We start from the raw sequence: 144,179 nt of genomic DNA, 5'->3' as shown, positions 1-144,179 counted from the left end.
CCTAATCATTCCTTACCTTTCCAAATAGATGGATATCCTGTCCCTCAGAATTTCTTCCAACAACTTGCCTGCCACTGATTTCATGCTAACTGTTCTCTTGTTCCATGGCCTCTCTTTACAATCTTTTTTTTAAAATAATGCCACCTCATCTGTCGCTATTAACGATACAAATACCTCAGGAGATGCCCAAAAATCAGTTCCCGAGATTTCCAGAAAGTTCCAGGATACACCTGATCAGGCTCCAGGGCTTTATTCACCTTGATGCGATTTAAGACATCCAGTACCACCTCCTATGTACATGATCACTTTCCAAGTTATCTTTGTTTATTTCTCCAGACTCTCGAGCGTCCATATCCTTCTCCAGTTAAAAAAATGAGGTGACGTATTCACATATCTTTCTCATCCCCTGTGGTTCCATAGACAGCCTTGTTGATCTTGAAGGGGTCCTATTCTCTAGTCCAGTAAATCTTTTGTCTGTGATATATTTGTTTAATCTGTTTGGATTCTATTTAAGCAATTTTCTGAAATTATTTCATGTCTCCTTTTTTTCCTCCTGATTTCCCTTGAGAATACCCATTTAAAAATGTGATCATGTACTCCCAATTCCTCTGCCTCACCATATCTACTCCAAGGAGGAACAATTCCATTCCAGGACATCCCAGAAAGGCTTCCTTCAAGGATCGTAATTTTCCTCTGACTTGATCAAAAATGCCCTCCAATGCATACCCTCCACTTCCTGCACCTCCGCATTTACCCCACTCCTCCAGCCACAATAAGAATATAACCCCACGGTCTTCATCTACCACCCCACTAATCTCCAGATACAGTGCATTAACCTCTTATTTCTGCTACCTAAAGTCAGACCCCACCACAAGAGAGATATTTCCTTCCCTACCTCCATCTGTGTTCCGCAGAGACCATTCCCTCGGCGACTCCCTTGTTAAGCCCAAACCTTCCCACCAACTCTGACTCCACACCCTTGACCCTCCCTTGCCACCACAGGAGATGTAAAACATGTGGCCACACCTCCCTCTGACCTCTGTTCAAGACCCCAAAAGGATCTTTTCACATCAGGCCTGCACATCCCAAAACCTCATCTACTGCATTGGGACACTGTGGGAAACTTAACATGGATAATCCAACTAACCAACATATCTTTGGACTGTGGGAGCAAACTGGACAGACACTGGGCAGAATGTGCCAACTCCAACACAGACAGTCGCTTGAGGCTGGAATCAAACCCAGGTCCCTGGTGCTGAGGAAACTGCGCTATCCACTGGGCCACAATACTATTGGATCTTTGGTGCTGATTTGCTGCCCCACTGATATCAGAGTCACTCACTTTGCCTCATTTCCTAGTGATAATGGAGTGAAATCATGATAGACAATTAATCCAGAGACCCAGATAACGTTCTGGGGACCCGGGTTTGAATCCCATCACTGCAGATGGTGGAATGTGAATTCAATAAATATCTGGAAATAATAATCTAGTGACGACAAGGAATCCATTGTCAATTGTTGGAAAACCCATCTGGTTCACTCATGACCTTTAGGGAAGGAAAATGCCATCCTTACCTGGTCGGGTCTGTGTGACCCCTGACATATAGCAACGTGGTTGAATCTTTACTGCCCTCTGGGTAAACGCAGCAATAAATGCTGACCGAGCCAGTGACCGCCTCATCCTGTGAATGAATAAAGAAAACAGGTCAAGTTTTGTTCCTTCTCGAGTAGGTACATCCTACAAACTAAAATCAGAAATGTTCTCGTACACACTGAACAAATACCTTTCCATCCAAGCACTTAACACTACAGCACTCCGAGGCCATGTTGGTAAAGATAAAACTCCTTATCGTTGCAACCATATTATTCTTACAGATAACTGAGGTCTCCCGGTAAAATTGTGTCTCAATTCCCTGATGACGATTGCGAGAGGGTATTTTAACACAATCCCAGTAAGGTGATCATCTCTTTCTTATTTCTCATTACCACCCAAATAACTTGCCTGGATGTACTCCGAGGAATATCCTCCGAAATCCCAGTCATAATGTTATCCCTAATCAAAAACACCTCTCCTCCTGCTCTGTTGCCCCCTTTCTATCCTTGCGAAAGCATCCATACCCTGGAACATTAGCTGTTAGTGTTATCCATCCCTGAGCAATGCCTCTCTAATTGCTGTAGTATCCCAGTCACATGTTCAAAACTGTACCCTGAGCTCATTTGCCTGACCTGTCACGTCTCTTGCACTCAAGTAACTGCAGTGCAACTGGTCCATCCTACCTCATTCTGTGGCTTGCTCTTGCCTGCCTTGACAGTCTGACATGTGAACAGTACCAGCCTCAGACAGACTTTTTTCTTACTATCTCTTAAGGTTTACCCCGACTCCCTTACTGGTTTAATGTCTCCCGAGTGGCACGAGCAAATCTCCCTGCTCGTCAGGACCCCATGCTTTCACCTTCCTATGCCATTGGTACCAATGTACAATGACCTCCCACTGGTTATTTTCCCTTTTGAGAATATTCTGCTCACTCTGAGAAACATCCTTGACACTGGCACCAGGGCAGCACCACCCCATTCTGATGTCTCACTGTCAGCTGCAGGAACAGCGGACTGTGCCCCTGACTAGAGAGTCCCCTATGACCATCGATCGTGTGGAACTGGATATACCTCACATTATGTTAGAAGCCAGTCTCAGTACCAGCAACTTGGCTGTCAGTGCTACATTCCCCTGAAAGTCTATTAACACTTACAATATACTTGTCTGAGATGGGGATAGCCACAGCAGACTCCTGCAGTACCTACCTACCCCTCCTAGCTTTCCTGGAGGTAACCCACTACCTGACTGTATCTGCAGTTTCCTGCAATTCTGAGATTGCCACCTACCACACACACCCGGCTTCTGTCAATTCCTCACTGCCTTTAATCACTCCTCCACCAGTCCATGCGATCCAATAGGATTTGCAATCACACTTCCTGCAGGATCATTGAAACTCTCCCTAATCTCCCACATCCGCCAGGAACAGCACACCACTCTACAACAGGCCATCTATCCTCCTTAACAATCTACGGACCAAGACAAACGCACAGTCTTACTGCTTGAAAAATACTGCCCAAGAATAACTTAATGCTTATGTTTCATATCTTAAACGTTTAATCAAAAGATCATTAGACATTAAAAAAATCCTCACCTGACTCACGGTAATATATTGAACAAAATAAAACCGACTAAGATTGATATTTGAAGAGACTGAAAGTCATTGAGCTGATCCCCGGCTCTGAGTACTTCCACGGGTGAGGTCTCCCTGAGGGCAGCTGTGAAATGTCACTGTTTCTCTTCTCTGCCCACTGCGTTACCAGAGAGATTTTTAACTTCACATCAAGTCAGCTCAGAGAGGTCACTGCTTGGTTTTATTCACTGGGCGTTGCCTTTGCTGCCCAGACCAGTATTTATTGGCCACCTGTACTTGTCTTGTAGAAAGTGATGGTTAACCGCCTCCCTGAAATGCTGCAGTCCATGTACACCACAGTGATGTTTGGACAACAGTCCCCCTCTGGCATCAAAACCCTTCCTGTTTCTGTAATCCCCCTCTGGCTTCAGAAATTACACGTTCGTGTCATAAGATTTTTATTTAGATTCATTTTTGGTAAATAAACCCCACCCCAAAAAATAGTGAAATATTTCACCCCCAAACAAATTTCTGTTGATTGACCTTTTGGAGAGGCTGAGACATGGACGTTGCAGTATTTTATCTCACATTGTACACGTAGAATGATGGAAGGGAGTCAATTGCTTAATGGTATTCCTGCCAGATGAGTGATATGTGCAGTATTCCGAGGATTAGGGTTAGAATCCCAACATGATGGTGCCATCGGAATTCAATGTAATCTAGAATGAAAAGGCTAACGATGACCATGTAACTATTGTCGATTTTTAGAAAACCCATCTGGTTCACTAATGTCCTGTAGGGAAGGAAACGGTCATCCTCACTTGGTCTGGCCTACATGTAACTCCAGACCCACAGCAATGTGGTTAACTCTCAACTGCCCTCAGGAAAAATACTTTAACAAACTGTTGACAAATACTCCGCAGGTCTCACTTAAAAAACTGGCTGTTCCCATTGGAACCATGTGAATTTCTGGACGGCCTGAACTAAAACTGAGTTTCAACTTCACCTTCTCCCTGTGTCACATCAGTCTGCTGACACCCAACTCCAAAACACTCTCGTTGAGCCAAGCAGCCCTCACTGTGCAGCCCTGTCATTTTCATTGTCTGCTCATACCCACATTGCCCTCAGCCTCCTGTACTGTTCCAATGCATCTCAATGGGGAGGTCACGGACAGCACCTCATCTTTCAATTCAGCCCTTTGTAAGCCCAGCGTCAACATGGACCTCAGCAGTTTCTAAATGAACAGACAGTTGTCAGAAGCTGGAACATTCCACCTGAAAAGGGAATGGAATTTGAATCCAAAAGGACTTTTAATGGAAAGTTTGCAGGTAATTGAAAACATGACGTTTACGGGTTAACAGCATGAAGTGGATGATTGGATCTAAATCTGAGAGTTCTTTCAAAGAGACGAGGTGTAATTTGGATAAATCTGTGCTCCTTCTGAGGCCAACATCTCATTCCTCGGCTGCAGTGCCCAGAGCAGAGCACATACACAAAGGGTGATCCAACCACGAATTTGTACATCTGTCTGCTTAACAAAAATATTGGAGATATTTCCCACAAACAGAACAGACGAACCTTTCTCCTTCCACAGCTAAATACCATGATATTCAGATCCATTGACTGTAAAAACGTGCTTTTGAAATCCCAGCCTCAATTATTCTGATTTAATATCCTATAAAATAAATTCACTAAACAAAACTCACAGTCAGTACAGAAAGAATATAAAGACATACTTTGTTCTTGGTATGTGCATGATGTGTAAATGCCTCTCTTCATGTTATACGGACCCCACCATCCTAGGAAGGGGACATGCACATGCGCCTCACTGTACCTTACCCCCAATAAAAATGGCGGCGATATCCCAGGACCTTTCACTGCCTGAGGGCAGCAGCCATTTTCCCATCTGCTGCAAACGCGGAATTAAGAGTTTCTAATTCAGACCTACGAACCGCACAGAGTGTAATTAAAACTTCCCAGTTTAAAGTGACTCATTATCTCCCTGTCTCCGAGGCCACTCACCCCTTCCCTGTTTGCGTCTCCCACATTCACCAACGGCCGAGTCATGTGGCACTGCATCGGCTGAGTTACTGGTGACGTGTCATCCCATTGGCCACGCCTCTCATTCACTCCCATTGTTTGGATGACCAGCTGGTTCCACTTCGTCCACCAGTCCCACCACCATTTCCTATTGGTCCGAAGCTGCCATCAATCAGCTGGACCCCATTGTGAAGTCAGTGGTGGGGTCGTCCCCCTGTCTGAATCAAACCCGGAAGGTGAATGGATGGTGTCAATCAGGAACAACAAGCAGAAGGTGCTGGGAAAGCTCAACAGGTCTGGCAGCATCTGGGAACTGAAATCTGTCCAGTGGCCTTTCCTCAGAACCGATGGGAGCTGGGAAAATTAGAATGCTGACAGTGTGGAAACAGGCCATTCGGCCAAAAGTTCCACAGCGTCCCTCCGAAGCGTATCCCACCCAGACCCATTCCCCTACACTATTACTGTATATTTTTCCTGACTAATGCACCTAACCTCGATATCCCTGAACATTATGGGAAATTTAGCATGGCCAATTCAACTAACCTGCAGATCTTTGTACTGCAGGAGATAGGGGTTAAAGAGTAAATAATAGGCTTGGACAGAATCCAAAGAGAGACCGGAACATTTGGAAAGACAAAGGAATGGATTACGATCTGGCTGGGTTGTGGGGTGGGGGGGGGTGCATATCTTTTAATGGAGAGTACAGGAAGCGGTGTCTGGCAGCATCTCAGTGGAGGTGGCGGAAATGGTGACTGATGATCTCCGTTCTGCTGCAAAAAACAGACCCCGAGCTTCCAGCTGCCTGCCACTTTAATACACGAGCCTGTTCCCTGGCCAACATCTCTGTCTCATGCTTACTGTAGTGTTCCAGTGAAGCCAGAATATAGCAAATGACCCGGTATTTCAAGGACTGCAATTTCCCCTCCCATGTGATCAATACCATCCACTATATCTTCCCTACTTCCCGCACCTAAGCCTTCGAAACCCACACCTCCAACTGCAACAAGGATAGAACACCCCTCCAAGTCCTTACCTTCCACCCAGATACAACATATCATCCTCTGTCACTTCCACCACCAACAATCAGACCGCACCACCAGATTCTTAAGGGGTTTGACAGAATATATACTGATGTGTCTGAGGGTAAATACTGAGGGGGGAGTTTGAAACGAGATTCTGAGTCCGTCACGAAATCAAGGGTTCTGTTTCGGATTCGTCAAGTTTAAGGCAACACAGACACGGGTAAGACGTTTCAGTAGCAATGAAGCTGGGGTGAGAAGGAGACAAGCAACGTTTAAAAGATTGGAATTCCTGGTGTATGGGATTGTGAAGATGTCTGATCAGAAGGTCAGCTTCACGTCAGATATAACTGCAATACTGTGAAGAGTGTAGTTCTGATGCATAGTCCCCAGTTAGAGGGAGAGGCTCAGCAGTAAGGGAAAGGAATTTATCAGGCAACGGGTTCAACCATTACAATGTTTCATTGGAGGAAACTGCACCTAATCGAGTAGTGGGAATGTGGTAAGCGGTTTGATAACTGAGTAACACTGGAGTAATGGAGAGGGATGATGGGGAGGGAGAACTGGGCATCGTCAGTGTACATGTGAAACCCAACATGGTGCTTTTGCACAATGTCACCTCCTGGCAGTATGTGCGTGAGACACAGAAGAGACCAAGGACACCAAATGCAAGGAATTCAGAAAGGAAAGTGAGAGTGAGATGGAGCAAGATTTTGGGAGAAAAGGACATAACCAGAAAAGACAGAACAAGGAACAATATCTGTGAATCGGTGAGGGGGACTGATGAGGAGGAGGAGGAAAGAGAGTTGGAAAGCCTATAGTTTCGTGAAATTAGGGTAACGGTTCAAGATGAGCTCTGATAAGTCTGTGCAAGAGACTGGAGGAAGATGTAAGTTTAGGACAAAAACCGGGAGCACCACGTGAGGCAGTTTGGCTCGGCGGGCTAGTGGGAGGGAGGGAAGCTATAGATCGGATTATCTCAGTCTGAGTGACAGAGAAACTCCATGCGATCCAAACTCTTGTTGTTGGAGAGAAGGATGGAGGAGACAGGATGATTGACAGTGTCTCACAAAGAAACAAAACCTGGGTAAATGATATTTAAAGTGAGTGAACAAACCTAATGTATTTAACTTTTATCCAAAATATTAAAACAAACGACTGAAGTCCTGGTTCGAATCCCATCTTGGCAGATGGTGAAATCTGAATTCAAGAAAAAATAACTGGAATTAGGAATCTCGTGATCTCCATGGAACCATTGTCAATGGCAGAAAAAATCCTGTCAACCCGACAGTGGCCCAGCCAGCTACTCACTGTATTAATCACTGCAAAGTCTCAACAAAGGAATGAAACTGGATGGACCATTCGGCATCTAAGAAGGCACCATTTAATACAACCACAGAATCAGCCCGCTCGATGGTGCAACGTCCTCCAGACTAACATCTGGAGTTTGGTGCCAAAATGTGCGGCGCTGTCTCACAGACCAATCAAGGCACAGCCTGACATAGTCATACTCATGAAATCAACTCTTACAGACAACGACCAGACACCACCATCACCATTCCAAGATATTGAGATTGTGGTGATGAAAAAGCACCTCAGGCAGCATCCGAGGAGGGGAATCGACGTTTCGAGCCTAAGCCCTTAATCACCCTGACCTGCTGTACTTTTCCAGCACCACAGTCTCCACTCTGATCTCAAGCATCTGCAGTCTTCACTTTCTCCTGAAATCTCTGGATATGTCCTTCCCCACCAACAGGACAGACCAGGCAGAGGTGGTGGCACAGGCAGGGAGGATTTGCCCTCGGAGTATTCAGCATTGACTCCGGACACTAGGAAGTCTCATGGCTTCTGCTGGTTACCACGTACTGTCCTCCCTTGGCTGATGGAGCAGTTCTCCTTCATGTTGAACACCATTTGGAGAAAGCACTGAGGAAGTAAAATGGTGTCAAACGTACTCTGGGTACAGGATTTCAATGCCTACAATCGAGATTAGCTCTGCAAAAGAATTACTGACTGTGCTGGCCAGGTCCTAAAGCCATAACTGCTCATCTGAGTCTGCAGTGGGTGGTGAGGGAACGAAGGGGGAAAAACATAGTTGATCTCATTGTTATGAATTGACCAACTGCAGATACATCTGTCCCTGACAGTATCGATAAGAGCGACCATCACACATTCCTTTTGCAGACACAAATCTTGGCTTAAAGTTGAGGTTGAGTGACAATATCACTGTTCTAAACGGAACAGACTTTGAAGCGATGTAGGATTTCAAACTGGATATCTCTGAGGCACAGTGGGACATCAACAGCAGCAGAAATGTACTCCAGCACAATCTGTAATCTCATGGGTTTGTAAATCCCGCGCTCACCCATCACAACGGACAGGAAAGGAGGGCGTGACAAGAGCAGCACCAGGCACACGTAAAAATGAAGTGACAACCTGGTGAAGCTACCAAACAGGACCATCTGCATTTCAAACAGCATCAGCAGCAAGCAACAGAGCTAAATGATACCACAACCAATGGAACAGATCAGAGCTCTGCAGTTCTGCCATACCCAGTTTTGAACCGTGATGGACAATTAAACAACTCACTGGAGGAAGCATCACATATATCCCCACTCTGACTGATGGAGGGGCCTCACACATCCATGCACCAGATAAGACAACAGGATTTGCAGCAATCTGTATCCAGAAGTTGGATGATCCATTTCAGCCTTCTCCACTGGTTTCCCACATCATAGATGAAAGTTTTCAGCCAGTTTGAATAACATCAAGAAATGGTTTAGTAATGCAAAGGCTATGGGCCCTGCCACTATTCTGGCAATAATACTAATGGCTTGTGTTCCAGAACTTGCCACCCACCAAGCCAAGTACTGCTCCAGCGCTGGCTTCTACCCGACAATGTAGAACATTGAACATTCCTGGGCAACATAAAAATACAGGGCAAATCCAACCCACGCAATTTCCATCTATCAGTCCACACTCGGTCAACAGTAAAGTGATAGAAGATGTCATCAATAGGGCTACCAAGCAGCAGCTGCTCAGCAACAGCCAGCTGAGCGACATTCATTTTAGGTTTCACCATGGCCACTCAGCTCCCGATTGTGTAACCACCTTATTCACATTCTGACAAGCAGCTGAATCCCAGAGGTGAGGTGAGGGGGACAGCCCAGTCCCACTTCAAGACCACTATTTTTAGCTGATTCTACCCTTGTCTCATCTACCTTGTGTTATCTCCAGACTTCATTATCCAAACACACTCCTGGCCAACATTGTACATTCAACCTTCCTGTAATCTCAAGAAAATCTAAATCTCTTCTGCCCAAGTACTCCCTCGGACCACAACTTGTTGATCCATCCAAAGACTCCTATTCATAATCAACAACATAGAGCCACAGAGAGGTACAGCATGGAAACAGACCCTTCAATCCAACCCGTCCATGCCGACCAGATATCCCAACCCAATCTAGTCTCACCTGCCAGCATCTGGCCCACATCTCTCAATTTAAAATTCTCACCCTTGATTTAATTCCTGGTTGTGATCATCCCCAGCTCGCTGCATCACACACCCTTTGAGACCACGACAACCCATTCTGTTCGCGACTCCCAATGAACTGTGAATTCATTACTTCACCTGTGTGGCTGCTTTTACAGCAGCCAAAGCAACAAGGGTCTGAAATTAGCAGCCAAAACCTCTCAGGTATGCTTTTCTCCTTTAACACATTCCTCAAAACCTACTTATTTGTCAATGCTTTTGGTTGCCTGACCTAAAATAACCATCTCTCACCTGATGTCTAAAGTTCCCAATAATATTTTTGTGAAAATATAAGCATGAAGATAAAACTACAAACTCTTCTTAATTTGGACATGATCTTCAAATCATCACTGTTGCTGTAATGAATAATCTGTAATGTCTCTTACCCAACCACATTGTAGGAGCACATTCACCACACAAACTTCAGCTGTAAAACATCACCCACTCCCTAGGCAACAGGGCTTTGGCAATAATCACTGGTATCTTTGGGAGGAGAAACACTGTTGATGTATCAGCTCTCTGTACCTGCCATAGGCAGCATTCTCTACACCTACCAGCCTTGGCCTTAACAGGAACGTACTGTCTATATACTCTCTTTGTCGCAGGCCTATGGAGGCAATGGCAGATGAGGACAGAGAAGCAATCATTCTCAGTAAAGAGGTAGTGTTGGGAAAGATAACAGCCTAAAAGTAGATAGGTCTCCTGGCTCTGATGGATTTCATCCCAGGGATTAAAGGAGATCGGGGGGAATGGTGGTGGAAGGAAGAAAGAATAGCAAATGCACTCATGATAATTCACTAAAATTTGCTGGATTCTGGGATGGTTTTGACAAACTGGAAGCTGCAAATGTGGTGCCACTATTTTTCAAAAAGGACTCGTTAGCTTAACTTCTGTCATGGAGAAAATGCTTGAATCTCTCAAGGACGTAGTGGTGAAATATCTGGGTAGAAATAGTCTCATTTAGGAGACACAGCATGGATTCATGAAAGGCAGGTCATGTTGAACGCATTTATTGGAATTATGTGAGGATACGATGAGCGTATTGACAAGGTGGACCCGGTGGATGTGGTGTACTTGGATTTCCAGAAGGTATTTCGATAAGTTGCCACACAAAAGGCTTCTGAATAAGGTAAAGATGCACTGCATTATGGGTAATTATCATTGATAGAGGATCGGTTACCCAACAAAAAAATAAAGAATGGGGATAAATGGGTGTTTGGATTAGTGTTGGCACAACAACTGTTTGCAATTTACAGAAATGTTTTGGCGTTGAGGACCAAGTGTACGGTATAAGAGTTCACATTTGATACGAAGAGAAGTAAAGCAATATCTGCAGAATCCATTGTAAGTCTGCACAGGGATACAGATAGTTTACGTGAGTGGGTAAGTATCTGGCAGATGCAGTTCAATGTTGGGATATGTGAGGTCATCCATTTTGGTCGGACTAACAGCAAACTGGATGATGAAATGGTGAAAAAATGAAGCATGCGGCTGTGCAGAGGGAGCTGGGCTTCCTTGTGCATGAATCACAGCAAGCTGGTTTGCAGGTGCAGCAGGTAATTAAGGCAGTGAAGGGAATATTGTCCTTCATTGCTAGAGGGATGGTTATGCTGCAGCTTTACAGGGTGTTGGTGAGGCCACACCTGGAGTACTGTGTACAGGTTTGGTTGTCTTACATTAGCGAGGATGTACTGGCACTGGAAGGAGTACAGAGGAGGTTCACTAGTTTGAGTTGGGAGTTGAGAGGGTTTGCTTATGTGGAGTGATTGAGAAAACTGGTTCTATAGTCAATGTAATTTAGAATAATGGGAGTTTGGAGAGGAAACAATAAAATTATGAAGAAATTATTTAAGACAGAAGCAGGGAGGCTATTTCCACTGGGGGCGGGTCAAACTACAGAGCATAACCTCAAAATAAGGGGGAGCAGATTTAGGACTGAGTTTAGGAGGAGCTTTTTCAGCTAAAGGGTTGTGAATCTGTCAAATTCCCTGCTGAGTGCAACATTTGACATTATCAACTTGAATGCCTTAAAGACAAAGTGTAGATTTGTGAAAAGGAAAAGAATGAAGGGTTATGGTGAGAAAGCAGGAATGTGGAGCTGAGGCCATGAAAAGATCAGCTCTAATCTTAGTGAATGGCAGAGCATCCTTGAAGGGCCAACCTTCTTGCCTTGTGCCATCCAAATTGGCCTTTATCCAATTCAGAACCTTAATTTTTAGATCTGGCATATTATTTTCTCTAACTATTTTAAAACTAGTAGAATTATCAGAGGATCCCAAGTGTGGAAGCAGGTCATTCAGTCCATCACATTGATACTGACCCTGAGAGCCTCCTAACCTCCCCCTATAACATTGCATTTCCCAGGGTCACCCAACCTACACATCCCTGAACATTATGGGCAATTCAGCCTGGACAATTCACCCAACCTGCACATCCTTGGAATGTAGGAGGGAACCTGAGAACCCAGACGAAATTCATGCAGAAAACCCCAATAAGGTGATCATCCCTTTCCTATTTCCCAGTTCCACCTAAATAACATCACTGGGTATACTCCCAGGAATATCGTCCCTAAACAAAAACATAATGCTACCCGAATCAGAAATGCCACTCCCCCTCCTCTCTTGTCCCGCTTTCTGTTCTTCCTCTAACATCTATACGCTGGAACATTAAGCTGCCAATCCTATCCATCAGAGTGATGCCGCTGTAATTGCTATAATATCCCAGTGCCATGTTCAAAACTATACCATGAGCTCATCTGCCTTCCCGGTCAGGCCTCTTCTATTGAATTAAAGCAGTGCAACTGCTTGGTCCGACTTCATTCTGTGCTTTACTCTTGTCTGCCTTGATTATTTGACATCTGACCTGTACCAGTCTCAGGCATACCTCTTTTCTCACTATCGTCTTGGGTTTACACCCACTCCCTCACTGGTTGAATGCCTCCTGAGTATCACTAGCAAGTCTCCCTGCCTAAATATTAGACACGTTCCAATTCAGGTACAATCCATCCTTCTTATGCAGATCAATTCTACTCCGGAGGAGGCCACAATGATCCAAAAAATGCGACTGCTTTCCCCCTGCACCGGCTCCTTAGCCACTCATTGAGCACCTCCTCCTCTGTAATGTGGACATATTTCAAGATGTCACCATTTATTTCCCCACATTCTATATCTCCCATGTACTTCTTCACAGTAAACACTGAGGCAAAATGCTTGCTTCCCTATTCCGCCCATCACCTGCAGCTCCACACAATGGCTGTCTTGCTGATCTTTGAGGGTCTCTATTTTCACCCTAGTTAGCGTTTTGTTCTTCATGTATTTATAAAAGTCCTTCGGATTATACTTAAACCTATTCACCAAAGCTATCTCAAGTACCTTTTTTGCCTCCTGATTTTGGTCTTAATTATACTCCTACTTGCCTTTATACTCAACATGTTTTTTTGGATTGGAATAAATGCAAAATACAACATCCTGACAAACAAACTAGGGCAGGACTTACACTTATAAAAGTAGGGCCTTGAGTAGTGATATGGGAACAAAGAGACCAAGGGCTTCATGTCATTGAAGTTTGTGTTACATGTAGACAAGGTGTTTAAGAAGGTGCTTAGCACACTTATCTTCATTGTTCAGACCTTGGCGTACAGGAGTTGGGACGCTATATTGAGGATGTACAGGACTTTGGGGAGGCATCTTCTGGAATATTCAGTCCCGTTCCGGTTGTGCTGTTATAGGAAGGATATTATTAAATTAGAGCAGGTTCAGAAGAGATTTACCAGCATGCTGCCATGAATGGAATGATTGTGTTCTAAGGAGAAGCTGGATAGGCTGGGAAGTTTTTCACTGGCGTGCACGAGGTTGGGCGGTGATCTTATGAGAGGTTTATAAAATCAGAAAGAGTGTAGTCAAGGTGAATAGCCGGGGGAGAGGGGGATTCAAAACTCGGGTGCATTCATTTTGAGAAGAAATGAGAAAGATTTGAGAAAAGACATTAGGGTTTTTAAAAAAAATACACGTGTGGAATGAACTTCCAGAGGAAGTGGTAGCTGTAAATACAATTACGATATTTAAAAGACATTCAGATAAGTACAAAAATAGGAAATATTTGGATGGATGTTGACCAAGCTGAGGCAGGTACAATTAGTTCAGTTTGGAATTATGGTCGGCATGGACTGGTTGGACCATAGGGCCTGTTTCCTTGCTGTATAACATTATGACTCTAATTCTCACTAACTAAATTCCTCCATCGTCAACTCTCCCGATCACTGTCACCTCATCCACCCTCACAACTTTTCCTTATTTATACAATTCCTCTCCAGCCACAGAACGCTCCCCATCTCACGTCCTCCAGTTTCTCAAAACTCTGCGATATGTGCCTTTCTTTAGTTCCAACCTTGAGGATGCCCTCATTCACTCGGATTAGTTGGAGGACAGACTGGTATGACCTGTTCCTCCATACTGTCCCCTGCCCCCATTGGCTTGCGGTGACATCAATCAGCCTGGCCACATTGTGAGGCGAGTGGTGGTATCCTCCCTCTCTCTGCCCTGGGATGAGCTTCAGCATTCACAGTCAATAGGGCAGCATCACAGAGCACAGGGGCTGGGTGCTATTCAGCCCATTGGGGCTGTACTCTCTCCCTCTGGAGATGCTGCAAATCTGTTCTAATTCCCATCCCATTTGCCCATAGCCCCCAAAATCTTCCCTTAAAAAGTAAAATTCGTAATCTGTTTATGAATAACTGTGGAGTCTGTCCAGCTGCCATTCAGACTATTCCAGATGCTCAGAACTTAGTGAATAAAATAATGTTCACATATTCACATATTATTTGCCAATTACCTGAAAATGGTTACTAAAATTGTGCCATTGTTAACAATTCCCCTCTCTCTGCAAATTAAATATGCTAGAAACAAATCTGCACCTGGTCAAAATCACAGCTTTGCCTTCTCAGCTACAAGAACAATTATCTGTGCTTCTGCTCGCTCTCCCCAAAAGAGGAACACATCTCATTTTCATTTATTAGTGTCATAGTGATGTACAGCACGGAAATAGACCTTTGGTCCAATTTGTCCATGCCAACTAGGAATCCTCAACAAATGGAGCCCCATTTGCCAGCTTACATTTGTCTAAGTTGAACTCAGTCTGCTATTCCTCACCCCCATGGTCCATCTGGTCAAGATTCTGTTGCATTCTGAACTAACCTTCTTCATTATCCACTACACCTCATATTTTGATGTTTTCTGTAAACCTACTGGACCAATCTCATATATTCACACCCAAGTCAATTATTTAAGGACCCAATATCCATTTCTGCAGCACACTGCTGCTCACAGGCCTCCAGTCCACAAAGGAACCCTCTTTCACCAGCCTCTGCCTCCTACCTTCAGGCTAGTTTTGTATCCAAATGGCTAGTTCTCCCTATATTCTATGTTACCTAACCTTGCTAACCAGTCTTCTTTGTGGAACATCGTTCAGTGTCCACATAGACAACGTTCACAATCGCCCTTCATCAATCATCTTCCCACACACAAAGCCATGTTAACTATCCCTAATCATTCCTTGTCCTTCCAAATACATGTAAATCCTGTCCCTCAGAATCCATTCCGACAACTTGCCTGCCACTGACTTCAGCCTCACTGTTCTCTTGTTCCCTGGCGTTTCGTTACCACCTTTTAAAATAATGGTACATGCCTTCCACCACCTCACCTGTCACCAATGACAATATAAATACCTCAGGGCGGGGCACTGCCATCATTTTCTTAGCTTTCCACAATGTCAGGGATACACCAGGAATTTATCCACCTTGCTACGACTTAAGACATCCAGTACTACGTCCTCTGTAATATGACCAGGAGCCGGGCAGCAGTGGAGAATTCATTTACAGAAAGGTCTATGAACGTAATAGTAAAATACTTAACAGAGCAAAAATACACTCACGGTAGACTGAGGAAGCTAGATAAAGAACAAGTGGACATCAAGGAGCTCAGAAGCCAATCAGAGCAGTGTTCACTTTTCTGATCCCACAGTCAGATGTCTAGCACCGAAACAGACTCTTCAGGCCAACCCGTCTATACCAACTAGATATTCTAACCTAATCTATTCTCATTTGCCAGCACTTGGCTGACATCCTTCTGAACCTTATCTATCCAAATGCCTTTGAAATGTTACAATTGTTGTTGCCCTTTAGGCTCTTGTTGAATTTTCCCCCTCACACTCTAAACCTATATCCTCTAGCTCTGGGCTCCACCAACCCAGGGTAAACAACTTGTCTATTTACGCTATCCATGCCCCTCACAATTATATAAACTTTTTTGACATCACACCTCAGCCTATGACACTCCAGGAAAAATAGCCCAAGCCTATTATTCCTCTCCCAGCCACTCAAATCCTCCAACAGTGGCAACATCCTTGAAAATCAATTCTCAAACCTTTCAAGTTTCAGTGCCCTCTTCTGATAAGAGGGAGACCTGAACTGCACACAATATTCCAAAATTGACCTAACCAATGTCCTGTGCAGCTCCCTTCCTCAGCGCTCTGACCAATAAAGGGAAGCATACCAAATGCCTTCTTCACTATCCTATCTGTGACTCTACTTCCAAGAAACTGTGAACCTGCATATCAAAGTCCCTTTGTTCAACAAGACTTTCCAATATCTTACAATTCAGTGTGTGAGTCCTGCTTTGATTTGCTTTTCTAAAATGCTGCAACTCATATTTATCTAAATTAAACCCTATCCGCCACTGCACAGCACATTGGGCTACCTGATCAAGATCCCATTGTATTCTGAGACAACCTTTATCACTGACCACAATACTAACAATTTTGGTGTCACTTGCAAAGTTACTAACTTTTCCGTCTCTATTCACATCCAAATCATTTAAATGAATGATGAACCAAATCCAGAGAAAAAAAAAATCAATTTCTCTGGGTTTGAATGTGCTCTGTGTATATCCTGCCCTATCACTCTATAGCAGGGAGAGCTGCACATACACCTCTCTGAACATTTGCCCCCTATAAAGCTGGCCGCTGCGCTCGTGTCCAGTGAACCTTTGCCCCGAATAAACATGGCGGCGCTCACTCGGACTGATCACAAAATGAGGCATTTTCCCGTTTACTGTAAAAAACGAGACTGTAAGTTTCAAATTTGTATTTTCCGATGTGCACCAAATGTTTGCAAAACGTCTCAGCCCATCCCAAAACCATTTCCCTCCCACTTCCTGTTTATTTCTTTTCTGAGCGACAGCTCTCCGCCCGCGCTTCTGCGAGAATGATCACGTGATATAGTCAAATCCCGCCCCTCGTTCACTCTGATTGATCAGAGGGCCAACTGCCCCGCCAGGTCCTCCAGCCCCGCCCTGTACGTCCATTGGTCCGCCGCTGATATCTATCATCCGAGAACTATTGTTGGCTGGAGCATGCGCACTGCTTCGTGGCTTTTGTTGCTCTGGATAAATTACAAGAGTGAGGTACAAAGTTAAAATCACACAACAACCTGATGAAGCAGCAGCAACGCTAGTGATTCCAAATAAACCTGTTGGACTATAACCTGGTGTTCTGTGAATTTTAATTTTGTCCATCCTAACCCAACACAAGCACTTCCAAGTCACGAGTGAGGGAGGAAAGCATAGCATAAAAACTAAGAACAGGCTAAGGCCATCCTGCCCTTTGAGATTGCTCTGCTACTCAATAAAATCATGGCTGATCATGTCGTGGACGCAGAACCATTTACCCAAGTTCTCACCATATTCGCTAATTAATTATTTCTTTTTTTATAAAGCTACCTTAACTTTAAAAACATTTACTGAACTAGCATCAACTACTTCCCTGGGCAATTCCATTGAGGTTAAGAAGTTCCTTCTCAATTCAGTCCTAAATTTGCTGCCTCTAATCTTGAGTTGATGCCCTCTTCTCCTAGCTTCATCTGCCAGTGGAAACATCCTCTCTACTTCTACTATATCCATTTCATTCATTATTTTATATGTTTCCATTCTTCTGAATTTCAATGAATATAATCCCAATCTACTCAGTCTCTGTTAAGCCAACCCCCTCAACTCTGGAATCAATTTATTTAACCTCCTGTGCACCCCCTCTAGTGCCAGTACATTCTTTCTCAACTAAGGAGATAAAAACTACATGGAGTACTCCAGCTGTAGCCTCACCAGCACCCAATACACCTGGAACATAACCTCTGCTTTTGAGCACAATCTCTTCTGCAATGAAGAACAAACTTGCATTTGCCTTCTGAATTGATTGTTATACCTGGTGACCAACCTTCTTGCAGAAGGATACTCAGATGCCTCTGCTTAGCAAATAATGCAACTTTTTAAAAATTCAAGTAATAATCTCTTTTTAATGTTACTCCAACCAAACAGTATGACATTACATTTATGAACGTTATATTCCATATGACCGACCATTGCCCACTCACTCAATGTATCTATGTTCCTCTGCAAAGTTTCACAGTCCTCCGCGAACTTTGTCCTGCTACTCATCTTAGTGTCATATGCAAACGTTGACACCCTACATGTGGTCCCCAACTCCAAATCATCTGCATCAATTCTAAATAATTGCAGTCACAAAACTGATCCCTGAGGCACACCACTAGTCACTGATTGCCAGCCAGAATAATACACATTTTCCCCCACACTTTGCTTCCTGTGAGTCAATCAATCATCTACCCCTGCTAATACTCAACCCCTAATGTCATGCACCCTGATGTTATACAACAGCGTCTTGTTGAAGGCCTTTTGGAAATCCAGGTTCACCGTATCCACTGGATTCCCATCGTCCACCTTGCACGAAATGTCTTCATGGAATTCCAAAAGATTTGTCAAGCATGACCTGCACTTCATGAACCCATGCTATGTCTGCCCAATGGGACAATTTCTATCGAGTCCCTGCTATTTCTTCCTTGATAGTAGACACAAACATCTTTCCCACTACAGAGAGTAAGCCAACTGGTGTATAATTACCCATCTCTTGTCCACCTCCTTTTTAAAACAGTGGCGCCACTTTTGCTGCTTTCTAATCTGCAGGGACTGCCATAGAGTCCAGTGAATTTTGGAAAATTACTGCTAGTGCATTTGCTATTTCTCCTGGCATCTCTGTTCGTACCCTGGTTTCCAAATCCTCACCTACCTTTGTCTCTCTGTTAATTACTGGCAAGATATTAGTACCCTCCACTGTCTTTTCCCATAAGTAAATGCTCCTCCTCATTTTACAAAGGGCCAACGTTTACGTCAGCCACTCTTTTCTCGTTCAATATAAACCTTTGCTATCTGTCTTTATAGTCCGTGCTAGTTTATTTTTCACATGTTCTATCTAACTTTTCTTTGTAGGTCTTCTGTGGTTTTCTGTTGACCTTTAAAGTTTTCCCCGTTCTAGTTTCATGCTGTTTTTGTCCACTTTGTATGCCTTCTCTTTCAATTTGATTGCTTTCCTTAGATACCGCAGAGTATGCCTTGTCTTACAATCCTTCCTTTTCACTGGAATATATCTTTGCTGAACACTTTGTAAAATGCCTTTGAAAATCTTCCAACGCTCATCAACTGTCCCACCATAAAATCTTTGCTTCCAGTCTACTTTATCCAGGTTCTCGCCCATTCTATTGTAGTTCCCTGTGTTCAAGCACAAGACCCAGGTATTAAATTTTCTCTTCAAAATCTCTGTATGTATTCTAAATTCAACCGTCCAGTGATCACTTCTTCAAAGATGATCCCTAACTCTGAAATCATTAATTATTCCTGTCTCATTGCACAGGGGCCGAACTTGGATAGCTTGCTCTCTTGTCAGTTCCATTTCATACTGGTCAAAAAAAACTATCATGGATACACTTAATAAACTCCTCAACACTATTCTTACTGAGCTGGTTTGACCATTCTAAATGTAGATTAAAATCACCCATGATAATAAACGTACCATTTTTACAGGCATTAGTTATTTCTTTGTTTATTGCCCATCACAATGTGATGTTATTATTTGGTGGCCTACACACTACACCTATCAGTGACTTTCTTGGTAGAATTTTGAATGCATAATTCCTGGTTCTCCTAATGTAAGGCAATAACAACAACTACTTGCATTGTATGGAACCTTTCACAATGGCAAGTCTCCTAAGGTGCTTTGTGGATGATCAAATCATTGATTTAGGAGAATGATTTTAAAATACATCTTAAAGGAGGATAGAGAAGGTTAAGGAAGCTATTCCACAGACTTCTGGCCTTGCCAGCTCCAATTGTGGTGTGATGCAGATGGGGTGTGTTGGAAAGGAAATGTGCAAAGGGAAAATGGAGGAGCGCAGTCAGTGTACAAGGTCTTAAGGCAGAGGAAGCTCCAGACTGAGTCTGTCTGTCATATAGAGTATGGCTGCCTCATGGGGTTTGAAAAACCGCAATGGGTTTATGCATGTTATATTAGTCAAGTCTGAGAGAACTTTTGATGAGGACTCCTCTACTGAGGTAGTGTGGGCTGACATTAGAAACAGGAGAGGAGAGGTCACACTGCTTGGAGTATTTTATAGGCCTCCTCAGAGTTTCAGGGAAGTGGAAGAGAGGATTATCAAAATTATTCTGGATAAGAGCAAAACTAACACGGTGGACATTATGGGGGACTTTAGCTTCCCCAACATTGACTGGGAATGCTATAACTCTAGTACGTTGGATAGATCAGTTTTTGTCCAGTGTGCATAGGAGGATTTCCTGACATAGTATGTCGAAGGGCTGACAAGAGGGGAGGCCACATTGGATCTGGTGCTTGGTAATGAACTAGACCAGGTGTTTGATTTGGTTTTAGGTGAGCTCGTTGGAGAGAGTGACCATAATTCAGATATGTTTAGTTTAGCAATGGAAAGGGACAGGTAAATGCCACAGGGCAAGAGTTATCAATGGAGCAAGGACAATTATAATGCGATTAGGCAGGAATTAGGATGCATAGAATGGGGTAGCAAAATGCAGGGGATGCAGACAATGGAAATGTGGAGCTGGTTTAAGGAACAGATATTGCATATTCTTGATAGGTTTGTCCCGGTCAGGCAGGGGGGAAGTGATAAGATAAGGGAACCATGGTTTACAACAGAAATTGCATCTCCTGTGAAGAAGAAGAAGGTGGCTTATGTGATGATGAGACAAGATGATTCAGATGAGGAGATGGAGAGTTAAAGATCAGCAAGGAAGGATTTAAAGAGTGAGTTAAGAAGAGGGAAGAGAGGACATGAGCAGTCTATAGCAAATAGAATAAAGAAGAACCCTAAAGTTGTCGATAGGTATGAGAGGAATAAAAGGATGATGAGGGTAGGAATAGGTTCAATCAATGACAGAAGTGGGAAGTTGAGTGTGTACCCCGTGGAGGTTGGAGAGCTGCCAATGAACATTTCTCATCAGTTTTCACTCTGGAAAAAGGAGAAGATTGTAGAGGAGAAGAATGTGGTACGAGATATTAGACTAGCAAGGAGGGAGATTAGTTAGAAACAGGTGTTATAAATTCTAGAAGGAGTGAAAGTAGTCAAGTCTCCTGGGCCGGATGGGATTTATCCGAGGATTCTCTGGGAAGCTCGGGAGGAGATAGCAGAGCCTTTGGCTTTGATATTTGAGTCGTCATTGTCTACAGGTTTGGTCTCCAGAGGACTGGAGAATTGCAAATGTTGTGCCTTTGATCAAGAAGGGCAGTAGAGATGACCCAGGTAATTATACTCCAGTGAGACTGACTTCTGTTGTAGGAAAGTCTTTGGAAAGGATTATGTGAGATAAGATTTATAATCATCTTGCAAACAACAATTTGATTTCAGATATTCAACATGGGTTCATCAAGGGCAGGTTGTGTCTCGCAAACCTCATTGAGTTTTTTTTTGAGAAGGTACCAAGCATGTAGATGAGGGTAGGGCAGTGGATGTGGTATACATGGACTTCAGTAAAGTTGTGGTTCTGCTCGCCGAGCTGGAAGTTTTTGCTGCAAACGTTTCGCTCCCTGGCTATGGAACCCAAACTCTGGATCAGATATGTTGATGACACCTTTGTAATCATCAAAAACACAGATATAGAAAAAACACACCGAATCATCAACGCCACACTCACAGGAATCCGATTCACACGAGAAGAGGAAAAGGATAGCCAACTCCCATTCTTGGACGTGTTAGGAGAGAGAACACCCAACGGAGAATTCACCACAAGGGTGCACAGGAAACCAACACACACAGATCAAGTCTTAAACTATGAAAGTAACCACCCCAACACACACAAACGAAGCTGCATCAGGACACTATTCAAAAGAGCCACAACACACTGCAGTACACCAGAACTGCGAAAAGAGGAAGAGGAACATCTATACAAGGTATTCGCCAAAAACGGATACCCACGCAACTTTATCACCAGATGCCTAAGAGATAGACCACGGAACGAGGACATGCCACAACCAAAAGGACTAGCCACTCTACCATACGTCAGGAGCGTCTCAGAACTGACAGCCAGACTACTGCGACCTTTAGGACTCATAACAGCACACAAGCCAACATCCACGCTCAGACAACAACTCACTAGAAGAAAGGACCCAATACCCAGCATGAGCCAAACTAACGTAGTTTACAAAATACCATGCAAGGACTGCACAAAACACTATATAGGACAAACAGGAAGACAGCTAACAATCCGCATCCATGAACATCAGCTAGCCACAAAACGACACGACCAGCTATCTCTAGTAGCCATACACTCAGACAACCAGCAACATGAGTTTGACTGGGAAAACAGCACTATCATAGGACAAGCCAGACAGAGAACAGCCAGAGAATTCCTAGAAGCATGGCATTCATCCCCAAACTCCATCAACAGACACATTGACCTTGACCCCATATACAAACCACTACAGCTGAAACTGACACCCGGAAGCAGCAAGAACATCCATCAACAGACACATCGACCTGGACCCAATATACAAATCACTGCAGCTGAAACTGACACCCGGAAGCGGCAAGAACAAACCAATATAAACACCGGAAGAAACATCAAAGCAGCGCTTCACACGAGGCTCCAACAACACTGATGATGTTCCCTAGCCAGGGAACGAAACGTTTGCAGCAAAAACTTCCAGCTCGGCGAGCAGAACCACAACAACGGATACCCGAGCTACAAATCTTCAATCAGATTTTAAACTTCAGTAAAGCCTTTGATAAGGTTCCACATGGTAGGCTGTTGGAGAAAATTCAGAGGCATGGAATTGAGGGTGATTTAGCAGTTTGGATAAGAAACTCTGCAAATGGAAGGAAGGGGTGGAAATGGAGGACCGAGCAGCAGCCGGTCCTCCTACCAGAATGTGTGAGGTGCGGGGTCAAAGTATTCTCGCGGAATGATTGGTCAGAAAGCAAACTGTTTTGCACGATTGATCATTCTTACTCCATAGTGTAGCATTAAAACTCTCTCATAAATCAATGTGAGATTTTAAGAAGTAGTTGAAATGTAAATCTGAAAACGTACATATTTCCAGTCAGTTTACGCACCAAGAGTAAGAAATGCCATCCCATATTACCAATTCCTTCGTCTCTGCCGCATTCTCCCAGGAGGACCAGTTCCAGTACCGAACAACCCAGATGGCCTCCTTCTTCAAAGACCGCAATTTCCCCCCAGACGTGATCGACGATGCTCTCTACCACATCTCCTCCACTTCCCGCCCCTCCAATCGTCACCAGGACAGAACCCCACTGGTTCTCACCTACCACCACACCAACCTTCATATACATCATATCATCCATTGTCATTTCCGCCACCTCCAAACGGACCCCACCACCAGGGATATATTTCCGTCCCCTCCCCTATCAGCGCTCCGAAAAGATCATTCCCTCCGTGACTCCCTCGTCAGGTCCACACCGCTCACCAACCCAACCTCCACTCCTGGTACCTTCCCCTGCAACCGCAAGAAATTCAAAACTTGCGCCCACACCTCTCCCCTTACTTCCCTCCAAGGCCCCAAGGGATCCTTCCATATCCACCACAAATTCACCTGCACCTCCACACACATCATTTACTGCATCCGCTGCACCCGATGTGGCCTCCTCTATATTGGGGAGACAGGCCACCTACTTGCGGAACATTTCAGACAACACCTCTGGGATACCCGGACAAACCAACCCAACCACCCCATGGTTCCACACTTCAACTCTCCCTCCCACTCTTCCAAGGACATGCAGGTCCTTGGACTCCTCCAGCCCCAGACCACAGCAACATGACGGCTGGAGGAAGAGCGCCTCATCTTCTGCCTAGGAACTCTCCAACCACAAGGGAGGAACTCAGATTTCTCCAGTTTCCTCATTTCCCCTCCCCACAACTTGTCTCAGTCCCAAACCTCAAACTGAGCACCACCTTCCTCACCTGCAATCTTCTTCCTGACCTCTCTGCCCCACCCCCAGTCCGGCCTATCACCCTCACCGTAACCTCCTTCCACCAACGCCCCTCCCACAAGTCCCTCCTCCCGACCTTTATCTTAGCCTGCTTGGCACACTCTCCTCATTCCTGAAGAAGGGCTCATGCCCGAAACGCCGATTCTCCTGCTTCTTGGATGCTGCCTGACCTGATGGGCTTTTCCAGCAACACATTTTCAGCTCTGATCCCCAGCATCTGCAGTCCTCACTTTCTCCTAAGAAATTTATTTTCAAACTCCCAGAACTATTGATAATTTACATACCTGGTCAGTATGGTTAAGTTGGACCAAACGATCTATTTGCATGCTAGACAGCTGTATGTCTCTAACTCGACAGACAAATTTTTCATGATAAGGGTTTCACCCAAGATTCCGTGCAGATATGAATATTATGTATCAACTCACCAATAACCTCAGACGCACGCGCAGTTTGGTTTCTATGCAGAGCATGCGCAGTGTCACATTTGTCAGGACAGTGAGAGAGAGAGAGCAGTGGAGCAGCTTTTTCCAGTAGTGGCTGCAATCGGTTTCAGCGAGCGGTGCTCAGAGCTAGTGTGTGGGAGCCTCACAGGGAGAAAGGAGAGGACAGAATTCACAAGTCCTGGATACAGGTAAAAATAAACCCGAAAATGTCCTTCCAGGCCCGGATAAGGAGGTGGTGGTCTCTGAACAGGGAAGCGGCCAAGAGTCACGGCCGCCCTATGTTTGAGGGAAGCGGGAGTGCGGGCCTTAAATACGCCATCTTGAGAAAGTCAGGGTGCAGATGTTAAAAATCACACAGCAACAGGTTATAGTCCAACAGGTTTAATTGGAAGCACACTAGTGGAGGGCTCGATTCTAATGTAAAAAGTGAGATAACAAAGTTTTATAAAAATTCATGCAGTGGTCCAGGACATTTCAACCTTGACCTTCAGGTGGCCATCCTCCAAGGTGGGCTTCGGGACAGGCAGCAGAGAAAATTGGCCGAGCAGAGACTGATAGCTAAGTTCGGTACCCAGAGGGAGGGCCTCAACTGTGACCTTGGGTGCATGTCACATTACAGGTGATCATCATTGCACTACACACACACTCTCACATACACATGGACACAGGTACACACAGACGTGCACACAGACACCCACACACACCCTTTTAGACACACACACTCCCAGACTCACACATGCACCCCCTCACAGGCTTAAGATACTCTGCACTCAATGTACGCACACACTTTCTCACACTCACAACCCCCACCCCAGACAGACACACACACACACACACACACACAGACAAAGACCCACATGCACTCAAATATTTTGTCGGGTGAATTTGTACTTGCAGAATTACATCGCACTTTGCTCAAATACTGCATGCATTCATGTAGAACTCTGAGCTCAAAAACTGCATAAATTTACGTAAAACTCTTATCTTATTTTTTAGATTAGAATCAATCTAAAATCAGGTCATAGACAGAGAACACAGGGGGCTAATACCTTCAACATATTCTCTAGCTATCGCCATTGTTATCAGCTAAACCGAGAATGCAACTTTAAAAAAAGGTTTTGTAATTTAGACATGAAAGAAGTGAAACTATCATTGTATTCTAACAGATGAAAGGCTTAACAGACAATCAATTTTTCAATGTATAATTTCAGTTAGGTCACACTGTAAATTTTTGCGATAAAATCTGTGTTACGATCGAGCCCTCCACTAACACCTGATGAAGGAGTGTCGCTCCGAAAGCTAGTGTGCTTCCAATTCAACCTGTTGGACGAGAACTTGCTGTTGTGAGATTTTTAACTTTGTACACCCAAGTCCAACACCGGCATCTCCAAATCATGTTCAGGAGGGCAGTTCTGTCGGAGTCTGTAGAACAATCAGAGGAAAGTGAAGACCCATTTTTATTGATTAATTCCACGAACAGAGCTTCGCTAGGTGATCCCGCAGGAAAATCCCCTCTCAGTCCTGCTGTGATGTTTCACTCAATCAGAACCAGCAACTCTCCTCCTCTCGCAGCTCCCCTTCTGTCCTTCCTGCAGCATCTACCCCCGGAACATTGAGCTGCCTGTCCTGTCCCTCCCTCAGCTGTTGTTCTTGTAATTCCTGTGATATCTCAGTCCCATCTTAGATTACTTCACGAAAGACATGAATCCACCCAATTGATTTTTCTTGACATCTGCAATTGTTTAATACTCACTTACAGGTTTTTAATTGCATCTTTTTTGAAGCATTTAATTCGCATTCAATCATTTGCAACGGTGGGATTTAAACCTGTGTCCAGAGAACATTTGCTAAGTTTCTGGATAAATTGTCTCACAATAATGCCACTAAGCCATCACTTCACCTTTTCACAGGTTGCACATCCCACTGCAACATGAATCAAAACTCTTTCTTCCTGCACAATTGTTTGATCCTGCACTCTGATGATATCACTCAATACCACTTCATGTGGTATCCCTCATTGTGTAGGTCTAATTGCTGCCTCTGTCAGCGTCTCTCACTTTTGCAGCTACTCCAGATCCTGAGCCAACAGAACTCTCCACTCCAGAGAGAGGAGGCAGCACAGGTCAGGAATGGAGACTGGGCTTTTCCAGATCTATGGAGGACTCAGTGTTATTCTACACATATAGCCCTCACAGCATCAGCCTAATTTCCCATTGAGCCTACTTCTGTGTCTTCTACAGGTACTCAGCGAGTTCCTGATTCAATAGACTTGCGAACCGTTGGTTGGGAAGATGGTTGGTCAGCCAGAGAGATAAAGATCAGGGAGGCCCTTAACCTTCAATAAATCCTGCAACCAGGTAAAACCATTCCAGTGCAGAGAACATTGAGAGGGCTCCAAACAACAGCTAACAAGACTTGACATAGATATAGTGGTGGAGGGCAAGCACAGTACAGGCAAACTCCAGGTTCAGGCACCACCTTTACTTTAAGTTTTGTTGCACTGAGACAGCACCAGGGGTTGCCGGTTTTCAATCCAAGCATGTGTTGCCTTGGTGAGCACCAGGACAACAGAGCGGAATGCAGGCCTTCAACGAAAGGGTGGTAATGCTGCCAGCGATATTTCTGTTCCCTAATCCCTCTCCAACATGGTATCTATGGCTCATCTTGTGGACCAGTGTCTTCAATGTTTCTAACGCCTATAACAGTTCCTATATCTGTCGTCTCCTCCCCCTCACCAATTACTTCACATATTTGAAACCTCCAGTCCAGACGACAATCCATATCACTGTAACTTGCTTCAGTCTCTACAACATGCCTTACCTCGATAGTCTCCTCCTCCAACAACTGGAGATATCGGGTCTGTTTCTGTGCTGCATGACTCTTCGGCCGAGGTTTCTGAAATGGAATGAGTCGCATTTGTCTGTGTTTGGCCCATATCCCTTCAAATCCTCTCCTCTCCATGTACCTGCCCAAGTGATGTTGTAATTGTATTTGTTTTTAACATGTACTCTGGCAGCCCATTCGATCTATGCACCACCTTGTGTGGAAAATGTTGCCCCTCAGCTCCCTCTTTAAATCCTTGATCTCTCACCTCACGTTTATGCCTCTAGCTTTGGACTCACCTACCTTTGGCTATTCACGTTACTTAGGCCCTACATGGTTTCATAAATCTTTATAAGGTCACCCCTTGGCCTCCTCTGCTCAGTGGAAATATTGACTACAATGTTACAAATATCTCCAACTCATGTACTCAGTGTTCTGACCAATGAAGACAACTGTGCCAAATGCTGCTTTCCTCACGCTGTCCCCCTGTGATTACATTCCAAGAAACAATGAAACTGCACCCCTTGATTTCTCTTTGCTCAACAACACTGTCCAAGGCCAGACCTTTAACTGTGTTAGTCCTCCCTGGTTTGTCTGAACTATATTCAACACCTGAGGTAAACCCCATCTTTAATTCTTTGGCCCAATTGATTAACATCCCCTTCGATAGCTATATTCCCTGCCCGCTATTTCACTAATCTTGGTATCTGTAAACATACTAACAGGGACTCCTATATTTTCACTCAAAATTTTTATGTAAATAATGCAAACAGTGGTCCCAGCACCAATTCTTACAGCACAGGCTGAACAACAACCGTCTCCCACCACCCTCTGTCTCCCACTGTCATCGCATTTTGTATCCAGTTGGCAAGCTCTCCCTGATCTCTTGTGATCGCCCCTTACTAACCAATGTATCATGCTACACCCTGACCAAGGGTTTGCTGAAGCCAGAAACAATATTTATTGCTCTGCCTTCGTCTATCTTCTTAGTCACATTTTGAGTAAAATCTGCACAAGTGTGTGAGATATGTTTTCCCATGCACAAAGCCATGCTGGCTGTCCGTAATCAGTCTTTATCTTTCCAAATGCATTTAAGTCCGACCTCTCAGAATGACCTTCAACAACTGACCCACCCTGATGTCTGGCTCATCAGTCTGTAGTTCCCTGGCTTTCTCTTGCAGCTTTCTTAATTAATGAGACAACATTATAGTCATAGTCAGAAAGTCAAACGCATTATTCAGTTAACACTAACCATACGCTAAAACTGATCTCGTCCCACCAGCCCATTCATGGATCATGTCCCTTCGAACCTTTCCTATTCCTGTACTAATCCAAATATCTTTTAAGCATTGTCATTGTCCCCGCATGCACCCCTTCCTTGGGAAGTTCATACCACACAAACCCACCCTTTGTGTAACAATGTGCCCCTCATGACTTTTCTTTAATAAGTCTCTCCTCTAAACTTAAAAATGTAGTGCCTTGTCTTGAAACTCTCCTGTCCATGGGAAAAGAAACTCCCATTAACTCTATCTATCCCTCTCACGATTTTACAAACTTCTATGAGGTCATTAGATTACTTACAGTGTGGAAACAGGCCCTTCGGCCCAACAAGTCCACACCGACCCGCCGAAGCGCAACCCACCCATACCCCTACACATACCCCTTACCTATCACTACGGGCAATTTAGCATGGCCAATTCACCTGACCTGATTTTGGAAAAGTGTGCACGTAGTAGGGTTAGACCAGGGAAACCCAGTGAATGTGGTCTATCTTGATTTCCAAAAGGTCTTTGATAAGGAGCCACATGGGAGGCTGCTAAGCAAGGTGAGGACCCATGTTGTTCGAGGTGAGCTACTGGTATGGATTGAGGATTGGCTGTCTGACAGAAGGCAGAGAGTTGGGATAAAAGCTTCTTTTTTGGAATGGCAGCCGGTGACACGCGGTGTCCCGCAACGTTCAGTGTTGAGGCCGCAGCTGTTCACATTATATATTAATGATCTGGATGAGGGGACTGGGGGCATTCTAGCGAAGTTTGCCGATGATACAAAGTTAGGTGGACAGGCATGTAGTACTGAGGAAGTGGGGAGGCTGCAGAAGGATCTAGACAGTTTGGGAGAGTAGTATGAAATGGCTGATGGATTTCTATGCGAGGTTTGCACTTTGGAAAAAAGAATACCATCATGGACTACCTTCTAAACGTTGAGAAAATTCGTAAAGCCAAAATACAAAGGGATCTGGGAGTGCTAGTCAAGGATTCTCTAAAGATAAACATGCAGGTTGTGTCCGTGATGAAGGAAGCGAATGCAATGTTGTCATATATTTCAAGAGGGTTGGAATATAAAAGCACTGTTGTGCTCCTGAGACTTTATAAAGCTCTGGTTAGGCCCCATTTGGAATACTGTGTCCAGGTTTGGTCCCCACACCTCAGGAAGTACATACTGGCACTGGAGCATGTCCAGGGGATATTCACACGGATGATCCTTGCAATGGTAGGTCTAACATACGAGGAATGGCTGAGGATCCTGGGATTGTATTCATTTGAGTTTAGACGATTAAGGGGAATCTAATAGAAACTTACAAGATAATACATGGCTTGGAAAGGGTGGACGCTAGGAAATTGTTTCCATTAGACGAGGAGACTAGGACCCGTGGACACAGCCTTAGAATTAGAGGGGGTAAATTCAGAATAGAAATGCAGAGACATTTCTTCAGCCAGAGTGGTGGGCCTGTGGAATTCATTGCCGCAGAGAGCAGTGGAGGCAGAGATTGATAAATGTCTTCAAAAAAGAGATTGATAAATTCTTGATGTCACAAAGAATTAAGAGCTACGGGGAGAATGCTGGTAAGTGGAGTTGAAATGCCCATCAGCCATGATTGAATAGCGGAGTGGACTCAATGGGCGGAATGGTCTTACTTCCACTCCTATGTCTTACGGTCTTATGGTCTTATCCAATCGGTCCTGGGGATTTGTGCACATTAATAACCTCTAGCATACCCAACAAATTTTCCCTACTTATGCCAACATTTCCAGACGAATCAAGCTTCTATATCTAATCTCAGGATTCATCATGTTTGTCTCCTCCGTGAACACTGATGCAAAGTAATCATTCAGAGTTTCACCATTCTCTCAGGTTCGACACACAGCCTTCCTTCATTATCTCTAAGTGGACAAATCATTTCTCTAGTTACCCACTTGCTTTTTATATAAGAATAAAATGCTTTGGGATTCTCCTTAATTCTGCTCGTGAAAGCTATTTCATGACCATTTTTAGCCTGCTTGATTCCTTGTTTCAGACTGTTCCAACTCTTCCAATATTCCTCCAGGGCCCATTCTGTTCTATATATGCTTCATTTTTCCCCTTGGCTAGTCGTACAATTTCTCCTGTCATCCACGGTTCACGAATCTTGTCTTTCCAATCTTTTGCCTTCAATGGGACATGCTTATCCTGCACATTCTTTAACCTATCTTTGAAAGCCGACCACATATCAAAGGTGGACTTTCCTTCAAGTAGTTATTGCCAACATTTCCCCACACCTGCCTAATTTTGATCTAATTGACCGATGATCCACTTTAACACTCTTCCCCTTGGACCACTCTCATCTTTTTCTACGAGTATTCTAAAACTTACAGAATTGTGGTCAAAGAAATCCCTCACTGCAACTTTTATCACCTGGCCTGGCTCATTCCCCAAATCCAATATGGCCCCTTCCCTCGTCGGACTATTGACGTACTTCTCTAGAAAACTCTCCTGGACTCTTGTTGCAAATTCTACTCCATCCAGATCTCCGACATGAAGTGTATCCCAGTCAATGTTGGAAAAATTAAAATCTCACATCACTATTACCCTACTGCCTTTATATCTTGCCATAATCTGTTTACCTATTTGTTCTTCTCCCTGACGTTAATTGTTGAGAGGCCTGTAATACAGCCCCAACAATGTAACTGCACCCTTTTTATTTCTCACCTCCACCCATAATTCCTCACTACTCAAGCTCTCCATAGTGTCATCCTTTCGCACAGCCGTGATATCCTTCCTGACCAGATATGCAACTCTACTACACCCCCCTCCCACACACACACACGTTTACTTCCCCCCTTGTCCCGTCTGAAGCGTCTATACCCTGGAACATTTAGTTGCCAATCATGGCCTTGCTTCACCAAGTTTCTGTGATTGCAATAACGTCATACTCCTAGGCACCAATCCAAGATCTAAGTGCATTTGCCTTACACTCCTTGCATTAAAGTAGATGCGCTTCAGGCCAGTAGTGTTCATCTGCTCTCTGCCTACTCTTCCCCTTATTAATGCTACCCTCATGGTTCTTACAGTCTCCAGTTTCAACTTTGCCATCTGCTAGTCACTGGATATTGGAAAGCCTTTGATAAGGTTCCACGTGGTAGGCTGTTGGAGAAACTGCAGAGATATTGCATTGAGGGTGATTTAACAATTTGGATTAGAAACTGGCTTTCTGAAAGACGGCAGTGAGTGGTGGTTGGTGGAAAATATTCAGCCTGGAATCTGGTTACTCGTGGCGTGCCACAAGGATCCCTTTTGGGACCACTGCTGGTTTTCATTTTAACAAATGACTTAGACGCAAGCATAGGTGGATGGATTAGTAAATTTGCAGATGACACTAAAGTTGATGGAGTAACGGATAGTTTGGAAGAATGTTACAGGTTGCAGCGAACTTGGATAAACTGCAGAATTGGGTGGAGAGGTGGCAAATGGAGTTCAATGCAGTTAAAAATGATGTGATGCACTTTGAGAAGAATAACAGGAAGACAGAATACTGGATCATTGAAAAGGTTCTTGGTAAAGGGATCTTGGAGTCCATGGTATATAGATCCCTGAAAATTGCCACCCAAGGTGACAGTGCCGTTAAGTAGGCTTACAGTTTTTGAGGTTTCATTGTTAGAGGGATTGAGTTCCGGAGCCGGACTATCATGCTGCAACAATACAAAACGCTGGTGCAGCCACACTCGAAATATTGTGTACAGTTCTGGTCACCATATTTTGGGAAAGATGTGGAAGCATTGGAAAAGGTGCAGATGAGATTTACCAGGATGTTACCTGGTCTGGAGGGAAGGTCTAATGAGGAAAGGCTGAGAGACTTGGGTCTGTTCTCATTGGAAAGAAGAAGGCTAAGAGGGAATTTGATAGAGACATACAAGGTGATCAGAGGATTAGGTAGACAATGAAAGTCTTTTTTCTAGGAGGATTACGTCGGCTTCTAGGAGGGTGATAGAGTTAAGACAGATGTCAGAGGCAGATTCTTTACTCAGAGAGTGTTAAGGGCGTAGAATGCCGTACCTGCCAATGTAGTTAACTCAGCCACATGAGGGAGATTTAAACAGTCCTTGGATAAACACATGGATGATGATGGGATAATGTGGGGGGATGAGCTGAGAATCGTTTACAGTTCGGCAAAATATTGAGGGCCGAAGGGCCTGTTCTGCGCTGTATTGTTCTATGTTCTTTGGATTGACGAAGAGGATTGATGAAGGCTCTGACAAGCTCCCTCATGGTCCACTAGTTATCAAGATTATGTCACATGGAATGTAGGGAAATCTAGCTATTTGGATACACAACTGGTTTGAAAGTAGGAAGTAGGTAGTGGTGATGGGAGTTGTTTTTCAGATAGAAGTCCTGTAAGCTGTGGGGTGCCAAAAGGATCGGCTCTGGGCCCACTGCTTTTTGCCATTTGTATGAATTATTTGGATGTGAACAGAGGATATATAGTTACTAAGTTTGCAGGTGACACCAAAATTGGATGTGTAGTGCACAGCGATGATGGTTACCTCAGAGTATAATGGGATCTTGGTCAGATGGGCCAATGGGCTGAGGAGCGACTGATGAAGTTTAATTTTGGTAAATGAGAGATACTTCATTTTAGAAAGGAAAACCAGGACAGGATTTATACACTTAATAGTAAGGTCCTGGGAGTGTCCAATGAAACCTTGGAGTGTAGATTCACAGTTCCTTGAAAGTGGAATGGCAGATAGATAGAATAGTGAAGAAGGCGCCTGGTATGCTTACCTTTATGGTACAGAACATTGAACACAGGAGTTGGGAGATCATATTGCGGCTGTGCAGGAGATTAGTTAAGCCACTTTTGGATTATTGTGTGCAATTCTGGTTTTCTTCCTCTTTGAAGCATGTTGTGAAACTAGGAAGAGTTAGAAAATACACGGGAACTAATGTTCTCTGTAATATGCACAAGATCTGCTCTTCTCTATATCACAGACAGAGACTGCTACTCTCTGCAATACACACGGGGACGTCTGTTCCGTTTCACACACTCAGAAATTACTGTTTACCATAGAACACACACGGACCACTATTCAATGCAATATAGACAGCAAATGCTATTCTATATACTCTGACAATGCAGGTCAGGGGATGACCCAGTGGTTTACTGTTGGAATGTTAATCCAGAGAACCAGGTAATGTGCTAGGGATCCAAATTCAAATCCTGCCATGGCAGATAGTGGAATGTGAATTTTAGAAAAATCTGCAAGTATGAGAGTAATCATGGCCAACAATTGATGATTGTTGGGAAAACCCAACTTGTTCACGAAAAACGTATAGGGGAAGAATTGCTATCTTTACCTGCTCTGGTCTCCATGTTTCTCCAGACCCACAGCAATGTGGTTTAATCTTAACTGCTCTTTGCACCATTAGGGATGGTCAATAAACACTGGCCCAGAACACAACACCCTCATCCCACAAATTAATAAAAAAATGATTAACCAACTGGAACAGAAACAATATGCCAAAATGCCTCCCTTGGTGTTGTAACACAACGTTGATTACTATTTGAGGTCCTATGGGGTGTAAATTGTGGAATTTCTCTGGAATAGTTTTGTTCAAAAAGTGTGGTGCTGGAAAAACACAGCCAGTCAGGCAGCATCCGAGGAGGAGGAGAGTCGCTGTTTCCATCATAAGCTCTTCCTCAAGACCATCTGTGCTTTTCCAGCACTACACGTTTTGAATCTGTTCTCCAGCATCTGCAGTCCTCACTTTCTCTCAGAATAATTTTGTTGTAGAGCAAGAAACTGATTGTTTTTTTTCTGTGTCTCTGAACTTAACAGTATTTCTGTAATTGTGGTAATTTCTTAAAAGGACGGGTGACAAAGCTGGGCTGTAGAATGGATGGGTTTTGTGCATTAATGATTGTTTAATCAAGCTATGTCTCAAAGTCAAACAAAGTTCAACTTTTGGAAAGACAATCAATTAATTCAGTACAATCCTAGCTGTTCTGTTTAAGCTGAATATCAAAGCAACAAAGGTGATCAACCTTATCCCAAACTGTAATCCCAGCATTTCAAGCAAATTATGTCAGTGATATTACTCACAAACCTGTTCTCTTGATTTGAAAATATTGTGAAAGGAAGATGAAGCTGATTGACTGTGCCATCAATACCATGGAGATGCAGCAAAAACAGTTAGCTGTCAATCTTAATTCTCAGACCAGATAGGTGGACTCTGATTGGTCAGGATGTCACCATAAGGGTAGAACACAGTTTGGTTCTCTCCATGATACCTTTCTCTTCAAAGAAGTGCAATGTCTGTAAAAAAATATTTTTGCCTGTATGAACCAGGGTCTTAGATAATTATATTTGTTGCTTCTAACTCATACATCCAGCTGTTGATCTTAAATTGGTTTCCAGTTTAACTCTTGGCACAGTTCAGATTATTTAATCAATGATTTCCAAAGCAGAATCACTTCTAATGAGGTTTACAAACATGGGCTGGTTGAGTACAGGCAGCTTGCTGCCAGCAGAGATTGGTCAAATGGACATGTTGTCTGACACAGTCCGCCAGTTGTCAGGATGTAGGGCCTACATATCTGGCATCGCAGCAGCACCAAAACACATGTAATGTTATTCATTTGTGATTCACCTGTTGGCGTTGTGTGTAAAGGTAGTAACCTACTTTATGATGCATATGGTAGAATTTGTTCTCACGGTTCACGTACCCACCAGATACGGGATAACCGAGAGACACAAAATTGATGTCTTTTTTTCCGTCCTAACAGATCTGTGACAGAGTCTGCACAACTTGAATTGGTTAAATGCTTTGTGAAACTGTTATAATAATGCCTAAATCTGCTTTCCATATGCAGGGTGAAGGACTCTTTCACATTCACGAAGACTATATCAGAGCTACACTCTAAAAGTGATAGCATGCCCATGTGCTCTTTCAATATTGCCAGCTTATTTATCAGTATACAGATCAGATAAGTCATGGAAATCTAAACATATCACCTGTGTCTGATTCAGTGTTCATCAAACATCATCTCTTTTTCCATTTCTGGTGGCACAGTAGCTTCGTGGTTAGCACTGCTGCCTCACAGGCCCAGGACCTGGGTTTAATTCAAGCCTAGGTAAACTGTCTGTGTGGATATTCTCCCCATGTCTGCATGAGTTTCCTCCCATAATCCAAAGATGTGCAGGTTAGGTGCATTAGTCTGGGAAAAATGTGCAGTAATAGGAGAATGGGTCTGGGTGGCTTACTCTCTGGAGGGTTAGTGTAGACTTGTTGGGCCGAAGGGAGACTATGTAACACATGAACTTAGTACCTGGTGTCGTTGACTTCAGTTCAAATGACAATGTGTATGACAAATAGATGATGTTACCATGGGATATTCTCAAGGGTAAACTCTTCCTAACAACTTTATTGGTAATCATGCAAAACACATCTTTCATGGCATGATATCTAGCCTCTATCCGCTTGCATATATTCAACATGTAGGTGACATGTTTGCGAAATTCGAATCTGCATTAAAGAGTTTCTTTATAAAACTCGATGATCGCCACCTGATTCTAAAATTTACCACTGAAATGGAGTACCCTTTCCTTGATACATTCATTGAAAAATCAGCCAAATTGGCTTTAAACTCCGATTACTGAAAGCCTAAATTCACTGGTCAGTAGACATGTTAGGGTTCCTACGTCCCTCAAGATCAACTTATGGGGACCTTCATGAATACAGTCCTCACCATCCTCTCACTGTGTGGACTTGACACTGAGATAGAGCTGATCAAAACTAGTTCTTGTAATAACAGATTCACAGATGAAATTGCCACTCATTGTACATCATACAAACTGGTCAAAGGGCTTGTCTCCACCATTTTGACACTTTGCAGTGCCTTATCTAGTTCATTATCTGGGAAGGAAAATGTCATCGAATCATAAAGTCATCGATGTCCTACAGCATAAAGCCAGCACCTTCGGCCCATACTGGTCTAGGATGATCAGAAAATACCATCCACGCTAACCTAATTTCCGTGCACTTGGCCTATATCCTTCCACATCTTTGCTCTCTATGTATTTGTCCAAATGTCTTTTAAAGTTTGTTAATGTACCCGCCTCAAACACTTCTACTGGTCACTTATTCCATACATGTACTACCCTCTGTGTAAAAATGTTTCCCCTCAGGTTCCCTTTCATTCTTTCCCTTCGAACCTTTAACTGATGCCCTCTACTCAGTTCCCCATCCCTGGAAAACAGACTGAGTAAATTTACCTTATCCATACCTCTCATGGTCTTACACACTTCTATAAGATCCCCCCCCCCAATTTCCTGCACTCGAAAGATAACAGCCCTCTTTTGTCCAACGTCTCCCCATTAACTCCATCCCCTGAGGCCTGGCAACATCTTTGTAAATTTCTTTTGCACTCTTTCCAGTTTAACACCATCCTTCCTCGAGTAAGGTGATCAAAACTGAATACAACATTCCATGTATGGCCTCACCAACATCCGGTAAAAGTGCGTAATAACTTCCCAACTTCACTCCTCAATGCTCTGACTAACGAAGACCAGTGTGCCAAAAGCCTACTTCATTGCCGTCTCAAACTGTATCTCCAATTTCAAAGAATCGTGCACCTGAACTCCATGATCCCTCTGTTCCACTACAATTCTTAAGGCCCTACAATTCACCATGAAACTCTGACCTTGATTCGATTTTTCTCCAAATGCAAGACCTCACACTTATCTGTATTAAACTCCATTTGCGATTTCTCAGCCCACTTCCCCAGCTGATTGAGGTCCTGCTGCAGTTTTTGATAACCATCCTCAATGTCTAGGGTACTACCTATTTCAGTATCATCTGCAAACTTACTAATCATGCTTTATACATTCTCATCCAAGTCATTGATATAAATAGCAAATGGCAACGGGCTGAACACCGAACCCTGAAGCACTCCACAGGCCTCCAGTCTGACAAGCTTCCTTCCACTATTAACCTCTGCTTCCTACCATCAAGCGAATTGTGTATCCAATTTGACAGACTCCTCATGATTCCATGTGATCTAACCTTCCAGAGCAGCCGAGCATGTGGAACCTTACCAAAGATCTTAGTGAAATCCGTATAGATATTATCGACGGCCCTGCTATCATCAAGCTTCCTGGTAACTTTATCAAAGATCTCGAACAAATTTCTGAGGCATATTCTCCCACACACAAAACCATTCTGACTATTCCTAATCAAACCCTATCTTTCCAAAAGCCTCTCAGGATCTTCTCAAGTCCCTTACCTGCCACAGATGTTCGGCTTACAGGTCAATAGTTCCTAGGTTTCTCTTTGCATGCGTTCATGAATAAGGGCAAAACATTCACTATCCACCAGTCTTCTGGGACCTCACCCGTGGCTAACAATAATGGAAACCTATCAGCCAGGGATCCTGCAATTTCTTTTCCTCACTCTTGTAGGAAGGTGTCTCAAACATTTGATTAACAACTGAATGTAGCCATCACACACCAATATCATCCAGTAAATCAATGACTGTTTTTCTCCATTTAAAAGAATGCTGCCTACCCACTGCTGGCTGCGACCAATGGAAATAAGGTATTCGTTGAGCATTAATCTTCCAAGGATCTCAATTTATGGTGGGCAGGAAGAATGTCCACAGACCACCCACATTGAAATTCATCTCATGGAGGGGGGACGATGTCAGGGACTTCACCTGCTAATCTCCTGCGTGATGAATACTCAGTGTCCCATAGCCTCTATACCTCCGTTCCGGAAATCCAAAAAAATCCACTGACAAATCAAAGGAATCGCCTTTATTCAAAGGGTAGTCAGGATTGTGCTTCATTGAGGGCACTGAAGTCACTGTAATAGGGGAGGTTAAGGGCAATCAGTGGTTGCAGGAGAGTGGATGGAGATTGATACATGTCCGATGTGATATGTCATCCTTACCTTTGTACATTGTTCAGGTTCCTGTTTGAAAGTGGTCACTGATAAGACAGATTGTTTGCTGGGATTCACCTGCCCCTTTGCCTTCTTTGTTTACTCCTCTACTATTTGGCATCCTTTAAGTAATACAGAAATTCAGTGTGATAAAACAAAGTTTTATGTTGAACAAAATTTTGGCTCCCCAACAATCATAATGTTCTCAGTTATTTTACTGCAGTATTATCGAAACCTAAAAATACAGATTGAAGCAGCAGACATGCTGAGTCCCATAATCTCTAATTTAAAGCTGCAAGTTTCTTATCCTCAATGAGCTCTCTGACTGTCTTCAATTTATTTCTGGAACCCGGTTCCATCACCTTTTCTAGTCAAATAATCAAAGATCCTGTCTACTCTCAGAATAAGAAAACCATCCTCCTCATCTGTCATCTTAGTGACATACCAATGATGTTGAACTTCTGGTTATCCACTTCCAAGATACCTCACATTGAGAATCACTTCCATTGTGTTGAGTGGCATTTTACTCTGTTAAATAGAACAGACTTCAAACAGGCCGACCAACTAAAGGCTGGGCATCCATGAGGCACTGTGGACCATCAAGAGGAGCAGAATTGTACTCCAGCATAATCTGTAACCTCATGGTCAGGTATATCCCCCATTCAATCATTTCATTCATGAAGTTGCTGACCAGTGAATAGGGGTTGAGAAATAATTTGGCTGATTTCTCAAAGAATACGTCAAGGAAAGTGTACTCCACTTCAGTGATATATTTCAGCATAAGATGGAGATTATAGAGAATTATAAAAAAAAAGATTTTGCAGATTCAAATATCAAAAACATATCATCTACATGTTGGAAATATGCAAGGGATCGAAGCTAATTATGATGTCATCAAAGATGTATTATGCATGGTTACCGAGAAACCATACTTGGTGGATGTGGTGAACTGTGAGAACAAATTCTATCATATACATCGTGCGGCAGGTTGCCACCTTTACACAAGTCTAACAAGTGATTTACAAATGAATAACATGACACGTGTCATGTTGGTGGGATGCCAGATATGTCGGCCATACATCCTGACAACTGGTGGACCATGTCAGAAAATATGCCCGTTTGACTATTCTCTGCTGGCAGCAAGGTGCCTGTTCTCAACCAGCCTCTAATGTAATCCTCATTAGAAGTGATTCTGCTTTGGAAATCATTTATTAAATAATCTGAACTATGCTAAGTATTAAACTGGAAACCAATTCAAGATCAACAGCTGGGATGATAGAGTGATGCATTGGTGCATGAGTCAGAAGCAACAAATATAATTACGCAAAACTTTGGTTCATGTAGGCAAAAGGAATTTTTACAGACATTGCTCTTCTTTGATGAGAAAGGCATCATGGAGAGAACCAAACCTTGCTGTATTCCCATCGTGACACCCTGACCAATCAGAGCCCACTTATCTGGTCTGAGAATTAAGATTGACAGCTAACTTTTTGCTGCATCTCCATGGTAATGACGAGCTAGCCAATCGACATTACCTGAGCATTCTGTATTTAAAAAAAAGCTTTAACTCCTTTTGCAATGTTTTCAACAATTTGAAATGGCTTTTTACCTGTGTGCGAGTAGTATTGCTGACACAGTTTGTTTGAAATGCTGGGATTACAGTTTGGGATATGGTTGATTACATTTATTGCATCAGAATTTCATCTTAGCAGAAGGGCTAGGAATTTGGTGAACTGGGTGAATCTCTTTAGAATAATTTAAATTTATTCGGCTTTAAGACATAACAATTCAGATTTAACAGATTTCATCGGCACACAAAACCCATCCACTCTACAGCCCAGTTTTGAAATCTGTCCTTTTAAGAAATCACCACAATTACAGAAATACTGAAAAGGTAGTTGTAAATTTCAAATACACAGAGAAAGCAACCAGTTTCTTATTCAACAACAAAGTTATTCCATATCAATTCCGCAATTTAACTATTCAGGACCTCAAGTAATATTCATTGTAGTGTTAAAGTGCAGAAGGAGGCATTTTGGCCCATCGTTTCTGTTCTAGCTTATTAAATGTTACCTTTTTTATTCATTTGTGGGCTGAAGGCATTGCTGGATAGGCCAGCATTGATTGCCCATCCCTAATGGCCCAAAGAGCAGTTAAGAGTCCACCATGTTGCTGTGTGTTTGGAGAAACATGGAGGCCAGACCAGGTGAAGATGCCAGGTTCCTTTCCTGAAAGATAATAATGAACAAATTGCTTCTCCCAACAATCGGCAATGGATTCATGGCCATCTTTAATCTCATACTTGCAGATTTTGTTTGAATTCAAATTCCACCATCTGCCATGGCAGGATTTGAAATTGGGTTGAGAGTGTGGTGCTGGAAAAGCAACGCAGGTCAGGCAGCATCTGAGGAGCATCCGAGTTTCAAGCAAAAGCCCTTCATCAGGAATGAAGCTGTGAGCCAAAGGGGTGGTGAGATAAAATTGGGATAAAATTGAGATAAAATTTGAAATTCAGTCCCCAACACATTACCTGGGTCTCTGGATTAACAATCACCTGGCTTTCAATATTAGATTGTAGCGAATAGCATTTACTGTCTGTATGGGAGTGAACAGCAATCACTCTGCATGTCCTAGAGAACAGCAATCATTGTATATGCTATGCTACACAGCAATTTCTGAGTAGATGAAATAAAACAGAAGGCTTTGTGCATATCACAGAGAATAGCAGTCCTTGCCTGTATTACAGAGAATAGATGTTAGTGAGAAAGGTCATTCCAATCCAGGTATCAATCCACATGGGACCCATGCTCTTGGGCATATTGCAAACAGCATTAGTTCCCGTGTATTTCCAGAGAACAACTCTTGCTCTGTATAATTACAGAGAAAGCTGTCTCTATATTTATTATTGAGAACAGCAGTAACTCTATAAAACAATAGTTTCTTTTCGACTGAACATCTGACTCTTTATATGAAACCGAACTGCCATCCCTATGTCCATTACATGAGAAGAGCAGTTCCTGTGTATATTACTGAGAACAACAGTTTCTGCGTTTCTTACAGCTGTCCCGCTGTAAATTGCAGAGAACAGATGTCCTGGGACTGATGTAGTGAATAGCAATTCCCGACAATAAACAGAACAGTGGTGCCTGTCTGCTTCACTTCGAGCTGTAGTCCCTATCAATATGATAGAGAAGAACAGTGCCTGTTTATATTGTAGTAAACAGCAATCCCTGTGAATAGTATATTGAAGGGCATATATGAACCTGAACAGCAATCCCTGTGTATATGACAAAGAATGGCAGTCCCAGTATATATTAAAAAGAATAGCAGTTGCCATGCACATTGCAGACAACAGTAGTTTCTGTGTATATTGCAGACATAAGCAGCCCGTGTGCATATTGAGGAGACCAGCAGTCTCTGTGAGTGTTACTGAACACGAAAGTCTCCTTGTCAATGGGAGTGAACATCACCCTAAACCTCTAAATTGTTATTCTAGCCCCCAGAGAAAAGATTTGGAGTTGCTGGTGTTGGACTGGGATGTACAAAGTTAAAAATCACACAACATCAGGTTATAGTCCAACAGGTTTAAACGGAAGCACACTAGGTTTCGGAGCGACGCTCCTTCTTCACTACCACCTGATGAAGGAGCGTCGCTCTGAAAGCTAGTGTGCTTCCAATTATCTTTTTTGGGCTATAACCTGGTGTTGTGTGATTTTTAACTTTGTCTATTTATCCTTTTCATGACTTGGAGGTGCTGGTGTTGAACTGGCGTGGAGAAAGTTCAAAATCCCACAATACCAGGTTTATTTGGAAGCACAAGCTTTCGAGAGGCTGCCTTTTCATCATGTGGTCAATTTTATAAACCTCTGTAAGGCCACCGCTCTAAAACTGATGTGCCAGAGGACACAACCCCCATCAATAAGGTTCTCTCTTTTGAACAAATCCTCCAACCCTGGCAACATCCTTGTAAAGCTTTTCTGAACCTTTTCAAGTTGACCAACATCCTACCAATAGGAAGGAGATCAGCATTGCATGAAATATTCCAAAAGTGGCCTAACCTATTAACTGTACAGCCGCAACATTACCTCGCAACTCCTATATTCAATGCTCTGATCAATAAAAGAAAATATACCATACACCTTCTTCACTATCCTATCGACCTGCGACTTCACTTTCAAGGAACTATGAACCTGCACTCCAAGGTCTCTTTGTTCAGCAACACTCCCCAGGACCTTACCATTAAGTGTATAGGTCCTACTCAGGTTTGCTTTCCCTTGCATTTATCTGAATTAAACTCCATTTGCCACGTCTCAGCCCATTGGCCCACCTGATCAAGATCTCATTGTAATCTGAGGGAAACTTCTTTGCTATCCACTACACTTCCAATTTTGGTGTCATCTGCAAACTTATTAACTGTACCTCTTATGCTCACATCCGAATCATTTCCATAAATGATGAAAAGTAGTGGACCCATCACCGATCCTTGTGGCACTCCACTGGTCACAGGCCTCCAGTGTGAATAAACAACCCTCCACCACCACCCTCTGTCTTCTACCTTTGAGCCAGTTCTGTATCCAAATGGCGAGTTCTCCCTGTATTCCATGAGACATAACGTTACTAACACTCTCCCATGGGGAACCTAGTCAAATGCCTTACTGAAATCCACACAGATCACATCTACCACTCTGCCCTCATCAATCCTCTTGATGATTTGTTTAAGAAAGGTTGTGAGGAGAAACGTGGCATGATGTATCTGTTAGTCGGACTTCGGTTGAGGGTATATTGTTGGAAGTGATAATAAAAAATAGGATTTATGGACATTTAGAGAGACAAAATTCATTAGGAATATTCAGCATGGTTTTGGATGAGGAAAATCATGTCTCACAAACTTGATTGCGTTTTTCGAGGATGTTACCAAAAAGGCTGATGACGGCAGAGCAATGGACTCTGTTTAGTTGGATTTTATTAAAGCCTTTGATAATGGTAGAACAATCAGCAAAGTTCTGTTTCATGGGATTCAGGTTGAGCTTGCCAATTGGATACATCATTGGATTACCAGCAGGAGACAGGAATAATGTTGGAGGGTTGCTTTTTGGACTGCAGGCCTGTGCCCAGCAGTGTTCCACAGGGATTGGTGCTTGGGTCTTCTTTTGTTTGTCTTTTATATAAATGATTTGGATGAGAAAAAACTTGTTAACTTTACAGGTGATGCCAGAATTGGTGGCACAATAGACAGTGAAGGAAGTGTTCCAAGATTACAACTGTATCATGATCAAATGGACCAATGGTAGATGGAGTTCAATGTGGGTAAATGAGAGGTATTGCATTTTGGTACAACAACAAGGGTCGGGCTTGTACAATTAATGTTCGAGCCTTGTGGAGTGTTGTAGTGCAGAGGGACCCAAGATTGCAGTGTCACAATTCTTTAAAGTTTGCGTCATCCAAACAGGCTGATTAAAAAGGCATTTGGCTTGTCTTCACTGCTCAGTCCTTTGAGTCTAGGATTTGGGGTAAAAACAATGATTGAAAATGCTGGAAACCAGATTCTGGATTAGAGTGGTGCTGGAAAAGAATCCAGAATCTATGAATCGGGGTGTTATGTGGAGGTTATGCAGGACATTGATGAGGCGTCTTCTGGAATGTTGTGTCCAGTACTGGGCGCCCAGTTATTAGAGGATATTATCAAGTTGGAGGGAGTTCAGAAGAGATATGTTTCTGGGGATGGAAGTTTTGAGTTATAAACAAGAGACTGGATTGGCTAAGATATTTTTCACTGAAGTTGAGGAGTTTGAGAGGTGATACGATAGAAGTTTATAAAATAAGGAGAGATGTGGATAGAGTTAATGATAGTTGTCTCTTCCTCAAGCTGGGGGACTTAAAGATGAGGGGGCATGTTTTTCAGGTGAGAGGCAAGGGTTTCAAGAAAAGAAATCAGAGATATGTTTTGACAGAGAAGGTGGTTCACGCCTGGAAGGAATTTTCTGAGGAAGTGGTCGATGTGGGGATAATACAACATTTCAAAGACATTTGGACGGATGCATGAATAGGTAAGGTTTGAAGAGCTATGGGCCAGCAGCAGCCTGGTGGGAATAGTTTAGTTTGGGATTATGTTTGGCATGGACTGGTTGGACTGAAGTGTCTGTTTCCATTAAGTTGGGGTAACCTGTTGGGTTTTTGGATAGGTCCAGTTATTCTATATTCTGTTCTTTTTTTACTTTGTGTTTCATTCAGTAATCTTATCCATAAGATTTGTTTTGTTTAAAACTATGTGGTTCGACAAACTGCATCTCTCCTGGAATATCCGCATTATTCCTGCTGAAAAAAAACGATGAAAGTTAGGGTGTGGGCTGCATACCTGAAATGTTTTGAGGGTGTCTCTGGCCTGGTCCATACCACATCTGAGGTCAAATAATTAATTTGGGTTCCATACTTCCATGTTCCCAGCTTTCTCTCCTTCATTTCTCCTTCAATCCCAATTTCTCCCATTCCTCATGTCTTCCTCAGAATCACTAAAGTGTGGAATCAGGCACTTCAGCCCAACAAGTCCACACGCATCCTCCAAAGAGTAATTCCCTTGCACCCATTCCCCATTACAGCACATTTATCTCTGACTAATGCATCTAACCTCCCCATCCCTGAACAATATTAGCAATTTAGTTTGGCCAATCTGGGGGTAGGGGCAAAATTTAGATTGGGGGAATATATAGGTAGGGGCAAATAGGAGGGGGATGTCAGATAAAGCACCTTTCACAGTGATGAGTGGATGATGGTGAATGGCTGGAGAGTGGGACCTTGCTGTGCATCCCTTCAGTGAGTGAAAAAGCCAGTGAGTCTCTGCACACTCTCACTGTGTGGAGCAGAGCGGGTTGTCAGCGAGGAGTGGCCTCCATAGGAAGTGGATTTAATGGCATCATGCAGGGGCAACTCCTGAGGACAGTGGACAAAATTTGGTCAGGGTCAGGGTCAGGGTGAGCCTGACTTTTGGGCTTTTCAAGCTGCAGTGTCATTCTGGAGGTGCTGTATCATTGTGTGAGAGAGTCCCATTAGTGGGTCGTTAAAATAATTTTTTTCCTTCGCTTAGGTAAAACCTCATTCACTCTACCGAGTTCCTAGGTATAACTAATTTGAGTCACCAATGACATTATGGGTAGGACCTCTTTTACCTCGGCACAAACGGGCTTCTGTCAGCAAAAAGATTTGTAAGCAAAATGGTTTCCCCTTCTCCCACAGAATTGCTTTCTCACATCTATCCTGAAAGCTATGGCCCAAATTCTCAGACACTGCTACTTCACATTCTAGATTCTCCAAACAGTGGGAATCATTGAACTTGATCTGTCTCATTCTAGTAATTTCTTGAATACTTAGATGACTATGATCAGTGTTTATGATTATCTCAGATACTTTACTGGTAACATAAAAACTGAAATGCTATAATGCCAACACCAAGCACAACATCTCTTTGTCAACTGTTGAATATTTCTGCTGATGAATGTTCAACTTCCTGGAGAAATAGGTTTTTCTATCTGCTTGTCATCTTCTTGCAGGAGCACAACACTGACACCGCATCACTTGCACAAATACCTCTGATAGTCCACTGTCCTCTAAAACATCTTGCCTTTCTGTAGCAATTCAGTGAGTGGAGCAGCCACACTGCTAAAATTTGATACTAATTTTCGATAAAATCCACTTCATCCCAAGATCCGTAGTAGTGCTCGTTTAGTCAATATAATGGGAAACTCCCCAATTACTTTTGTTTCTGCAACCCATGGGGCCATGTATCTGTGTCCATGGACCAGGAAGGTGACTGGAGCTTTGGAAAATTCACTTTTTGCTCAGTTTATCACTAAGTATGCCTATCAACGTCAATCAAACAAGTCCGATAAATGGCACAAATATTCCTTCCATGTGTGACTAAATGCCACCAGGTCAGCGATATAAACAACACAATCGGGTAATCCAGCAATGGCCTTATTGGTTAGTCTCTGAAATGTAGCTGGCACATGTTAATGCCAGATGACATAACTTTAAACTGATAAAATTCATTTCGCGTTACAAAAGCTGAAATCACCTTTGATCTTTCTGACAAAGGTATCTGCCAATATCCTCTGAGCTATTCAAACTGAGATGATGCATCAATCTTTGTAACTGCATTGAGTCTTCAATGCCTGATGCCACCTTTCTGGCGCTCCTGCTACTCTGGATGGTGCACAGTGGATTTGACTTGTTTTATTCCTAAGATGTCCATAAATTCATTGAAACGTTTTGATGAGAAGTTGACCTTTAATCAGATTGTATCGCTGCCAGTAGTCCATTTCTCATGAAAAGTTTAATTAATTCCTCTCCAGTCGTTTTTACTGTGATACTGCAGAATGGAACAGCCTCTGGAAATCTAGTTGATACAGTCATTGTTGTTAACAAATACTCATTCCCACTTTTTGTTTGAGGTAGGGGACCTATGCAATCAATTCAGACTCTTGTAAAAGGTTCCTCAAATGCATGAGTTAAAGGTGCAGGTTTTATTACTGCCTATGGTAATCAACTACATCCTTGTGCAGTCCAAGTTAGTAAAAATGCTTTTTGTATTTATTTTGTGTTTTGGTCACTCCTAAATGACCTCCAGGTGGTAGTTCATACACCACTCACAGCATCTCCTTCCTACATCCCAATGGCAATATGATTAAATGCCTGAGTATATGATGGTCCCTATTTCCTCGTGAACACATCATTTTTAATAACATTCCCGGATACTTTTAAATTCCTTTTTTCTGCTTGGCTTTTGATACAATTATTTTAAATTTTCATCTTTCTGCTGAAACGCAGTTAATCCATCTAAGGTAAAGATGTCTGTTGTGTCCTCACTCTGCTCCTGGGCTGTCTCAGCCATCCGATCAAGCAGGGTCTCTGCTAATTCCACTTCAACTTTCTTATCTGGTCTCTTTGATCTCTCCTGTTCCAACTGGTGACATTGTGACCTCACTACCACACAGTCAAGGAAAAATCCCAGTTGTGTCTCCTGCAATAGTTCAGTTGCCTGAGTTTTGACTGGCTTTTCAACCACAATAAACAGCACTCCGACTGGTGAATCAAGTGTATCATTAGCAAGGATTAATCATATTCCTGGAGTTGAGTGTTTGTCCAGTATTCCTACCACAAATTCTCCACTTTTCCCTGGATACTCTTACCTCACTTTATATATTTCAGCACTTTTTGTCTCACCATGAATTCCTGTTACTCGTATCTACTCTAGCAATAGCCTCTCAAAAGTAACAACTGTTTAGCAACTTTTTCAAATGAGAGGAGAAAGGCTTCCATATCCTTCTCATCAAATTTAGGCAATGATTGAATACATTTAATCAGATTCCCTCCAGGACTTTGATTACCATGGGCTTGCTCATCCTCACTCACTTCCTCACTGAGCCTACCTTCAGCCTTCATCTCAGCCTTTGAAGCTGACTTTTCTGTCTAAGTGGCAATTTCCAAACTTCAAACTATCTCGCTTTTACTCTTTCTTCTCTCTCTCTTTCTTTCTCTTTCCTCTGCTTTTAATCAAAAATCGTGCCTTTTGCCTCTAACTCAAGCTACTTCATTTTCAATTGAATTTTAGCCATCTCTAAAGATTCGGATGGTGTTTCCAGTAAATGTAGATGCTGAGCTACTGCTGTTATTGTCTCTCATTTCCTCATGGAAGGAGGCAGCACTAGTAACAATTGGTTTTCTAATTCCAGCAGCTTGGCCTTAATCACCTTTTGTAAAACCCCCAAGGCAACTTCTTCCACCCCAAGAAAACTGTTGATGACTGAAGGAGCCGTTGCTATCCCAAACACTGTTTAAATCAACCAAATTAAACCCCCGGAACAAAAGACACACACACACCTACCTTGCCTTCGAGTTCAACAACTCCAATCCCAGTTTTGAATTACAGAACAAATCCCACAAAGAGCCCCCAAACTGTTATGGACCAGTCTAGATCCCTCAAAACATTGTACAAAGGTAGCCCGGACCATAAACTTGCTTGTTTTTTTTAAGCAGCTGCATAGTAAGTATGGTAAAAACAAGGAGTGCAGATGCTGGAAACCAGCGTACAGATTAGAGTGGTGCTGGGAAAGCACAGCTGGTCAGGCAGCATCCGAGGAGCAGGAAAATCGATGTTTCAGGCAAAATCCCTTCATCAGCATTAGAGGGGGTGGTGCCTGCAGAGTGGAGAGATAAAAGAGAGGAGGGTGGGGGTGAGGTGAAAATAGCATAGAGTACAATAGGTGAATGGGGATGGGGATGGAGGGATCAGGTCAGAGAGGAGGGTGAAGTGGATAGGTGGAAAGGAAGATAGGCAGATAGGACAGGTCATGGCGATGGTTCTGAGCTGGAAGGTTGGAACTGGGCTAAGGTGGGGGGAGGGGAAATAAGGAAACTGGTGAAGTGCACATTGATGCCCTGGGGCTAAAGTGTTCCAAGGTGGAAGATGAGGGCGTTCTTCCTCCAGGTGTCGGGTGGTGAGGTAGCCGCCATGGAGGAGGCCCAGTAACTGCATGTCCTCGGCAGAGTGGCAGTGGGAGTTGAAATGTTGGACCACAGAGTGGTGGGGTTGATTGGCGTAGATGTCCTGGAGATGTTCCCTAAAGCGCTCTGCTAGAAGGCGTCCAGTCATCCCAATGTAGAGGAGACCGCATCAGGAGCAATGGATACTGGTGGATGTGCAGGTAAAAGGTTTATGGATGTGGAATACTCGTTTGAGTCCTCGGATGGAGGTAAGGGAAAGAGTGTGGGCGCAGGGTTTGCAACTCCTGAAGTGGCAGGGGAAGGTGCCAGGAAGGGAGGGGGCGTGGAGCTGACCATGTAGTCATGGAGAGAATGTTTTTTGTGGCAAGCGGAAAGGGGTGGGGAGGGAAATATACCCCTGGTGGTGGTGTCCGTTTGGAGGTGGTGGAAGGTGATGCGGTTTATGCGAAGGTTGGTAGGGTAGAAGGTGAACACCAGAGGCGTTCTGTCCTTGTTACGGTTGGAGGATTGGGGTCTGAGGGCGGAGGTGCGGGATGTGGACGAAACGTATTCCAGGGCATCTTTAACCACATGAGAAGGGAAATTGCAATCTCTACAGAAGGAGGCCATCTGGTGTGTTCTGTGGTGCGTTGTCACGCTGACTGTATCTCTATTCCCATTTCAATGTTTTGTCACTCTCTCTCTCTATTTGTGTGGTGTATCTCAGTCTCTCTCCCTCTCTCTCTCTCTACCGGTTCAGTGTCTTGTCACCCTGACTCTCCATACCCTGTTCAATGTGTTGTCGCTTTGTTTCTCTCTATCCCTATTTCAGTGTGTTGTCACTGTATCTCTGTCTCTCTCTAAACCGAGTTCAGATTGTTGTTACTCTGTATCTCTGTGTTCACAGTTCAGAGTGCTGGCTGCCCTGGTCTCTCTCTCTCTCGTCCCAACTCTGTGTGTTATCTGTCTTTCCCTCTCCTTACTCAGTTCACTGTGTTGCTATTCTATCTCTTTCTATTCTCAAAATACAGTATGTTAGTTCTCTGTCGGTCTCCAGTACCGGTTAAGATTGTTGTCACACACTCTGTCCCTCTTGATCCATAGTTCATTGTGTTGATACTCTGATGTTCTCAGTTCCGAGTTCACTGTCTTGTCACACTGTCTTACTATTATCAGTTCAGAGTGTTATCACTCTGCCTTCCGCTGTGCCTATTTTCAGTGTGTTGTCTGCTTGTCTGTCTCTATTCCCAGTTCAGCCTATTGTCTCTCTGTTTCTATTCCTAGTTTATTGCGTTGCCATTGTGTCTCTCTCCACTCCTGGTTCATTCTGTTGTCTCTGTTTCATGCTATTTTCAGTTCTATGTGTTGATCCCCTGTTTGTCTTCCCTGCAGTTGAATATGTTGTCTGTCTAACCTATTTATTCACAGTTCAGTGTATTGTCACTCTGTCTCTCCATTCTCAATTTGTTCTGTTGTGTCTCTGTCTGTCTCTATTCCATATACAGTGTGTTGTAACTCTGAATCCATTCCCAGTTCAGTTCTCTTACGGTCTCTCTATCCCCACTTCAGTGTGTTGCCTGTCTGTCTCTCTGTGTTACCAGATCAGTGTCTTGTCACACTCTATGTCTCTGTCTGAACTGTTCGGCATGTTATCACTCTGAGTCTCTCTATTCCCTCTTCAGTGTGTTGATTCCATCTCTCTCCATTCCCGGGTCAGGGAATCGTCACTCTGCCTTGCTCCATTGCCAGTTCAGTGTGTTGTCGAACTGTCTCTGGCTATTCCATGTTCGGTGTGTTCTCACTCTATCTCTGTCTCTCTCTATGCCTAGTTAATGCCTAGCTTAAGCTGTTCTCACTCTGGGATTCTGTATTTGCTCTCTTTATGCCCAGTTTTGTCTGTTGTCATACTCTCTGTCTCTGTCTCTGTCTCTCTCTCACTCTCTCTGTTCTATGGTCATTGTATTGTCTGTTTGTCTTTCTCCATTCCCACATCAATGAGTTGACAGTTTATCTCCCTCTATTTCTAGTTCAGTGGGTTGTCTCTCTCTGTCTCTCTATATCCAGTTCACTCTCTTGTCACACTGTCTACCTCTACTCCCAAGTCAGTGGGTTGTCTGTCTATCTTTCTCTTTTTTCTATCCAATGGGATGTATCTATGTCTTTCTCTCTATCCGCAGTTCAATGAATGGTCTATTCATCTCCCTCTATTCCCAGTTCAATGTGTTATCTGTCTGTTTTTCTCTGTTACCAGATCAGTGTGTTGTCACACTCTACATTTCTCGTTTGGCTGTTCAATGTTTGTCAATGTGACACTCTCTATTCCCAATTATGTGTGCAGTCATATTTTGTCAATCTTCCCAGTTCAGAATGTTGACTGTCTTTTTTCCAAGTTCAGTTTGTTGATACTCTGTTCCACTCTATTCCAGGTTCAGTGTATGCGCAATCTACCTGTCTATCTATTAAGGGATCTCAGTGTTGCCATTTTGTCTCTCACTATTTCTGGTTCGTCATGTTGTCTCTTTGTCTCATGCTGTTCTCAGTTCAATGTGCTGATTCTCTATCTGTACACACAGTTCATTTTGTTTCTCTATTTGTGCTCGTAGGTCAGACTGTTGTTACTCGATCTGCACACTCAGTTCAGTGTGTTTTTTCAGTATATGTCCTCTCAGTTTAGTGCATTGTTTTCTATCTGTACTCTCATTTCAGTGTGTTGTTTCTGTATTCTCTGTTTACTTTGTTGTCTCTCTATCTGCACTCATGTATCAGTGTTTTTTCTGTATCCGTACTTGCAGTTCAATGTGTTGCTCCTCTCAGTTCAGTGTGTTATTTCTTTATCTGTACTCTATGTTCAGTGTTGTTTTTTCTTTCTGCATTCTCAGTTCACGGAATTGCTTCTCTCTCTGTTCTCACATTTCAGTGTGCTGCTCTCTGTGTGTGCTCTTTCTAAATCTGTGCTCTCTGTTCAGTGTGTTGTCTCTCGGTATTCTCAGTTCAGTGTGCTGTTTCACTGTCTGTTCTCACAGTTCAGTGTGTTGCTCTCTATGTGTGCTCTTTCTCTATCTGTACTCTCTGCTCAGTGTTTTGTTTCTCTGTCTGAATTCTCAGTTAGTTATTTTGTTTCTCTGCATCAAGTTGCAGTTCAGTGTGTTGTTTCTCTTTCTGTACTCTCAGTTCAGTGTGTTGTTTCTCTTTCTGTACTGTCCAATCAGTGCGTTATTTCTCTATCTGTTCTCTCAGTTCATTGTGTTTTTCCTGTACCTATGCTCTCAGTTCAGCGTGTTGTTTCCTTATCTGTACTGTCAGCTCGGTGTGCTGTTTCTGTACCAGTACACTCAGTTCATTGTCGTATTTCTCTGTCTGTACTTTCAGTTCATTGTTTTGGTTGTCTCTCTCTCATCTTGCAGTTCATTGTGCTATTTCTCTATCTGTACTCTCACTTCAGTGTGCTGCTTCTCCATCTGTACTCTCATTTCCGTGTGTTATTTCGTTATCTGTATCTCAGATCAGGGAGACGTTTATGCCTCTGCACACTCAGTTTATTGTGTTAGTTCTCTACCTGTACTCACAGTTAATGTGCTGTTTCTCGATCTGTACACTCAGATCGTTGTGTTCTTTCACCGTCTGTACTCTCAGTTCAGTGTGGTGTTTCTCTATCTGCACTCAGTGTTCAGTGTTTTATTTCTTTATCTGTACTCACCGTTCAGTGTTGTTTCGGTATCTGTACACTCAGTTCAGTGTGCTGGCACTTTGCTTGCACTCTCCGTTCAGTGTGCTGTTTCTTTATCTTATCTCTCAGTTCAGTGTACTTTTTTGTACCTGTATACTCAGTTTTTTGTTTTATTGCTCTATACGTACTCACAGTTCAGTGTGCTGTTTCTCTATCTGTACACTCAGTTCAGTGTGTTGCATCCATTCCTGTCCTCTCAGTTTAGTGTGCTGTTTCCATATCTGAACACTCAGTTCATTGTGTTATTTCTCTATCTGTACTCGCAGTTCAGTGTGTTGTTTCTTTATCTGTGGTATCAGTTCAGTGTGCTGTTTCTGTATCTGTACACTTAGTTCATTGTGTTGTTTCTCTATCCGTAATGACAATTTTAAGTGTTATTTCTCTATCTGTTCTGTCTGTTCAATGTGTTATTTCTCTATCTGTACTCTTGGTTCATTGTGTTCGTTCTCTAACTGTACTCTCAGTTCAGTGTACTGTTTCTTTGTCTGTACTCTCAGTTCAGTATGTTGTTTCTTCATCTGTACTGTCAATTGAGTGTGCTATTCCTGAATCTGTACACTCAGTTCATTGTCTTAATAATCTGTCTGTACTTCCACTTCGGTGTGTTATTTCTTGATGTGTACTCTCTGCTCAGTGTGTTGTTTCTTTCTCTGTTTTGCCTGTTCAGTATGCTCTTTCTGTAAGTGTACACGCAGTTCATTTAGTTATGTCTGTGTCTGTACTCTTAGTTCAGTGTGCTGTTTCTCTATCTGTACTCTCATTTCAGTGTGTAATTTCCATATCTGTATTGTTAGTTCATTGTGCTGTTTCACTTTGCCTACTCTCAGTTCAGTGTGCTCTTTCACGTATCTGTTATCTCAGTTCATTGTGTTACTTCTCTATCTGTACTCTCAGTTCATGTGTAGTTTCTATTTATTTTCTCTGTAACTGTACACTCAGTTAATTGTATTATTTTCTCTACCTGTACTCTCAGTTCAGTGTGCTGTTTCTCTGCGTGTACTCTCCATTCTGTGTGCTGTTTCTCTATGTGTTCTCTCATTTCAATGTGCTGTTTTTGTATCTGTACACTTGTTTCATTTTTTACATCTCTCTGTGTGCTCTCAGTTCATTGTGCTATTTCTCTCACTCTCCACTCAGCTCAGTGTGCTGCATCTGTATCTGTGCACTCAGTTCATTATGTTATTTTTCTATCTGTAATCTCTTTTCAGATTTTTGTTTCTTTATCTGTACTATCTTTTCAGTGTGCTGTTTATTTATCTATACTCTCAGTTCAAAGCATTATTTATCTACCTGTCCTCGCAGTTCAGTGTGCTGTTTCAGTACCTGTACACTCAGTTCATTGTCTTATTTCTCTAGTTGTACTCTTAGTTCAGTGTGCCATTTCTGCATCAGTGCACTCAGTTCATTGAGTTATTTCTCTATCTGTGCTCGCAGTTCAGTGTGTTGTTTCTTTATCTGTAGTTTCAGTTCAGTGTGCTGTTTCTGTATCGGTACGCTCAGTTCATTTAGTTATATCTCTGTCTGTACTCTTAGTTCAGTGTGCTGTTTCTCTATCTGTAATCGCAGTTCAAAGTGTTATTTCTCTATCTGTTCTGTCTGTTCAGTGTGCTGTTTTTGTAATTATGCACTCAGTTCATCGATTTATTTCTCTATCTGTACTCTCAGTTCAATGTGTTATTTCTCTATCTGTACTCTTGGTTCGTTGTGTTCGTTCTCTAACTGTACTCTCAGTTCAGTGTGCTGTTTCTTTGTCTGTACTTTCAGTTTTGTATGTTGTTTCTTTATCAGTACTCTCAGTTCATTGTGTTATTTCTCTAACTGTATGCGCAGTCCAGTGTGCTGCTTCAACATCTGTTCATTCAGTTAATTGTCTTAGTTCTCTGTTGCTGCTCTCTGTTCAGAGTTTTGTTTCTTTATCTGTACTCTCAGTTCAGTATGGTGTTTCTTCATCTGTACTGTCAGTTGTGTGTGCTGTTCCTGAATCTGTACACTCAGTTCATTGTCTTAATAATCTGTCTGTACTTCCACTTCGGTGTGTTATTTCTTGATCTGTACTCTCTGTTCAGTGTGTTTTTTTTAATCTGTTTTGTCTGTTCAGTGTGCTCTTTCTGTAAGTGTACCTCAGTTCATTTAGTTATGTCTCTCTCTGTACTCTTAGTTCAGTGTGCTGTTTCTCTATCTGGACTCTCAGTTCAGTGTACAGTTTCGGTATCTGAACACTCAGTTCGTTGTGTTCTTTCGCCATCTGTACTCTCAGTTCAGTGTGATGTTTCTCTATCTGCACTCTCAGTTCAGTGTTTTATTTCTTCATCATGTACTCACCGTTCAGTGTTGTTTCGGTATCTGTACACTCAGTTCTTTGTATTCTTTCTGTATCTGTACACTCAGTTCAGTGTACTGGTACTTTGCCTGCACTCTCAGTTCAGTGTGCTGTTTCTTTATCTTATCTCTCAGTTCAGTGTACTTTTTTGTACCTGTATACTCAGTTTTTTGTTTTATTGCTCTATACGTACTCACAGTTCAGTGTGCTGTTTCTCTATCTGTACACTCAGTTCAGTGTGTTGCATCCATTCCTGTCCTCTCAGTTTAGTGTGCTGTTTCCATATCTGAACACTCAGTTCATTGTGTTATTTCTCTATCTGTACTCGCAGTTCAGTGTGTTGTTTCTTTATCTGTGGTATCAGTTCAGTGTGCTGTTTCTGTATCTGTACACTTAGTTCATTGTGTTGTTTCTCTATCCGTAATGACAATTTTAAGTGTTATTTCTCTATCTGTTCTGTCTGTTCAATGTGTTATTTCTCTATCTGTACTCTTGGTTCATTGTGTTCGTTCTCTAACTGTACTCTCAGTTCAGTGTACTGTTTCTTTGTCTGTACTCTCAGTTCAGTATGTTGTTTCTTCATCTGTACTGTCAATTGAGTGTGCTATTCCTGAATCTGTACACTCAGTTCATTGTCTTAATAATCTGTCTGTACTTCCACTTCGGTGTGTTATTTCTTGATGTGTACTCTCTGCTCAGTGTGTTGTTTCTTTCTCTGTTTTGCCTGTTCAGTATGCTCTTTCTGTAAGTGTACACGCAGTTCATTTAGTTATGTCTGTGTCTGTACTCTTAGTTCAGTGTGCTGTTTCTCTATCTGTACTCTCATTTCAGTGTGTAATTTCCATATCTGTATTGTTAGTTCATTGTGCTGTTTCACTTTGCCTACTCTCAGTTCAGTGTGCTCTTTCACGTATCTGTTATCTCAGTTCATTGTGTTACTTCTCTATCTGTACTCTCAGTTCATGTGTAGTTTCTATTTATTTTCTCTGTAACTGTACACTCAGTTAATTGTATTATTTTCTCTACCTGTACTCTCAGTTCAGTGTGCTGTTTCTCTGCGTGTACTCTCCATTCTGTGTGCTGTTTCTCTATGTGTTCTCTCATTTCAATGTGCTGTTTTTGTATCTGTACACTTGTTTCATTTTTTACATCTCTCTGTGTGCTCTCAGTTCATTGTGCTATTTCTCTCACTCTCCACTCAGCTCAGTGTGCTGCATCTGTATCTGTGCACTCAGTTCATTATGTTATTTTTCTATCTGTAATCCCTTTTCAGATTTTTGTTTCTTTATCTGTACTATCTTTTCAGTGTGCTGTTTATTTATCTATACTCTCAGTTCAAAGCATTATTTATCTACCTGTCCTCGCAGTTCAGTGTGCTGTTTCAGTACCTGTACACTCAGTTCATTGTCTTATTTCTCTAGTTGTACTCTTAGTTCAGTGTGCCATTTCTGCATCAGTGCACTCAGTTCATTGAGTTATTTCTCTATCTGTGCTCGCAGTTCAGTGTGTTGTTTCTTTATCTGTAGTTTCAGTTCAGTGTGCTGTTTCTGTATCGGTACGCTCAGTTCATTTAGTTATATCTCTGTCTGTACTCTTAGTTCAGTGTGCTGTTTCTCTATCTGTAATCGCAGTTCAAAGTGTTATTTCTCTATCTGTTCTGTCTGTTCAGTGTGCTGTTTTTGTAATTATGCACTCAGTTCATCGATTTATTTCTCTATCTGTACTCTCAGTTCAATGTGTTATTTCTCTATCTGTACTCTTGGTTCGTTGTGTTCGTTCTCTAACTGTACTCTCAGTTCAGTGTGCTGTTTCTTTGTCTGTACTTTCAGTTTTGTATGTTGTTTCTTTATCAGTACTCTCAGTTCATTGTGTTATTTCTCTAACTGTATGCGCAGTCCAGTGTGCTGCTTCAACATCTGTTCATTCAGTTAATTGTCTTAGTTCTCTGTTGCTGCTCTCTGTTCAGAGTTTTGTTTCTTTATCTGTACTCTCAGTTCAGTATGGTGTTTCTTCATCTGTACTGTCAGTTGTGTGTGCTGTTCCTGAATCTGTACACTCAGTTCATTGTCTTAATAATCTGTCTGTACTTCCACTTCGGTGTGTTATTTCTTGATCTGTACTCTCTGTTCAGTGTGTTTTTTTTAATCTGTTTTGTCTGTTCAGTGTGCTCTTTCTGTACGTGTACACTCAGTTCATTTAGTTATGTCTCTCTCTGTACTCTTAGTTCAGTGTGCTGTTTCTCTATCTGGACTCTCAGTTCAGTGTACAGTTTCGGTATCTGAACACTCAGTTCGTTGTGTTCTTTCGCCATCTGTACTCTCAGTTCAGTGTGATGTTTCTCTATCTGCACTCTCAGTTCAGTGTTTTATTTCTTCATCATGTACTCACCGTTCAGTGTTGTTTCGGTATCTGTACACTCAGTTCTTTGTATTCTTTCTGTATCTGTACACTCAGTTCAGTGTACTGGTACTTTGCCTGCACTCTCAGTTCAGTGTGCTGTTTCTTTATCTTATCTCTCAGTTCAGTGTACTTTTTTGTACCTGTACACTGAGTTTTTTTTTGTTTTAATGCTCTATATGTACTCACACTTCAGTGTGCTGTTTCTCGATCTGTACACTCAGTTCAGTGTGTTGTATCCATATCTGTCCTCTCAGTTTAGTGTGCTGTTTCCATATCTGAACACTCAGTTCCTTGTGTTATTTCTCTATCTGTACTCGCAGTTCAGTGTGTTGTTTCTATATCTGTAGTGTCAATTCAGTGTGCTGTTTCTGTATCTGTACACTTAGTTCATTGTGTTGTTTCTCTATTTGTAATCACAGTTCAAAGTGTTATTTCTCTATCTGTTATGTCTGTTCAGTGTGCTGTTTTTGTAATTATACACACAGTTCATTGATTAATTTCTGTATGTATTCACTCAGTTCAATGTGCTGTTTCTGTATCTGTACACTTGGTTCATTGTATTCGTTCTGTAACTGTATACTCAGTTCAATGTGTTCTTTCTTTGTCTGTACTCTCAGATAAGTGTGCCGTTTCTTTTTCAGTACTCTCAGTTCATTGTATTATTTCTCTAACTGTACTCGCAGTTCAGTGTGCTGCTTCAGCATCTGTTCACTCAGTTAATTGTCTTCGTTCTCTGTTGCTACTCTCTGTTCAGAGTATTGCTTCTTTATCTGTACTCTCAGTTCAGTATGTTGTTTCTTTATCTGTACATTCAGTTGAGTGTGCTGTTCCTATATCTGTACACTCAGTTCATTGTCTTAATAATCTGTCTGTACTCTCAATTCAGTTAGTTGTTTCTCTGCCTGAACTCATAGTTCAGTGTGTTGTTTCTTTATCTGTACTCTCACTTCAGTGTGTTATTTCTTGATCTGCACTCTATATTCAGTGTGTTGTTTCTTTATTTGTTTTGTCTGTTCAGTGTGCTCTTTCTGTAATTGTACACTCAGTTTATTTAGTTATGTCTCTGTCTGCACACTCAGTTCATTGTGTTATTTCTCCATCTGTACGCTCAGTTCAGTGTTTGTTCTTCTATCTGTACTCTCAGTTCATTGTGTTATTTCTCTATCTGTATTTTCAGTTCCGTGTGCTGTTTCTGTTTTAGTACACTCAGTTCATTGTGTTATCACTCTATATGTACTCTCAGTTCAGTGTGCTGTTTCTCTGTACTGTCATTTCAGTGAGACCTTTCTGTATCTGTACTCTCAGTTCATGTCTTATTTCTTTTTCTGTACGCTCAGTTCATTGTTTTGTTCGTCAGTCTGAACTTGAAGTTCAGTGTGTTGTTTCTCTTTCGATACTCTCATTTCAGTGTGCTGTTTCTGTTCCTGTGCACTCAATTCATTGTCTAATTTCTCTATCTGTACTCTCAGTTCAATGCGTTGTTTCTTTATCTGTACTCTCAGTTCAGTGTGGTTTTTTTTTCTGTACTGTGTTCAATGTCCTGTTACTCTATTTGTGCTCTCAGTTCATTGTGTTATTTCTCTCACAGTACTCCATGATCAGTGTGCTGTTTCTCTATCTATACTGTGCAATGAGTGTGTTAATCCTCTATCCGTTCTCTCAGTTCAATATGTTTTTTTCTTATCTGTTTGGTCAGTTCAGTGTGCTCTTTCTGTATCTGTATACTCAGTGCATTGTGTTTCTTCTGTATTTGTACTCAGTGTTCAGTGTGCTGATTCTCTCACTGTACTCTAGGTACAACGTGCTGTTTCTGTATCTGTATGCTTAGTTCAGTGTTTTGTTTCTCTAACTGAACATGCAGTTCAGTGTGCTGTAACTGTATCTGTACACTCTGTTCATTGCGTTCTTTCTCTATCTGTACTCTCAGTTCAGTGTTTTGATTCTTGATCTGTACTGTCTGTTCTGTATGATCTTTCTGTATCAGTGCACTCAGTTCATTGTGTTACTTCTCTATCTGCACTCTCACTTCACTGTGTTGTTTCTATATCTGTTCTCTGTAAATGTACACTGAGTTAATTGTGTTAGTTTTTGTACCTGTACTCTCAGTTCAGTGTGCTCTTTCTCTGCGTGTACTCTCCGTTCTTTGTGCTGTTTCTCTATCTGTCTTTCAGGTCAGTGGATTGTTTCTTGATCTGTACTCTTCAGTTCAGTTTACTGTTTCTCTGTCTGCACTCTCAGTTCTGTGTGTTGTTTCTGTAACTGTACACTCAGTTCATTGTATTATTACTCTATATGTACTCACAATTCTGTGTGCTGTGTGCTATAAACTCAGAACATTGTGTTATTTGTCTTTCTGTACTCTCCGGTCATTGTGTTGTTTCTCTACCTGTATTCTCAGTTTAGTGTACTTTTTCTGTACACTCAGTTCATTGTTTTGTTTCTCAATACGTACTCTCAGTTCCGTGTGCTGTTTCTTTATGTATGCTCTCAGTTCAGTGTGTTGTTTCTCATTGGATACACTCAGTACCATGTGTTGTTTCTCTATCTGTACTCTCAGTTCAGTGTATTGTTTCTGTATTTGTACACTCAGCTCATTGTTTTGTTTCTCTATCTGTACTCTGAGTTCCGTGTGTCGTTTATTTATCTGAACTCTAATTTCATTGAGTTATTTCTACAACTGTACTCTCAGTTCTGTGTACTCGTTCTCAGTTTTTGCTCTTGGTGCATTTTACCATTTCTGTTTCTGTATTCTCAGTTCATTATTTTATTTCCCTATGTGAACTCTCAGTTCAGTGTGCTGTTTCTTTATCTCTACTCTCAGTTCAGTGTGCTGTATGTCAATCTGTACACTCAGTTCATTCTGTTATTTCTCTATCCATACTCTCTTTTCAATGTGCTATTTGACTATCTGTACACTCAGTTCATTGCATTATTTCTCTATATATACTCTCAGTTCAGTGTGTTGTTTCTCTGTGTGTACTCTCATTTCAGTGTACTGTTTCTGTATCTGTACTCTCAGTTCCTTGTGCCCTTTCTGTATCTTTACACACTTCATTACGTATTTAATCTCAGTTTTTTGTTTTGTCTCGATGTGTACTCTCAGTTCAGTTTACTTTTTCTCTATCTGTACTCTCAGTTAATTGTTTTGTTTCTCAAAGTATACTCTCATTTCAGTGTGCTGTTTCTCTATCTGTACTCTCAGTTCCGTGTGCTGTTTCTGCATCTGTACACTCAGTTCATTGTTTTGTTTCTTTATCTGTACTCTCAGTTCACTGTGTTGTTTCTCTATCTGTTCTCTCAGTTCAGTGTGCTGTTTCTGGGTCTGTATTCTCAGTTCATTGTGTTATTTCTCTATCTGCACTCTCAGTTCAGTATGTTGTTTCTCTATCTGTACTCTCAGTTCAGTGTGGTGTTTCTTTATCTATTCCCACAGTGCAGCATGTTGTTTCTGTAACTGTACACCCAGTTCATTGTGTTATATCTCTCTCCGTACTCTCAGTTCAGTGTGCTGTTTCTCTATCTGTACATTCAGTTCAGCGTGCCATTTGTGTAACTGTACACTTAGTAATTTATGTTTTCTTTCTATGTATACTCTCAGTTCAGTGTGCTGTTTCTCGATATATAATCTCAGTTCCGTGTGTTCTTATTCTATGTCTACTCTCAGTTCAGTGTATTATTTCTGTATATGTACTCAATTCATTCTGCTGTTCTGTACACTCAGTTCATTGTGTTATTTCTCCATCTGTACTCCCAGTTCAGTGTGTTGTTTCTCTGTGTGTATTCTCAGTTCACTGTGTTGTTTCTCTATCTGTTCTCTCAGTTCAGTTTGCTGTTTCTGTATTTGTACCCTCAGTTCATTGTGTTATTTTTTCTCTGTACACTCAGTTCAGTGTGCTGTTTCTGTATCTGTACACTCAGTTCATTGTTCTGTTTCTCTATCTGTACTCTGTTAACTGTGTTGTTTCTCTATCTGTTCTCTCAGTTCAGTCTGCTGTTTCTGTATATGTACCCTCAGTTCATTGTGTTATTTCTCTCTCCGTACCCGCAGTTCAGTGTACTGTTTCTCTATCTGTACACTCAGTTCAGCGTGCCATTTGTGTAACTGTACACTTAGTAATTTATGTTATCTTTCTATGTATACTCTCAGTTCAATGTGCTGTTTCTCTATATATAATCTCAGTTCCGTGTGTTCTTATTCTATGTCTACTCTCAGTTCAGTGTATTATTTCTGTACCTGTACTCAATTCATTCTGCTTTTCTGTACACTCAGTTCATTGTGTTATTTCTCCATCTGTACTCCCAGTTCAGTGTGTTGTTTCTCTGTGTGTATTCTCAGTTCACTGTGTTGTTTCTCTATCTGTTATCTCAGTTCAGTTTGCTGTTTCTGTATTTGTACCCTCAGTTCATTGTGTTATTTTTTCTCTGTACACTCAGTTCAGTGTGCTGTTTCTGTATCTGTACACTCAGTTCATTGTTCTGTTTCTCTATCTGTACTCTGTTAACTGTGTTGTTTCTCTATCTGTTCTCTCAGTTCAGTCTGCTGTTTCTGTATATGTAACCTAAGTTCATTGTGTTATTTCTCTCTCCGTACCCGCAGTTCACTGTACTGTTTCTCTATCTGTACATTCAGTTCAGCGTGCCATTTGTGTAACTGTACACTTAGTAATTTATGTTATCTTTCTATGTATACTCTCAGTTCAATGTGCTGTTTCTCTATATATAATCTCAGTTCCGTGTGTTCTTATTCTATGTCTACTCTCAGTTCAGTGTATTATTTCTGTACCTGTACTCAATTCATTCTGCTGTTCTGTACGCTCAGTTCATTGTGTTATTTCTCGATCTGTACTCCCAGTTCAGTGTGTTGTTTCTCTGTGTGTATTCTCAGTTCACTGTGTTGTTTCTCTATCTGTTCTCTCAGTTCAGTTTGCTGTTTCTGTATTTGTACCCTCAGTTCATTGTGTTATTTTTCTCTCTGTACACTCAGTTCAGTGTGCTGTTTCTGTATCTGTACACTCAGTTCATTGTTCTGTTTCTCTATCTGTACTCTGTTAACTGTGTTGTTTCTCTATCTGTTCTCTCAGTTCAGTCTGCTGTTTCTGTATAAGTACCCTCTGTTCATTGTGTTATTTCTCTATCTGTACACTCAGTTCAGTGTGCTGTTTCTCTATCTGTACACTCAGTTCATTCTTTGCTTTCTCTATCTATACTCTCAGTTCAGTATGTTGTTTCTCTATCTGTACTCTCACTTCAGTGTGGTGTTTCTCTAAGTGTACTGTCAGTTCAGTGTGGTGTTTCTTTATATGTTCTCACAGTGCAGCGTGCTGTATCTGTAACTGTATACTCGGTTCATTGTGTTATATCTCTCTCTGTACACTCAGTTCAGCGTGCCGTTTCTGTAACTGTACACTTAGTAAATTATGTTATCTCTCTATGTATACTCTCAGTTCAGTGTGCTGTTTCTCTATATATACTCTCAGTTCAATGTGTTCTTATTCCATGTCTACTCTCAGTTCAGTGTGGTGTTTCTTTATCTGTTCCCACAGTTCTGCGTGCTGTTTCTGTAACTGTACACTCAGTTCATTGTGTTATATCTCTCTCTGTACTCTCAGTTCAGTGTGCTGTTTCTCTATCTGTACACTCAGTTCAGCGTACTGTTTCTGTAACTGTACACTTCGTAAATTATGTTATCTCTCTATGTGTACTCTCAGTTCAGTTTGCTGTTTCTCTGTATGTACTCTCAGTTCAGTGTGTTCTTATTATGTGTGCACTCTCAGTTCTGTGTATTATTTCTGTATGTTTACTCAGTGCATTCTGCTGTTCTGTACACTCAGTTCATTGTGTTATTTCTCGATCTGACTCTCAGTTCAGTGTTTTGTTTCTCTTGAGAACGGACAGTTCAGTGCTTTGTTACTATGTCTGTACTCTCAGTTCAGTGTGTTTTTTCTACATCTGCACTCTGAGTTTAGTGTGCGGTTTCTATATCTGTAAACTCAGTTCTTTGCATTATTTCTCTATATGTACTCTTAGTTCAGTGTGTTGTTTCACTTTGTGTACTCTCAGTTCTGTGGGCTGTTTTTCTGTTTGTTCTCTCAGTTCAGTGTACTGTTTCTGTATCAGTACTCTCAGTTAATTCTTTTGTTTCTCAATGTATACTCTCATTTCAGTGTGCTGTTTCTCTATCTGTAAACTCAGTTCATTGTGTTATTTTCTTATTTATACTCTCAGTCCAGTGTGTTGTTTCTCTATCTGTACTTTAAATTCAGTGTATTGTTTTGGTATCTGTACACTCCGTTCATTGGTTTGTTCCTCAATATGTACTCTCAAGTTCAGTGTGTTGCTTCTTTATCTGTATTCTCAGTTCAGTGTGTTTTTTCTCTATCTGTACTCCATTCAGTGTGCTGTTTCTGTATCTTGCACTCAGTTCATTGTGTTACTTCTCTATCAGTACTCGCAGTTCAGTGTGCTCTTTCAGTATCTGTACACTCAGTTAATTGTCTTATTTCTCTGTTTGTGCTCTCAGTTCCGTGCTTTGTTTCTTTATCTGTACTGTCAGTTGAGTGTGCTCTTCCTGTATCTGTCACTTAGTTCATTGTCTGCATAATCTGTCTATAATCTCAGTTCAGTTAGTTGTTTCTCTACCTGAACTCATAGTTCAGTATGTTGTTTACCGAACTGTACACCCACTTCAGTAGGTTAATTCTCGGTCTGTACTCTTTGTTCAGAGTGTTGTTTCTTTATCAGTTTTGCCTGTTCAGTGTGCTCTTTCTGTCAGTGTAGACTCAATTCATCTAGTTATGTCACTTTCTCTACTTTTAGTTCAGTCTGCTGTTTCTCCATGTGTACTCTCAGTACAGTGTGTTTTCTCCATATCTGTACAGTCACTTCAGAGTGCTGTTTCACTTTGCCAATTATCAGTGCAGTGTGCTCTTTCGCGTATCTGTACACTCAGTTCATTATCTTATTTCTGTATTCGTTCTCTCAGTTCGGTGTATTGTTTCTTGATCTGCACACTCAGTTAAGTGTGCTGTTTCGGAATCTGTACATCCAGTTCATTGTGTAACTTCTCGATCTGTACTCTCAGTTTACTGTGTTATTCCTCTCTCTGAAATCATAGTTCAGTTTGTTGTTTCGCTAACTGTACACTAGTTCAGTGTGTTATTTCTCTCTCTACAATATCAGTTCAGTGTGTTCGTTCTTTATCTGTACTGTCAGTTCAGTGTGCTGTTTCTTTTTGTTTTCTCTGTGTCCAGTGTGCTATTTCATGTATCTGTGCAATCAGTTCATTGCATTTGTTTCTCTATCTTTATTCTATATTCAGTGTGCTGGTTCTCTCACTGTACGCTCAATACAGTGTGCTGTCGCTGTATCTACACACTCAGTACAGTGTTTGGTTCCTCTAACTCGCATTTAGTGTGCTGTGACTTTATCTGTACACTCAGTCCATTGTGTTATTTCTCTATCTGTACTCTCTGATCAATGTTGTTTCTATATCTGTCCCGCAGTTCATTGCATTTTTTCCTATATCTGTACTCTCATTTCAATGTGTTCTTTCTTTATCTGAACTCTCAGTTGATTGGGTTATTTCTCCACCTGTACTCTCTTTTCAGTGTGCTCGTTCTCAGTCTTGACTCTTGGTGCATTGTGCTATTTCTGTATCTGTATTCCCAGTTCATTCTTTCATTTCTCTATATGTACTCTCATTTTAGTGGGTTGATTCTTTATCTGTACTCTCAGTTCAGTGTGTTGTTTGTCAATCTGTACTCTCAGTTCATTGTGTTGTTTCTTATCTGTACTCTCAGTTCAGTGTGTTGTTTCTTTACCTGTTCTCTCATTTAATTGTGCTTGTTCTGTATCTGTACTCTTGGTGCATTGTGCTGATTATGTAACTGTACACTCAGTTCATTGTGTTGGTTTCTCTATCTGTTTTCTCAGTTCAGTGTACTGTTTCTGTATGTGTACTCTCAGTTCATTGTTTTGTTTCTCAATCTGTAAGCTCTGTTCAGTGTGTCATTTCTCTATTTGTACTCTCAGTTCTGTGTGCTGTTTCTGTTACCGTACACTCAGTTCATTGTGTTATTACTCTATAAGTACTCTCAGTTCAGTGTGCTGTTTCTTTATCTGTACTCTCAGTTCAATGTGCTGTTTGTCAATCTGTACACTCCCAGTCTGTACACTCAGTTCATTTATTATTTTTCTAGCCGTATTATCTGTTCAATGTGTTGTTTCTCTATCTGTACTCTCAATTCAGTCTGCTGTTCCTGTATTTGTACACTAATTTCAATGCATTATTTCTCTATATGCACTCTCAGTTCAGTGTGTTGTTTCTCTGTGTGTACTTTCATTTCTATGTTCTGTTTCTGTATCTGTACACTCAGTTAAGTGTTCTGTTTTGTATCTGTACTCTCAGTTCCTTATGCTTTTTCTCTATCTTCACACATAGTTCATTGTGTTATTACTCTGTATTTACTGTCAGTTCAGTGTGTTGTTTATTTATCTGTACTCTCAGTTCAATGTGCTGTTTCTCTATTTATAATATCAGTTCATTGTGTTATTTCTCTCTCTGCACTCTCAGTTCAGTTCACTTTTTCTCTCTCTGGACTCTCAGTTCCTTGTGCTGATTCTGTATTTTTACATACAGTTCATTGTGTCATTACTCTGTATTCACTGTCAGGTCAGTGTGCTGTTTTTTTATCCTTACTCTCACTCAGTGTGTTGTTTCTCTTTCTGTACTCTCAGTTCAGTGTGTTGTTTCTTTACCTGTACTCTCAGTTCCTTGTGCTCTTTCTGTATTTTTACCCGCAGTTCATTGTGTTATTATCCTGTATTTACTCTCAGTTCTGTGGGCTGTCTCGATGTGTACTCTCATTTCATTGTGCTGTTTCTCTATCTGTACTCTCAGTTCAGATTACTTTTTCACTTTCTGAACTCTCAGTTCCTTGTGCTGTTTCTGTATTTTTACATTCAGTTCATTGTGTCATTACTCTGTACTTACTGTCAACTCAGTGTGCTGTTTCTTTATCCTTACTCTCACTTCAGTGTGTTGTTTCTCGATCTGTACTCTCATTTCAGTATGTTGGTTCTTTAACTGTACTCTCAGTTCCTTGTGTTTTTTTTCTCTATATGTACTCTCAGTTCAGTGTCCTTGTTCTGTATCTGTATTCTTGGCGCATTGTGCTGATTCTGTAACTGTACACTCAGTTCATTGTGTTAGTTTCTCCATCTGTTCTGTCAGTTCAGTGTACTGTTTCTGTATCTGTACTCTCAGTTTACTGTTTTGTTTCTCAAAGTGTACTCTCATTTCGGTGTGGCGTTTCTCTATCTGTATTCTCAGTTCAGTGTACTGTTTCTGTATGTGGACACTCAGTTCTCTGTACTGTTTCTGTATCTGGACACTCAGTTCATTGTTTTGTTTCTCAATATGTAATCTCAGTCCTGTGTACCCTTTCTGTATCTGTGCACTCAGTTAATTGTGTTATTTCTCTATCTGTACTCTCAGTTCTTTGTTGTTTCTATGTCTGTTCTCTCATTTCAGTGCGTTGTTTATTTATCTGAACGATCATTTCATTGTGTTATTTCTTCATCTGTACTCTCAGTTCAGTGCACGTTCTCAGTCCTTACTCTTGGTGCATTATGCTATTTCTGTATCTGTATTCTCACTTCATTCTTTTACTTCCCTATATGTACTCTCAGTTCAGTGTGCTCGTTCTGCTTCTGCACTCTTGGTGCATTGTCCTGTCTCTGTATGTGTATTCTCAGTTCATTCTTTTATTTCTCTATATGTACTCGCAGTTTGGTGTGCTGTTTCTGCAACTGTGCACTCAATTCATTGTGTTAGTTTCCCTATCTGTACTCTCAGTTCAGTGTGCTGTTTATCAATCTGTACACTCAGTTCATTCTGTTATTTCTCCATCTCTACTCTCTGTTCAGTGTTCTGTTTCTCTGTATGTCCGCTCAGTTCAGTTTGTTGTTTTTCCATAGGTACACTCAGTTCAGTCTGCTTCTTTTTATCTGTACACTCAGTACATTGCATTATTTTTTCCTTTTGTACTCTCAGTTCAGTGTGTTGTTTCTCGGGCGATACTCTCAATTCACTGTCCTTTTTCTCTATCTGTACTCTCAGTCAGTATACTATTTTTGTATCTGTACACTCCGTTCATTGTTTTGATTCTTAATATGTACTCTCTTTTCAGTGTGCTTTTTCTCTACCTCTTCTGTTCGTTCAGTTTGCTGTTTCTGTATACTCTGTTCATTTTGTTATTTCTCTATTTGTCCTGTCTGTCCAGTCTGCTGCTCCTGTATGTGTGCACTCATTTCATCATGTTACTTCTCGATCTGTACTCCCATTTCTGTGTGCTGTTTGTCTATCTGTAGTCTATGTTCAATGTGCTATTTCTGTACCTGTACTCTCAGTTCATTGTCTTATTTCTCTATCTGTACTCTCAGTTCAGTGTGTTGTTTCTCCATGTGTAATCTCAGTTCAGTTTGCTCTTTCTGCATTTGTGAACTCAGAGACCTGTGTTAGTTCTCTATTTGTACTCTTAGTTCAGTGTGTTATTTCTCTATCTTTACACACTGTTCAGTGAGGTGTTTCCACATTTCAGCATGCTGTTTCTGTTGCTGTATACTTAGTTCATTGTGTTATCTCTCTAGCTCTACTCTCAGTTCAGTGTGCTCGTTCTGTATCTGTACTCTTGGTGCATTGTGCTGTTTCTCTCTCAGTAATCTCAGTTTTTGTATTTTTATATATGTACTCTCAGTTCAGTGTGCTGTTTCTGTATCTGTACACTCAGTTCATTGTGTTATTTCTCAATCTGTACTCTTAGTTCAGTGTGTTGTTTCTCTATCTGTACTCTCAGTTCAGTGTGTTGTTCCTCTACCTGTTCTTTCAGTTCAGTGTGCAGTTCCTGTATCTGTACTCTCAGTTAATTGTTTTATTTCTCTGTCGGTACTCTCAGTTGAGTGTGCTGTTTCTGTTTCTCTGCGCTCAGTTCATTGTGTTATTTCTCTATCGGTACTCTCAGTTCAGTGTGTTCTTTTTCTGTGTGTTCTCTCAGTTCAGTGTACTATTTTTGTATCTGCATTCAGTTCATTGTGTTATTTCTCTTTCTGTAATTTCAGTTCCGTGTTTTGTTTCCCTTTCTGAACTCGGAGATCAGTGCTTTGTTTCTCTGTCTGTATTCTCAGTTCAGTGTGTTGTTTCTCTAACTGTACTCTGAGTTTTGTGTGCGGTTTCTGTGTATGTACTCTCAGTTCATTGTGTTATTTCTCTGTCTGTACTCACGTTTCTCTGTGCTGTGTATATATCTGTTACCTCAGTTAGGTGTACTGTTTTTGTATCTGTACTCCCAGTTCATTGTTTTGTTTCTCAATATGTCCTCTCATTTCAGTGTGTTGTTTTTCTGTCTGTACTCTCAGTTCTGTGTCCTGTTTTCGTATCTGCCTACACAGTTCATTGTGTTATTACTCTTTACGTACTCTGAGTTCAGTGTGCTGTTTCTCTATCTGTAAACTCAGTTTATTGTGTTATTTTATCTGTTCCCACAGTTCAGCATGCTCTTTCCATAACTGTACAGGCAGTTCATTGTGTTAGATCTCTATCTCCACTCTCAGTACAGTGTGCTGTTTCTCTATCTGTACACTCTGTTCATTGTGTAATTTCTCTGTCCGTACTCTCTGTTCAGTGATTTGTTTCTATATCTGTACAATGAGTTTAGTGTGCAGTTTCTGTCTCTGTACTCTCAGTTCATTGTGTTATTTCCACATCTGTACTCGCAGTTCAGTGTGTTGTTTCTGTATCTGTACACTCAGTTCATTGTTTTATTTCTCTCTCGAATCTTGCAGTTCATTGTGTTGTTTCTCATTCTGTCCTCTCAGTTCAGTGCGTTTTTTTTAAATCTGTACTGTCGGTTCAATGAGCTGTTTCGGTATCTGTACACTCAGTTCATTGCGTTGTTTTCCTATCTGTGCTCTTATTTCTGTGTGTTGTTTCTTTATCTGTGTACTGATTTCATTGTGCTATTTCTCTATCAGTACTCTCAGTTCAATGTATTGTTTCTGTATCTGTTCACGCAGTTCATTGTTTTGTTTCTCAATTTGTCCCTCATTTCATTGTGTTAGTTCTATATCTGTGCTCTCTATTCAGTGTGCTGTTTATTTATCTTTACACTTAGTTCATTGTCTTATATCTCTATCTGTACTCTCAGTTCAGAGTTTTGTTTCTCTATCTGTACTTGCAGTTCAGTGTGTTGTTTGTCTTTTTGTACACTCGGTTCATTGTTTTATTTCTCTTCCTGTACTCTCAGTTCATTCTTTTATTTCTCTTTCTTTACTCCCAGTTCAGTGTGCTGTTTCTCTATCTGTACACTCAGTTTACTGTTTTGTTTCTATATCTGTACTCTCAGTTCAGTGTGATTTTTCTCCATCTGTACGCTCAGTTCAGTGTGCTGTGCCTGTATCTGTACACTCAGTTCATTGTGTAATTTCTCTATCTGTACTCTAAGTTCAATGATTTGTTTCTCGATCTGAATTTGCAGTTCAGTGCTTTGTTTCTCTTTCTGTGCTCTCAGTTCAGTGCACTGTTTCCTTATCTGTACTCTCTGTTCAGTGTGTTGCTTCTGTAAAAGTACACTCTGAAAAAGATGTTAGTTCTACATTTCTACGCTCAGTTCAATTTGCTCTTTTTCTGTCTGTACTCTCAGTTCAATGTGCTGTTTGTTTTTATCCGGACACACATTTCCTTTTGTTGTTTGCTCTTTTTCTGTCTGTGCACTCAAGTCAGTCAGTTGGTTCTCTGAGTGTACTCTCAATTCAGGATGTTGTTTTTGCATCAACTCACTCAGTTCATTGAATTGGTTCTCTACCTGTACTCTCAGTTCAGTGCACTGTTTTTGTATCTGTACACTCAGTTCATTGACTTGTTTCTCAATATGTACTCTTATTTCATTGTGCTGTTTCTCTAACTGTTCTCTGGTCAGTTTGATGTTTCTGTATCTGTACACTCAGATTATTGTATTATTTCTCTGTCTGTTTTCTCGGTTAAGTGTGTTGCTTCTGTATCTGTATACTCAGTTCATTGTGTCATTTCTCTCTCTCTCTCTGTACTCTCATTTCTGTTTGCTCTTTCTCTGTTTGTACTTTGAGTGTGCTGTTTCTGTACCTTTACACTCAGTTCATTGTCTTATTCCTCTATCTGTACTCTCAGTTCAGAGGTTTGTTTCTCCATCTGTACTCTCAGTTCAGTGCGTTATTTCTCCATCTATACTCTCAGTTCAGTGTGCTGTTTCTATATCAGTACACTCAGTTCATTGTGTTATTTCTCTGTTTGTACTCTCTGTGTAGTATACTACTTCTCTATCGGTACTCACAGTTCAGTGTGCTGTTTCTTTTTCTGTACACTCAGTTCATTGTGTTATTTCTCTCCCTGTACACTCATGACATGTGTTTTGTTTATCTGTCTGAAATCGCAGTTGGTGTACTGCTACTGTAACTGTGCACTCATTTTTTGTCTTATTTCTCTATCTGTACTCTCAGTTCAGTGTTTTGTTTCTCTGCCTACAATCTCATTTCAGTGTTTTGTTTCTACATCTGCGTTCTCAGTTTAGTGTGCAGTTTCTGTATCTGCACACAATTTCATTGCGTTAATCCTCTATCGGTTCTGTCCGTTCAGTGTTCTATTTCTGTATCTGAACACTCAGTTCATTATGTTATTTCTTTATGTGAACTCTTAGCTCAGTGTGTTGCTTCTTTATCTGTACAGTCAGTTCAGTGTGCTATTTCTCGATCTGTATTCACAGTCCATTGTACTGTTTCTCTGTCACTATTCACTGTTGAGTGTCCTGTTTCTGTATCTGTACACACAGGCCATTGTTTTGCTTCTCAATATGTACTCTCATTTCAGTGTGCTGTTTCTATATGTGTGCACCCAGTTCATTGTGTTATTTCTCTCTCTGTACTCTCATTTCTGTGTGCACTTTCACTGTTTGCACTTACCGTTCAGTGTGTTGTTTCTGTATCTTGACACTCATTTTATTGTCTTATTTCTCTACCTGTACTCTCAGTTCAGTGCTTTGTTCCTCTATCTGATCTTGTATTTCAGTGTGTTGTTACTCTTTCTGTACTCTCAATTCTGTGTGTTGTTTCTTTATATGTACTCTCAGTTCAGTGTGCTCTTTCGTTATCTGTACTCTTGGTTAAGTGTGTTGTTTCTCTTTCTGTACTCTCAGTTCATTCTTTTATTTCTCTTTCTCTACTTTCAGTTCAGTGTGCTGTTTCTCTATCTGTACTCTCAGTTCAGTGTACTCTTTCTGTCTCTGTACTCTCAGTTCAGTATACGGTTTCTATATCTGTACTCTCAATTCAATGTGCTGTTCCTGTATCTGTTCACTCAGTTCGTTGTGTTATTTCTCAATTTGAACTCGCAGTTCAGTGCTTTGTTTCTCTATCTGCACTGTCATTTCAATGTGCTGCTTCTCTATCTTTACTCACTGTTGAGTGTACTGATTCTGTATCTGTACACACAGGTCATTGTTTTGTTTCTCTTTCTGTACTCTCAGATCAGTGTACTGTACCTCTATCTGTTCACTCAGTTCATTGTGTTATTTCTCTATTTGAACTCGCAGTTCAGTGCTTTGTTTTTCTATCTGTACTGTCAGTTCAGTGTGTTGTTTCTATATCTGTGCTCTCAATTTCGTGTGCACTTTCTGTATCTGTACACTCAGTTCATTGTTTTATTTCTGTGTTAGAACTCTCAGTTGAGTGTGTTTTTTTCGGATCTATACACTCAGTTCATTGTGTTATTTCTCCATCTGTACTCTCAGTTCTGTGTGCTCTTTCTCTATCTGTACTCTTAGTTAAGTGTGCTGTTTCTGTATCTTGTACACTCAGTTCTTTGTTTTATTTCTCTATCTGTACACTCATTTGAGTGCGTTGTTTCTCTGTTTGTACCCTCAGTTCATTGTGCTGTTTGTCAATCTGTACTGTCAGATCAGTCAATTATTTCTCTATCTGTGCTCTCAGTTCAGTATGTTGATTCTGTATCTGTACTCTCAGTTCAGTGTCCTGTTTCTCTATGCGTATTCTCAGTTTAGTGTGCTGTTTCTCTATCTGTACTCTCAGTTCATAGTGCTGTTTCTTTATCTGTACTGTCCATTCAGTGTGTTATTTCTCTATCAAGTTTTATTTCTCTTCCTGTATTCTCAGTTCAGTGTGCTTATTCTGCAGCTATACTCCCAGTTCAGTGTGTTGCTTCTCTATCTATATTCACAGTTCAATGTTCTGTTTCTCTTTCTGTACTCACTGTTGAGTGTACTGTTTCTGTATCTGTACACATAGGTCATTGTTTTGTTTCCCAATATGTGCTCTCATTTCAGTGTCCTGTTTCTGTATGTGTGCACTCAGTTAATTGTGTTATTTCTCTCTCTGTACTCTCATTTCTGTGTGCTCTTTTTTCTTTTTTCACTTTCCGTTCAGTGCGTTGTTTCTGTATCTTTACACTCAGTTTATTGTCTTATTTCTCTATCTGTACTCTCAGTTCAATGTGTTGTTCCTCTGTGTGAACTTGCATTTCAGTGTGTTTTTACTCTTTCTGCACTCTCAGTTCCGTGTGTTTTTTTTATCTGTAATCTCAGTTCGGTGTGCTCTTTTATTATCTGTACTCTTGGTTCAGTGTGCTGCTTCTCTTTCTGTATTCTCAGTTCGTTGTTTTCTTTCTCTTACTATACTCTCAGTTAAGTGTTCTGTTTCTGTATTTGTAGACTAAGTTCTTTATTTTATTTCTCCATCTGTTCTCTCATTTCAGTGTTTTCTTTCTCTGTATGTACCCTCAGTTCATGTACTGTTATGCTTTGTGCGCATTCAGTTCAGTGTGTAGTTTCTGTTGCTGTACTATCAGTTGAATGTGTCGTTTCTTTATCTGTACAGGCATTTCAGTGTACGGTTTCTGTATCTGTACACTCAGTTCATTGCGTTATTTCTCTGTCTGTACTCTCTGTTAATTTTGCGGCTTCTCTATCGGCACTCTAGGTTCAGTGCATTATTTCTTTATCTGTAAACTCAGGTCAGTGTTTTGTTTCTCTATCTTAAATCGCAGTGAGGTGTGCTGTTCGTGTCCACTTAGTTCATTGTGTTATTTCTCTATCAGTACTCTCTGTTTATTGTTTTGTTTCTCTATCAAAACTTGCAGCTCAGTATTTTGTTTCTCTGTCTGTACTCTCAGTTCAGTGTGTTGTTTTTGTATCTGTACTCTCAGTTAGTGTGCAGTTTCTTTATCTGTACACTAATTTCATTGTGTTAATTCTCTATCTATCCTCTCCGTTCAGTTTGCTAGTTCTGTATCTATACACTCAGGTCATTGTCTTATTTCTTTTGTGAACTCTCATTTCAGTGTGTTGTTTCTTTATCTGTACTGTCATTTCTGTGTGCTGTTTCTCGATCTGTGCTCTCAGTTTACTGTGTTATTTCTCCATCTGTACTCAGATCAGTGTGCTGCTCGTTTATCTGTTCACTCAGTTCATTGTGTTATTTCTCTATTTAAACTCGCAGTTCAGTGCTTTGTTTCTATAACTGTACTGTCAGTTCTGTGTACTGTTTCTCTATTGTACTCTCAGTTCAGTGTACTGTTTCTGTATCTGCACACGAAGTTCATTGTTTTGTTTCTTAATATGTACTCTCATTTCAGAGTGCTGTTTCTCTTTCTGTCCTCTCAGTTCTTGTGCTGGTTCTCCATCTGTCCTCTCAGTTCAGTGAGCTGTTTCTCTATCTGTACTCTGACTTCAGTGCTTTGTTCCTTTATCTATACTCTCAGTTCAGTGTGCTGTTTCTGTATCTGTGCTCTCAGCTCAGTGTGCCGTTTCTGTACCTGTACACTCAGTTCATTGTGTTATTTCTCTATCTGTATTCTGAGTTCAATGTGCTGTTCTTTATCGGTACACTCAGTTCAGTGTATTGTTTCCCTATCTGTTTTGTTCAAGTAGTGTTCGTTCTCTGTCTGTACTCTCAGTTCAGTGTGTTGTTTGATTATTTGTACTGTCAGTACAGTGTACTCTTTCTGTACCTATACTCCATGGGGTCATTGTGTTATTTCTGTATCTGTACTTTCTGTCCATTGTGCTCTTTCTCAATCTGGACTCTCACTTCAGTGCCTCGTTTATTTATCTGTACTCTCAGATCAGTGTATTGTTTCTCTATGTTAACTCCCAGTTCAGTGTGCTGTTTCTGTATCCGTACTCTCAGTTCATTGTAGTTTTTCTCTCTCTGTATTGTCCAATCAGTGTGCTATTTCTGTATCTGTACTCTCCGTTTAATGTGTTGTTACTTTATCGGTACTCTCGGTTCAGTGTGCTGTTTCTCTAACTGTACCTTCAGTTCGTTTTGTTATTTTTATTGAACTGTTATTTCTCTATGTGCGCTCTCTCTTTCGTGTGCTTTTTCTCCATCGGTACTCTCAGTTCAGTGCGCTGTTTCCTTATCTGTACTGTCTGATCAATGTCTTATTTCTATATCTTTACTCTCACTAAAGTGTGCTGTTTCTCTATCTTTACTTTCAGTTCAGTGTGCTGTTATTCATCTGTATTGTCCTTTCAGTGTGCTTTTTTTTAAATCTGTACACTCAGTTCATTGCGTTCTTTGTCTATCTGTATTCTCAATTCAGAGTGCTCTTTCTTTATCTGTACTCAGTTCTGTGTGTTGTTTCCCTATCTGTACTGTCAGATCAGTGTGTTATTTCATTATCTGTACTCTCAGTTCAGTGAGCTGTTTCCCTATCTGTACTGTCTGATCAGTGTCTTATTTCTCCACCTGTGCTCTCATTTAAGTGTGCTGCTTCTGTACCTGTACACTCAGTCCATGTGATATTTCTCTATCTGTTCTCTCAGTTCTGTGTGCTATTTCTTTATCTGTTCTCTCCGTTCAGTGTGATGTTTCTCCATCTGTACACTCAGTTCGGTGTGCTGTAGTCTATCCATACTGTCCATTCAGTGTGTCATTTCTCTGTCTGTGCTCTCAGTTCAGTGTGCTATTTGTCTATCTGTACTTTCCAAACAGAGTGTTATTTCTTTATCTGTACTGTCCGATCAATCTGTTATTTCTCTATATCTATTCTCCGTTCAGTGTATTGTTTCTTAATTTATACTGTCCATTCAGTTTGCTGTTTTTGTATCTGTATGCTCAGGTCGTTGTACTCTTTCTTTGTCTGTACTCTCACTTTCGTGTGCTTTTTCTCTACCGGTACTCTCAGTTCAGTGTGCTGTTTCCCTATCTGTACTGTCTGATCAGTGTGTTATTTCTCTATTGGTACTGTCTATTCTGTGTGCTGTTTCTGTACCTGTACAGTCATTTCATGTTTTATTTCTCTTCCTGTATTCTCGGTTCAGTGTGCTTATTCTGCAGCTGTACTCCCAGTTCAGTGTGTTGTTTCTCTATCTTTACTCTCAGATCAGTGTGCTGTTATTTTATCTGTATTGTCCTTTCGGTGTGCTTTTTTTTATTTGTGCACTCAGTTCAATGTGCTGTTTCTCTATCTGTACTGTCTGATTAGTGTGTTATTTCTCTATCTGTATTCTCAGTTCAGTGAGCTGTTTCTCTATCTGTACTGTCTGATCAGTGTCTTATTTCTCTATCTGCACTCTCATTTAAGTTGCTGTTTTTGTATCTGTATACTCAGTTCAGTGTGCTGTTGCTCTAAATGAACTCTCAGTTCCGAGTACTGTTTCTCTATCTGTACTCTCCATTTAGTGTGTTGTTTCTATACATGTACAGTCAAAGCCGTTTGTTATTTCTTTATCTGTACTCTCTGTTCAGTGTACTGTTTGTCTATCTGTACAGTCCATTCAGTGTGTTATTTCTCTGTCTGTACTCTCAGTTCGGTGTGTTATTTCTCTGTCTGTACTCTCAGTTCAGTGTGTTATTTCTCTATCAGTACTCTCAGTTCAGTATGCTGTTTATCTGTCAGTGCTGTCAGTACAGTGTGCTATTTCTGTATGTGTACACTCAGACCATTTTATTATTTCTCTATCTGTACTCTCAGTTCAGTTTGCTGTTTTTCTATCTGTACTCTCCGTTCAGTGTTCTGTTTCTGTATCTGTACACTCGGTCCATGTGATATTTCTTTTTCTGTATGCTCTGTTCACTGTTCTTTTTTTGGTCTGTGCATTCCATTCATTCTGTTATTTCTCTATGTGTACTCTCTCTTTCGTGTGCTTTTTCTCCATCGGTACTCTCAGTTCAGTGTGCTGTTTCTCTATCTTTACTTTCAGTTCAGTGTGCTGTTATTTATCTGTATTGTCCTTTCAGTGTGCTGTTTTTTTATCTGTACACTCAGTTCATTGCGTTTTTTGTCTATCTGTATTCTCAATTCAGAGTGCTCTTTCTTGATCTGTACTCAGTTCTGTGTGTTGTTTCCCTATCTGTACTGTCAGATCAGTGTGTTATTTCATTACCTGTACTCTCAGTTCAGTGAGCTGTTTCCCTATCTGTAGTGTCTGGTCAGTGTCTTATTTCTCTACCTGTGCTCTTATTTAAGTGTGTTGTTTCTTTATCTGTGCTCTCCGTTCAGTGTGATGTTTCTCCATCTGTACACTCAGTTCAGTGTCTCGGCCTTTTCTCGTTGGAACGGCGAAGGATGAGGGGTGACCTGATAGAGGTTTATAAGGTGATCAGAGGAATAGATAGAGTAGACAGTCAGAAACCTTTTCCCCGGGTACAACAGAGTATTACAAGGGGACATAAACTTAAGGTGAAGGGTGGAAGGTATAGGGGAGATGTCAGGGGTGGTTTCTTTACCCAGAGAGTGGTGGGGGCATGGAATGCGCTGCCCGTGGGAGTGGTAGAGTCAGAATCATTGGCGATCTTTAAGCGGCAATTGGATAGGTACGTGAATGGGTGCTTAATCTAGGATAGATGTTCAGCACAACATCGTGGGCCGAAGGGCCTGTTCTGTGCTGTATTGTTCTATGTTCTATGTTCTATCTGTACTGCCTGTTAGTGTGTTATTTCTCTATCTGTACTCTCAGTTCTGTGTGCTGTTTCTCTATATGTGTTCTCATTTCAGTGTGCTGTTTCTGTATCTGTACACTCAGTCCATGTGATATTTCTCATTCTGTACACGCTGTTCAGTGTGCTGGTCCTGTGTCTGTGCTATCCGATCGGTCTGTTATTTTTCTATCTGTACTCTCAGTTCACTGTGCTGTCTCTTTATCTGTACACTCAGTTCACTGTGCTGTTTCTCTACTTGTGCTCTCAGTTCAGAGTGCTGTTCCTCAATCTGTACTCTCCAGTCAGTGTGCTGTTTCTGTATCTGTTAACTCAGACTATTTGGTTATGTCTCTTTCTGCAATCTCTGTTCAGTGTGCTTTTTCTATATCTGAACTCTCTGTTCAGTGTGCTTTTTCTACATCTGTACTGTCCAATCTGTCTGGTATTTCTCTATCTGTACTCTCAGTTCAGTGTGCTGTTTCTTTATCTATACTTTCCTTTCAGTGTGCTGTTGGTGTATTTGTACACTCAGTTCATTGTGTTCTTTATCTATCTGTACTCTCAGTTCAGTATGCTGTTTCCCTATTTGTACTGTCCAATCAGTCTGGTATTCCTCTATCTGTACTCTCATTTCTTTGTGCTGTTTCTCTGCCTGTACTGTCCGAATAGTGTGTTATTTCTCTATCTGTACTCTCAGTTCAATGTGTTGATTCTGTCTGTACTGTCCGAATAGTATGTTATTTCTCTATCTGCACTCTCAGTTCAGTGTACTGTTTCTCTATCTGTACTGTTCAAATAGGGTGTTACTTCTCTATCTGTACTCTCAGGTCAGTGTGCAGTTTTTTTATCTGCACTCTCATATCTGTGTGCTGTTCCCCTCTATGTACTGTTCGAACCGTGTTTTATTTCATTATCTGCACTCTTAGTTCAGTGTTTTGTTTCTCTGTCTGAAATCACACTTGAGTGTGTTATTTCTCTTTCTGTACTCTCAGTCAAGTGTACTATTTCTGGATCCGCACACTCAGTACATTGTTTTATTTCTCTCTTTACTCTCAGTTCAGTGTGCTGTTTCTCTATATGTCCTGTCCGGTCAGCGTGTTATTTCTCCATCTGTACTCTCTGTTCAGTGTGCTGTTTCAGTATCTGCACACTCAGTTCTTTGTTGTTATGTCTCTATTTGTACTCTCAGTTCAGTTTTCTTTTCTCTATCCGTATTCTCAGTTCACTACGGTGTTTCCCTACCTGCACGGTCCGAATAGTGTGTTATTTATCGTACAGTTTTCTCATTTCAGTGTGCTGTTTCTCTATATGTCCTGTCCGGTCAGCGTGTTATTTCTCCATCTGTACTCTCTGTTCAGTGTGCTGTTTCAGTATCTGCGCACTCAGTTCTTTGTTGTTATGTCTCTATTTGTACTCTCAGTTCAGTTTTCTTTTCTCTATCTGTATTCTCAGTTCACTATGGTGTTTCCCTACCTGCACGGTCCGAATAGTGTGTTATTTATCGAACAGTTTTCTCATTTCAGTGTACTGTTTCTCTATCTGTGCTCTCAGTTCATTCTACTCTGTCTCTATCCGAAAATGTGTTGCTGGTAAAGCGCAGCAGGTCAGGCAGCATCCAAGGAACAAGGGATTCGACCTTTCGGACATAAGCCTGTCTTCAGGAATGAGGAAAGTGTGTCCAGCAGGCTAAGATAAAAGGTAGGGAGGGGGGACTTGGGGAGGGGCGATGGAGATGCAATAGGTGGAAAGAGGTCAAGGTGAGGGTGATAGGCCGGAGTGGGGTGTGGACGGAAAGGTCAGGAAGAAGATTGCAGGTTAGGAAGGCAGAGCTGAGTTCGAGGGATTTGACTGAGACAAGGTGGGGGGGGAGGGGAAATGAGTAAACTGGAGAAATCTGAGTTCATCCCTTGTGGTTGGAGGGTTCCCAGGCGGAAGATGAGGCGGTCTTCCTCCAACCGTCGTGTTGTTATGGTCTGGCGATGGAGGAGTCCAAGGACCTGCATGTCCTTGGTGGAGTGGGCTGGGGAGTTAAAGTGTTGAGCCACGGGGTGATTGGGTTGGTTGGTCCGGGTGTCCCAGAGGTGTCCTTTGAAATGTTCCGCAAGTAGGTGGCCTGCCTCCCCAGTATAGAGGAGGTCACATCGGGTGCAGCGGATGCAATAGATGATGTGTGTGGAGGTGCAGGTGAATTTGTGGTGGATATGGAAGGATCCCTTGGGGCCTTGGAGAGAAGTAAGGAAGGAGGTGTGAGCGCAAGTTTTGCATTTCTTGCGGTTGCAGGGGAGGGTGCCGGGAGTGGAGGTTGGGTTTGTGGGAGATGTGGACCTGACGAGGGAGTGGTCTTTTCGGAAAGCTGATAGGGGAAGGGACGGAAATATATCCCTGGTGGTGGGGTCCGTTTAGAGGTGGCGGAAATGACAACGGATGATACGCTGTATATGGAGGTTGGTGGGGTGGTAGGTGAGAAACAGTGGGTTTCTCTATATGTACTGTCCGATCAGTCTATTAGTTCTTTACCTGCACTCTCAATTCAGTGTGCTGTTTCTCTATATGTCCTGTCCATTCTCTGTGTTATTTCTCTTTCTGTGCTCTCAGTTCAGTGTGCTGTTTCTCTATCTGTACTGTGCATTCATTGTGTTATTTCTGTGCTCTCCGTTCAGTGCCCTAAATCTCTGCACTCTCATTTCAGTTTGCTGTTTTTCTATCTGTACACACAGTCAATGTGATATTTCTCTTTCTGTACTCTCTGTTGTTCAGTGTGCTCCTTCCTTGTCTGTGCTCTCAGTTCAGTGTGGTTTTTCTCTATCTGTACTGTCCATTCAGTGTGTTATTTCTCTATCTGTAATGTCTGTTCAGTGTACTGTTCCTTCATCAGTACAGTGTGCTGTTTCTCTATCTGTACCCTCAGTTCATACGCTGTTTCACTTTGCCTACTCTCAGTTCAGTGTGCTCTTTCACGTATCTGTACAATCAGTTCATTGTGGTATTTCTCCATGCGTATCCTCAGTTCAGCAATTTTTTTTTCTGTTTCTGAACTCACCGTTCAGTGTGTTGTGTCTTTATCTGATCTCTCAGTTCAGTGTTCTGTTTCTCTGTCTGTACTGTAAGTTCAGTGTGCTGTTTCTGTATCTGTACAGTCAGTATATTGTCTTATTTCTCTAACTGTAATCTTCCTTCAGGGTGCTGTTTCTCTGTCTGCACACTCAGAACATTGTGTTATTTCTCCATTTGTACACTCAGTTCAGTGTTTTGTTCTTCTATCTGTACTCTCAGTTCATTATGTTATTTCTCTATCTGTAGTTTCAGTTCAGTGTGCTGTTTCTGTTTTACTACTCTCTGTTCATTGTGTTATTATTCTATATGTACTCTCAGTTCAGTGTGCTGTGTCTCTGTGCTGTCAGTTTAGTGTGACCTTTCTGTATTTGTACACTCAGTTCATTGTCTTATTTCTCTCTGTGTACGCTCAGTTTATTGTTTTGTTCCTCAGTCTGAACTTGTAGTTCAGTGTGTTGTTTCAATTTCGATGCATCTGTTTCTGCATCTGTGCACTCAAATCATTGTCTTATTTCTCTATCTGTACTCACAGTTCAGTGCGTTGTTTCTTTATCTGTACTCTCATGACAGTGTGTTGTTTTTTTGTATTGTCAGTTCAATGTCCTGTTTCTCTATCTGTACACTCAGTACATTGTGTTTCTTCTGTATCTGTATGCTTAGTTCAGTGGTTTTTTCCTCTATCTGAACACGCAGTTCAATGTGCTGTAACTGTATCTGTACACTCAGTTCATTGTGTTTTTTCCTGTCTCTATTCTCTGTTCAGTGTGCTGTTTCTCTATGTGTCTGCTCAGTTCAGTGTGTTGTTTCTCCATCTGTGCTCGCAGTTCTGTGTTTTGTTTCGCTGTCTGAACTCGCAGTTCAGTGTGTTGTTTCTCTGTCTGTAATGTCAGTTCAATGTGCTGTTTCTTGATCTGTACTCTCAAATCAGTATGCTGTTTTTCTCTCTGTGTACTCGCAGTTCAGTGTGTTATTTCCTCATCTGTACTGTCTGTTTTGTGTGATCTTTCTGTATCTGTGCACTCGGTTCATTGTGTTACTTCTCTATCTGTACCCTCAGTTCACTGTATCGTTTCTCTATCTGTACTCTCAGTTCAGTGTACTGTTTCTTTATCTGTACTCTCAGTTCCTTGTGCTCTTTCTGTATCTTTACACACTTCATTGTGTTATTACTCTGTATTTGTTCTTAGTTCTGTGTGCTGTCTCGATATGTACTCTCATTTCAGTGTGCTGTTTCTCTATCTGTACTCTCAGTTCCTTGTTCTGTGTCTGTATCTTTACATGCAGTTCATTGTGTTATTACTCTGTATTTACTCTCAGTTAAGTGTGCTGTTTCTTTATCTGTACTCTCAGTTCATTGTCCTCTCAGTGTGTTGTTTCCTCATCTGTACTGTCTGTTCTGTGTGATCAATCTGTATCTGTGCACACAGTTCATTGTGTTACTTCTCTATCTGTACTCTCAGTTCACTGTGTAGTTTGTATATCTGTTCTCTGTAACTATACACTCAGTTAATTGTGTTAGTTTCTCTACCGGTATTATCAGTTCAGTGTGCTGTTTCTCTGCGTGTACTCTCCGTTCTGTGTGATGTTTCTCTATCGTGTCTCTCAGTTCAGTGTACTGTATCGGTATCTGCACTCTCAATTTATTGTTTTATTTCTCAATGTGTACTCTCATTTCAATGTATTGTTTCTCGGTCTGTACTCTCAGTTCAGCTTACTGTTTCTCTGTCTGTACTCTGTTCTGTGTGCGGATTCGGTAACTGTAATTGTGTTATTACTCTATATGTACTCTCAGTTCAGTGTGCTGTTTCTTTATGTGTACTCATAATTCTGTGTGCTGTTCCTGTATCTATAAACTCAGTACATTGTGTTGTATATCTGTACTCTCAGATCAGTGTGTTGTTTCCCTATGTGTAGTCTCAGTTCACTGTGTTGTTTCTCTATCTGTACTCTCAGTTCAGTGTACTGTTTCTGTACACTCAGTTCATTGTTTTGTTTCTCAATACGTACTCTCAGTTCAGTGTGCTGTTTCTCCGTCTGTACTCCCAACACATTGTGTTATTTCTCTATCTATGCTCTCAGGTCAGTGTGTCGTTTCTCCTTGGGTACTCTCAGTACCATGTGTTGTTTCTCTATCTGTATTTTCAGTTCAGTGTATTGTTTCTGTATCGGAACACTCAGTTCATTGTTTTGTTCCTCAATATGTACTCTCAGTTCTGTTTGCTCGTTCTGTATCTGTGCACTCAGTTCATTGTGCTATTTCTCTATCTGTACTCTCAGTTAACTGTTGTTTCTGTATCTATTCTCACAGTTCAGTGTGTTCTTTCTCTATCTGTACTCTCAGTTCCGTGCGTTGTTTTTTTTATCTGAACTCCCATTTCATTGAGTTATTTCTACAACTGTACTCTCAGTTCTGTGTGCTCGTTCTCAGTTTTCGCTCATGGTGCATTGTATCATTTCTGTGTCTTTATTCTTAGTTCATTCTTTTATTTCCCTATGTGTACTGTCAGTTCAGTGTGCTGTTTCCTTATCTCTACTTTCAGTTCAGTGTGCTGTATGTCAATCTGTGCACTCAGTTCATTCTGTTGTTTCTCTATCCATACTATCAGTTCAATGTGCTGTTTCTCTATCTGTACGCTCAGTTCTCTGTGTTGTTTCTCTATCTGTACTGTCAGTTCAGTCTGCTGTTTCTGTATCTGTACACGCAGTTCATTGCATTATTTATCTATACATACTCTCAGTTCAGTGTGTTTTTTCTCTGTGTGTACTGTCAATACTGTGTACTGTATTTGTATCTGTACTCTCAATTCCATGTGCTCTTTTTGTATCTTTACACACTTCATTGTGTTTTTACTCTGTTTTTTCTCTCAGTTCTTTGTGCTGTCTCTATGAGTACTCTCATTTCAGTGTGCTGTTCTCTATCTGTACTCTCAGTTAATTGTTTTGTTCCTCAATATGTCCTTAGTTCAGTGTGTTGTTACTTTATCTGTACTCTCAAGTCAGTCTGCTGTTTCTCTATTTGTACTCTCAGTTCAGTGCGCTGTTCTGTAACTGTGCACTCTTTTCATTGTGGTCTTTCTCAATCTGTACTCTCAGTTCATTGAGTTATTTTTCTATCTGTACTCTCAGTTCACTGTGTTATTTCTCTATCTGTACTCTCAGTTCAGTATGTTGTTTCTCTATCTGTACTCTCAGTTCAGTGTGGTGTTTCTTTATCTGTTCCCTCCGTTCGGCGTGCTGTTTCTGTAACTGTACACTTAGTAAATTATGTTATCTCTCTATGTGTACTCTCAGTTCAGTTGTCTGTTTCTCTATATGTACTCTCAGTTCAGTGTGTTCTTATTCTGTGTGTACTCTCAGTTCAGTATATTATTTCTGTATCTGTACTCAGTTCATTCTACTGTTCTGTACGCTCAGTTCATTGTGTTATTTCTCGATCTGTACTCTCAGTTCAGTGTGCTATTTCTCTATCTGTACTCTCAGTTCAGTATGTTGTTTCTCTATCTGTACTCTCAGATCCGTGTGGTGTTTATTTGTCTGTTTCCACAGTGCGGCATGCTGTTTCTGTAACTGGACACTCAGTTCATTGTGTTATATCTCTCTCTGTACTCTCCGTTCTGTGTGTTGTTTCTCTATCTGTATACTCAGTTCAGCGTGCTGTTTCTGTAACTGAACACTTAGTAAATTATGTTACCTCTCTATATGTACTCTCAGTTCAGTTTACTATTTCTGTATCTATACTCAGTTCACTCTGCTGTTCTGTAAACTCAATTTATTGTGTTATTTCTCGAGCTGTACTCTCAATTCAGTGTTTTGTTTCTCTTGTGAATGCGCAGTTCAGTGCTTTGTTACTCTGTCTGTCCTGTCAGCTCAGTGTGTTTTTTCTGCATCTGTACTCTGATTTTCGTGTGCAGTTTCTGTATCTTTACACTCAGTTCTTCACATCATTTCTCTATATGTACTCTTAGTTCAGTGTATTGTTGCTGTGTGTGTACTTTCAGTTCTGTGTGATGTTTTTTTCTATTTGTTCTCTCAGTTCAGTGTACTGTTTCTGTAACTGCACGCTCAGTAAATTGTTTTGTTTCTCAATATATACTCTCATTTCAGTCTGCTGTTTCTCCATCTGTACTCTTAGTTTGGTGTGCTGTTTCTCTATCTGTAAACTCAGTTCATTGACTTATTTGTTTATCTATACTCTCTGTTCAGTGTGTTATTTCTCTATCTGTTCTTTCAATTCAGTATATTGTTTCGGTATCTGTACACACTCAGTTCATTGTTTGTTACTCAATATGTACTCTCAAGTTCAGTGTATTGCTTCTTTATCTGTATTCTCAGTTCAGTGTGTTATTTCTCTATCTGTACTCCGTTCAGTGTGCTGTTTCTATATCTGTGCAGTCAGTTCATTGTATTATTTCTCTATCAGTACTCGCAGTTCAGTGTGTTTTTTCAGTATCAGTACACTCAGTTAATTGTCTTATTTCTCTATTTGTGCTCTCAGTTCAGTGCTTTGTTTCTTTATCGGTACTTTCAGTCTAGTGTGTTGTTTCTTTATCTCTACTGTCAGTTGAGTGTGCTGTTCCTGTATCTGTAACTTGAGTTCATTGTCTTAATCATCTGTCTGTAATCTCAGTTCAGTTAGTTGTTTCTCCACCTGAACTCATAGTCCAGTGTGTTTTTTCTCTATCTGTACTCTCACTTCCGTGTGTTATTTCTCGATCTGTACTCTTTGTTCAGAGTGTTGTTTCTTTATCTGTTTTGTCTGTTCAGTATGCTCTTTCTGTCGATGTACACTCTGTTCATCTAGTTATGTCTCGTTCTCTACTTTTAGTTCAGTGTGCTGTTTATCTGTGTGTACTCTCAGTTCAGTATGTTTTCTCCATATCTGTACAGTCACTTCAGAGTGCTGTTTCACTTTGCCAACTCTCAGTTCAGTGTGCTCTTTCACATATCTGTACATTTAGTTCATTGTCTTATTTCTGTATCTGTACTCTCAGTTCAATGTGTTGTTTATTGATCTGTACACTCAGTTAAGTGTGCTGTTTCGGAATCTGTACATTAAGTTCATTGTGTAACTTCTCGATCTGTACTCTCAGTTCACTGAGTTGTTCCTCTCTCTGAAATCATAGATCAGTTTGTTGTTTTTCTATCTGTACACTCATTTCAGTGTGTTATTTCTCTCTCTACAATATCTGTTCAGTGTGTTCGTTCTTTATCTGTACTGTCCGTTCAATGTGCTGTATCTGTACACTCATTCCATATGTTATTTCTCAATCTGCACTCACTGTTCAGTGTTTTGTTTCTGAATCTGTACTCTCTACTCAGTTTACTGTTTCTCTATCTGTACTGTCAGTTCGGTGTGCTGTTTTTGTAACTGTAAACTCATTACATTGTGTTATTGGTCTACCTATACTCTCAGTTCAGTGTGCTGTTTCTCTCTCTGTACTCTCAGTTCAGTGTACTGTTTCTCTACCTGCACTTTCAGTTCCTTGTGCTGTTTCTGTATCTTTACACACGCTTCATTGTGTTATTACTCTGTATTTACTCTCAGTTCTGTGTGCTTGTTCTTTTTCTCTACTCTTGTGCATTGTGCTGATTCTGTAACTGTACGCTCAGTTCATTATATTAGTTTCTCTACCTGTATTCTCAGTTCAGTGTGCTGTTTCTCTGCGTGTACTCTCAGTTCTGGGTGCTGTTGTTTTACCTGTACTCTCAGTTCTGTGCTGTTTCTATAACTGTACACTCAATTCATTGTTTTGTTTTGCAAGATGTACTCTCAGTTCAGTGTATTGCTTCGTTATTTGTACTCTCCATTCAGTGTGTTCTTTCTCTATCTGTACTCTCTGTTCATTGTGCTTGTTCTGTATCTGTACTCTTGGTGCATTGTGCTGATTATGTAACTGTACGCTCAGTTCATTGTCTTAGTTTCTCTATCTGTTCTCTCACTTCAGTGTACTGTTTCTGTATCTGTACTCTCGATTCATTGTTTTGTTTCTCAATATGTACTCTCATTTCAGTGTGCTTTTTCCCTATCTGTACTCTCAGTTCAGTGTGCTGTCTCTGTATCTGAACACTCAGTACAGTGTTTTGTTTCTCTCATTCACATTTCAGTGTGCTGTGACTTTGTCTGTACACTCAGTTCATTGTGTTATTTCTCCGTCTGAACTCTCAGTTCAGTGTTTTGTTTCTTTATCTGAACTCACAATTCTGTGTGTTGTTTCTCTATATGTCAGTTCAATATGCTCTTTCTGTATCTGTACACTCATTTCATGTGTTATATTTCTCTCTATACTCACTGTTCAGTGTGCTGTTTCTCTATCTGTACTGTCCAAAATGCTTTTTAATTCTCTATCTGTTATCTCAGTTCAGAATGTTGTTGTTCTTTATCTGTGCTCTCAGTTAAGTGTGCTCTTTCTGCATCTGTATACTCAGTTCATTGTGTTCTTCCTCTATCTGAACTCTCAGTTCAATGTTTTGTTTCGGTATCTGGACTCGCAGCTCAGTGTGTGGTTTCTCAATCTGTACTGTCTGTTCAATGTGCTGTTTCTGTATCTGTATACTCATTTCATATGTTATTTCACACTTTGTACTCACTTTTCAGTGTTCTGTTTCTGAATCTGTACTCTCTGTTCAGTTTTCTATTTCTCTATCTGTACTGTCAGTTCAGTGTGCTGTTTCTGTTACTGTACACTCAGTTCATTGTGTTATTACTCTATATTTACTCTCAGTTCAGTGTGCTGTTTCTCGGCGTGTACTCTCTGTTCTCTGTGCTGTTTATCTATCTGTTCTCTCAGTTCAGTGTACTGTTGCTCTATCTGTACTCTCAATTCACTGTTTTGTTTCTCAAAGTGTACTCTCATTTCAGTGTGGTGTTTCTCTATCTGTACTCTCGGTTCAGTTTACTGTTTATCGATCTGTGCTCTCATTTCTGTGTGCTGTTTCTGTAACTGTACACTCAATTCATTGTTTTGTTTCTCTATCTGTTCTCTCAGTTCAGTGTATTGCTTCTTTATTTGTACTCTCCATTCAGTGTGTTGTTTCTCTATCTGTACTCTCTTTTCATTGTGCTTGTTCTGTATATTTACTCTTGGTGCATTGTGCTGATTCTGTAACTGTACTCTCAGTTCATTGTGTTAGTTTCTCTATCTGTTCTCTCACTTCAGTGTACTGTTTCTGTGTCTGTACTCTCGAGTCATTGATTTGTTTCTCATTATGTACTCTCATTTCAGTATGCTCTTTCTCGATCTGTACTCTCAGTTCTGTGTGCTGTTTCTGTAACTGTACACTCATTTCATTGTATTATTACTCTATATGTACTCTCATTTCAGTGTGCTGTTGCATTAACTGTACTCACAGTTCTCTGTGCCGTTTGTCCATTTATAAATTCAGTACATTGTGTTATTGGTCTATCTATACACTTAATTCAGTGTGTTATTTGTCTATCTATACTCACAGTTCAGTGTGCTGTTTCTCTATCGGTACTCTCAGTTCAGTTTACTGTTTGTCTATCTGTACTCTCAGTTCCTTGTGCTTTTTCTGTATCTTTACACACAGTTCATTGTGTTATTACTCTGTATTTGCTCTCTGTTCAGTGTGCTGTTTCTTCATCTGTACTTCATTTCAGTGTTTTTTTTCTATCTGTCTACTCAGTTCATTGTGTTATTTCTCTATCTGCACTCTCAGTTCAGTGTGCAGTTTCTTTATCCGTACTCCCAGATCACTGTGCTGTGTCTCTGTATCTGCAAACTCAGTTCATTCTGTTATTTCTCTGTGTGTACTCTCAGTTCAGTGTGTTGTTTCTCTATCTGTACTCTCAGTTCACAGTGTTTTTTTCTCTATCTGCACTCACTTCAGTGTGCTCGTTCTGTATCTGCACTCTCGGTGTATTGTCCTGTTTCTGTATCTGTATTCTCAGTTCGTTCTTCTATTTCTCTGTATGTACTCTCAGTTTGGCGTGCTGTTTCTGCAACTGTGCACTCAATTCATTGTGTTAGTTTCCCTAACTGTACTCTCAGTTCAGTGTGCTGTTTATCAATCTGTACACTCAGTTCATTCCGTTATTTCTCTATCTCTACTCTCTGTTCAGTGTTCTGTTTCTCTGTATGTCCGCTCAGTTCAGTTTGTTGTTTCTCCATAGGTACTCTCAATTCAGTCTGCTTCTTTTTATCTGTACACTCAGTACATTGCATTATTTTTTCATTTTGTACTCTCAGTTCAGTGTGTTGTTTCTCGGGAGATACTCTCAATTCACTGTCCTTTTTCTCTATCTGTACTCTCAGTCAGTATACTATTTTTGTATCTGTACACTCCGTTCATTGTTTTGATTCTCAACATGTACTCTCTTTTCAGTGTGCTTTTTCTCTACCTCTTCTGTTCGTTCAGTTTGCTGTTTCTGTACACTCGGTTCATTGTGTTATTTCTCTATCTGTCCTGCCTGTCCAGTCTGCTGCTCCTGTATGTGTGCACTCATTTCATCGTGTTATTTCTCGATCTGGACTCCCATTTCTGTGTGCTGTTTGTCTATCTGTAGTCTATGTTCAGTGTGCTATTTCTGTACCTGTACACTCAGTTCCTTGTCTTATTTCTCTCTCTGTACTCTCAGTTCAGTGTGTTGTTTCTCCATGTGTACTCTCAGTTCAGTGTGTTGTTTCTCCATGTGCTCTCTCTGTTCAGTTTGCTCTTTCTGCATTTGTGCACTCAGTGCGCTGTGTTAGTTCTCTCTTTGTACTCTCAGGTCACTGTGTTAGTTTCTCTATCTTTACACTCAGTTCAGTGTGTTATTTCTCTATCTGTACTTTCTGTTCAGTGTGCTGTTTCTTTATCTGTTTCCACAGTTCAACATGCTGTTTCTGTTACTGTATACTGAGTTCATTGTGTTATCTTTCTACCTGTACTCTCAGTTCAGTGTGCCCGTTCTCTATCTGTACTCTTGGTGCATTGTGTTTTTTCTCTATCTGTATTCTCAGTTCATTCTTTTATTTCTCTATATGTAATCTCAGTTCAGTGTGCTGTTTCTCTCTCTGTACTCTCAGTTCAGTTTACTGTTTCTCTATCTGCACTTTCAGTTCCTTGTGCTGTTTCTGTAACTTTACACACAATTCGTTGTGTTATTACTCTGTATTTACTCTCAGTTCTGTGTGCTTGTTCTGTATCTGTACGCTTGGTGCATTGTGCTGATTCTGTAACTGTGCGCTCTGTTTATTGTGTTCATTTCTCTACCTGTACTCTCATTTCAGTGTGCTGTTTCTCGGCGTGTACTCTCTGTTCTCTGTGCTGTTTATCTATCTGTTCTCTCAGTTCAGTGTACTGTTGCTCTATCTGTACTCTCAATTCACTGTTTTGTTTCTCAAAGTGTACTCTCATTTCAGTGTGGTGTTTCTCTATCTGTACTCTCGGTTCAGTTTACTGTTTATCGATCTGTGCTCTCATTTCTGTGTGCTGTTTCTGTAACTGTACACTCAATTCATTGTTTTGTTTCTCTATCTGTTCTCTCAGTTCAGTGTATTGCTTCTTTATTTGTACTCTCCATTCAGTGTGTTGTTTCTCTATCTGTACTCTCTTTTCATTGTGCTTGTTCTGTATATTTACTCTTGGTGCATTGTGCTGATTCTGTAACTGTACTCTCAGTTCATTGTGTTAGTTTCTCTATCTGTTCTCTCACTTCAGTGTACTGTTTCTGTGTCTGTACTCTCGAGTCATTGTTTTGTTTCTCATTATGTACTCTCATTTCAGTATGCTCTTTCTCGATCTGGACTCTCAGTTCTGTGTGCTGTTTCTGTAACTGTACACTCAGTTCATTGTATTATTACTCTATATGTACTCTCATTTCAGTGTGCTGTTGCATTAACTGTACTCACAGTTCTCTGTGCCGTTTGTCCATTTGTAAACTCAGTACATTGTGTTATTGGTCTATCTATACTCTTAATTCAGTGTGTTATTTGTCTATCTATACTCACAGTTCAGTGTGCTGTTTCTCTATCGGTACTCTTGGTTCAGTGTACTGTTTCAGTATCTATATATTCAGTTCATTATTTTGTTTCTCAATATGTACTCTCTGTTCTGTGTGCTGTTTCTCTACCTATTCTCTCAGTTCAGTGTACTGTTTCTGTATCTGTACTCTCAGTTCATTGTTTTGTTTCTCAATGTGTACTCTCATTTCAGTGTGCTGTTTATCTGTACTCTCAGTTCAGTTTACTGTTTCTCTATATGTCCTCTCAGTTCTGTGTGCTGTTTTTGTAACTGTACACTTTGTTCATTGTGTTATAACTCTATATGTACTGTCAGTTCAGTGTGCTGTTGCTGTATCTGAAAACTCATTACATTGTTTTATTGTTCTATCTGTACTCTCAGTTCTGTGTGCTGTTTCTCTATCTGTACTCTCAGTTCAGTTTACTGTTTGTCTATCTGTACTCTCAGTTCCTTGTGCTTTTTCTGTATCTTTACACACAGTTCATTGTGTTATTACTCTGTATTTGCTCTCTGTTCAGTGTGCTGTTTCTTCATCTGTACTTCATTTCAGTGTTTTTTTTTCTATCTGTCAACTCAGTTCATTGTGTTATTTCTCTGTGTGTACTCTCAGTTCAGTGTGTTGTTTCTCTATCTGTACTCTCAGTTCACAGTGTTTTTTTCTCTATCTGCACTCACTTCAGTGTGCTCGTTCTGTATCTGCACTCTCGGTGTATTGTCCTGTTTCTGTATCTGTATTCTCAGTTCGTTCTTCTATTTCTCTGTATGTACTCTCAGTTTGGCGTGCTGTTTCTGCAACTGTGCACTCAATTCATTGTGTTAGTTTCCCTATCTGTACTCTCAGTTCAGTGTGCTGTTTATCAATCTGTACACTCAGTTCATTCTGTTATTTCTCTATCTCTACTCTCTGTTCAGTGTTCTGTTTCTCTGTATGTCCGCTCAGTTCAGTTTGTTGTTTCTCCATAGGTACTCTCAATTCAGTCTGCTTCTTTTTATCTGTACACTCAGTACATTGCATTATTTTTTCATTTTGTACTCTCAGTTCAGTGTGTTGTTTCTCGGGAGATACTCTCAATTCACTGTCCTTTTTCTCTATCTGTACTCTCAGTCAGTATACTATTTTTGTATCTGTACACTCCGTTCATTGTTTTGATTCTCAACATGTACTCTCTTTTCAGTGTGCTTTTTCTCTACCTCTTCTGTTCGTTCAGTTTGCTGTTTCTGTACACTCGGTTCATTGTGTTATTTCTCTATCTGTCCTGTCTGTCCAGTCTGCTGCTCCTGTATGTGTGCACTCATTTCATCGTGTTATTTCTCGATCTGTACTCCCATTTCTGTGTGCTGTTTGTCTATCTGTAGTCTATGTTCAGTGTGCTATTCCTGTACCTGTACACTCAGTTCCTTGTCTTATTTCTCTCTCTGTACTCTCAGTTCAGTGTGTTGTTTCTCCATGTGTACTCTCAGTTCAGTGTGTTGTTTCTCCATGTGCTCTCTCTGTTCAGTTTGCTCTTTCTGCATTTGTGCACTCAGTGCGCTGTGTTAGTTCTCTCTTTGTACTCTCAGGTCACTGTGTTAGTTTCTCTATCTTTACACTCAGTTCAGTGTGTTATTTCTCTATCTGTACTTTCTGTTCAGTGTGCTGTTTCTTTATCTGTTTCCACAGTTCAACATGCTGTTTCTGTTACTGTATACTGAGTTCATTGTGTTATCTTTCTACCTGTACTCTCAGTTCAGTGTGCCCGTTCTCTATCTGTACTCTTGGTGCATTGTGTTTTTTCTCTATCTGTATTCTCAGTTCATTCTTTTATTTCTCTATATGTAATCTCAGTTCAGTGTGCTGTTTCTCTCTCTGTACTCTCAGTTCAGTTTACTGTTTCTCTATCTGCACTTTCAGTTCCTTGTGCTGTTTCTGTAACTTTACACACAATTCGTTGTGTTATTACTCTGTATTTACTCTCAGTTCTGTGTGCTTGTTCTGTATCTGTACGCTTGGTGCATTGTGCTGATTCTGTAACTGTGCGCTCTGTTTATTGTGTTCATTTCTCTACCTGTACTCTCATTTCAGTGTGCTGTTTCTCGGCGTGTACTCTCTGTTCTCTGTGCTGTTTATCTATCTGTTCTCTCAGTTCAGTGTACTGTTGCTCTATCTGTACTCTCAATTCACTGTTTTGTTTCTCAAAGTGTACTCTCATTTCAGTGTGGTGTTTCTCTATCTGTACTCTCGGTTCAGTTTACTGTTTATCGATCTGTGCTCTCATTTCTGTGTGCTGTTTCTGTAACTGTACACTCAATTCATTGTTTTGTTTCTCTATCTGTTCTCTCAGTTCAGTGTATTGCTTCTTTATTTGTACTCTCCATTCAGTGTGTTGTTTCTCTATCTGTACTCTCTTTTCATTGTGCTTGTTCTGTATATTTACTCTTGGTGCATTGTGCTGATTCTGTAACTGTACTCTCAGTTCATTGTGTTAGTTTCTCTATCTGTTCTCTCACTTCAGTGTACTGTTTCTGTGTCTGTACTCTCGAGTCATTGTTTTGTTTCTCATTATGTACTCTCATTTCAGTATGCTCTTTCTCGATCTCGACTCTCAGTTCTGTGTGCTGTTTCTGTAACTGTACACTCAGTTCATTGTATTATTACTCTATATGTACTCTCATTTCAGTGTGCTGTTGCATTAACTGTACTCACAGTTCTCTGTGCCGTTTGTCCATTTGTAAACTCAGTACATTGTGTTATTGGTCTATCTATACTCTTAATTCAGTGTGTTATTTGTCTATCTATACTCACAGTTCAGTGTGCTGTTTCTCTATCGGTACTCTTGGTTCAGTGTACTGTTTCAGTATCTATATATTCAGTTCATTATTTTGTTTCTCAATATGTACTCTCTGTTCTGTGTGCTGTTTCTCTACCTATTCTCTCAGTTCAGTGTACTGTTTCTGTATCTGTACTCTCAGTTCATTGTTTTGTTTCTCAATGTGTACTCTCATTTCAGTGTGCTGTTTATCTGTACTCTCAGTTCAGTTTACTGTTTCTCTATATGTCCTCTCAGTTCTGTGTGCTGTTTTTGTAACTGTACACTTTGTTCATTGTGTTATAACTCTATATGTACTGTCAGTTCAGTGTGCTGTTGCTGTATCTGAAAACTCATTACATTGTTTTATTGTTCTATCTGTACTCTCAGTTCTGTGTGCTGTTTCTCTATCTGTACTCTCAGTTCAGTTTACTGTTTCTCTATCTGTACTCTCAGTTCCTTGTGCTTTTTCTGTATCTTTACACACAGTTCATTGTGTTATTACTCTGTATTTGCTCTCTGTTCAGTGTGCTGTTTCTTCATCTGTACTTCATTTCAGTGTTTTTTTTTTCTATCTGTCAACTCAGTTCATTGTGTTATTTCTCTGTGTGTACTCTCAGTTCAGTGTGTTGTTTCTCTATCTGTACTCTCAGTTCACAGTGTTTTTTTCTCTATCTGCACTCACTTCAGTGTGCTCGTTCTGTATCTGCACTCTCGGTGTATTGTCCTGTTTCTGTATCTGTATTCTCAGTTCGTTCTTCTATTTCTCTGTATGTACTCTCAGTTTGGCGTGCTGTTTCTGCAACTGTGCACTCAATTCATTGTGTTAGTTTCCCTATCTGTACTCTCAGTTCAGTGTGCTGTTTATCAATCTGTACACTCAGTTCATTCTGTTATTTCTCTATCTCTACTCTCTGTTCAGTGTTCTGTTTCTCTGTATGTCCGCTCAGTTCAGTTTGTTGTTTCTCCATAGGTACTCTCAATTCAGTCTGCTTCTTTTTATCTGTACACTCAGTACATTGCATTATTTTTTCATTTTGTACTCTCAGTTCAGTGTGTTGTTTCTCGGGAGATACTCTCAATTCACTGTCCTTTTTCTCTATCTGTACTCTCAGTCAGTATGCTATTTTTGTATCTGTACACTCCGTTCATTGTTTTGATTCTCAACATGTACTCTCTTTTCAGTGTGCTTTTTCTCTACCTCTTCTGTTCGTTCAGTTTGCTGTTTCTGTACACTCGGTTCATTGTGTTATTTCTCTATCTGTCCTGTCTGTCCAGTCTGCTGCTCCTGTATGTGTGCACTCATTTCATCGTGTTATTTCTCGATCTGTACTCCCATTTCTGTGTGCTGTTTGTCTATCTGTAGTCTATGTTCAGTGTGCTATTCCTGTACCTGTACACTCAGTTCCTTGTCTTATTTCTCTCTCTGTACTCTCAGTTCAGTGTGTTGTTTCTCCATGTGTACTCTCAGTTCAGTGTGTTGTTTCTCCATGTGCTCTCTCTGTTCAGTTTGCTCTTTCTGCATTTGTGCACTCAGTGCGCTGTGTTAGTTCTCTCTTTGTACTCTCAGGTCACTGTGTTAGTTTCTCTATCTTTACATTCAGTTCAGTGTGTTATTTCTCTATCTGTACTTTCTGTTCAGTGTGCTGTTTCTTTATCTGTTTCTACAGTTCAACATGCTGTTTCTGTTACTGTATACTGAGTTCATTGTGTTATCTTTCTACCTGTACTCTCAGTTCAGTGTGCCCGTTCTCTATCTGTACTCTTGGTGCATTGTGTTTTTTCTCTATCTGTATTCTCAGTTCATTCTTTTATTTCTCTATATGTAATCTCCGTTCAGTGTGCTGTTTCTCTCTCTGTACTCTCAGTTCAGTTTACTGTTTCTCTATCTGCACTTTCAGTTCCTTGTGCTGTTTCTGTAACTTTACACACAATTCGTTGTGTTATTACTCTGTATTTACTCTCAGTTCTGTGTGCTTGTTCTGTATCTGTACGCTTGGTGCATTGTGCTGATTCTGTAACTGTGCGCTCTGTTTATTGTGTTCATTTCTCTACCTGTACTCTCATTTCAGTGTGCTGTTTCTCGGCGTGTACTCTCTGTTCTCTGTGCTGTTTATCTATCTGTTCTCTCAGTTCAGTGTACTGTTGCTCTATCTGTACTCTCAATTCACTGTTTTGTTTCTCAAAGTGTACTCTCATTTCAGTGTGGTGTTTCTCTATCTGTACTCTCGGTTCAGTTTACTGTTTATCGATCTGTGCTCTCATTTCTGTGTGCTGTTTCTGTAACTGTACACTCAATTCATTGTTTTGTTTCTCTATCTGTTCTCTCAGTTCAGTGTATTGCTTCTTTATTTGTACTCTCCATTCAGTGTGTTGTTTCTCTATCTGTACTCTCTTTTCATTGTGCTTGTTCTGTATATTTACTCTTGGTGCATTGTGCTGATTCTGTAACTGTACTCTCAGTTCATTGTGTTAGTTTCTCTATCTGTTCTCTCACTTCAGTGTACTGTTTCTGTGTCTGTACTCTCGAGTCATTGTTTTGTTTCTCATTATGTACTCTCATTTCAGTATGCTCTTTCTCGATCTGGACTCTCAGTTCTGTGTGCTGTTTCTGTAACTGTACACTCAGTTCATTGTATTATTACTCTATATGTACTCTCATTTCAGTGTGCTGTTGCATTAACTGTACTCACAGTTCTCTGTGCCGTTTGTCCATTTGTAAACTCAGTACATTGTGTTATTGGTCTATCTATACTCTTAATTCAGTGTGTTATTTGTCTATCTATACTCACAGTTCAGTGTGCTGTTTCTCTATCGGTACTCTTGGTTCAGTGTACTGTTTCAGTATCTATATATTCAGTTCATTATTTTGTTTCTCAATATGTACTCTCTGTTCTGTGTGCTGTTTCTCTACCTATTCTCTCAGTTCAGTGTACTGTTTCTGTATCTGTACTCTCAGTTCATTGTTTTGTTTCTCAATGTGTACTCTCATTTCAGTGTGCTGTTTATCTGTACTCTCAGTTCAGTTTACTGTTTCTCTATATGTCCTCTCAGTTCTGTGTGCTGGTTTTGTAACTGTACACTTTGTTCATTGTGTTATAACTCTATATGTACTGTCAGTTCAGTGTGCTGTTGCTGTATCTGAAAACTCATTACATTGTTTTATTGTTCTATCTGTACTCTCAGTTCTGTGTGCTGTTTCTCTATCTGTACTCTCAGTTCAGTTTACTGTTTCTCTATCTGTACTCTCAGTTCAGTTTACTGTTTGTCTATCTGTACTCTCAGTTCCTTGTGCTTTTTCTGTATCTTTACACACAGTTCATTGTGTTATTACTCTGTATTTGCTCTCTGTTCAGTGTGCTGTTTCTTCATCTGTACTTCATTTCAGTGTTTTTTTTTCTATCTGTCAACTCAGTTCATTGTGTTATTTCTCTGTGTGTACTCTCAGTTCAGTGTGTTGTTTCTCTATCTGTACTCTCAGTTCACAGTGTTTTTTTCTCTATCTGCACTCACTTCAGTGTGCTCGTTCTGTATCTGCACTCTCGGTGTATTGTCCTGTTTCTGTATCTGTATTCTCAGTTCGTTCTTCTATTTCTCTGTATGTACTCTCAGTTTGGCGTGCTGTTTCTGCAACTGTGCACTCAATTCATTGTGTTAGTTTCCCTATCTGTACTCTCAGTTCAGTGTGCTGTTTATCAATCTGTACACTCAGTTCATTCTGTTATTTCTCTATCTCTACTCTCTGTTCAGTGTTCTGTTTCTCTGTATGTCCGCTCAGTTCAGTTTGTTGTTTCTCCATAGGTACTCTCAATTCAGTCTGCTTCTTTTTATCTGTACACTCAGTACATTGCATTATTTTTTCATTTTGTACTCTCAGTTCAGTGTGTTGTTTCTCGGGAGATACTCTCAATTCACTGTCCTTTTTCTCTATCTGTACTCTCAGTCAGTATGCTATTTTTGTATCTGTACACTCCGTTCATTGTTTTGATTCTCAACATGTACTCTCTTTTCAGTGTGCTTTTTCTCTACCTCTTCTGTTCGTTCAGTTTGCTGTTTCTGTACACTCGGTTCATTGTGTTATTTCTCTATCTGTCCTGTCTGTCCAGTCTGCTGCTCCTGTATGTGTGCACTCATTTCATCGTGTTATTTCTCGATCTGTACTCCCATTTCTGTGTGCTGTTTGTCTATCTGTAGTCTATGTTCAGTGTGCTATTCCTGTACCTGTACACTCAGTTCCTTGTCTTATTTCTCTCTCTGTACTCTCAGTTCAGTGTGTTGTTTCTCCATGTGTACTCTCAGTTCAGTGTGTTGTTTCTCCATGTGCTCTCTCTGTTCAGTTTGCTCTTTCTGCATTTGTGCACTCAGTGCGCTGTGTTAGTTCTCTCTTTGTACTCTCAGGTCACTGTGTTAGTTTCTCTCTCTCTCTGTACTCTCATTTCTGCGTGCGCTTTCTCTGTATGTACTTTCAGTGTGTTGTTTCTGTATCTGTATACGCAACTCATTGTCTTATTCCTCGATCTGTACACTCAGTTCAGAGTTTTGTTTCTTTATCTGTACTCTCAGTTCAGTTTGTTATTTCTCCATCTATACTCTCAGTTCAGTGTGCTGTTGCTGTATCTGTTCACTCCATTCATTGTGTTATTTCTCCATTTGTATCGCAGTCCAGTGCTTTGTTTCTTTATCTGTACTGTCAGTTCAGTGTTTTGTTTCTATATCAGTGCTCTCAGTCTAGTGTGCACTTTCTGTCTCTGTACACTCAGATCATTGTTTTATTTCTCTATCTGAACTCTCAGTTGTGTGCTGTTTCTATATCCGTACACTAAGTTCATTTCTCTGTTTGTACTCTCTGTGTAGTATACTTCTTCTCTATCAGTACTCACAGTTCAGTGTGCTGTTTTTTGTCTCTGTACACTCAGTTGATTGTGTTATATCTCTCCCAGTACACTCATGTCAGTGTTTTGTTGCTCTGTCTGAAATCGCTGTTGTGCTGTTACTGCATCTGTACACTCATTTCATTGTGTTATTTCTCTATCTGTACACTCAGTTCATTGTTTTATTGCTCTTTCTGAAAGGGCAGTTCAGTGTTTTGTTTCTATGTCTGTGCTCTCAGTTTAGTGTGCATTTTCAGTATCTGCACACAATTTCATAGCATTAACCCTGTCTGCACTGTCCGTTCAGTGAGTTATTTCTATATCTGTACATTCAGTTCATTGTGTTATTTCTTTATATGATCTCTTAGTTCAATGTGTTACTTCTTTATCTGCATGTCAGTTCTGTGTCCTGTTTCTCCATCTATATTCACAGTTCAATGTACTGTATCGCTGTCTGTATTCACTGTTGAGTGTACTGTTTCTGTATCTGTACTCACAGGTCATTGTTTTGTTTCTCAATATGTGCTCTCATTTCAGTGTGCTGTTTCTGAATGTGTGCACTCAGTTCATTGTGTTATTTCTCTCTCTGTACTCTCATTTCTGTGTGCTCTTTCACTGTTTGTACTTTCCGTTCAGTGTGTTGTTTCTGTATCTTTACACTCATTTTATTGTCTTATTTCTCTATCTGTACTCTCACTTCCTCTACCTGAGCTTTAATTTCAGTGTGTTGTTATTCTTTCTGTACTCTCAGTATAGTGTGCTCTTTCTCTATCTGTACTCTTAGTTAAGTGTGCTGTTTCTCTTTCTGTACTCTCAGTGTTCATTGTTTTCTTTCTCTTTCTGTACTCTCACTTCAGTGTGCTCTTTCTCTATCTGTACTCTCAGTTCAGTGTACGCTTTCTGTCTCTGTACTCTCAGTTCAGTGTACTGTTTCTCTACCTGTACTTTCAGTTTACTGGGTTATTTCTCCATCTGTACTCTCAATTCATTGTGCTGTTCCTGTATCTGTTCACTGAGTTCTTTGTGTTATTTCTCTATTTGAACTCGCAGTTCAGTGCTTTGTTTCTCTGCCTGCACTGTCAGTTCAGTGTGTTGTTTCTATATCTGTGCTCTCAATTTTGTGTGCACTTTCTGCGTCTGTACACTCAGTTCTTTGTTTTATTTCTGTGTTAGTACTCTCAGTTAAGGGTGCTGGTTTTTCATATCTATAAACTCAATTCATTGTGTTATTTCTCCATCTGTACTCTCAGTTCAGTGTGCTCTTTCTCTATCTGTACTCTTAGTTAAGTGTGCTGTTTCCGTATCTGTACACTAAGTTCTTGTTTTTTTTCTCTGTCTGTTCTCTCATTGTGTTGTTTCTCTGTTTGTACCATCGGTTCATTGTGCTGTTTCTCAATCTGTACTGTCCGATCAGTCTATTATTTCTCTCTCTGTAAACTCAATACAATGTGTTTTATCTATCTGTACTCTCAGTTCAGTATGTTGATTCTGTATCTGTACTCTCAGTTCTGTATGCTGTTTCTCTGTGCGTACAGTCAGTTCAGTCTGCTGTTTCTCTATCTGTACTCTTAGTTCAGAGTGCTGTTTCACTACCTGTACAGTCCGATCAGTCTATTATTTCTCTATCAATGCTCTCAGTTCATAGTGCTGTTTCTCTATCTGTATTGTCCGATCAGTGTATTATTTCTCTATCAGTAATCTCAATTCAGTATGTTATTTCTCTATCTGTACTCTCAATTCAGTATGTTGATTCTCTATCTGTACTCTCATTTCAGTGTGTTGTTTCTCTAGGCGTACTTTCAGTTCAGTCTGCTGTTTCTCTATCTGTACTCACAGTTCAGACTGTTGTTTCTCTATCAGTACTTTCCATTCAGTGTGCTGTTTCTGTATCTGTACACTCAGAACAATTTTGTTATTTCTCTATCTGTACTCTCTGTTCATTGTGTTGATTCTTGATCTGTACTCTCAGTTCAGTGTGCTGTTTTTCTCTCTGTACTGTCACTCAGTGTGTTGTTTCCTCATCTGTGCTGTCAGTTCTGTGTGCTGTTTCTGTATGTGCACTCAGTTCATTGCGTTATTTCTCTATCTGTACTTTCAGTTCACTGTGTTGTTTCTATGTCCGTACCCTCAGTTCAGTATGTTGTTTCTTTACCTGAACTCTCAGTTCATTGTGTTATTGTCTTATTTCTCTGGCAGTACTTTCAGTTCAGTGTTTTGTTCTTCTATCTTAACTTGCATTTCAGTGTGTTGTTACTCTTTCTGTACTTTCAGTTCCGTATGTTGTTTCTTTATCTGTACTCTCAGTTCAGTGTGCTGTTTCTCTACCTGTACTCTCAGTTCATGGCTTTCTTTCACTTTCTGTACTCTCAGTTCAGTCTGCATTTTAGATTAGATCACTTACAGTCTGGAAACCGGCCCTTCGGCCCAACAATACCACACCGACCCGCCGAAGCACACACCACCCAGACCATTCCCTTCACCTAATACTCCAGGAATTTAGCATGGCCAATTCACCTAACCTGCACATTTTTGGCCTGTGGGAGGAAACTGGAGCACCCAGAGGAAACCTGCGCAGACACAGGGAGAATGTGTCTGTCAGTCACCTGAGGTGGGAATTGAACCGTGAGGCAGCAGTGCTAACCACCGTCTCTCTATCTGTACTCTCAGTTCAGTGTACTCTTTTCGTCTCTGTACTCTCATTTCAGTATACTGTTTCTCTATCTGTACTCAGTTTACTGAGTTATTTCTCTATCTGTACTCTCAATTCAGTGTGCTGTTCCTGTATCTGTTCACTCAGTTCATTGTGTTATTTCTCTATTTGAACTCACAGTTCAGTGCTTTGTTTCTCTATCTGTACTGTCAGTTCAGTGTGTTGTTTCTATATCTGTGCTCTCAATTTCGTGTGCACTTTCTGTATCTGTACACTCAGTTCATTGTTTTATTTCTGTGCTAGTACTCTCAGTTGAGAGTGCTTTTTTTATATCTCTACCCTCAGTTCATTGTTGTTTTATTTCACCTGTAATCTCAAGTCACTGTGCGCTTTCTCTATCTGTACTCTTAGTTAAGTGTGCTGTTTCTGTATCTACACACTAAATTCTTTGTTTTATTTCTCTATTTGTACTCTCATTTCAGTGTGTTGTTTCTCTGTTTGTACCCTCAGTTCATTGTGCTGTTTCTCAATCTGTACTGTATGGTCAGTCTATTATTTCTCTATCTGTAGTCTCAATTCAGTGTGTTATTTCTCTATCTGTACACTCAGTTCAGTGTGTTGATTCTGAATCTGATGTCTCAGTTCAGTTTGTTGTTTCTCTATGCATTCTCTCAGTTCAATCTGCTACTTCTCTATCTGTACTCTCAGTTCTGAGTGCTGTTTCATTATCTGTACTCTCTGTTCAGTGTGTTGCTTCTGTAAAAGTACACTCTGTAAAAGATATCAGTTCTCCATCTCTACGATCAGTTCAGTTTGCTCTTTCTTTGTCTGTACTCTCAGTTCAATGTGCTGTTTATCCATCTGGACACTCAGTTCCTTTTGTTATTTCTCTGTCTGTACTCTCAATTCAGGCAGTTGGTTCTCTGTGTGTAACCTCAATTCAGGGTGTTGTTTTTGCATTGACTCACTCAGTTCATTGTATTAGTTCTCTACCTGTATGCTCAGTTCAGTGTGCTGTTTCTCTGGGTGCACTCTGTTCTGTGTGCTGTTTCTGTATCTGTACACTCAGTTCATTGTTTGTTTCTCAATGAGAAATTGAATATCTGTTAACCCTTTAATCTGTTAGAATACAGTGATAGTTCCACTTCTTTCATGTGTAAATCACAAAACCTTTTTTTTTAAATTGCGTTCTCGCGTTAGCTCTTAACAATGGTGACAGCTAGACAATATGTTTAAGGTGTTGGCCCCCTGTGTTCTCTGTCTATGCCATGATGTTTAGATTGATTCTAATCTAAAAAATGAGATAACGGAGTTTTACATGAATTCATGCAGTTTTTGAGCTCAGATTTCTGCATGAATGCAAGCAGTTTTCGAACGAAGTACAATGTAACTCGGCAAGTACAAAATCACCCCACAAAATGTATGTGTGCATGTGGGTCTTTGTCTGTCTATGCGTGTGTGTGTCTTTCTGGGGTGGGGGTTGTGAGTGTAAAATGTGCATGCATGCGTGTGTGTGTCTGGTGAGTGCAGAGTGTGTTAAGTCTGAGAGGGGGTGCGTGTGGGAGTGTGTATGTCTGTAAGTGTGTGTGTGGGGGGGTGTCTGTGTGCACGTCTGTGTGTACCTGTGTCCATGTGTATGTGACAGTGTGTGTGTGCAGGAGTATCTGTGTGTGTGGAGTGCAATGGTGGTCACCTGTAATGTGACATGAACCCAAGGTCCCAGTTGTGGCCCTCCCTATGGGTACCAAAATTAGTTATCAGCCTCTGCTTGGCCACTTTTCTCTGCTGCCTGTCCGGCAGTCCACCATGGAGGATGGTCACCTGAAGGTCCGAGGCTGAATGTCCTGAGGTATCAGTTTAGTGTGCATTTTCTGTATCAATACACTCAGTTCATTGTGTTATTTCTCTATCTGTGCTCTCAATTCAGTTTGCTGGTTCTGTATCTGTACACTCAGTTAAGTGTATTGGTTCTTTATTTGTACTGTCCGATTGTGTGTTGTTCCACTCACTGAACTCACAGTTCAATGTGATGGTTTTGTATCTGTGCTCTCAGTTCATTGTTGTGTTCTTCTTATATACTCTCACTTCAGTGGAACTTTTCTGCATGTGTGCATTCAGTTAGTTGTGTTAATTCTCTATCTGTACTCTCAGTTCAGTGTGTCGTTTCTCTGTCTGTACCCTCTGTTCAGTGTGTTGTTTCTAAATCTGCACACTCAATTCAATGTGTTGTTTCATTTAGCTGTACTATCAGTTCAGTGTGCTGTTTCGATATCGGTACACTTAGTTCATTGTGTTATTTCTCTGTCTGTACTCTCTGTTCAGTATACTGCTTCTCTATTGGTACTCACAATTCAGTGCATTGCTTCTTTTTCTGTACACTCAGTTCATTGTGTTATTTCTCTCCCTGTACACTCACGTCAGTGTTTTGTCTCTGTTTGAAATCGCAGTTTGGTGTGCTTTTACTGTATCTGTACACTCATTTTATTGTGTTATTTCTCTATCTCTACTCTAAGTTCAGTGTGTTGTTACTCTGTCTATACCCTCTGTTCAGTGTATTGTTTCTAAATCTGCACACTCAATTCAAAGTGTTGTTTCATTTATCTGTGCTGTCAGTTCAGTGTGCTGTTTCTGGATCTGTACACTCAGTTCATTGTGTTAGTTCTCTGTCTGTACTCTCTGTGCAGTATATTGCTTCTCTATCGGTATTCCCTGTTCAGTGCGCTGTTTCTTTGTCTGTACACTCAGATCATTGTGTTATTTCTCTCCCTGTACACTCAGGTCAGTGTTTTTTTTGGATTAGATTACTTACAGTGTGGAAAGAGGCCCTTCGGCCCAACAAGTCCACACCGACCCGCCGAAGCTCAACCCACCCATACCCCTACATTTACCCCTTACCTAACACTACGGGCAATTTAACTTGGCCAATTCACCTGACCCGCACTTCTTTGGACTGTGGGAGGAAACCGGAAGCCCCGGAGGAAACCCACGCAGACACGGGGAGAACGTGCAAACTCCACACAGTCAGTCACCTGAGTCGGGAATTGAACCCGGGTCTCAGGCGCTGTGAGGCAGCAGTGCTAACCACTGTGCCACCCACAATAAAACGTTTTAGATTAATTACAGTGTGGAAACAGGCCCTTTGACCCAACAAGTCCATACCGACCCGATGAAGCGAAACCCACCCATACCCCAACATATACCCCTTACCTAACACTACGGGCAATTTAGCATGGGCAATTTACCTGACCGGCACATCTTTGGACTGTGGGAGGAAACCGGAGCACCCGGAGGAAACCCACCCAGACACGGGGAGAACGTGCAGACTCCACACACAGTCAGTCGCCTGAGACAGGAATTGAACCCGGGTCTCTGGCGCTACGAGGCAGCAGTGCTAACCACTGTGCCAACGTGCCACCCTATTGTTTCTCTGTCTGAAATCGCAGTTTGGTGTGCTGTACTGTAACTGTGCACTCATTTTATTATGTTATTTCTCTATCAGTACTCTCAGTTCATTGTTTTGTTTCTTGATCTGAACTTGCAGTTCAGTGTTTTGTCACTCTGTGTGAAGTCAGTGTTTTGTTTCTGTATCTGTGCTCTCAGTTTGATGTGCAGTTTCTGAATCTGCACACAATTTCATTGTGTTAATTCTCTATCTGTCCTGTCCATTCAGTGTGCTCTTTCTGTATCTCAGTTCATTGTGTTATTTCATTATGTGAACTCTTAGTTCAGTGTGTTGTTTCTTTATCTGTACTGTCAGTTCAATGTGCTGTTTCTCTATCTGTACTCACTGTTGAGTGTACTGTTTCTGTTTCTGTACACACAGGCCATTGTTTTCTGTCTCTTTCTCTTCTCTCAGTTCAGTGTACTCTTCCTGTACCTGTTCACTCAGTTTTTTGTGTTATTTCTCAGTTTGAACTCGCAGTTCAGTGCTTTGTTTCTCTATCTGTACTGTCAGTTCAATGTGCTGTTTCTCTATTTGTACTCACTGTTGAGTGTCCTGTTTCTGTATCGGTACACACAGATTATATTTTTGTTTCTCAATATGTGTTCTCATTTCAGTGTGCTATTTCTGTATGTATGCACTCAGTTCATTGTGTTATTTCTCTCTTTGTACTCACATTTCTGTGTGCTCTTTCACTGTTTGTATTTTCCGTTCAGTGTGTTGTTTCTGTACCTTTACACTCAGTCTATTGTCTTATTTCTCTTTCTGTACTCTCAGTTCAGTGTGTTGTTCCTCTATGTGAACTTGCATTTCAGTGTGTTGTTACTCTTTCTGTACTCTCAGTTCCGTGTGTTGTTTCTTCATCTGTACTCTATGTTCAGTGTGCTCTTTCGTTATCTGTACTCTTGGTTCAGTGTGCTGTTTCTCTTTCTGTACTCTCAGTTCAGTGTGCTGTTTCTCTATCTGTACTCGCAGTTCAGTGTACTCTTTTTGTCTCTGTACTCCCAGTTCAGTGTACTGTTTCTCTCTCTGTACTCTCAAGTTTAATGCCTTATTTCTCCATCTGTACTCTCAGTTCAGTGTGCTGTTCCTGTATCTGTTCACTCAGTTCATTATGCAATTTCTTTATTTGAACTCGCAGTTCAGTGCATCGTCTCTCTATCTGTACTGTCAGTTCAGTGTGTTGTTTCTATATCTGTGCTTTCAATTGCGTGTGGACTTTCATATCTGTACACTCAGTTCATTGGTTTATTTCTCTGTTAGGACACTCAGTTGAGTGCGCTTTTTTTTATCTATACACTCAGTTCATTGTGTTATGTCTCCATCTGTACTCTCAGTTAAGTGTACTGTTTCTGTATCTGTCCACTAAGTTCTTTGCTTTATTTCTGTATATGTACTCAAATTTCAGTGTTTTGTTTCTCTGTGTTATTTCTCCATCTGTAACCTCAGTTCATGGTGCTGTTTCTCTATCTGCACAGTCAGTTCAGTGTGTTGTTTCTTTAGCCGTACTATCAGTTTAATATGTTCTTTCTTTACCTGCACTGTCATTTCAGTGTACTGTTTCTCTTTATGTACTCTCAGTTTACTGTGTTATTTCTCCAGCTGCACTCTCAGATCAATGTGCTGTTCCTGTATCTGTTCACTCCGTTCATTGTGTAGTTTCTCGATATGAACTCAAAGTTCTGTGCTTTGTTTCTATACCTGTATTGTTTCTCTATTGTACTCTCCGTTCAGTATACTGTTTCTGAATCTGTATACTAAGTTCATTGTTTTGTTTCTCAATATGTACTGTCATTTCACTGTGCTGTTTCTCTACCTGTACTGTCCATTCAGTTTGTTATTTCTTTATCTGTACTCTCTGTTCAGTGTGCTGTTTCTATATCTGTACTCTCAGTTCATTGTGCAGTTTCTCTATCTGTACACTCAGTCCGTGTGATATTTCTCTTTCTGTACTCTCTGTTCAGTGTGCTCTTTCCTTGTCTATACAGTCAGTTCATTGTGTTAATTCTCGATCGGTATTTTCAGTTCAGTATTCTGTTTCTACATTTGAACTCTCAGATCAGTGAGCTGTTTCTCCATCTGTACTCTCAGTTCAGTGTGCTGTTTCTCTATCTGCACTCATAGTTCAGTGTGCTGTTTGTCTATGTGTACTGTCCGATCAGTGTGTTATTTGTCTCTCTGTTCTCTCAGTCCAGTGTGCTGTTTCTTTATCTGTGCTACCCTTGCAGTGAGCTATTTTGTATCTGTACACTCGGTTCTTTCAATTCTTTCTCTACCTGTACTCTCAGTTCAGTGTGCTGTTTCTCCATCTGCTCTGTCCGAACACTGTGTCATTTCTCTACTTGTACTGTCTGTTCAGCGTGTTTTATCTTTATCTGTACTCTCCATTCAGGGTTCTGTTTCTGTGTCTCAGTCTATGTCGTAATTCTCTTTCTCTACTCTCTGTTCAGTATGCTCTTTCTGTGTCTGTACACTCAGTTCATTGTGTTATTTCAATGTGTTGTTCCTTCATCTGTACTCTCAGTTCATTGTGCTGTTTCTCCACCTGTCCTGTCCATTCAGTGTGCCATTTCTCTGTCTGTAATCTCAGGTCAGTGTATTGTTTCTCTACCTTTACTCTCAGTTCAGACTGCTGTTTTTTTATCTGTACTCGCAGTTCAGTGTGCTTTTTGTCTATCTGTTCTCTCCGTTCAGTGCGATATTTCTCTATCTGTTCTCTCAGTTCAGTGTGCTGTTTGTCTGTCTGTACTGTCCATTCAGTGTGTAATTGTTCTCTGTGTAATCTCAGTTCAGTGTGATGTTTCTTCATTTGTACTCTGTTCAGTGTGCTGTTTCTCCACCTGTACTGTCCATTCAGTGTGTTATTTCTCTGTCTGTAATCTCAGTTCAGTGTGTTGTTTCTTTTTCTGTACTCAGAACAGTTGTTTCTCTCTCTGTACTGTCCGATCTATCTGTTATTTCTTTATCTGTTCTCTCAGTTCAGTGCACTGTTTTCTTGTCTGTAGTGTCCGTTAGTGTGTTATTTCTCTATCTTGTCTCTCATTTCGGCGTGCAGTTTCTCTGTCTGTTCTCTCAGTTCAATGTGCAGTTTTTGTTTCTGTACACTCAGTCCACGTGATATTTCTCCTTCTGTACTCTCTGTTCAGTGTGCTCTTTCCTTGTCTGTACTCTTAGTTCATTGTGTTAATTGTCCATCTGTACTCCTAGTTCAGTACACTGTTTCTCTACCTGTACTGTCCATTCAGTGCGTTATTTCTCTATCTGTAATCTCAGGTCGCTGTGTTGTTTTTCTCTCTCTGTACTGTCACTCAGTGTGTTGTTTCTTTAGCTGTACTGTGCATTCAGTGTGTTATTTCTATATTTGTTCTTCCAGTTCGGTGTGCTGTTTCTCTATCTGTTCTGTTCATACAGTGTGTTAATTCTTTTCTGTACTCTCAGTTCAGTGGGCTTTTTCTCTATCTGTACTGTCCATTCAGTGTGTTATTTCTTTATCTGTTCTTTCTGCTCAGTGTGTTGTTTCACTATCTGTACTGTCCGATCAGTGTGTTATTTCTCTATCCGTACTCTCAGTTCAGTGTGCTATTTCTTCTTCTATGCTACCCTTGCAGTGTGCTAGTTTTGTATCTGTACACTCAGTTCATTGCATTCTTTCTCAATCTGTACTCTCAGTTCAGTGTGCAGTTTCTCTATCTGTACTCTCTGTTCAGTGTGCTGTTTGTCTATCTGTACTGACCATTCAGTGTGTTATTTCTGTCTGTAATCTCAGTTCAGTACGTTGTTTCGTTTTCTGTACTCAATTCAGTGAGCTGTTTCTCTATCTGTACTGTCCGATCAATCTGTTATTTTTCTATCTGTGGTTTCAGTTCAGTGCGCTGTTTGCCTACCTGTGCTGTCCATTCAGTTTGTTATTTCTCTGTTTGTACTCTCAGTTCAGTGTGCTGTTTCTATATCTGCACACTCAGTCCGTGTGATATTTCTCTTTCTGTACTCTCTGTTCAGTGTGCTCTTTCTATGTTTACACAGTCAGTTCATTGTGTTAATTCTCTATCGGTATTGTCAGTTCAGTTTTCTGTTTCTATATTTGCACACTTCGCTCAGTGTGCTGTTTCTCTATCTGCACGCTCAGTTCAGTGTGCTGTCTCTCTATCTGTTGTCTCCATTCAGTGTGCTGTTTCTCTATCTGTTCTCTCAGTTCTGTGAGCTGTTTATCTATCTGCACTGTCCATTCAGTGTGTAATTTCTCTGTCTGCAATCTTAATTCAGTGTGTTGCTTCTTTTTCTGTACTCCAAACAGCTGTTTCTCTATCTGTACTGTCCGATCTATCTATTATTTATTTATCTGTACTCTCAGTTCAGTGTGCTGTTTTCATGTCTGTACTGTCAGTTAGTTTGTTATTTCTCTATCTGTCGTTTCATTTCAGTGCGCTGTTTCTATATTTGTACTCTCAGTTCAGTGTGCTGTTTCTATATTTGTACACTCAGTCCATGTGATATTTTTCCTTCTGTACTCTCTGTTCAGTGTGCTCTTTCCTTGTCTGTACTCTTAGTTCATTGCATTGCTTGTCTGTCTGTATTCTCAATTCAGCGCACTATTTCTCTAAGTGTAAGAAATTTCTCTATCTGTAATCTCAAGTCAGTGTGTTGTTTCTATATCTGTGCTCTCAGTTCAGTGTGCTGTTTTTCCATCTTTACTGTCCATTCAGTGGGTTATTTCTATATCTCTTCATTCTGCTCAGTGTGTTATTTCACGATCTGTACTGTCCGATCAGTGTGTTACTTCTCTATATGTTCTCTCAGTTCAGTGTGCTGTTTCTCTAGCAGTACTGTAATCTGACCTGAGATTACGTATAGACAAATGACACACTGAATGGGTAGTACAGGTAGAAAAACAGCACACTGAACTGAGAGCACAGATGAAGAAATAACACACTGAACCTAGATTACACAAAGAGAAATAAAACACGGAAGGACAGAACAGAAAGACTAACAGCACACTGACCTGAGAGTACATATAGAGAAAGATCGCAATAAACTGAGAGTACAGATACAAAAACAGCACAAAGAAAGGGTCGTATAGATAAAGAATAAGCACACTGAACTGAGAGTACGGATAGAGATATTATACACTGAATGGACAATACAGATAGAGAAACAGCACACGGAATTGAGAGAACAGTTAGAACAATAATACAATGAACTAAGTGTACAGACACAGAAAGAGCATACTGAGCAGAGAGTACAGATAAAGATACAGCACACTGAGCTGAGAGTACAGGTAAAGAAATGAAACACTGTTCGGACAGTACAGATAGAGAAACAGCACACTGAACTGAGAGTACAAACAGAGAAATAACAAACCGATTGGACAGTACAGACAGAGAAACAGCACACTGAACTGAGAGTACAGATAGATAAACAACAAACTGAATGGACAGTACACACAGAGAAACAGCAAAGAGAACTGAGATTACAGGTAGAGAAATAATAGATTGATTGGGCAGGACAGATGGAGAAACAGCTCAATTAATTGAGAACAGAAAAAGAAACAACACACTGTTCTGAAATTACAGATAGAGAAATAACATACTGAATGGACAGTATAGAGAGACAAACCGCTCACTGAACTGAAAGAACAGATAGAGAAATAACACACTGATCGGACAGTATAGATAGTGAAACAGCATACTGAGCAAAATGAACAGATATAGAAATAACACACTGAATGGTCAGTACAGATGGAAAAACATCACACTGAACTGAGAGCACAGATATAGAAACAACACACTGACCTGAGATTATAGATAGAGAAATGACACACTGAACAGACAGTACACTTAGAGAAACAGTGCACTGAACTGAGAGTACAGACAATTAACGCAAGGAACTGAGAGTACAGACAAGGAAAGAGCACACTGAACAGAGAGGACAGAAGATGAAATAACACATGGACTGATGGGACAAATACAGAAACAGCACACTGACCTGAGAGTATAAATAGAGAAACTGCACGCTGAAATGAGACTACAGGTAGCTAAATAACACACTAACTGACAGTATAGATAGGAAAACAGCACACTGAACTGAGAGTACGGATAAAGAAATAACAGATAGATCGGACAGTACAGATATAGAAACAACTGCTTTGAGTACAGAAAAAGAAACAACACACTGAACTGAGATTACAGACAGAGAAATGACACACTGAATGGACAGTACAGGTGGGGAAACAACACACTGAACTGCGCGTACAAATGAAGAAACAACACACTGAACTGAGATTACACAGACAGAAATAACACACTGATTGGACAGAACAGATAGACAAACAGCACACAGAAATGAGAGAACAGATAGAGAAACATCGCACTGAACAAAGAGAACAAATATAGAAAGAATGCAGTGAATTGAGTGTACAGATACAAAAACAGCACACTGAAAGGGGAGTATAGATAAAGAAACAGAACACTGAACTGAGAGTACGGATAGAGAAATAACACAATGAACTGAGTGTACAGACACAGAAAGAGCATACTGAACAGAGAGTAGAGAAAGAGAAATACGACATAGACTGAGACACAGAAACAGAACCATGGAATGGAGAGTACAGATAAAGATAAAACACGTTGAATGGAGAGTATAGGTAGAGAAATGACACAGTGGTCGGACAGAGCAGATAGAGAATCAGCACACTGAACTGAGAGTACAAATAGAGAAATAACACACTGCAATGTGAGTACATACAGAGGAATAACACACTAATGGATAGTACAGATAGGAAAACAGCACACAGAACTGAGAGTACAGGAAGACAGGGTATAGATGAGGGTATAGATACAGAACCAGCACACTGAACTGAGAGTACAGATACAGAAACAGCACACTGAACAGAGAGTGCAGATAGAGAGCAGCACACTGAACGGAGAGCACAAACATAGAAACAGAATACTGAACTGATGATACCGATAGAGAATTGACACAATGAACTGACTACAGACAAGGAAAGAGCACATTGAACAGAGAGTACAGAAAGAGAAATATCACGTGGACTGAGTGTACAGATAGAGAAACTGCACACTGAACTGAGAGTACAGATAGAGAAATAACAAACTCAATGGACTGTACAGGTAGAGAAATAACGCACTGAACTGAGAGTACAGACAGAGAATTCACACAATGAACTGAATACAGATAGAGAAATAAGACACTGAACTGAGAGTACAGGAACAGAAATAACACAACGAAATGAGGGCATAGATACAGAAACAGCACACTGAAATAATAGACTGAAAGGACAGTAAAGATAGAGAACGAGCACACTGAACTGAGAGTACAGAGAATCAGCTCACTGCATTAAGTACAAAAAAAGAAACTGAGATTTCTGACAGAGGAATAACACACTGAATGGTCAGTACAGATAGACAAACAGCATATTGATTGAGAGTACAGATATAGAAACAGCACACTGAACTGAGAGTACAGAAAGAGAACGAAAACAACGAACTTAGAGTCCAGAAAGAGAAACAGCACACTGAACCAGAGTACAGATAACGAAAGAGCACACTGAATTTAGAGTACAGATAAAGAACCAACACACGGAACTGAGAGTACAGAAAGAGAAATAAATAAGACAATAAACTGAGTGTAAAGGTACAGAAACAACACACTGAACGGAAAGTACAAACAGTGAAAGAGCATACAGAAATGAGAGTACAAAGAGAGAAATAACACAATGAACTGAGTGCACACATACAGAAATAGCACACTGAAATGAGAGCACATTGATCTGAGAGTACAACAGAGAAACAGCACGCTGAAATGAGAGTCCAGATAGAGAAATAACACACTAATGGACAGTACAGACAAGAAAACAGCACACTGAACTGAGAGTACAGATAAAGAAACAGCACACTGAACTGAGATTATAGATGCAAAAACAGGACACTGCAAGGGTAGTGCAGACGTGCTACCCTGCTACCCTGATACAAAAACAGCACACTGAAGTGAGAGTACGGATAGAGAAATAACACACTGATCAGACAGTACAACTAGTGAATCAGCACACTGAGCAGAGAGAAAAGATATAGAAATAAAACACTGAATGGACAGTACAGATAGAGAAACAGCACACTGAACTGAGAGAACAGAAAAAGAAATAACACACTGAATTGAGTGTACAGATACAGAAACAGCACATCGAACTGAGAGAACTAATGGAGAAATAACATAATGATCGGACAGTACAGATAAAGAAACAGCACACTGAACTGAGATTACACCTAGAGAATTAACACAATGAACTGAGAGTACAGACAAGGAAAGAGCACACTGAACAGAGAGCACAGAACGAGAAATATCACATGGACTGAGTGTACAGATACAGAAACAGCAGACTGAACTGAGACTACAGGTAGAGAAACAGCACGCTGAACTGAGAGTACAGACAGAGAAATAACAAACTGAATGGACAGTACACACAGAGAAACAGCACACTGAACTGAGAGTACATAGAGAGAAACAGCACACTGACATGAAATTACGGATTGAGAAATAATAAACTGAAAGGACAGCCCAGGTAGAGAAACAGCTCACTGAATTGAGTACAGAAAAGGAAACAATACACTGAACTGAGAGTACAGACAGAGAAATAACACACTGAATGGAAAGGACAGATAGAGAAACGGCACACTGAACTGAGAGCACAGATAGAGAAACAGCACACTAAACGGAGAGAAGAGATAGAGGAACAGGGCACTGAATTGAGAGTACATATTGAGAAATGTCACACTAATCGGACAGTACAGATAGTGAGACAGCACACAGAGGAGAGAGAGCAGATATAGAAATAACACATTGATCGGACAATACAGATAGTAAAACAACACACTGAGCAGAGTGAACTGATATAGTAATAACACACTGAATGGACAGTACAGGTAGAGAAACAGCACACCGAACTGAGATAACAGATATAGAAATAACACACTGAATGCACAGTACAGCTAAAGAAACAACACACTGATCTGAGATTACAGATAGAGAAATAACACACTGAACAGACAGTAAAGGTAGAGAAACAGTGCACTGAACTGAGAGTACAGATAGATAATTAACACAATGAACTGAGAGTACAGACAAGGAAAGAGCACACTGAACTGAGAGTACAGAAGGAGAAATATTACATGAACTGAGTGTACAGATACAAAAACAGCACATTACACAGAGAGTAGACAGAGAAACAGCACACTGAAATGAGAGTTCAGATAGAGCAATAACAGATATTTCTGACAGCACAGAGAGAGAAACAACTGTTCTGAGTACAGAAAAAGAAACAACACACTGAACTGAGATTACAGACAGAGAAATGACACGCTGAATGGACAGTACAGGTGGAGAAACAGCACACTGAACTGAGAGTACAGATGGAGAAATAATACAGTAAACTGAGAGTACAGATAGAGAAACAGTACACAGAACAGAGAATACAGAGACAAAAACTGTAACTCAGAGTACAATTAGAGAAACAGCACACTGAACTGAGAGTACAGAAAGAGAAAGAAAACAACGAACTGAGAGTACAGAAAGAGAAACAGCACACTGAAACAAGAGTACAGATAACGAAAGAGCGCAATGAACTTAGAGTACAGATAAGGAAACAACATACGGAACTGAAAGTACAGAAAGAGTAACAACACACTGAAATGCAAGTTCACATAGAGGAACAACACACTGAACTGAGAGTACAGGTTGAGAAATAAGACAATAAACTCAGTGTAAAGGTACAGAAACAACACACTGAACGGAAAGTACAAACAGTGAAAGAGCATACAGAAATGAGAGTACAAAGAGAGAAATAACACAATGAACTGAATGCACACATACAGAAACAGCACACTGAAATGAGAGCACATATTGAGAATCAAAACAATGGTCTGTGTTTACAGATACAAAAACAGGACACTCAACAGTGAGTACACATAGAGAAACAGCACATTGAACTGACAGTACAGATAGAGAAACAAAGCACTGAACTGAGAGTTCAAATAGAGAAATAACACAATGAACTGATGAACTGATACAGGAACAGTACACTGAACTGAGAATACAGAAAGAGAACGAAAACAAAGAACTGAGAGTACAGACAAGGAAAGAGCACACTGAATTGGGAGTACAGATAGAGAAAAATCACACTGAACTGAGAATACAGGAAGAGAAATAACAATGAAACGGGGTATAGATACAGAAATAGCACATTGAACAGAGAGTACAGATAGAGAACAGCACACTAAGTGAGAGTACAGATACAGATACAAAAACAGAACACTGCAAGGGTAGTGCAGAAGTGCTACCCTGCTACTCTGATACAAAAACAGCACTCTGAAGTGAGAGTACGGATAGAGAAATCACACACTGATCGGACACTACAGATAGTGAAACAGCACACTGAGCAGAGAGAAAAGATATAGAAATAACACACTGAATGGACAGTACAGATAAAGAAACAACACACTGAACTGAGAGTACCGAAAATAAAATAACACACAATGGACAGTACAGATAGAGAAACAGCACAGAGAACTGAGAGTACAGGTAGGGAAATAATAGATTGGTCGGACAGTACAGATAGAGAAAGACTTCAATGAATTGAGAACAGAAAAAGAAACAACACACTGATCTGAGATTAAAGATAGAGAAATAACACACTGAATGGACAGTACAGAGAGACAAACAGCACACTGAACTGAGAGTGTAGAGCCCATCACTGTCACTCTGACCGCCTAACACTCACTCCATCACTGTCACCCTGACCCTCTGACACTCACTCCATCACCATCACACTGAACCCCTCACACTCACTCCATTACCATCACCCTGACCACCTCACACTAACTCCATCACGTCACACTGACCCCCGAACACTCACACCATCACACTCATACTGACCCCTTTACACACACTCCATCACGCTCACACTGACCCCGTCACACTCACTCCATCACCATCACACTGACTCCCTCACAATCACTTCATCATGGTCACACTGACCCACTCACACTCACCACATCATCGTCACCCCGACACCCTCACACTCACTCCATCAACGTTACCCTGACCCCCTCACAATCACTCCATCACGGTCACACTGACCCCTTCACACTCACTCCATCACTGCCACACTTACCCCCTAACACTCACTCCATCACACTCACACTGACCCCCTTCCACTCACTCGATCATGGTCAAATTGATCCCCTCACACTCACTGCATCACCCACACTCTGACCCCCTCACACTCATACTGACCCACTCATACTCGCTCCATCACAATCTCACCAGCCACTCACATTCACTCCATCACCATTATCCTGATACACCCACACTCACTCCATCACAGTCACACTGATCCCCTCACACTCACTCCATCACTGTAACACTGATGCACTCACACTCACTCCAACACCCTAATAATAACCCCCTCAGTCTCACGACATCACCGTCACCCTGACCCCCTCACACTCACTCCAGCCCCGTCACCCTGAACATTAAACTTACACTCACTCCATCACTGTAAAAGTGACGCATTCACACACATTCCATCACCATCACACTGACGCACTCACACTCACTCCATCACAGACACACTGACCCACTCACACTCACTGCACCACCGTCATCCAGACCCCCTCACAGTTACTCCATCACGGTCATATTGACCCACTCACGCTCATTTCATCTCCGTCACCTTGACCCCATCCCACTCACCCCATCACTGTCATCCTGACCCCCTCACACTCACTCCATCATGGTCACATTAATCCCCTCATTCTCACTCTATCAACCTCACTGTGACCCCCTCACACTCACTCCATCACGGTCACACTGACCCACTCACACTCACTCCATCATGGTCACATTGATCCCCTCATTCTCACTCCATCAACCTTACTGTGACCCCCTCACACTCACTCCATCACGGTCACACTGACCCACTCACACTCACTCCATCACTGTAACATTGACCACCCAATATCACACTGACCTAATCACACTAACTTCATCACCGTCACCCTGACCCACTCACACTCACTCCATCACAATCCCACCAGCCACACACACTCACTCCATTACTATCGCCCGGATCCACTCACACTCACTCCATCACAGACACACTGACCCCCTCACACTCACTCCATCACAGTCACACTGAACCCCTCACACTCACTCCTTCAATATCACACTGACCTAATCACACTAACTTCATCACCATCACACTGACCCAATCACACTAACTCCATCACCATTACACTGATCCAATCACACAATCTCCATCGCTGTCACACTGGCCCAAACACACTCACTCCATCGCCTTCACCCTGACATCCTCAGACTCACTCCTTCACTGTCACACTGACCACCTCACACTCACTCCATCACTGTCGTGCTGACCCCCTCACACTTACTTCATCACGATCATACTGACCCACTCACACTCACTGCATCACTGTCACACTGACCGTCTCACACTCACTCCATCACTGTCATCCAGACTCCCTCACACTTACTCCATCTCAGTCACATTGACCCACTCACACTCACTCCATCTCCGTCACCTTTACCCCATCACACTCACTCCATCACTGTCACCCTGACCCACTCACACTCCATCACCATAACATTGACCCCCTCACATACACTCCATCACCGTCACCCTGACCCACTCACACTCATTCCATCACAATCTCACCAGTCACTCACACTCACTCCATCACCATCACCCTGATCCACACCCACTCACTCCATCACAGACACACTGATACCCTCACACTCACTCCATTACAGTCATACTGAACAACTCTCACTCACTCCTTCACTATCACATTGACCCAATCACACTAACTCCATCACCATCACACTGACCCAATCACACAAACTCCATCACCATCACACTGACCCAATCACACAAACTCCATCACGGTCACACAGACGCCCTCACATACACTCCATCTCTGTCACCCTGACCCCCTCGTACGCACTCCATCATGGTCACAGTGATCCCCTCACACTCACTCCTTCACCCTCGCTGAGATCCCCTCACACTCACTCCATCATTGTCACATTGATAAACGCGCATTCACTCCTTCACCTGCACTGTGATCCCCTCACACTCACTCCATCCAGGTCACACTGACCCACTCATACTCACTCCATCACCGTAATATTGACAACCTCCCATACACTCCATCACCGTCACCCTGACCCCTTCACACTCACTCCATCACAATCTCTCCGACCAGTCACACTCACTCCATCACCATCACCCAGATCCACTCACACTCACTCCATCACCAACACGCTGATACCCTCACACTCACTACATCACTGTCACCCTGACCATCTCACACTCACGCCATCCTGGTCACATTGTCCCTCTCACACTCACTCCATCACCATCACACTTACCGCCTCGCTCTTACTCCATCACCATCACCCTGATCCACTCACACTCCATGCTTCACTATCACACTGACCCAATCACACTAACTCCATCACCATTACACTTACCCAATCACACAATCTCCATCATGGTCACACTGGCCCACACACACTCACTCCATCGCCTTCACACTGACATCCTCACACTCACTCCATCACGGTCACACGGACCCCCTCACACTCACTCCATCACTGTAAAAGTGACGCACTCACGCACACTCCATCACCATCACACTGACGCACTCACACTCACTCCATCACAGACACACTGACCCACTCACACTCACTGCATCACTGTCACACTGACCGCATCACACTCACTCCATCACTGTCATCCAGATCCCCTCACACTTACTCCAACACGGTCACATTGACCCACTCACACTCACTCCATCTCCGTCACTTTGACCCCGTCGCACTCATTACATCACTGTCACCCTGACCACCTCACACTCACTCCATCATGGTAACACTGCCCCGCTCACACTCACTCCTTTACTGTCATAGTGACCTTCTCGCACTCACTCCATCACCATCATCCAGACTCCCTCGCACTCACTCCATCATTGTCACATAGATCCCCTCACACTCACTCCATCACCCTCACTCTGACCCCCTCGCACTCACTATATCATGGTCACTGTGACCCCCTCACACTCACTGCATCATTGTCACATTGATGCCCTCACACTCACTCCATCCAGGTCACACTGACCCACTCATACTCACTCCATCACCTAATATTGACAACCTCACATACACACCATCACCGTCACCCTGACCCCCCTCACATTGACTCCACCACAGACACACTGATACATCCAAACTCACTCCATCACAGTCACACCGAACCCCTCACACTCACTTCATCATGGTCACACTTACCCACTCACAATCACTGCATCACCGTCATCCTGACCCTCACACACTCACTTGATCACTGTCACCCTGACCCCCTCACACTTACTTCATCACGATCACACTGACGCACTCACACCCACTGTATCACCGTCACACTGACCGCCTCACACTCACTCCATCACTGTCACCCATACCCCCTCACACTTACTCCATCATGGTCACATTAGAACATTGAACATAGGAAAATACAGCGCAGTACAGCCCCTTCGGCCCTCGATGTTGCGCCGACCGAAGCCTACCTAACCTACACTAGCCCAATAACCTCCATCTGCTTATCCAATGCCCGCTTAAATGTCCATAAAGAGGGGGAGTCCACCACTGCTACTGGCAGGGCAATCCATGAACTCACAACCCGCTGAGTAAAGTATCTACCCCTAACATCTGTCCTATACCTACCACCCTTAATTTAAAACTGTGCCCCCTGGTAACAGCTGACTCTATTAGCGGAAAAAGGTTCTCACTGTCAACCCTATCTAAAAACCTAATCATCTTGTACACCTCTATCAAATCTCCCGTAAACCTTCTTTTCTCCAATGAGAACAGCCCCAATCCTACCATGCCAGGTAACATCCTGGTAAACCTCCTCTGCACTCGTTCCAATGCCTCCACATCCTTCCTATAGTATGGCGACCAAAACTGCACACAATACTCCAGATGAGGCCGCACCGGAGTCTTATACAACTGCAACATGACCTCAGGACTCCGGAACTCGATTCCTCTACCAATAAAGCCCAGCACACCATAAGCCTTCTTCACAGCACTATTTACCTGGGTGGCAACTTTCAGAGATCTGTGTACATGGACACCAAGTTCCCTCTGCTCATCCACACGATCAAGTAGCCTACCATTAGTCCAGTAATCCATCTTCTTGTTACTACTACCAAAGTGAATGACTTCACACTTAGCTACATAGAACTCCATTTGCCAGCTTTCTGCCCAGCTCGGCAACTTATCTATATCCCGCTGTAACCTGCCACATCCTTCTTCTCTGTCCACAACTCCACCGACTTTCGTGTCATCCACAAACTTGCTCACCCAGCCTTCAAGCCCCTTCTCTAGGTCATTTATAAAAATGACAAACAGCAATGGTCCCAAAACAGATCTTTGTGGAACACCGCGAGTAACTGCACTCCAAGATGAACCTATTCCATCAACTACTACCCTCTGTCTCCTTCCAGCCAGCCAATTCCTAATCCAAACCTCTAATGCACCCTCAATGCCATACCGCCGTAGTTTTTTTATTAGCCCTGCGATGGGGTACCTTATCGAACGCCTAGCAAAAATCCAAATACACCACATCTACTGCTTTACCCTCGTCCACTTCCTTGGTCACCTTCTCAAAGAACTAAATAAGGTCTGTGAGGCACGACCTGCCCTTCACAAAATTGATCCCCTCATTCTGACACCATCACCCTCACTCTGACCCCCTCACACTCACTCTTTCATGGTCACACTGACCCACTCACACTCACTCAATCGCCGTAACATTGACCTCCTCACATACACTCCATCACTGTCACTCTGACACACTCATACTCACTCCATCACAATCCCACCAGCCACTCACACTCACTCCATCACCATCACCCTGATCCACACACACAGATACCCTCACACTCACTCCATCACAGTCACACTGACCCCCTCACACTTACTCCATCACGGTCACATTGACACACTCACACTCACTCCATCTCCATCACCTTGACCCCATCTCACTCACTCCATCACTGTCACCCTGACCACCTCACACTCACTCCATCATGGTCATACTGCCCCGCTCACACTCACTCCTTCACTGTCACACTGATCCTCTCGCACTCACTCCATCACCGTCATCCTGACCCCCTCACACTCACTCCATCATGGTCACATTGATCCATTCACTCTCACTCCATCACCCTCCATCTGACCCCCTCACACTCACTCCATCACCGTAACTTTGACACCCTCACGTACACTCCATCACCGTAACCCTGCCCCACTCACACTCACTCCATCACAGTCCCACCAGCCACTCACACTCACTCCATCACCATCAACCTGATCCACTCACACTCACTCCATCACAGTCACACTGACCCACTCACACTCACTCCATCACTGTCACTCTGACCCCCTCTCACTTACTCCATCACCATCATACTGACCCACTCACACTCACTCCATCACCATCACACAGACCCCTTCACACTCACTCCATCACGGTCACACAGACCCCTTCACACTCACTCCATCACGGTCACACTGACCCGCTCACACTCACTCCATCACTGCAACACTGATGCACTCACACTCACTCCCACACCCTCGCACTGACCCCCTCAGTCTCACTCCACCACCGTCACCCTGACCCCCTCACACTCACTCCATCCCCATCACCCTGATCATTACACTCGCTCCATCACCATTACCCTAACCCTCTCAAACTCACTCCATCACCGTCACACTGACTCTTCACACGCACTCCATCACCATCATCCTGACCCCCTCATATTCACTCCATCACTGTCATCCATGAGCCCCCTCTCACACACTCCATCACGGCCACATTGACCCACACACACTCACTCCATCTCCATCACCCTGACTCCCTCGCACTCACTCCATCAGTGTCACCCTGACCACCTCACACTCTCTCCAGCACAGTCACCATGCTCCGCTCACACTCACTCCTTCACTGTCACACTGACCCTCTCGCACTCACACCATCACCGTCATCCAGACCCCCTCACACTCACTCCATCATGGTCACATTGATGTCCTCACACTCACTGCATCACCCACACTCTGACCCCCTCAGAATCTCTCCATCACGGTCATACTGACCCACTCATATTCACTCCATCACCATAACATTTACCCCCTCACATACACTCCATCACCATCACCCTGACCCACTCACACTCACTCCATCACAATCTCACCAGCCACTCATACTCACTCCATCACCATCACCCTGATCCACTCATACTCACTCCATCACAGTCACACAGATACCCTCACACTCACACCATCACGGTCACACTGACCCCCTCACACTCACTCCATCACTGTCATCCAGAACCGCCTCTCACTCACTCCATCACGGTAACACTGAACCACACACACTCACTCCATCTCCATCACCCTGACCCCATCGCACTGACTCCATCACTGTCACTCTGACCACCTCACATTCACTCCATCACGGTCACCATGCTCTGCTCACACTCACTCCTTCACTGTCACACTGACACTCTCGCACTCACTCCATCACCGTCATCCTGACCCCCTCACAATCACTCCATCATGGTCACACTGACCCACTCACACTCATTCCATCATGGTCACATTAATCCCCTCATTTTCGCTCCATCACAGACACACTGACCCCCTCACACTCACTCCATCACAGCCACACTGAACCACTCACACTCACTCCTTCAATATCACACTGACCTAATTACACTAACTTCATCACCATCACACTCACCCAATCACACTCCCTCCATCACCGTCACACTGACCGCCTCGCTCTTACTCCATCACCATCACCCTGATCCACTCACACTCCATCCTTCACTTTCACACTGACCCAATCACACGAACTCATCACCATTACAATGACCCAATCCCACCAGCTCCATCACGGTCACACTGGCCTACACACACTCACTCCATCGCCTTCACACTGACATCCTCACACTCACTCCATCACGGTCACACGGACCCCCTCACACTCACTCCATCACTGTAACAGTGACGCACTCACACTCACTCCATCACAGTTACACTGACCACTCACACTCACTGCATCACTGTCGCGCTGACCGCTTCACACTTACTCCATCACGGTCACATTGTGCCACTCACGCTCACTCCATCCCCATCACCTTGACCCCATCGCACTCACTCCATCACTGTCACCCTGACAACCTCACACTCACTCCATCACGGTCACATAGATCCCCTCACACTCACTCCATTACCCTCACTCTGACACCCTCACACTCACTCCATCACAATCACACTGACCCACTCACACTCACTCCATCACCCTCAATCTGACCACCTCACACTCACTCCATCACGATCACACTGACCCACTCACACTCACTCCATCACCATAACATTGACCCCCTCACATACACTCCATCACCGTCACTCTGACCCCCTCACACTCACTACATCACGGTCACACTGACCCACTCACACTCACTCCATCACTGTAACATTGACCACCCAATATCACACTGACCTAATCACACTAACTTCATCACCGTCACCCTGACCCACTCACACTCACTCCATCACAATCCCACCAGCCACACACACTCACTCCATTACTATCGCCCGGATCCACTCACACTCACTCCATCACAGACACACTGACCCCCTCACACTCACTCCATCACAGTCACACTGAACCCCTCACACTCACTCCTTCAATATCACACTGACCTAATCACACTAACTTCATCACCATCACACTGACCCAATCACACTAACTCCATCACCATTACACTGATCCAATCACACAATCTCCATCGCTGTCACACTGGCCCAAACACACTCACTCCATCGCCTTCACCCTGACATCCTCAGACTCACTCCTTCACTGTCACACTGACCACCTCACACTCACTCCATCACTGTCGTGCTGACCCCCTCACACTTACTTCATCACGATCATACTGACCCACTCACACTCACTGCATCACTGTCACACTGACCGTCTCACACTCACTCCATCACTGTCATCCAGACTCCCTCACACTTACTCCATCTCAGTCACATTGACCCACTCACACTCACTCCATCTCCGTCACCTTTACCCCATCACACTCACTCCATCACTGTCACCCTGACCCACTCACACTCACTCCATCACCATAACATTGACCCCCTCACATACACTCCATCACCGTCACCCTGACCCACTCACACTCATTCCATCACAATCTCACCAGTCACTCACACTCACTCCATCACCATCACCCTGATCCACACCCACTCACTCCATCACAGACACACTGATACCCTCACACTCACTCCATTACAGTCACACTGAACAACTCTCACTCACTCCTTCACTATCACATTGACCCAATCACACTAACTCCATCACCATCACACTGACCCAATCACACAAACTCCATCACCATCACACTGACCCAATCACACAAACTCCATCACGGTCACACAGACGCCCTCACATACACTCCATCTCTGTCACCCTGACCCCCTCGTACGCACTCCATCATGGTCACAGTGATCCCCTCACACTCACTCCTTCACCCTCGCTGAGATCCCCTCACACTCACTCCATCATTGTCACATTGATAAACGCGCATTCACTCCTTCACCTGCACTGTGATCCCCTCACACTCACTCCATCCAGGTCACACTGACCCACTCATACTCACTCCATCACCGTAATATTGACAACCTCCCATACACTCCATCACCGTCACCCTGACCCCTTCACACTCACTCCATCACAATCTCTCCGACCAGTCACACTCACTCCATCACCATCACCCAGATCCACTCACACTCACTCCATCACCAACACGCTGATACCCTCACACTCACTACATCACTGTCACCCTGACCATCTCACACTCACGCCATCCTGGTCACATTGTCCCTCTCACACTCACTCCATCACCATCACACTTACCGCCTCGCTCTTACTCCATCACCATCACCCTGATCCACTCACACTCCATGCTTCACTATCACACTGACCCAATCACACTAACTCCATCACCATTACACTTACCCAATCACACAATCTCCATCATGGTCACACTGGCCCACACACACTCACTCCATCGCCTTCACACTGACATCCTCACACTCACTCCATCACGGTCACACGGACCCCCTCACACTCACTCCATCACTGTAAAAGTGACGCACTCACGCACACTCCATCACCATCACACTGACGCACTCACACTCACTCCATCACAGACACACTGACCCACTCACACTCACTGCATCACTGTCACACTGACCGCATCACACTCACTCCATCACTGTCATCCAGATCCCCTCACACTTACTCCAACACGGTCACATTGACCCACTCACACTCACTCCATCTCCGTCACTTTGACCCCATCGCACTCATTACATCACTGTCACCCTGACCACCTCACACTCACTCCATCATGGTAACACTGCCCCGCTCACACTCACTCCTTTACTGTCATAGTGACCTTCTCGCACTCACTCCATCACCATCATCCAGACTCCCTCGCACTCACTCCATCATTGTCACATAGATCCCCTCACACTCACTCCATCACCCTCACTCTGACCCCCTCGCACTCACTATATCATGGTCACTGTGACCCCCTCACACTCACTGCATCATTGTCACATTGATGCCCTCACACTCACTCCATCCAGGTCACACTGACCCACTCATACTCACTCCATCACCTAATATTGACAACCTCACATACACACCATCACCGTCACCCTGACCCCCCTCACATTGACTCCACCACAGACACACTGATACATCCAAACTCACTCCATCACAGTCACACCGAACCCCTCACACTCACTTCATCATGGTCACACTTACCCACTCACAATCACTGCATCACCGTCATCCTGACCCTCACACACTCACTTGATCACTGTCACCCTGACCCCCTCACACTTACTTCATCACGATCACACTGACGCACTCACACCCACTGTATCACCGTCACACTGACCGCCTCACACTCACTCCATCACTGTCACCCATACCCCCTCACACTTACTCCATCATGGTCACATTAGAACATTGAACATAGGAAAATACAGCGCAGTACAGCCCCTTCGGCCCTCGATGTTGCGCCGACCGAAGCCTACCTAACCTACACTAGCCCAATAACCTCCATCTGCTTATCCAATGCCCGCTTAAATGTCCATAAAGAGGGGGAGTCCACCACTGCTACTGGCAGGGCAATCCATGAACTCACAACCCGCTGAGTAAAGTATCTACCCCTAACATCTGTCCTATACCTACCACCCTTAATTTAAAACTGTGCCCCCTGGTAACAGCTGACTCTATTAGCGGAAAAAGGTTCTCACTGTCAACCCTATCTAAAAACCTAATCATCTTGTACACCTCTATCAAATCTCCCGTAAACCTTCTTTTCTCCAATGAGAACAGCCCCAAGTGTCTCAGCCTTTCCTCATACGATCTTCCTACCATGCCAGGTAACATCCTGGTAAACCTCCTCTGCACTCGTTCCAATGCCTCCACATCCTTCCTATAGTATGGCGACCAAAACTGCACACAATACTCCAGATGAGGCCGCACCGGAGTCTTATACAACTGCAACATGACCTCAGGATTCCGGAACTCGATTCCTCTACCAATAAAGCCCAGCACACCATAAGCCTTCTTCACAGCACTATTTACCTGGGTGGCAACTTTCAGAGATCTGTGTACATGGACACCAAGATCCCTCTGCTCATCCACACGATCAAGTAGCCTACCATTAGTCCAGTAATCCATCTTCTTGTTACTACTACCAAAGTGAATGACTTCACACTTAGCTACATAGAACTCCATTTGCCAGCTTTCTGCCCAGCTCGGCAACTTATCTATATCCCGCTGTAACCTGCCACATCCTTCTTCTCTGTCCACAACTCCACCGACTTTCGTGTCATCCACAAACTTGCTCACCCAGCCTTCAAGCCCCTTCTCTAGGTCATTTATAAAAATGACAAACAGCAATGGTCCCAAAACAGATCTTTGTGGAACACCGCGAGTAACTGCACTCCAAGATGAACCTATTCCATCAACTACTACCCTCTGTCTCCTTCCAGCCAGCCAATTCCTAATCCAAACCTCTAATGCACCCTCAATGCCATACCGCCGTAGTTTTTTTATTAGCCCTGCGATGGGGTACCTTATCGAACGCCTAGCAAAAATCCAAATACACCACATCTACTGCTTTACCCTCGTCCACTTCCTTGGTCACCTTCTCAAAGAACTAAATAAGGTCTGTGAGGCACGACCTGCCCTTCACAAAATTGATCCCCTCATTCTGACACCATCACCCTCACTCTGACCCCCTCACACTCCATCACTGCAACACTGATGCACTCACACTCACTTCCACACCCTCGCACTGACCCCCTCAGTCTCACTCCACCACCGTCACCCTGACCCCCTCACACTCACTCCATCCCCATCACCCTGATCATTACACTCGCTCCATCACCATTACCCTAACCCTCTCAAACTCACTCCATCACCGTCACACTGACTCTTCACACGCACTCCATCACCATCATCCTGACCCCCTCATATTCACTCCATCACTGTCATCCATGAGCCCCCTCTCACACACTCCAACACGGCCACATTGACCCACACACACTCACTCCATCTCCATCACCCTGACTCCCTCGCACTCACTCCATCAGTGTCACCCTGACCACCTCACACTCTCTCCAGCACAGTCACCATGCTCCGCTCACACTCACTCCTTCACTGTCACACTGACCCTCTCGCACTCACACCATCACCGTCATCCAGACCCCCTCACACTCACTCCATCATGGTCACATTGATGCCCTCACACTCACTGCATCACCCACACTCTGACCCCCTCAGAATCTCTCCATCACGGTCATACTGACCCACTCATATTCACTCCATCACCATCACCCTGACCCACTCACACTCACTCCATCACAATCTCACCAGCCACTCACATTCACTCCATCACCATCACCCTGATCCACTCATACTCACTCCATCACAGTCACACAGATACCCTCACACTCACACCATCACGGTCACACTGACCCCCTCACACTCACTCCATCACTGTCATCCAGAACCGCCTCTCACTCACTCCATCACGGTAACACTGAACCACACACACTCACTCCATCTCCATCACCCTGACCCCATCGCACTGACTCCATCACTGTCACTCTGACCACCTCACATTCACTCCATCACGGTCACCATGCTCTGCTCACACTCACTCCTTCACTGTCACACTGACACTCTCGCACTCACTCCATCACCGTCATCCTGACCCCCTCACAATCACTCCATCATGGTCACACTGACCCACTCACACTCATTCCATCATGGTCACATTAATCCCCTCATTTTCGCTCCATCACAGACACACTGACCCCCTCACACTCACTCCATCACAGCCACACTGAACCACTCACACTCACTCCTTCAATATCACACTGACCTAATTACACTAACTTCATCACCATCACACTCACCCAATCACACTCCCTCCATCACCGTCACACTGACCGCCTCGCTCTTACTCCATCACCATCACACTGATCCACTCACACTCCATCCTTCACTTTCACACTGACCCAATCACACGAACTCATCACCATTACAATGACCCAATCCCACCAGCTCCATCACGGTCACACTGGCCTACACACACTCACTCCATCGCCTTCACACTGACATCCTCACACTCACTCCATCACGGTCACACGGACCCCCTCACACTCACTCCATCACTGTAACAGTGACGCACTCACACTCACTCCATCACAGTTACACTGACCACTCACACTCACTGCATCACTGTCGCGCTGACCGCTTCACACTTACTCCATCACGGTCACATTGTGCCACTCACGCTCACTCCATCTCCATCACCTTGACCCCATCGCACTCACTCCATCACTGTCACCCTGACAACCTCACACTCACTCCATCACGGTCACATAGATCCCCTCACACTCACTCCATTACCCTCACTCTGACACCCTCACACTCACTCCATCACAATCACACTGACCCACTCACACTCACTCCATCACCCTCAATCTGACCACCTCACACTCACTCCATCACGATCACACTGACCCACTCACACTCACTCCATCACCATAACATTGACCCCCTCACATACACTCCATCACCGTCACTCTGACCCCCTCACACTCACTACATCACGGTCACACTGACCCACTCACACTCACTCCATCACTGTAACATTGACCACCCAATATCACACTGACCTAATCACACTAACTTCATCACCGTCACCCTGACCCACTCACACTCACTCCATCACAATCCCACCAGCCACACACACTCACTCCATTACTATCGCCCGGATCCACTCACACTCACTCCATCACAGACACACTGACCCCCTCACACTCACTCCATCACAGTCACACTGAACCCCTCACACTCACTCCTTCAATATCACACTGACCTAATCACACTAACTTCATCACCATCACACTGACCCAATCACACTAACTCCATCACCATTACACTGATCCAATCACACAATCTCCATCGCTGTCACACTGGCCCAAACACACTCACTCCATCGCCTTCACCCTGACATCCTCAGACTCACTCCTTCACTGTCACACTGACCACCTCACACTCACTCCATCACTGTCGTGCTGACCCCCTCACACTTACTTCATCACGATCATACTGACCCACTCACACTCACTGCATCACTGTCACACTGACCGTCTCACACTCACTCCATCACTGTCATCCAGACTCCCTCACACTTACTCCATCTCAGTCACATTGACCCACTCACACTCACTCCATCTCCGTCACCTTTACCCCATCACACTCACTCCATCACTGTCACCCTGACCCACTCACACTCACTCCATCACCATAACATTGACCCCCTCACATACACTCCATCACCGTCACCCTGACCCACTCACACTCATTCCATCACAATCTCACCAGTCACTCACACTCACTCCATCACCATCACCCTGATCCACACCCACTCACTCCATCACAGTCACACTGATACCCTCACACTCACTCCATTACAGTCACACTGAACAACTCTCACTCACTCCTTCACTATCACATTGACCCAATCACACTAACTCCATCACCATCACACTGACCCAATCACACAAACTCCATCACCATCACACTGACCCAATCACACAAACTCCATCACGGTCACACAGACGCCCTCACATACACTCCATCTCTGTCACCCTGACCCCCTCGTACGCACTCCATCATGGTCACAGTGATCCCCTCACACTCACTCCTTCACCCTCGCTGAGATCCCCTCACACTCACTCCATCATTGTCACATTGATAAACGCGCATTCACTCCTTCACCTGCACTGTGATCCCCTCACACTCACTCCATCCAGGTCACACTGACCCACTCATACTCACTCCATCACCGTAATATTGACAACCTCCCATACACTCCATCACCGTCACCCTGACCCCTTCACACTCACTCCATCACAATCTCTCCGATCAGTCACACTCACTCCATCACCATCACCCAGATCCACTCACACTCACTCCATCACCAACACGCTGATACCCTCACACTCACTACATCACTGTCACCCTGACCATCTCACACTCACGCCATCCTGGTCACATTGTCCCTCTCACACTCACTCCATCACCATCACACTTACCGCCTCGCTCTTACTCCATCACCATCACCCTGATCCACTCACACTCCATGCTTCACTATCACACTGACCCAATCACACTAACTCCATCACCATTACACTTACCCAATCACACAATCTCCATCATGGTCACACTGGCCCACACACACTCACTCCATCGCCTTCACACTGACATCCTCACACTCACTCCATCACGGTCACACGGACCCCCTCACACTCACTCCATCACTGTAAAAGTGACGCACTCACGCACACTCCATCACCATCACACTGACGCACTCACACTCACTCCATCACAGACACACTGACCCACTCACACTCACTGCATCACTGTCACACTGACCGCATCACACTCACTCCATCACTGTCATCCAGATCCCCTCACACTTACTCCAACACGGTCACATTGACCCACTCACACTCACTCCATCTCCGTCACTTTGACCCCGTCGCACTCATTACATCACTGTCACCCTGACCACCTCACACTCACTCCATCATGGTAACACTGCCCCGCTCACACTCACTCCTTTACTGTCATAGTGACCTTCTCGCACTCACTCCATCACCATCATCCAGACTCCCTCGCACTCACTCCATCATTGTCACATAGATCCCCTCACACTCACTCCATCACCCTCACTCTGACCCCCTCGCACTCACTATATCATGGTCACTGTGACCCCCTCACACTCACTGCATCATTGTCACATTGATGCCCTCACACTCACTCCATCCAGGTCACACTGACCCACTCATACTCACTCCATCACCTAATATTGACAACCTCACATACACACCATCACCGTCACCCTGACCCCCCTCACATTGACTCCACCACAGACACACTGATACATCCAAACTCACTCCATCACAGTCACACCGAACCCCTCACACTCACTTCATCATGGTCACACTTACCCACTCACAATCACTGCATCACCGTCATCCTGACCCTCACACACTCACTTGATCACTGTCACCCTGACCCCCTCACACTTACTTCATCACGATCACACTGACGCACTCACACCCACTGTATCACCGTCACACTGACCGCCTCACACTCACTCCATCACTGTCACCCATACCCCCTCACACTTACTCCATCATGGTCACATTAGAACATTGAACATAGGAAAATACAGCGCAGTACAGCCCCTTCGGCCCTCGATGTTGCGCCGACCGAAGCCTACCTAACCTACACTAGCCCAATAACCTCCATCTGCTTATCCAATGCCCGCTTAAATGTCCATAAAGAGGGGGAGTCCACCACTGCTACTGGCAGGGCAATCCATGAACTCACAACCCGCTGAGTAAAGTATCTACCCCTAACATCTGTCCTATACCTACCACCCTTAATTTAAAACTGTGCCCCCTGGTAACAGCTGACTCTATTAGCGGAAAAAGGTTCTCACTGTCAACCCTATCTAAAAACCTAATCATCTTGTACACCTCTATCAAATCTCCCGTAAACCTTCTTTTCTCCAATGAGAACAGCCCCAAGTGTCTCAGCCTTTCCTCATACGATCTTCCTACCATGCCAGGTAACATCCTGGTAAACCTCCTCTGCACTCGTTCCAATGCCTCCACATCCTTCCTATAGTATGGCGACCAAAACTGCACACAATACTCCAGATGAGGCCGCACCGGAGTCTTATACAACTGCAACATGACCTCAGGATTCCGGAACTCGATTCCTCTACCAATAAAGCCCACCACACCATAAGCCTTCTTCACAGCACTATTTACCTGGGTGGCAACTTTCAGAGATCTGTGTACATGGACACCAAGATCCCTCTGCTCATCCACACGATCAAGTAGCCTACCATTAGTCCAGTAATCCATCTTCTTGTTACTACTACCAAAGTGAATGACTTCACACTTAGCTACATAGAACTCCATTTGCCAGCTTTCTGCCCAGCTCGGCAACTTATCTATATCCCGCTGTAACCTGCCACATCCTTCTTCTCTGTCCACAACTCCACCGACTTTCGTGTCATCCACAAACTTGCTCACCCAGCCTTCAAGCCCCTTCTCTAGGTCATTTATAAAAATGACAAACAGCAATGGTCCCAAAACAGATCTTTGTGGAACACCGCGAGTAACTGCACTCCAAGATGAACCTATTCCATCAACTACTACCCTCTGTCTCCTTCCAGCCAGCCAATTCCTAATCCAAACCTCTAATGCACCCTCAATGCCATACCGCCGTAGTTTTTTTATTAGCCCTGCGATGGGGTACCTTATCGAACGCCTAGCAAAAATCCAAATACACCACATCTACTGCTTTACCCTCGTCCACTTCCTTGGTCACCTTCTCAAAGAACTAAATAAGGTCTGTGAGGCACGACCTGCCCTTCACAAAATTGATCCCCTCATTCTGACACCATCACCCTCACTCTGACCCCCTCACACTCACTCTTTCATGGTCACACTGACCCACTCACACTCACTCAATCGCCGTAACATTGACCTCCTCACATACACTCCATCACTGTCACTCTGACACACTCATACTCACTCCATCACAATCCCACCAGCCACTCACACTCACTCCATCACCATCACCCTGATCCACACACACAGATACCCTCACACTCACTCCATCACAGTCACACTGACCCCCTCACACTTACTCCATCACGGTCACATTGACACACTCACACTCACTCCATCTCCATCACCTTGACCCCATCTCACTCACTCCATCACTGTCACCCTGACCACCTCACACTCACTCCATCACGGTCATACTGCCCCGCTCACACTCACTCCTTCACTGTCACACTGATCCTCTCGCACTCACTCCATCACCGTCATCCTGACCCCCTCACACTCACTCCATCATGGTCACATTGATCCATTCACTCTCACTCCATCACCCTCCATCTGACCCCCTCACACTCACTCCATCACCGTAACTTTGACACCCTCACGTACACTCCATCACCGTAACCCTGCCCCACTCACACTCACTCCATCACAGTCCCACCAGCCACTCACACTCACTCCATCACTGTCACTCTGACCCCCTCTCACTTACTCCATCACCATCATACTGACCCACTCACACTCACTCCATCACCATCACACAGACCCCTTCACACTCACTCCATCACGGTCACACAGACCCCTTCACACTCACTCCATCACGGTCACACTGACCCGCTCACACTCACTCCATCACTGCAACACTGATGCACTCACACTCACTTCCACACCCTCGCACTGACCCCCTCAGTCTCACTCCACCACCGTCACCCTGACCCCCTCACACTCACTCCATCCCCATCACCCTGATCATTACACTCGCTCCATCACCATTACCCTAACCCTCTCAAACTCACTCCATCACCGTCACACTGACTCTTCACACGCACTCCATCACCATCATCCTGACCCCCTCATATTCACTCCATCACTGTCATCCATGAGCCCCCTCTCACACACTCCAACACGGCCACATTGACCCACACACACTCACTCCATCTCCATCACCCTGACTCCCTCGCACTCACTCCATCAGTGTCACCCTGACCACCTCACACTCTCTCCAGCACAGTCACCATGCTCCGCTCACACTCACTCCTTCACTGTCACACTGACCCTCTCGCACTCACACCATCACCGTCATCCAGACCCCCTCACACTCACTCCATCATGGTCACATTGATGCCCTCACACTCACTGCATCACCCACACTCTGACCCCCTCAGAATCTCTCCATCACGGTCATACTGACCCACTCATATTCACTCCATCACCATCACCCTGACCCACTCACACTCACTCCATCACAATCTCACCAGCCACTCACATTCACTCCATCACCATCACCCTGATCCACTCATACTCACTCCATCACAGTCACACAGATACCCTCACACTCACACCATCACGGTCACACTGACCCCCTCACACTCACTCCATCACTGTCATCCAGAACCGCCTCTCACTCACTCCATCACGGTAACACTGAACCACACACACTCACTCCATCTCCATCACCCTGACCCCATCGCACTGACTCCATCACTGTCACTCTGACCACCTCACATTCACTCCATCACGGTCACCATGCTCTGCTCACACTCACTCCTTCACTGTCACACTGACACTCTCGCACTCACTCCATCACCGTCATCCTGACCCCCTCACAATCACTCCATCATGGTCACACTGACCCACTCACACTCATTCCATCATGGTCACATTAATCCCCTCATTTTCGCTCCATCACAGACACACTGACCCCCTCACACTCACTCCATCACAGCCACACTGAACCACTCACACTCACTCCTTCAATATCACACTGACCTAATTACACTAACTTCATCACCATCACACTCACCCAATCACACTCCCTCCATCACCGTCACACTGACCGCCTCGCTCTTACTCCATCACCATCACCCTGATCCACTCACACTCCATCCTTCACTTTCACACTGACCCAATCACACGAACTCATCACCATTACAATGACCCAATCCCACCAGCTCCATCACGGTCACACTGGCCTACACACACTCACTCCATCGCCTTCACACTGACATCCTCACACTCACTCCATCACGGTCACACGGACCCCCTCACACTCACTCCATCACTGTAACAGTGACGCACTCACACTCACTCCATCACAGTTACACTGACCACTCACACTCACTGCATCACTGTCGCGCTGACCGCTTCACACTTACTCCATCACGGTCACATTGTGCCACTCACGCTCACTCCATCTCCATCACCTTGACCCCATCGCACTCACTCCATCACTGTCACCCTGACAACCTCACACTCACTCCATCACGGTCACATAGATCCCCTCACACTCACTCCATTACCCTCACTCTGACACCCTCACACTCACTCCATCACAATCACACTGACCCACTCACACTCACTCCATCACCCTCAATCTGACCACCTCACACTCACTCCATCACGATCACACTGACCCACTCACACTCACTCCATCACCATAACATTGACCCCCTCACATACACTCCATCACCGTCACTCTGACCCCCTCACACTCACTACATCACGGTCACACTGACCCACTCACACTCACTCCATCACTGTAACATTGACCACCCAATATCACACTGACCTAATCACACTAACTTCATCACCGTCACCCTGACCCACTCACACTCACTCCATCACAATCCCACCAGCCACACACACTCACTCCATTACTATCGCCCGGATCCACTCACACTCACTCCATCACAGACACACTGACCCCCTCACACTCACTCCATCACAGTCACACTGAACCCCTCACACTCACTCCTTCAATATCACACTGACCTAATCACACTAACTTCATCACCATCACACTGACCCAATCACACTAACTCCATCACCATTACACTGATCCAATCACACAATCTCCATCGCTGTCACACTGGCCCAAACACACTCACTCCATCGCCTTCACCCTGACATCCTCAGACTCACTCCTTCACTGTCACACTGACCACCTCACACTCACTCCATCACTGTCGTGCTGACCCCCTCACACTTACTTCATCACGATCATACTGACCCACTCACACTCACTGCATCACTGTCACACTGACCGTCTCACACTCACTCCATCACTGTCATCCAGACTCCCTCACACTTACTCCATCTCAGTCACATTGACCCACTCACACTCACTCCATCTCCGTCACCTTTACCCCATCACACTCACTCCATCACTGTCACCCTGACCCACTCACACTCACTCCATCACCATAACATTGACCCCCTCACATACACTCCATCACCGTCACCCTGACCCACTCACACTCATTCCATCACAATCTCACCAGTCACTCACACTCACTCCATCACCATCACCCTGATCCACACCCACTCACTCCATCACAGACACACTGATACCCTCACACTCACTCCATTACAGTCACACTGAACAACTCTCACTCACTCCTTCACTATCACATTGACCCAATCACACTAACTCCATCACCATCACACTGACCCAATCACACAAACTCCATCACCATCACACTGACCCAATCACACAAACTCCATCACGGTCACACAGACGCCCTCACATACACTCCATCTCTGTCACCCTGACCCCCTCGTACGCACTCCATCATGGTCACAGTGATCCCCTCACACTCACTCCTTCACCCTCGCTGAGATCCCCTCACACTCACTCCATCATTGTCACATTGATAAACGCGCATTCACTCCTTCACCTGCACTGTGATCCCCTCACACTCACTCCATCCAGGTCACACTGACCCACTCATACTCACTCCATCACCGTAATATTGACAACCTCCCATACACTCCATCACCGTCACCCTGACCCCTTCACACTCACTCCATCACAATCTCTCCGACCAGTCACACTCACTCCATCACCATCACCCAGATCCACTCACACTCACTCCATCACCAACACGCTGATACCCTCACACTCACTACATCACTGTCACCCTGACCATCTCACACTCACGCCATCCTGGTCACATTGTCCCTCTCACACTCACTCCATCACCATCACACTTACCGCCTCGCTCTTACTCCATCACCATCACCCTGATCCACTCACACTCCATGCTTCACTATCACACTGACCCAATCACACTAACTCCATCACCATTACACTTACCCAATCACACAATCTCCATCATGGTCACACTGGCCCACACACACTCACTCCATCGCCTTCACACTGACATCCTCACACTCACTCCATCACGGTCACACGGACCCCCTCACACTCACTCCATCACTGTAAAAGTGACGCACTCACGCACACTCCATCACCATCACACTGACGCACTCACACTCACTCCATCACAGACACACTGACCCACTCACACTCACTGCATCACTGTCACACTGACCGCATCACACTCACTCCATCACTGTCATCCAGATCCCCTCACACTTACTCCAACACGGTCACATTGACCCACTCACACTCACTCCATCTCCGTCACTTTGACCCCGTCGCACTCATTACATCACTGTCACCCTGACCACCTCACACTCACTCCATCATGGTAACACTGCCCCGCTCACACTCACTCCTTTACTGTCATAGTGACCTTCTCGCACTCACTCCATCACCATCATCCAGACTCCCTCGCACTCACTCCATCATTGTCACATAGATCCCCTCACACTCACTCCATCACCCTCACTCTGACCCCCTCGCACTCACTATATCATGGTCACTGTGACCCCCTCACACTCACTGCATCATTGTCACATTGATGCCCTCACACTCACTCCATCCAGGTCACACTGACCCACTCATACTCACTCCATCACCTAATATTGACAACCTCACATACACACCATCACCGTCACCCTGACCCCCCTCACATTGACTCCACCACAGACACACTGATACATCCAAACTCACTCCATCACAGTCACACCGAACCCCTCACACTCACTTCATCATGGTCACACTTACCCACTCACAATCACTGCATCACCGTCATCCTGACCCTCACACACTCACTTGATCACTGTCACCCTGACCCCCTCACACTTACTTCATCACGATCACACTGACGCACTCACACCCACTGTATCACCGTCACACTGACCGCCTCACACTCACTCCATCACTGTCACCCATACCCCCTCACACTTACTCCATCATGGTCACATTAGAACATTGAACATAGGAAAATACAGCGCAGTACAGCCCCTTCGGCCCTCGATGTTGCGCCGACCGAAGCCTACCTAACCTACACTAGCCCAATAACCTCCATCTGCTTATCCAATGCCCGCTTAAATGTCCATAAAGAGGGGGAGTCCACCACTGCTACTGGCAGGGCAATCCATGAACTCACAACCCGCTGAGTAAAGTATCTACCCCTAACATCTGTCCTATACCTACCACCCTTAATTTAAAACTGTGCCCCCTGGTAACAGCTGACTCTATTAGCGGAAAAAGGTTCTCACTGTCAACCCTATCTAAAAACCTAATCATCTTGTACACCTCTATCAAATCTCCCGTAAACCTTCTTTTCTCCAATGAGAACAGCCCCAAGTGTCTCAGCCTTTCCTCATACGATCTTCCTACCATGCCAGGTAACATCCTGGTAAACCTCCTCTGCACTCGTTCCAATGCCTCCACATCCTTCCTATAGTATGGCGACCAAAACTGCACACAATACTCCAGATGAGGCCGCACCGGAGTCTTATACAACTGCAACATGACCTCAGGATTCCGGAACTCGATTCCTCTACCAATAAAGCCCAGCACACCATAAGCCTTCTTCACAGCACTATTTACCTGGGTGGCAACTTTCAGAGATCTGTGTACATGGACACCAAGATCCCTCTGCTCATCCACACGATCAAGTAGCCTACCATTAGTCCAGTAATCCATCTTCTTGTTACTACTACCAAAGTGAATGACTTCACACTTAGCTACATAGAACTCCATTTGCCAGCTTTCTGCCCAGCTCGGCAACTTATCTATATCCCGCTGTAACCTGCCACATCCTTCTTCTCTGTCCACAACTCCACCGACTTTCGTGTCATCCACAAACTTGCTCACCCAGCCTTCAAGCCCCTTCTCTAGGTCATTTATAAAAATGACAAACAGCAATGGTCCCAAAACAGATCTTTGTGGAACACCGCGAGTAACTGCACTCCAAGATGAACCTATTCCATCAACTACTACCCTCTGTCTCCTTCCAGCCAGCCAATTCCTAATCCAAACCTCTAATGCACCCTCAATGCCATACCGCCGTAGTTTTTTTATTAGCCCTGCGATGGGGTACCTTATCGAACGCCTAGCAAAAATCCAAATACACCACATCTACTGCTTTACCCTCGTCCACTTCCTTGGTCACCTTCTCAAAGAACTAAATAAGGTCTGTGAGGCACGACCTGCCCTTCACAAAATTGATCCCCTCATTCTGACACCATCACCCTCACTCTGACCCCCTCACACTCACTCTTTCATGGTCACACTGACCCACTCACACTCACTCAATCGCCGTAACATTGACCTCCTCACATACACTCCATCACTGTCACTCTGACACACTCATACTCACTCCATCACAATCCCACCAGCCACTCACACTCACTCCATCACCATCACCCTGATCCACACACACAGATACCCTCACACTCACTCCATCACAGTCACACTGACCCCCTCACACTTACTCCATCACGGTCACATTGACACACTCACACTCACTCCATCTCCATCACCTTGACCCCATCTCACTCACTCCATCACTGTCACCCTGACCACCTCACACTCACTCCATCACGGTCATACTGCCCCGCTCACACTCACTCCTTCACTGTCACACTGATCCTCTCGCACTCACTCCATCACCGTCATCCTGACCCCCTCACACTCACTCCATCATGGTCACATTGATCCATTCACTCTCACTCCATCACCCTCCATCTGACCCCCTCACACTCACTCCATCACCGTAACTTTGACACCCTCACGTACACTCCATCACCGTAACCCTGCCCCACTCACACTCACTCCATCACAGTCCCACCAGCCACTCACACTCACTCCATCACCATCAACCTGATCCACTCACACTCACTCCATCACAGTCACACTGACCCACTCACACTCACTCCATCACTGTCACTCTGACCCCCTCTCACTTACTCCATCACCATCATACTGACCCACTCACACTCACTCCATCACCATCACACAGACCCCTTCACACTCACTCCATCACGGTCACACAGACCCCTTCACACTCACTCCATCACGGTCACACTGACCCGCTCACACTCACTCCATCACTGCAACACTGATGCACTCACACTCACTCCCACACCCTCGCACTGACCCCCTCAGTCTCACTCCACCACCGTCACCCTGATCATTACACTCGCTCCATCACCATTACCCTAACCCTCTCAAACTCACTCCATCACCGTCACACTGACTCTTCACACGCACTCCATCACCATCATCCTGACCCCCTCATATTCACTCCATCACTGTCATCCATGAGCCCCCTCTCACACACTCCATCACGGCCACATTGACCCACACACACTCACTCCATCTCCATCACCCTGACTCCCTCGCACTCACTCCATCAGTGTCACCCTGACCACCTCACACTCTCTCCAGCACAGTCACCATGCTCCGCTCACACTCACTCCTTCACTGTCACACTGACCCTCTCGCACTCACACCATCACCGTCATCCAGACCCCCTCACACTCACTCCATCATGGTCACATTGATGCCCTCACACTCACTGCATCACCCACACTCTGACCCCCTCAGAATCTCTCCATCACGGTCATACTGACCCACTCATATTCACTCCATCACCATAACATTTACCCCCTCACATACACTCCATCACCATCACCCTGACCCACTCACACTCACTCCATCACAATCTCACCAGCCACTCACATTCACTCCATCACCATCACCCTGATCCACTCATACTCACTCCATCACAGTCACACAGATACCCTCACACTCACACCATCACGGTCACACTGACCCCCTCACACTCACTCCATCACTGTCATCCAGAACCGCCTCTCACTCACTCCATCACGGTAACACTGAACCACACACACTCACTCCATCTCCATCACCCTGACCCCATCGCACTGACTCCATCACTGTCACTCTGACCACCTCACATTCACTCCATCACGGTCACCATGCTCTGCTCACACTCACTCCTTCACTGTCACACTGACACTCTCGCACTCACTCCATCACCGTCATCCTGACCCCCTCACAATCACTCCATCATGGTCACACTGACCCACTCACACTCATTCCATCATGGTCACATTAATCCCCTCATTTTCGCTCCATCACAGACACACTGACCCCCTCACACTCACTCCATCACAGCCACACTGAACCACTCACACTCACTCCTTCAATATCACACTGACCTAATTACACTAACTTCATCACCATCACACTCACCCAATCACACTCCCTCCATCACCGTCACACTGACCGCCTCGCTCTTACTCCATCACCATCACCCTGATCCACTCACACTCCATCCTTCACTTTCACACTGACCCAATCACACGAACTCATCACCATTACAATGACCCAATCCCACCAGCTCCATCACGGTCACACTGGCCTACACACACTCACTCCATCGCCTTCACACTGACATCCTCACACTCACTCCATCACGGTCACACGGACCCCCTCACACTCACTCCATCACTGTAACAGTGACGCACTCACACTCACTCCATCACAGTTACACTGACCACTCACACTCACTGCATCACTGTCGCGCTGACCGCTTCACACTTACTCCATCACGGTCACATTGTGCCACTCACGCTCACTCCATCTCCATCACCTTGACCCCATCGCACTCACTCCATCACTGTCACCCTGACAACCTCACACTCACTCCATCACGGTCACATAGATCCCCTCACACTCACTCCATTACCCTCACTCTGACACCCTCACACTCACTCCATCACAATCACACTGACCCACTCACACTCACTCCATCACCCTCAATCTGACCACCTCACACTCACTCCATCACGATCACACTGACCCACTCACACTCACTCCATCACCATAACATTGACCCCCTCACATACACTCCATCACCGTCACTCTGACCCCCTCACACTCACTACATCACGGTCACACTGACCCACTCACACTCACTCCATCACTGTAACATTGACCACCCAATATCACACTGACCTAATCACACTAACTTCATCACCGTCACCCTGACCCACTCACACTCACTCCATCACAATCCCACCAGCCACACACACTCACTCCATTACTATCGCCCGGATCCACTCACACTCACTCCATCACAGACACACTGACCCCCTCACACTCACTCCATCACAGTCACACTGAACCCCTCACACTCACTCCTTCACCCTCACTGTGACGCCCGCACACTCACTCCATCCAGGTCACACTGGCCCACTCATACTCACTCCATCACGGTAATATTGACTACCTCACATACACTCCATCACCGTCACCCTGACCCCCTCACATTCACTCCACCACAGACACACTGATACCTTCACACTCACTCCATCACAGTCACACTTAACCCCTTACACTCACTTAATCATGATCACACTGACCCACTCACTCTCACTGCATCACCGTCATCCTGACCCTCTCACACTCCCTCCATCGCTGTCACCCTAACCCCCTCACACTTCCTTCATCACGATCAGACTGACCGCCTCACACTCACTCCATCACTGTTATCCAGACCCCTCTCACACTTACTCCATCATGATCACATTGATCCCCTCATTCTCACTCCATCACCCTCACTGTGACCCCCTCACACTCACTCCATCACGTTCACACTGACCCACTCACACTCACTCCATTACCGTAACATTGACCCCCTCACATACACTCCATAACTGTCACCGTGACCCACTCACACTCACTCCATCACAATCCCACCAGACACTCACACTCACTCCATGATCATCAACTGATCCACTCACACTCACTCCATCACAGTCACACTGAACCCCTCACACTCACTCCTTCAATATCACACTGACCTAATCACACTAACTCCATCACCATTACACTGACCCACTCACACTTACTCCATCACCATCACGCTGATCCACTCACACTCACTCCATCATTGTCACACTGACCCCCTCACACTAATTCCATTACAGTCACCCTGACCCCCTCGTACTCACTGCATCATGGTCACAGTGATCCCCTCACACGCACTCCATCATCCTTGCTGTGACCCCTTCACACCTACTCCATCATTGTCACATTGATTCCCTCACACTCTCTCCTTCACCCTCACTGTGACCCCTCACACTCACTCCATCCAGGTCACACTGACCAACTCATACTCACTCCATCACGGTAATATTGACCACTCCACACACACTCCATCACCGTCACCCTGACCCCCTCACATTCACTCCACCACAGACACACTGAACCCCTCACACTTCCTTCATCACGATCAGACTGACCACCTCACACTCACTCCATCACTGTCACTCAGATTCCCTCACACTTACTCCATCATGGTCACATTGATCCCCTCATTCTCACTCCATCACCCTCACTGTGACCCCCTCACACTCACTCCATCACGTTCACACTGACCCACTCACACTAACTCCATTACAGTCACCCAGACCCCCTCGTACTCACTCCATCATGGTCACAGTGATCCCCTCACAAGCACTCCATCACCCTTGCTGTGACCCCTTCACACTCACTCCATCATTGTCACATTGATCCCCTCACACTCACACCTTCACCTTCACTGTGACCCCCTCACACTCACTCCATCCAGGGCACACTGACCCACTCATACTCCATCACGGTAATATTGACCACCCCACATACGCTCCATCACAGTCACCCTGACCCCCTCACATTCACTCCACCACAGACACACTGAACCCCTCACACTCACTCCATCACAGTCACACTGAACCCCTCACACTTCCTTCATCACGATCAGACTGACCGCCTCACACTCACTGCATCACTGTCACCCAGATTCCCTCACACTTACTCCATCATGGTCACATTGATCCCCTCATTCTCACTCCATCACCCTCACTGTGACCCCCTCACACTCACTCCATCACGTTCACACTGACCCACTCACACTCACTCCATCACCGTAACATTGACCCCATCACATACACTCCATCACCGTCACCCTGACCCACTCACGCTCACTCCATCACAATCCCACCAGCCACTCACACTCACTCCATCACCATAACCTGATCCACTCACACTCACTCCAGCACAGACACACTGACCCCCTCACACTCACTCCATCACTGTAACACTGACACACTCACACTCACTCCATAACTGTCAGCCTGACCCTCTCCCACTTACTTCATCATCATCACACTGTCCCACTCACACTCACTGCATCACAGTCACACTGACAGCTTCACACTCACTTCATCACTGTCACCTTGACCCCATTGTAGTCACTCCATCACTGTCATCCTGACCACCTCATACTCACTCCATCACGGTCACACTGCCCCGCTCACA

This window comes from Hemiscyllium ocellatum, chromosome 5, assembly GCF_020745735.1.
Source record: "Hemiscyllium ocellatum isolate sHemOce1 chromosome 5, sHemOce1.pat.X.cur, whole genome shotgun sequence".
In the NCBI taxonomy this organism is placed as follows: domain Eukaryota; kingdom Metazoa; phylum Chordata; class Chondrichthyes; order Orectolobiformes; family Hemiscylliidae; genus Hemiscyllium; species Hemiscyllium ocellatum.
The sequence above is the reverse complement of the archived record's forward strand: the minus strand, read 5'-3'. Positions refer to the sequence as shown.